Below are 144,179 nucleotides of genomic sequence, written 5' to 3' on the forward strand. Positions count from 1 at the left end.
CTGTAAATGTTAACCTGACACTTATTAATTCACTGAATCCTCACAACACCCTAATGAGCTAATTTAAAAAAAACCCCACATCTTATGATTCTTAGAATTTTGTTTCTAGGGTCAAATAGCGCAGAACCAGAAGTAGGAACCAGGCCTTCTTGGTGTTTAGAAGATTCATTCACCTTTTCATTCCAATGTAATATATACTCCTCATTCACTGAATAATGACTTCTTTCCTCGGACCAATACATTTCAGTGTCTAGGTTATCAGCTGGAAAGGATGGATGTTTGAGGTTACCTAGACTAATACTTATTTCTATAAGGTCTCTGGGAAATATCATCCAGTCTTTGCTCAGACTTAACCACTGGCAGACATCAACACAGCACAAGGTTGCCCTCAAGTTATAGACAGCAACTGAGAATTACATGAGGCAATCCAACTTTCACTCACAGATCCTAAGTTTGTATTCCCCAAACCAAAGTTGCAAACAGTTTTATCCTACACTCTAAGTTCAGTTTAAGCATCCAATTCTCTCAACATTTTTCTCCACATACTCTCATATTAATTTTCTGTGTATACCGGATGATCTGTCAAGAAATGGTTCAATAGTACAGTCAGTGGACACCTTTCCAGACTGAAAACAAAAAGAATTCGGCGAAGTGTTATTCCTCACCTCAGAGAAGGCAGTCTTTCCTACCAGCACAGCAGACTCATGGGTTCCAGGACTGGGTCTGGGTCCATCTTCTTCTTTTTCCTCTCTGCCTACTCACTAACACATTACCAAGTCCTTCAACACTGTACATAAGACAACCCTTTGTACTGCCATCTATGTAAGATACTAGGGAGAAGTGATAAAAATCAAAAATTTTATGGAGGTTCATTTGTTCTGATCACAGACAAAAGAGTGGGAAGAAAATGCCACTGTAAACTAATGTGCTGAGAAGGCTGTGATAGGGTTGAGTGAAGCTGAAATGCCTTGGGCAGTGGGTGCAACTACTGATGATGAGTCATTCAAACATAACCAACTTCTACCTACAGTGCTTTTTTATGTGAGCGTTAAAAGTTTTTTCCCTTCCACCCAGCAATAAACTCACATCAGATGAAATTCAATTACAAAAGGTAGGCTATGTTTATTCAGAGTCACAAGCAGCTGACTGACTCAGTGTGACTCAAGAAACCACCAAGAAACCATTTCTCCTCCATTCTTAGTCCTAGGGTTGAAAGTCAGACTAGCAGGAGTTCTGCTTGGGGTCCATTCACAGGTTTACAAGTTTCTCATTGAGGGCAATCTGTGACTGCGTGAGATTGGCCAGGTAGGTCACCATCAGCAAGTCCTAGAAGACAAAATAAATAATAAGCGAGCACCGTGGCTGGTCTTGGCCAGCTGTTTATCCTGGATAAAGGACAGCTGGGAGACTGAGCAGGAGTCAAACATGGAAGACAGGAAGGAAAGGCGTGGAGGCACTTTCCTTTCTCTACTGATACACTTATAGACTAGTAGTGCTTTAGGTAAGATTCATAAGTGGAGTACTGGGAGGGGAGTGTGTGTGGGGTCTGTGAACAAACTTGGGGAAAATAAGAAACTGCATTTTCATTATTTTTGAATTTTAGTATTTCTCTATATTGAACTTATATAACAAGTCACAGTAGTATCAGCAGTACCCAAAACAACGGAATCAAGAAGCGGAAGGATGAGATTCTCTGAACATGTGTACTACTTCCTTCCCTCCAACCTGGCCTGCAAGGTTGCCAAAGGTGAAGCCCTATCTCTTTTATTGTACTTGGGGCCACCACACCAACTCCTTTCACAGTTGTGTGTTCATGCTGAAACAGGAGGAGGCAGGCTCCCAGAGGCTCAGATAAGCACTTACATTGATGTTGCTGTTGAGCATGGTCTCGAAGTCGTCGGGAACTATTTTGGGTACTTGGTTAACCAGGCTCATCAAGAAGCGGCCCACAGTATTATCAGCTGACACCTTTCCAGACTGAGCATCAAAGTAAAGAAGAACAGTTACTTTTCACCACTGGGCACTATCATTTTATCAGCAGATCCCTCAGTGACCTCAGGGCGTAGATCTGTCCCCTCCTGTGTTGTTCCCTTTTCCCCTTCTTACCAGCACATCCTCTGCATACTGCAACACTGTGCTCAGGGCATCCTGGATGCGAGCAATGCCCCTCCCACTTGTTGCAAATCACTGGAGAGTCCGATCACTCGGTTGGGGCTGAAACAAGTCTTCATGATCAGGTCAACTGTGGAAGTGGGTTGGGTAGGGGTAGATAATAAGAGACAGAGGGAACTTAGTCATGCCATTAGGAAGGAGATGTTTCTAATCATCCTGATAACCCTCCCTGCACCCTCACCTGGACCCATTTGGCTCTGCAAATTCACTGTTCAGTCCTTACTGGCTTTTCTTCCTTTGGAGGGAGCTTAGCTCCTCTACCTAGTATGCTAATCACTGCTCTTGGTCTCATCTGAATGGTCAAGTGGTCTCTAGTTTATAATTTCCCAGCTCTTACGATTTCCCAAATTATTATTTAAATCCAAGCCATCACAAACCTTAAATCAATCTCTTTAAGCCAGATAAGGCCTCCATCATGGATAGGCAGCAATATCCCCTCGACTGAAAAAGCCTAATCTTTAAGGAGTAGACAGCAAGGTTACTCACCTCCAATGCGTTCAGTATCATAATATGCGTATTTCACTGTGAGAGGTGTGAACATCACTCCCATGGTCCGCCCAGGGACACCCATTAAAGTGCTAGGGAGGGAAGGGAAAAGGTAAACAGATGGTTTAGGAACTAGGATTTCCACGCCTAGCCTAGCCTGGGAAAAGCAGTTACAAGAGGAATACTGCTTCCAAGTTTCTGAGTTAAGAAGGCAGAGACCATTTGACTAGAGGTCTCAAAGAAACAAAACTCATCTCCCCACTTAGCTCATTCTACACACCAGAAGAATACAGCCTTTGGAACTAGCCTGTCCCTTTAGAGGATGACTTTATACACTGCAATGTCAATAAAGAAAGGATAGGACTCTTGATTTTCCTGTGGGGCCAGCTGCTTAGACACCCACCCCACTAGCAAACAGAGATGAGAGGTCTTTTCTGGGAGCCTTTCATCATCGGCACTGAAAAAACAAATAGACTCTGGCCCATCAGGACTAGGCTGGAATGCTACAATGTTACTAAAAGTGATGTCTTTACTATGTCAACTCCTACCTGTTCAATCAGATTTTGAGGAGCATGAATTATCTGGAAAAATGAAGAATTTAGGCTTTGACCAGAACTCAATGGTACATCAGTTGGTATGAGGGCTTGGTATCTACTATCTATGTCTTGCTGCCTAACAGTTGGCTGGCTACAGGAGTGCCAGAAGCTGCTAGGGCCTTTCCCAACACCCCCCATAAACTGGCATTTTCACTGCCTGCAAATTCAATGTGTAAACACCATAATGTTACTGTCATCAAAACTACACACAATCCTGGGTTAACAGATATGTTAAAAATAAGAACAGTCATCTTCTAATCTATAAATGCTAAGTTCTGGGAATGACTAAAGGGTAACTCAGAATAATGAACATGAATCACAAGAATACTATGTGAGGACTGCCTGTTCTAGAAGAGATGACATGAAACATGAAAACTTGCTCAAATACCTAAAGGGTTGCCACTTAAAACTGGTTAAGAGCAGTGGGCATCTGGAGTCCAACTAGGATCAGCAAATGGAAACTATGGGGACAGCTTTTGCTTCAGAATGAAGCCTTTCTAATTCCTTTCTAAAAGAAAGGAATGAGTTTGCTGAAGAAGTAGTGAGGTGCACAGTGAAGGAATTAAACCTGCCTGAGATGGGGGTGGGGTGTCATTTAGGAAGGCTGGATAGCCTTTTATTCCCAAGACTCTGTGGTCACCTGACATAGGCCTTGATGCTCATGCGACCATTCTGGAGACTTGTGTCCACGGTGAGGTGAATGGGATTAGGGGCTTCCCGGCTGTAGTACTCATGAATCAACACAGAGTGCTCTGTGATGTCATGACCTGTGGCATACCTAGAAAATGGATCATAGTTGTAGATTCATGTCTACATGTAACATCAATATCAAACACAATGGTGGGCTGGGTATCTCTAAGGTATTCAAAAACCCTATGGTAGTGGTACCTAATGGAACCAAGAAACGGCTTGCAAAATCAAAGTTGAAATTCAAAATAAATATTTTTGATCTCATAGGACCAGAATTGCTAGTGAAATACCCTTAATTCATAGGTTCTTCTTTTTTTTTGCTAATAGGGATAGAACCCAGGGGTGCTTAGCCACTAAGTCACACCTCCAGTGCTTTTTATTTTGAGACAGGGTCTTGCTAAGTTGCTTAGGGCCTCACTAAGTTGCTGAGGCTGGCCTTGAACTTGTGATCCTTTTGCCTCAGCCTCCTGAAACAATTCATAACTTCTTGAGATCAGACACTTTCAATACCCTTTGTCTCCAAAAAGGGGGAAGACAAACTCTAGTCTCATGGCAGAAGAGCCTGACAAACACTGAGAGACTTTCCTCCAGGCCTGCCCTTTCCCAACTTACCAGCCCAGGATGAGCTCATTTGGAGAGACTTTTTTGTGCAATTCATACATGTTCTTAGCAAATTCCATGTCAACAGCCACCTAGGAGGAAAGGCAGGAAAGGAAGCTAAGAAGCAAGAAGTTCATAGAAAAAACTGAAAAGGACAGACCTTATGCCCCGAAAGACATAAGAGGCTAAGGAAGTACAGACAATGGAATGAAGCTCTCTGGCTGTAGGATCTCTAGTTATGAGATAAACTGTGCGGGAGGGGCCTTGAGGGGAGCCTGACAAATGAACAGCTATACTGCAGAGGTGAGGTTCAAATTCCTACTCACTTCATCTTCTGATTCATTGTGTGGCACTGAAAAGCAATTGGTGACCTCCACTGAGTGCTTGTCAACAGTTCCTGTGAAAGAGAGAATTGTTCATGTGTTACTTAATTCTAGGGCTCCCAAAAGTCTCTGACTACTGTTGGGATGCTTTAGAAGATCCCTCAAAGCCAGTAAACAGCGATCCAACTCAATGGCTTCAAGTTCAGCATCAACAGAACCAGGATTCTCCAGAGAACTAAAACTAGAATGATCAACTCCTTCCTTTATCACCAAACAATTCTTCCTTCACAAGGTTTCCTTTTTTCTGTTACTATTATCAGCCCTTCGGAGACCTTCACTTTTTTAAAAAATATTTTTCAGTTGTTGATGGGCCTTTATTTTATTCATTAATTTATATGTGGTACTGAGAATTGAACCCAGTGCCTCACATATGCCAGGCAAGCACTCTACCACTGAACCACAACCCCAGCTCTACACCTTCACTCTTTGGCCTTCATTTTTCAGTCTCTAGACTCTTGCCCTACAATTTAATCTGCAGAGCTATCTGGAAGATTTTACTGTTAATATAGTAGCCTCATTTCACATTGTGAACACAATTTAACCCTATCGTCATGCGGAAACCCTCTACCTGTGAACCTTAAATATCAACGTCTTTACCACAAACTTTTGTTCTTCTAGTTGATATCATCACTCCCACTACATTAGTTCCTTGATCTCACTGAGCAACCAGACTTGATTACTTCATCTGAAAACTTTGTTTTTGCTGGGTGTGGTGGTGCATGTCTGGAATCCCAGGGACTTGGGAGGCTGAGGCAGGAGGATTCCAAGTTCAAGGCCAGCCTTAGCATCTAAATAGGCCCTAAGCAACTTAGTGAGACCCTGTCTCCAAAATAAAAATAATAAAAAATGCTGGGGATGTTGCTCAGTGGTAAAGCCCCTCTGGGTTCAACTTCTAGTACCAAATCAACAACAATAATGAACACTTTCTTTTCTTTGGGATATGACACGAATCTCTAGTTTTCTTCCTTTTCTTTCTAAATCTCTGTTGGCTCTTTCAGGGACTTCTCCAGTTTTAAAGGTTTGATCTTAGTTCTGCTATTTTTTACTCTATGCTTCTTTTCTAGGTCAGGCCTTGACCTAGAAATGTTTTTGTTAATGAAAGTTGAAATGCTTAACACCACGAGCACTGTACCATGATTCAGTTTGCAAAAGGATCTAAATGCTAATTTTAGCTGATCTGAGTAGGGTGTCGTTATAATAACTGGGGCACTTTGGGTAGAAAATTGTCTCTTAAACAGAGAAGCTCCAGTGAGTTTGGAAAATTTGACAAGTATTTGTCAAATGCTACATCAGTAATGTAAAAATCATTTGCTGCAGAAGTCTACAACGGTCAGTTACAGAACGTCTTCATGTTGTGAGTGGATTAGGATGGGGTGAGGGTGAGTATATGGGATGGAAGACTGATGCTAGTAACTTTGCTAGGAACCCTGAGGATGGGCAGAACTTTAACAAATGAGGGAGAGCAAGGGAGGCATGTGTGGCAAAGAATACAAAGGTTTGGTTTGAGAAAAGATAATGTTTAGGAGATAATGAATCAATTTAGGTTTCTATAAAGTGCTACACTGTCAAAAGATAGAGAATGTGCATGTGTACTAGGGGAAGCACAGACCTGATGTAGTAGGTGGCAATCTACAGCTAAAACTGATGTGTACCAGCATAGTTAGATGTTTTTAGTAATGATGCAGTTCTCACTAAAACTTTGTGGAAGCAACCACTGAAGGAACTAGACTTTAAGCAGTGTGCCTTAGGCACATGGCTAATATTTGGTGAAATTTATCTACATATTTTGTCCTCTTTGCAATATACCAACTGTCTTCTACAGTGTAAGGCCTATTACAAATTCAAGAATAAGCAAAAGAAATGCATGCAAGTGGAATAGACTTACAAAGGTGTTTCAAACCAGTCACTAAGATAAGAACAGAAATGAATTTGATGGGACTAGCAGCCTCTGGAGAAAGGCATTTATTATCAACAATCCCTCTTTAATGCTTTTCAGTTTTACAAACCACTTTAACAGAAAATATTTGTTTCCCAAATCTGTAACACAGGCAGGTGAGAGAGATTCTTCAATCTGAAGACTAAGCACAGATCTATAAACAGATAATAAATCCATGTTCAATTGTAAATTCACAAAAGGCACCAAATGAACAGTACTTAATTAGGAACTAGTATTAGAGGAGACCAAGGGACAGAGGATCAGGCTGGTTCAGGACAAGTAGAATATTACAAAATCTTAAGTTCCAGCCAAATCAGTTTACTTATAGAAAGGGATCTCTTTTCACAGTTGTCCCCACTCCTTAAAAAAACTCTGTGAACACCCGGAGAATAAAGACATTTAGTCAGTGGGTAAGGGGCGGGGATATGGTCTCTGGGCTCAAGGAATCAAGAGTACTTGACTTCCTACTGGACATTTTGAGTTCATTTTTGGCAGAATAAGGCTTATCATTCTTGACATAAAATGCTGCTGGAAATATTAAAAAATAAAACGGAAAGTTACTCGGCACACACTATTCAGTAAATAACAACTACTCCTCGTTATATTTTACGTCGCTTAAAGTACGTAATTCGGCAGGTGAGCGGAGAGTTCGAGTCCCCTGGGAAGACAAATCGTTGCCGGAAAGTGCAATAGAGAAATCGGCAAAAAGGGGGAAAAATAAAAGATCAATTTGGATGGGAGGAAGGACTCGAGGGATGAAACAGTTATCGAGAGATATGTGGAAGAAAACCGCGTCAATTTTCTGACCACTCACCCAGCAGGGTGCCGATAACACGCGCAGCGCCGTCGTTGCGTCGCTCGTAGCTGTCGACGATGGAGGCCAGAATGACCGGATGCAGCCTGACCACGCGGCCGCCGGGGAAGGGTCCTGGGAGAGCAGGACCCGGCAGCGAGGGCGCAGGGGTCTGTGCCGGGGCTTGCGCCGAGGCCGCGGTTTGGCCCGGAGCTGCGGGCGCAGCCGCGGCGTCTGTGGGTGAAGCCGGCGCCGCGGCCTGCGCTGTAGCCGCACCTGGCGCTGGAGCAGGCGTTGGCGCGGGAGCTGGGGCAGAGGCTGCGGCCGGGGCGACGGCCAGGGCAGGGGCTGGGGCCGGAGTGGCAGGAGGACTACTTGCCGGTACCGCCGGTGTAGCCATCTTGTTGAGAAAGAGAGAGCTTGGAGCAGAAGGGAGTGAGTTGATGAGTATTAGAAACTCCATAGGCTGAACATGTACCACGTGAGCTAGGTGTTGGTGTTCATTGGTTACCAATGACACTTCTCGAGGCGCGAAAATTTCCGGCTGTTTGTGACTTCTTCCGGAGTTTGTGCTTTTTGCTGTAGGTCCGGTGTATGCTCAGTGAAAGCCAAGTTAAATTGTTCCTAGTAAACTTGGGACCGAGCTAGGAAACAACTTAATTTGGTCTGCACAGCTGTCGCCAGGTGGAGCCAGAGAGCAGCTCAAAGGTCGCAATTCGTGTTTTAGAGTAAAAGGGACCAAAGTGTCTTTTATTTTTTTTTTTTTTGTGGCGCTGGAGATTGGAATCCAGGGCCTTGTGCATGCAAGGCAGGCACTCTACCAACTGAGCTATATCCTCAGGCCTCAAAGTGTCTTTTAAAAATCTTTATTGATTCTTTTTAGCTACGTATAACATTAGGATACATTTTGACCTAATCATAAAAGCATGGAATATAATTTGCTCTAATTCAGTTCCCAGCACTTCTCCTCTTCCCTCCTCCCTCCCCTGGGAAGATTTGCTCTCCTCCCTTTACTCTACTGATCTTTCTGCAATTTATTTATAGTTTTTTTAAAAATTAGTGTCTTGTGAATATACTTGATTTGGGATTCACTGTTGTATATTCGTGTATGTACATATGAAAGTTCAGTCAGATTCATTGCACTGTTCTTCCTATTTCCCTTCACTCCTTCCTCCCCCTTAATCCCCTCCATCTATTCTGCTGATCTTTCCTCTATATTTATGAAATTCACCCCATTCCCCTGCTTAGTTTGGATTAGCTTCCACATATCAGAGAAAATATTTGCCCTCTGAGTTTTTGGGACTGGCTTATTTCACTTAGTCTCCAGTTCTATCCATTTACTGGCAAGTGCCATAATTTCATTCTTATTTATAGCTAAGTAATACTTCACGGTGTATGCATACCACATTTTCTTTACCCATTCATCTGTTGATGGGAATCTATGTTGGTTCCATAGTTTGGCTATTGTGATTGTGCTGCTATAAACATCAATGTGACTGCATTGGGCTTCCCCACCTCAGCTGCTAGACAGGTTTCAGCAAAATCAAGAGGATACACAAAACACAAGGATGTGGCCCCTGCAGCACTACCTGATACCAGGTTCCCTACAAAGTAGTGCCCAGACTGGGTCCTCTTGTCCACACCACCCAGGAAGATCTGCTTGTATTTATCTCCAAAGGCAAACTTGAGAGCTGCGTGGCGAAGTATCTGATGACATTGGCCAGGTTATCACGCCAGAAGGACAGGACTCCCTGCTCCTTGGGGATACCAACCACGCAGTCTATAATGCCCTGTGTTGCTTGTCTGCCGTGATTCGCTTGCTGGCATGCTGTCCCTGCAGTAGCAGCTTGACCCGCTCGATGGGCCTACTGCAGTCTTGGAGATAGCCTCGGCCACTCCACCAGCCAGGAAGTCCTTGGTGAAGGACACAGTGGCATCTGTCATGTTGGAGGAGGAGGCGGGTGACTGGGGGACAGAACTGGGCTAGGAACTGGCTTTGACTCCTGGCTCTCCATTCCTAGTTTTTTGAGGAATCTCCATACTGCTTCCCAAAGTGGTTGAATTCACCAAAACAATGTATGAGTGCACCTTTTCCTCCACATACTCGCCAACATTTTTCGTTGTTTGTATCTTTGATAATTGCCCTTCTGATTGGAGATGTGAGATGGAATCTCAATGTAGGTTTTTTTTTTTTTTTTTTTTTTTTTTTTTTTTTTTTTTTTTTTGTGGTACTGGGGGATTGAACTCAGTGAACTCAGGGACACTCTACCACTGAGCTACATCCTCAGCTTTTTTCATCCTCGCTTTTTTTTTTTTTTTTTTTTTTTGTATTTTGAGACAGGGTCTCATGTAATTTTGATTTGCATTTCCCAATTGTTCAACATTTTTTCATATATTTGTTGACCATTTGTATTTCTTCTTTTGAGAAGTGTTTGTGTAGTTCTTTTACCCATTTCTTTTTTTATTTGTGTGTGGTGTGTATTTTTTTTTGAGTTTTTTGTATATTCTGGATATTCATGCCCTGAGGAGCAGGTGCCAAGGATCCTCTTCCATTCCGTAGGCTCTCTTCAGGCTCTTACTTGTTTCTTTTGCTGTGCAGGACCTTTTTAATTTGATGCCATCTCACTTCCTAATTTTTCATTTTATTTCTTGTGCTTTCGGAGTCTTGCTAAGGAAGTCATTTCCTGTGGTGACATGCTGGAGTGCCAAAAGGGCTTTGTTCTCGACAGTGTCGTGAGGTGTAAACAGGGTGGTTTAGTCAACAATTTGAGTGCTTAATATGTGCCAGACGCTCTTTAAGTTGCTTAGGATGCATCAGTGAACAAAACAGGCAAAAGTTTACATTCTAGTGGTAAGAAAAAACAATAGGTAAGTTATATATTATATTAAAAGGTGTTATCATATACAGTAGTTCCTAAGGTGTGTCATGAAGAGGGGACCATCAGCAGAGGGTAAGGGGAATCAGGAATTCTGAGGGGTCAGGGTAGGTTACAGTGAGAAAGTGAAACTGAGTGGAGACTTGAAGGTTCAAGTAGGTAGTCATCATTTGGGGCTCTTGGAGGGGAGAGTCCTTCAAATAGAGTGAACAGCTAGGCAGGAGCAGGTGCAGGCCTGGTGTGTTTGAGGAAGCTATTTTGTGTCTAGAGTGTTAAGAAGAAAGGAGAGGGTAACAGAGGAACCCCTCAGCAGGAGGTTGGGAGCAGATCATTAAGAACCTTCTGTGTTATAAGAATTAGCTTCTGTGATTACAGAAGCTGAGAAGTCCCAAGATCTGTAGTCAGCAAGAGGAGAGATTGAGGAGAGTTGGTGTCATTAGTTCCAGTCAGAAAGCCATTAGGTGTAAGGCCCAAGAAGAGCCAGTGTTTCAGTTTGAGTCAGAAAGCTAGTGAGGCAGGAGAGTCCCTCTTGTTTGCAGGAAAGTGGGCTTTTTGTTCTCTTCAGGCATTCACAGATTGGATGAGGTTCATCCACATTTGGAGAATCCCATGGCCTAGTTAAGTTGATACCTAATATTAACCATGGCATGTAGGTTTCTGGTTGTCCTGGGGAACGTGCCTGAACGTTTTTTGTGAAAAGATCAGGGTCACATCTGCTGGGGGTAGGGTTATATTAAAAGCAACCTACAGGACCCATCCCACCTCAATAACTGAAAGAGACAGGCATACACACCAGTTAGCTTCCCCCACACCCCTCTCTTTCTCTCTAACTTTGCCTGACTGGGTTCCTGTGTTTTGGTTCTCTGATTCTTTTTTTGGGAGGCGGGGCGGTGCTGGGGATTGAACCCAGGCCCTTGTGCATGCTAAGGCAAGATTCAACAGAATAATATCCCCAGCCCTTGATCTCTGATTCTTTTGTTTATACCCTTTCTCTTTTGGGACTCAGTTACTCTAGTTTCCAGGTTTACTTCCAGCCAGGTCAGAGTTAACAGAAAGGGAGAGCTTATTTCATCTCTTTCCTCCACCATCCAATTAAAATTCAGTTCTTATGCATCTCATTTCTACTTTTTAGGTGTGACTCAGAATCTCTGGTCCAGTGATCTCAAGACCTGGAGCCTTTGCAGTAAGTGGTCTCTCTGCTCTCTGTTCCCCTATCTATGTGACTATGTTTCATTCGTTATTTTCCATCTTGGTTAGTTGGTCTTGGTTCTTGGCTGTCGTGTTTTTCTTTCTTGTCTGAGCTTGGTTAAGGCTCTGGGAAAGACCAATTCCCATTCCTGCCCATTTTCCCAGATTCTGGGAGTACTTATGGAGAATGAGGGGCCTTAGAGGAGAAGGAAATGTACAGAACATTGGCAGTAGTCACCCTATGGTCTCTCCTCTCTTCAGCTACCTGGTGCCCTCTCACTCTTAGGTGATGGTCTTACTCTTACTTCGTGCAGAGTACAGAGTCCACCAGACATCTCTAGGTTCATCTTATGACCACAAGTCACACACCTGCCTTTCTCTGTCAAATAGCTTCTCTCCGTCTGTCAAATAGTTCCCTCTGCCTCACATCAAAGGCCAATCTTTTGCCTTTGCTTTGGATCCTATCCCAATCCCCACTCTCAATTTCCTCCTCTGGTTTGTCTTTCCTTTGCCTAAATTTTTTACCTGATCTCTCTATTGGATGCTTTTTGTCAACATGTGAAAATATTCCTCCCCTCTCCCATGTGAAAATAAGGCAGAGCTTTTCTCGACTCCACATTTCCAAAGTTACCTTCTGATTCCTTCTGTTACCAAGCTTCCTGAAGGATTTACCTATACAACTTAGCACCACTCTCCTTTCTTTGCTGAATTAATTTTATTTTATCAAAATAATGAATGTGGGGCTGGGGCTGTGGCTCAGTGGTAGAGTGCTTGCTTGGCATGTGTGAGGCACTGGGTTTGATTCTCAGCACCAAATATAAATAAATAAATAAAATAAAGATCCATTGACAACAAAAAATATAAAAAAAATAATGAATGCTTGTAGCTTACAAAGTGAACTCATGTCCCCAAAGAAATCTCATGTCCCCAAACAGTTGTCCCCCCTCCCAGTATCCTCATCCTTCTTCCCCTAGGCGACTACTTTAGATTTCTAACTACTTCTTCTAACATCTCTGCATTTCTAAGTGGTACGTGTGTACTGCTATCTTTTTGATCACAATTATAGGCATTACCTATTGACTTTTTATTCTAGTGCTTTCCACCACCATCCCTCCTCTCAATGTGGTTATGTATTTTTTGTTAGATCGGTATTCAGTGGTTATATTATTACTTCTATGCAAATGTTATTCACATGTGAGTGTTATAGTTTACTATTAAGTTTTCCTTTTTTTTTTTTTTTGGTTTCTCCTAAAATATTTCCTTATTTTTTTTCCTGTTTATCTAGTTTTCTGGGGACTAGCTGCTAGCTTTTCCTCCTCTTGCTAGTCCCTCTGTCGGCTCTTTCAGAAGGCCAGTAGCATCAGCTAACCTACTAATTCTTTGTTATTTTTGTTTTGGAGACATTCTTCCTGGAGAAACCCATTCTCTTTCTGCCAGGGCTGTTGAGGATTCTCAACTCTCTAGGCCAGCTGGCCTGCTGCCTGTTAGGAATTTGATTCCTGTTTTATGGGGCTCCCATCTTCTTCCTTCTTCATTCTGGTGAAGCAGATCATGCAGTAGTTTCAACAGCTTAAAGAAATGGTGCAATGGCTGAGGATGTGTTGGTGACAATGCTCCAATTCTTTTGTTCTCTGGTCAAACTGCCCTAGCCTGACTGGGGTCAAGTTGTAGAGAGGACTAAGTGTTTCAGGGAGGGTCATGGAGAATCTACTGGGTTTTCTTTCTCTTGGTTACAGAATTGTTCATTCATTCAGCTCCTCCCTTGTTTCTTGACTTTAGTATTGGGAGGAATGAGGTCAAGTTTCTCCCTGATGAGCAATTGCTCATGCCACTGACAGATCCAATGTGTGGGTGTTTCTGCCTCACACAGCCTTAGCAAGGTCCTTTGTCTCTTCTAGCTCCTTAGGTACTAGGCCTGTTAGGTATCAAAGGGTGGTCACACCTATCTTTTAAATATGAATACCACCAGTGGATTAGTAGGTTTTGACCAAGAAGACCCAGGCTTGGCCTTAGAGTTGTCTGACCAGAAAAAGGGGCTGTTCCATCTCTCCTCAGTACCTTGCTTGTTGGGCTCCTCCCCCAACTGAGTCATCCCTGTTTCACCTCTAGCTCCTCAAGTCTGGGTTGAGGTAAACAGCCGGGTCTGGAATTGTCTTGGCATGTTCCAGTGTTGCCTGCTCTTCTTTCCTGGATTTGCCAACATTAGAGCTTTGTAGAGGAATCCTGCGTCTACTCATGCAGTCTGAGGCTTTGTGGTAAGTTGTTTCTGCTTTCCCAGACTGGCCTGTGATGTGAAACCCAAGTCCCTTGTATCTTAACATGTTCCTAACATTTTCTGTCACCTATAGATAATGTATAGATAATGATATTTGAATCTCAGCAGCTGTCCCTGTTACCAGATACTCTTGTGAGCAATCTTGGCATCATACTGCTGAGGTATATTCCCCACTGGCCTTAGATAGCAGGTATAATTCTGGATTCTAAAAGCTTTCTGTTAATTGTTGCTTCCTCTTCTTCCAAAGACTTCCACCCTGCCGATATTTTAGTTCCATATTTTAAACATAACTAAAAATCCTGCTCTTCTGCTAATTTAGAATCTAAAGTGTTTCTAGTTTCTAGTAGTTTTTAGCCTAAATTCTGTTTTCTGGGTCTGTCTTCCATGTCTTTATCTTTTGAGTTCTGTCTGACTCCTTCTACTCTAGTCTTAGACCATAGAAATCCTGTCTCTTTGCTCAGTGGGAAAACTCTGAAAGATCATTTCTCTCTGACTTTCAAATTTCTTCTCTGGAATAATACCTAGGACAGTTTCTGTGTTGATCAAAAAGGATAATATATGTAAATCATTTGGCATAAATTAGGTATGCAAAAGTGCCCATTCCTCTTATTATTTAAAATTCTCCCCTCATGCTGTATAGGAATATCTCCAGTCTTTGGCCTTGTGAGGGTCTAAGTCCACAGGGCTGATGTGTGAGGGTTGGTGGAATGTCAAGTGGATACTTCCTACCTTCTTGCCATACCTCAACAGTCCCAGAAAATATGCACCAGTTCTGTAAACAATCACACAGTCAGGAACAGGTTGACTTTTGCAACTTAAAAAACTTAAAAATAATTTTTTCTTAACCCTTATGTTTAAGGAACCATACAAGATCTAAAAAAGAGCACACATGAGAGGGAGGGCTGAGAGAGAGGCAGAGGTGGTGACTGGGAGAAAGGAGGGGAGAGGAAGAGGGGCAGGGAGGAACATCTCCACACACTTGCCTTCTTGCCACACAATCACACATACTGTCTGACCCAGAGGCAGAGGGAAATGACTAGACAAATTCCCCTGCTGTCTCACTCACTTGCCTTTTTTTGAAAAATTGCCTGTATCCTGGTCTCTGCTGCACAGCTTGCCAAGCACTCAGGAAACCAGGTGGTGAGGGGCCTTCAGGTTGCTCCTCCCCAGTAGTGGACCTGTCCTCTCCATACCTACTCCAGCTCGCTGGTCTGAACTTGACTTTGAGTTCCCATCACCATGGCCTCAGCCCTGGCCCACAACCCTCGGGAGGCATTGCTCTGGGCCTTGAGTGACCTTGAGGAGGACAATTTCAAGATACTAAAGTTCACTTACGGGATGTGACCCCTGGCTGAGGGCCAGCCCCTCTTGGCCGAGGAGAGTTGGCGGGCCTGAGTCGGGTGGACCTGGCATCACGACTGATTTTAAAGTGTGGAGAACAGGAGGCTGTGAGAGTGGTGCTCAAGGGCTTGAAGGCCATGAACTTGTTGGAACTCGTGGACCAGCTCAGCCTCATTTGTCTGAATGGTGAGTGTGGTGGGGGAAAGGGTGGTCATGTGGTACCAGAACTGCCCCCCAGGATACTTCACAGACTCCCGTAGACTGTAATCTATGTCTCCTTTCACCCTGCTCTCTCCCTCTTCTGGAGTCCTCAGTGCTCCAGGGTCACAGGTAGTCTCCAGCTGAGGGTTCCCACAAATGCTGGGTGGAAATCCTGAGTGGAGATCAGGAGTTTATTTATAGAAAGATGATAGTGTTTTAGACCATAATACCCTACCTTCCACCTCCAGTTGTTGTGCCAGAAAGGGAAGGGAAATGAAGGAAGGAGCTTAGAGATGAGAGGCAGGGTTGGTGAAGGGATTTCTACTAATCAGAACAAATGGCTGTGGGGGGTAAGACCTGTCCCTAGCTGCTTCCCAGCAGATGGCTAGGCTGCTCCTCACAGAGGACAGTCTTCTGTGCCCCTATGTTCAAGGAGCTAGTGGACTGATGCAACCCTAGAGAGCGAGGTGGCATGCAGCCTAAATAGCAGCCTTTTCATGATTGTGGGGTGCCAGGGGGAGGGAAGGATCTGTTGGTGCCTGTGCTCTCTCCCATGGGCTACCTTTACTCCTGAGGACTCCTCTATTTTATAGAAATGGGAGGGTAGATGGACCCAAAGTCATGGCACCTGCTCAGAAACTGTTTTGCATTTAGCATCTGGTCCATCCTCCACTAAAAATAGGCTCCTGTTACTTCAACCATCTGCCAGTTTCCCTTCCCTTTCCTCTCTTTGTTCTCACCTCTTCCCAGGGAGACATTTACCATGAAAACTAAGACACACACACACACACACACACACACATACACATTGTCATACACAGGGACTTTTGGAGGTATGTTCTTGGTGATGCACACTGACATGACTTCCCTGCACAATACACAAGCTTCCATTGGCATATTCTCATGAACACATGTGGAGACAGGCATGCATTCAGACCCCACAAATGTCCACCCACAAAACACATCCTCACACACTCAGGCAGCTGTGCGCGCACACACACACACACACACACACACACATTCATATACATACATACACATACAGTAGTACATCCCCTGTAAAACCAGAACTAAAGTCTTCAGGGAGATATAAGGCAGGATAGAAGACAAGACTAAAGAGCAGAGCTAGAGCTTGAAGGGTCCATTTTCCCTTTATAGTTTTCATTTATTATCTGAAACTTCTTTGCCTGACTCAGATTACAGAGAAATATACCGAGAGCATGTGCGCTGCCTTGAAGAGAGGCGAGAAGGGGGAGTCAATGGCAGCTACAACCAACTGCTCCTGGTGGCCACACCCAGCTCAGGGGACCCAGGATTACCTCCTAGTCCAGACCTGGAGCAGGAGCTGGATTCTGTCATGGTGGAGGCTTTATTTGATCCAGGGGAAAAACCCAACCTAGCCCCATCCTTAGTGGTACTACAGGGGTCTACTGGTACTGGAAAGACAACTCTGGCAAGAAAAATGGTGTTGGACTGGGCCATTGGTACCCTGTACCCAGGCCGGTTTGATTATGTTTTTTATGTGAGCTGCAGAGAAGTGGTCCTGCTGAAGGGGTACAAACTGGAGCAGCTACTCTTCTGGTGTTGTGGGGATAATCAAGCCCCTGTCAGAGAGATTCTGAAACAGCCAGAGCGGCTCCTGTTCATCCTGGATGGCTTTGATGAGCTACAGAGGCCCTCTGAAGGACAGCTGGGGAAGAGGGCAGGGAGTTCCATGGAGAAAGTGCTGTGTCGTTTGATTAGGAGACAGTTGCTCCACACCTGCTCCCTTCTCATTACTACTCGGCCCCACGCTTTGCAGAGTCTGGAGCCCATGCTGGGTCAATGGCGCCATGTTCATGTTTTAGGTTTCTCTGAGGAGGAAAGGAAGCAGTATTTCAGCTTCTATTTTAAGGATAAAGAGCAAGCCAGAAATGCCTTTGAATTTGTACGTGAAAATGATGTTCTCTACACGGCATGTCAAGTTCCAGGCATTTGCTGGATGGTCTGCTCCTGGCTGAAAGGACAGATGGAAAGAGGTCAGGCAATCTCAGAGACACCCAGGAACAGCACTGACATTTTCACTGCCTATGTATCCACCTTCCTGCCCACTGATGACAGTGGGGACTGCTCTGAGCTTACCAGGCACAGGATCCTGAGGGGTCTGTGCTCCTTGGCTGCTGAGGGTATTGAGCACCAGAGGTTCCTATTTAAAGAGGATGAGCTCAGGAAGCACAATTTAGATGGTCCCAGACTTTCTGCTTTCCTGAGCAGCAGCGATTACCAAGAGGGACTTGACATCAAGAAGTACTACAGTTTCCGCCACATAAGTTTCCAGGAATTTTTTCATGGAATGTCCTACCTGATGAAGGAGGGCCAGAGTCAACTGGGGGAAGCGTCCTGCAGAGAAGTGAAAAGACTGGTGGAGGCAAAGGATCAGAAAAAGAATGAAGAGATAACCCTCTCTATGCAGTTTTTATTGGACATATTGAAAAAAGAGAGCTTCCTGAACTTGGAGCTCAAGTTCTACTTGGAAGTTGCTCCCTCGATAATGCAGGATCTGATGCATTTTAAAGAACAAATGGAATCTATAAAGCACAACAGGCCTTGGGAATTTGAATTCTCCCTGTATAATACTAAAATAAAGAATCTTTCAGAGGGTGTTCAGTTCAGTGACATCTCAGTCTCCCTGTCAGGTCAAATGAAAGGAAATTACTTCCGGGGAAGCTGTTTTCTGTCCAAACCAGATTGGAAAAAGGACAGAACAAGAAGCAAAAATGTAATCTTGTGAGTAAAGGCAGAGGGACAGAGGAACTAGACCAAGAAGTTAGGAGCAGCAGGATGGGAATCAGAAAAAAGGGGGCAATAGAGATGAAGGGCCCGAAGGATTGTGGGATGGAGAGACAGGAGGATGGGGAAGGACAGAGTAAAAAGGATGGAGAGATGAGAGATCAGACTAAGGGATACTAGAAGAATGAAGGACAGAAAAACAAATAGAGAATTAGATTGCTAAGGCTCAGAAGGCTTGGCATCACATCTGGGGAGAGGCCATGTAGACTGAGTTCTTAGGAACAATCACCTTTTACCATGAATAGATGCAGTTCAGCTAATTAGCACTCCTCCCTCAAGGGGCTGTTTTAGTAGCTCCTCTTACATGTTATGTCAATGATCAAGTCTTTGGTTCTGCCATTTGACTCTTTTAACATAAAATAAACTACTTAAAATAATATGTAAATTGTGTGCATTCTGTACGATATAGGTAAATATGAAGCATATCTGTGTCAACACTTTAAGGGAAATATACTGTGGCATAATGGGATGTCCCTCTGGCTCTGTATTTGTGGTCAGTTGCTGCTTAAATAAAAAGTAGTCTTCCATTCTTTCTGGAAACTTCGAGAATTTACACATGTTGAAGATGAGCCAAGGCTTGTCACAGACCTAAACTTTGATCTTAGAAGCTCTACTAGACTTAATTTATACGAATAACATGTTCACTGGTATCTGCAGCTATGCCATTGACTGACTTTTCTTTTGGAAAGATGAGTCCGTTCTAAGAATTGACTAATAATGTCTTTTATGATTTGGGAGTAAAAGGAGTAAAAGATTGTAGGTGGAGGTATGATCTGAACAATATGGAATTCCTCATAGTCATTTCATGGATGAGGAAACTGAGGTATAGTCAAGAGTCCTATTCATTTCTAGCATTTCTCAGAGAGATCTCTTTGTTCCCACACCTCAGCTAACAGTGCAGAGGTCTCAAAGTCTCTGTGCAGACACTGATCCTACCTGCATCCTAGTATTTGTTGCTTACTCCAATGTGGCCCTATGGTGAGTCTACAGATGCTCCTCTTTTTGCTTTTAGCACATTTTTTTTTTGCTGTCAGGGCTTCCCACAAGTTGATTCCACATGTGCGGACTCCAGCAATCTGTCAGACATACCCAGACATCTGAATCCAAGGGAACTCAGCCTTGAGTGGATGACCAGTTTGGTACCCAATGACATGAATCAGTACTAATTATTCTTTACACAGGAAATTTGGTAGCCTGACATTTAATAATTACATACATGACACATTGAATACATGAGTCATATGCATACACAGAATCTGTCTTACAAAATAGTGTTTGTGTGCATATGCTTCTTTAGAGAGGGTTTTGTTTTGGATTGTCAGAGCAGCAGGTCAGTACCCATTCACCTAGGCTGTGTTGCCTTCAAAATGACTCACGTGTTCTCAGAAGACCAACCCCTGAATGTCCCTGAATGTCTCGGAGAATTTGGGGATAATAAAACAGTGCCCAACTACATCCTGAACTTTTTTTTGAGCCAAAGAGGCCTTTTAAAGAAACATGAATCTAACATTCAATTGGGGATTAGACATGTTACAGTATTTCACTTTGGATTCACATTCTTTTCAAATTAGATTAAATAAAAATTAAATGACCCAAATACTTTTACTAAAATCAACAAAAAATTACCCATCTGATTTTGGGGTATGACTGGTTCCTTCTAATGATGTTATGAGGGGTTTCACTATTTTCCTCTGCTGTTGTTGCTTTTATAATTGCATTTAACCCTCATTTCAGACAGCCACTTTTATGCATCAGAGAAGACAGCATATGAGCTCAGCTTACACCATCCTTACAGTCAATAATCCCAAAGGCTCTAGTAGGGAAGTTAGGGGAGGATTCTGACCTGCCCCTGGGTATAAGCCAAGCCTCAAATACCATGGCCTGGAAGATAGACTTCCCTGACCAGCCAGGAATGGACCTCCTGGCTCAGGTCAATGATCATCTCCTCTGGATAAATGGCCACAGCCCCAGGACTGAATGAGAAAGGATGGCTCCTCAAAGAAAGGGCTTCTGAGCAGTCAAAATACGTGTCACAGATACAACTGTGGAATGGATTGGGATTACTGTTACCTGGGGTTGAGGCTGGGCAGAAGGGATAAGAAGGAGGGACAATGGATTCCTATGTGTAGGAGTCTAGAAAATGGGTCAAACTAGGCTACTGAGTGTGGTGGTTAGAAGGAGCAGTGATTCCAGGTGCGAAGAGGCTGGGCCCACCCATTCCTTGCTTAGCCTCCCTCTCAGCAGTGGGGAGAGAAAAGGCCATGATTAAAAGGAAGAAACTCTGTCCTAAGGGAACAACTGTGGGACTCCCTTATGGAAAAATGGGGTTCCAGAGTGGCATGTGGAAGAAGGTTTTCAAACGAAATATGATTAAAATTGAATTTCAGAGGAAGAGTTAATATATGTATATATATATATATATATATATTTTATAGGGACATACTTATAATAAAAATGATTTGTTTATCCAGATTTCAAAATTCAACTTTATTTCTATTTATTTATTTATTTAATTATTTTTTACAGATTGCATTTTGAAGTCAGCTTTATGTTGCTGTGAACAAAATACCTGTCAGGAACAATTTAGAGAAGGAAAAAATTATTTTGGCCTGTGGTTTCAGGGATTTGGTTTATGGTGAGCTGACTCCATCACTTTAGGCTCAGAGAGAGGCAGCACATCATGGGGGAAGTATGTGGCGGAGGGAAGTTGCTCAGGACCAGGACTTGTTGGCCAGAAGATAAACCCTTCCAGGGCATGTCCCCAGTGACCCACCTCATTCATCCATGTCCAACCTGCCTATAGTTACCACCCAGTGAGTCCATCTTAACTAGAATGAAATGATTAGGTCACAGCTCTTGTAATTTAATCATTTACCTCTGACTGTTCCTGCATTGACAAAGGAGCTTTGGGGGGGACACCTCATATCTAAACTACACATGGTTCTTATTGTCCCTGAAATCTTTTCCCTCTCTGTTCTCTAAAGAATATGGAAGACAACAACCCCCGGGGAAAAAGGGGCCAATAACCCCCACGGAGAAAGGAGGACAGTGGATACTGGGGGAAGAAGGCAAACAATGGGCTCTGGACCTCCACCATTTCCCAGCAATAATGGGCTCCAAACTCTCACAACTGCTCTCCCTGACTTGGGCTTTGAACTTGTACAACGGTTCCACCTGACTGACCACCTGATGCATGCTGCTATGATTTAAGTCTCACTTAAACCCTATAGAAATCAGACCCCTCTCGTAACCAGTTGCCATTTTCTCTCCTGAAAATGTGCCCTGCCAGTGCTTAATAAAGCTTAGTTGGTCCATTGGGGTCTGTCCCCATTTCGGTTATTTTTGCTTTCATTATGGTGCCGAAACCTGAGAATGGGAGTAAGGGATCTTCACCCCCGCTCTCTGTCCTAAAGAACTGCTTTCCTAACGGTCATGTTAAATGACTGATGAGACCTGGAAAGTGACCGTTGATTGTCCAGCACTCCTATGGCCAGCACTCCTATGGTTCTCTGAGGTCAGGGAAACCCCTAGTCATGGCTCCAGTGGCTACAACTGAATTCCCAGACTGACTGTCCCCACCTTCCCTCCTGCCTTATAGAAGGAAACCCTTCACATTCTCTGCAGTCCACTTTGACTAAAGGCAGCTGGTACTTGACCTGAAATCCACACCATCTTTGGGCTACATTTTTGCTGCCTTATTGCTGTGTAAACAGAGCAAAAATCTGTTTTGGGTCCTATGTTGGTGTTGGAGGCATATTTCTTCTAACCCTCTCCTCCAATTCCTCCCTGTACTTAGACCTCTTCCCTGCACTTGACCTCTGGATCAGAGACCACTTTTTGCCATTTTGTTCCTACATGTAACACTAGCCTTCTTATTCTTCAGAGAGGTAAGGTTTCTTCCTGTCTCTTACAGAAGTGCCCTGCCTGAGACCTCCACCTTTGGTTTATCCAGACCCCAGAGGTCTCCTCACAACAAAGATTGTAGCAGGGCACACTGTCTCATTCTCTGGTGGACCTGCTCCAGTGACAACAGATATCAAAAGATGCCTTGATCTCAACTGCCACCCTGGGCTCTCCAACCAGGGAGCCGCCATCCTGCAGGACTCCCCCTTAGGTTGCATGATAAATTATGTTAAGAACCTCCACTTCATTAAGCTTAGTACTCAGATCTGGCTGCAATATAAATTAGACAACCTAAGTCTATAGTCTGAATTTGGAATTCGGGAACTTCGACCCCAAAATTCTCCATGATTTAGACAATTTCCTCCGACACAATAGCAAATGGTCTGAGGATTCCTACCCCAATGCTTTCTCTTACCTTTGCTCAAAGTTCTCATTAAGCCAGCCCTGCTCTGCTCTACAATTAATTCTCACTGCCTCCCTGCTGCATAAGCCCCTTAGATCATGTCCTGACCCGCAGCCCTCTTCTCCATTTAAAGTCAAGAGGTGGGTTGGATTCCCCTTCACCCAGGTGTTGGGAATGTTGGTCCTGACTTGCTTTAGTTTCTTTTCTGTGGGAGAAATTTGGTGCATGGGACAGAGGAAGACTTGGGACAACTGAAGGCAACTGGCCAGGGCCACTCCCTGGTGCTGCATGAAGATCTCATGACCAGAGTCTGACCCTGACAGCCCTGAGGGATACCAAACATCAACCACTATCTGCCTCTCTTTCTGATTGCTTCTACCACAATTCTGTCCATACTGTCTACTTCTTAAGAGAGAGTCTCAAAATAGAGTTCCCCTAGCTTTAAAATTAGACTTTTCCTTATCTGGCAAGAAAAAGACCAGAAAATCTGTCTCTTTTAGAGTAATACTACCCCTCATCTGTCCTAGGTCAGGAATCTATTTTTCCAAGTGAAGATATCATCCAGAGCACTAACAGGCTTGTTTCCTACTTTAAATTAAGGTGAATATTAAATCATTGACCTGTGAGTATGAGGACCCACAAAGACAAAGGAAACATGTAAGAAATTTTAAGGGCACAACTAGCTGGCAAATGTCCTCTCTTAAATTAAAAGAATTAATCACAGTTGAGAATAATTTTCTGCATCTAAACCTCCTGGCCTGATTACCAGCTGGGAAACCAGTTTGAGACCAAAAGGATAAAAAGTGCCACTTTTAAATTCAAGTGGCTTATGGGTCACAAATGGCTGACTCTCTTAGCTCCTCTAGGCAATCTACCGTGCTCCTTTCTTAACAAGTTGCTCCCTAAATACTACAGCACAGGGAGAAAAGATGGAATGGTTTCATATATACAAGTGTTCTTTACTTGGAGAATCTTTATCTAAGGATTTCAGAGCTCTCTCATTCTTCCAATATCTGAACTGACACTAAAATGAGCCCAAGTGCACTCTGGTCTGATAAAGATGTTCTGCATGCTCCTTTAACTAGAATAATTACAGTTCACTTTACATCTAGCATTTCCAATTGTACAAGCTTCCGTATTTAAGTCATAATGTGAAGGTTCAATAAGGTCTATTTTAATTTCTAACAGTTTAAATCTAATAGAGGCTTTAATAAATATCTGTAGCATTTTCTTCTAACTGTGAAGATCAATCTACAAACAGCTACAAGATCTCTGTTTCCTGTTTTATCTATGTGTGTACACCTGTATGTTGTGTTGTGTCAACATCAATGGAATCAATCATAAATGTTTTTAGAGGAGACATCTGATTAATTTATAAAGTTAAAGTGCTAAAATCCATCAACATGAAAGATAAAACCCAGTATTCTTATTTAAGACTGGTGAAACTGGCTTGCTGGATATTTAAGACCAAAACTTGGAAATAAAACAGTCAAGAAAAAAAAAAAAAAAAAAAAAAAAAAAAAGCCAATATTTGACTCTTGCCCTCTGCGGTCAACCTGAACCCAGGGAACAATGGGACTTCTCTAAGGCTTTTTGACTCTGGGACACATGACCTCCTGATCAGGGAGATTAATGAGATCCCAGAGAAGGGAAAACCAACCAGTACACATGCTGCAAAGAGGAGGGTCATAGGAAACACTGACCCATCCTGGCAGATGACACTAAAGGAGCTAAGAGGTTGCTCACAAGTTCCCAAGAGTGGCCCCCTGAGGAAACTCAGCTGACTCTTAACAATATATAGGAACAAGGTCAATTTGACCAGCTTGGTCTTAAACAGCTAGCAAAAACAGTTGTAACCAAAGTACAGCAATACCTGGGCATTAAAAGAAAAGACAATAGTTCTTTTAATGGAACTTAAGACATACACCTGTTTCAGTCCAACAGCCCTGTTTGCCCCCCAAAATTCTGAGGCATTTTTTTTGTGAGGCTCATATTTATCCATGCTACATAAAACTGGACTGGTCTCTGTACCTTGGTCTTCCTTACTCCTCAAATTGACATTTTACCTAACAACCAAGTCCTACTCACTCCAACAACAGCACACACTGGACATAGAGAGCCCTTCAAATTATTCCCTTTACTATAAAAAAGTTATCAGAACAGGTTTATTGAAGACATCTAACAAGGTTTCCAACTCAGTATTGACTTTACAAAATCAATTGGGACTCCCTGGTATCTGCGTGTCCTGCAAAACTGGTCAGGGAAGAATGCTGTTTCTATGTAAACCAAATGGGAATGGTAAGAGACAAGGTTAAATGACTCCAGGACCACCTGAAACAGTAGAGATGAGAACTAGCTGATTCCTGATGGTCCTCAAGTAGCTCCTTTTGCAGTGATGGGCATCCCAGTTCCTATAACTATGGGTTAAGATATGCATGTGTTGACCATGAAAATACTTGTGTTTGGATTCTAGGTCATAATATCAAACCTTATCATGGATGACGGGAGAATGGGAAAAGTGAAATGGCTCCTACTGTATTCAATGGGAATCCCATCTCTGCAGACAAAAATGTCAATGCCTCGAACCTGGAAGGCACAACTCAAGCCCTGGGGGCAGGTCAAGAAAACAACTGTGGTGACTGAGGAGCAGTTGAGAAAAAATGGGTCAGCCCAGTAATCCTACTTCAGAGCTTATTCCTTTTCTTAATGCTTGTTTGGATGTGTTAAAATTACAATCTCAGGTCCTGGCCATGGCTAATGCAAAAACACCTAATTTTGATGATGAAGACGTTTGGCTGAAGGGATTTCTTCCCTTGATCCTTTTAAATACTTTTCTACACATGTAGCTGGGTTACTAGGTATAACTGTACTGTTAATTTTATTTCTTTTCTTGTTTTGCATAGTCTGTCAAGCAGAATGGTGATGATTAAAACATCAGGAGAATATGGTTCTAAAGTTAATTATGCTCACTATGATTTAAAGGACCTGAACTAGTGAGATCATGGAAAGTGCACCCTGAATCTGAGTGGGGCATAATGACCCTTCAATTAAGGAGAAAAATAAATCTCCAACTCTATTACCTGCTACATACTTAAGGTGTACTTCCTGGCATTTTAGAAGAACATATCCTGTTTCGCCACTAGGAAAAATGTTTTCCGAGCACTAGCACACTAGTTAATCTTCATCTTTTTCCTGATAACCTTCCTTCTCTGTATTCTTAATGTTATATAGAAACAACGTCTTATTAAGGTGACCTTTTTAGCTCAAACTTCCTCCCAGGATCACATCAAAGCCGTTCTACTGTGCTCACAATCTGTCTCCCTGAAACCACAAAAAGGGACTTCACCTATGATGACCTTGAGCCTCCTTCCAATTACACCCCTCCTCAGCCTAATTCCAGGATATCCATATTTTTTCCCTAGAACTCTGAAAGAGGGTGGTCCCCCCTATTTTGCCTCTTCTCAGCAGGAAGCAGCCAGACATGATATCGATACCCCTATTCATTAACCCTTTCGGAGTCTGGAATGAAGGATATGGAAAATAACAATCTCCAGGGAGAAAGGAGGAAAATGGGTCCTGGGGGCAGAAAGCAAACAACGAATTCTGGGCTTTCACCATTTCCCAGCAACAATGGGTTTTGAACTTGCACAAATGTTTCCTCTGACTGCCCAACTGATGCATTCTGCTATGATTCAGATCTCACTTAAACTCTATAAAAAATCAGACTCCTTTTGTAACCAGTTGCCATTTTTCTCTCCTGAAAATGTGCCCTTCCATAAAGCATAGTTGGTCTGTTGAGGTCTGTCACTGTTTCGTTATTTATGCTTTCATTTCCTACCTTGGAAATTTTAAAAGGGAAGTGGTTTTCTGTAGGCTTCCTGTAGCAGTCAGATTAAACATGTGAACACTTCTGAGTATCTTGCACACATGTAGTGGGGGGGTTGCCAGAAAAAGACAGAACTCAAGTTGGTAAACGTGGTAGTGTTGAGGTTGGGACTGGGCACCACACATGGCATAATTGCCCTCGTGGTCTAGTGAAGTCTGGGATGCAGTTGTTAAGAAGGGGGTGAGTGGTCAGGCAGTACATTAAGTCAGACATGTGCAAGGTAGCTTGACACTTACAAAGAAAATCCACTTGGCCAGTGCAGTTTTAGTATAAATTGTCCCAACATTTGCTTCTTTTTTATGTCTGTCTATATCACATCAGTATGTGAACAGATGTGAATAAAACTGGAATTAAGCTCATAAAGACACAAGGTATGGGACAAAAAACTGCCTATATATTTTCATCCTTCCAAGGCAGAAACAGGCTCTGCCATACCCAATCCTTCCCTTCCTAAATGCAGTATGGGGAGGACTTCTTTTTCTTTCTCATTATTTCAATCCAGAGGCCAAGATTTTTGTCTGAATCTCTAAAATGGTATTTGAATTGCTACTGTCTGTCATAAGGAGCTATTTTAGGGTAATTTTTGAATTTGAGAACATCATTTCTAGGAGTACTTCTGACTCTCTTTGCTCACGGCTTGGGCTATCCTCCACTCTCCTTGGAAGTGAACTTCTTACATATCTCTCTGTTAAAAGGAAATAGAACTCTGCCTTCATTGCTCACATTTCTTTTTCTTTTTTTTGGGGGGGGTGAAATTGTTTTCCATATTCAGAACTTCTTTTAAAATTTATTTTTATTGTAAACAAATGGGATACATGTTGTTTCTGTTTGTAAATGGAGTAAGGCATACCATTTGTGTAATCATACATTTACATAGGGTAATGGTGTTTGATTCATTCTGTTATTTTTTCCTTCCCCCCCACCCCTCCAACCCCTCTTTTCCCTCTATACAGTCTCTCCTTCCTCCATTCTTGCCCCCGTCTCTCCCCCCATTATGTGTCATCATCCGCTTACCAGTAAGATCATTCATCTTTGGTTTTTGAGATTGGCTTATCTCACTTAGCATGATATTCTCCAATTTCATCCATTTGCCTGCAAATGCCATAATTTTATTATTCATTATAGCTGAGTAATATTCCATTGTGTGTGTATATATATATATATATATATATATATATATATATATATATATATATATACACACACCACAGTTTCTTTATCCATTCATCAATTGAAGAGCATCTAGGTTGGTTCCACAATCTGGCTATTGTGAATTGAGCAGCTATGAACATTGATGTGGCTGTATCTCTGTAGTATGCTGATTTTAAGTCCTTTGGGTATAGGCCAAGGAGTGGGAGAGCTGGGTCAATGGTGGGTCCATTCCAAGTTTTCTAAGGCATCTCAACACTGCTTTCCAGAGTGGCTGCACTAATTTGCAGCCCCTCTAGCAATGTTTGAGTGTACCCTTTTCCCCACATCTTCTTCAACACCTATTGTTGCTTGTATTCTTGATAATCACCATTCTAATTGGGTGAGATGGAATCTTAGTGTAGTTTTGATTGCATTTCTCTTATTACTAAAGATGGTGAACATTTTTTCATATGTTTGTTGATTGCTTGTAGATCTTCTTCTGTTAAGTGTCTGTTCATTTCCTTAGCCCATTTGTTGATTGGGTTATTTGTATTCTTCCTGTACAGTTTTTTGAGTTTTTTATATATTCTGGAAATCAGTGCTCTATCTGAAGTATGTGTGGCAAATATTTTCTCCCACTCTGTAGGCTCTTTCTTCGCATTGCTGATAGTTTCCTTTGCTGAGAGAAAGCTACTTAGTTTGAATCTATCCCAGTTATTGATTCTTGCTTTTATTTCTTGTTCTATGGGAGTCCTGTTAAGGAAATCTGATCCTAGCCAACAAGTTGAAGATTTGGACCTACTTTTTCTTCTATAAGATGCAGGGTCTCTGGCTTGATTTCAAGGTCCTTGATCTATTGTGAGTTGATTTTTGTGTAGGGTGAGAGATAGGGGTTTAGTTTCGTTCTGTTGCACATGGATTTCCAGTTTTCTCAGCACCATTTGTTGAAGAGGGTATCTTTTCTCCATTGCATATTTTTGGCACCTTTGTTTAGTATGAGGAAAATTGTATTTATTTGGGTTTGTGTCCATGTCCTCTATTCTGTACCATTGATTTACCTGTCTATTTTGGTGCCAATACCATGCTGTTTTTGTTACTATTGCTTTGTAGTATAGTTGAAGTTCTGATATGCGATACCCCTGTTTCATTCTTCCTGCTAAGGATTGCTTTAGGTATTCTGGGTTTCTTATTCTTCCAAGATGAATTCATGAGTTGCTTGCTTTATTTCTGTAAGGTACATCATTGGAATTTTAATTGAAATTGCATTGAATCTGTATAGCACTTTTGGTAGTATGGCCATTTTGACAATATTAATTCTGCCTATCCAAGAACATGGGAGATCTTTCCATCTTCTAAGGTCTTCCTCAATTTCTTTCTTCAATGTTTTGTAGTTTTCATGTAGAGATCTTTACCTCTTGGGTTAGATTGATTCCCAAGAATTTTATTTTATTTTTTTTTTTGAGGCTATTGCAAATGGAGTTGTTTTCCTCATTTCCCTTTCAGCTGTTTCATCGCTTGTGTATAAAAATGCTTTAGATTTATGCATGTAGATTTTATGGCCTGCTATTTTGCTGAATTCATTGATGAGGTCCAGAAGGTTTCTGGAGGAGGTTTTTGGATCCTCTAAATATAGAATCATGTCATCTGCAAATAGTGACAGCTTAAGTTCCTCTTTTCCTATTCCTATCCCTTTAATTTCTTTAGTCTCTCTAATTGCTCCTGCTAGAGTTTCGAGGACAATGTTGAATAGAAGTGGTGAAAAGAGGACATCCCTGTCTTGTTCCCATTTTTAAAGGGAATGGTTTCAGTTTTTCTCCATTAAGAATGATGTTGGCCATGGGCTTAGCATAAATAGCCTTTACAATGTTCAGGTATGTTCCTACTATCCCTATTTTTTCTAGTGTTTTGAGCATGAAGGGGTGTTGTATTTTGTTGAATGCTTTTACTGCGTCAATTGAAATAACCATATGATTCTTATCCTTAAGTCTATTGACAGATTGATTACGTTTATTGATTTACGGATATTAAACCATCCTTGTATTCCAGGATGAACCCCACTTGATCGGTGTGCACAATTTTCTTAATATGTTTTGGATACAGTTTGCCAATATTTTGTTAAGGATCTTAGCATCTATATCATCAAGGATATGGTCTAAAATTTTCTTTCCTTGATGTGTCTTTGCCTGGTTGGGTATGAGGGTGATATTAGCTTCATAGAATGAGTTTGGTAGGGTACCTCCTTTCTATTCCTGGAATACTTTGAGAAGTATTGGAATGAGTTTTTCTTTGAAGATCTTGTAGAAATTGGCTGAGAATCTGTCTGGTCCGGGGATTTTCTTGGATGGTAGGTTTTTAATGGCTTCTTCTATTTCATTGCTTGATATTGACCTGTTTAAATTGTGTATGTCCTCCTGGTTCAGTTTGGGAGGAGCATATGTCTCTAGAATTTGTCAATGTCTTTGGTAGTTTCTATTTGTTGGAATACAGATTTTCAAAGTAGCTTCTCATTATGTTCTGTATCTCAGTGATGTCTGTCATGATATTTCCTTTATCATCCTGAATTTTAGTAATTTGAGTCTCTCTCTCCTTCTCTTGTTAGCATGGCTAAGGGTTTGTCTATTTTGTTTACTTCTCAAAGAACCAACTTTTTGTTTTGTCAATTTTTTGAATTGTTTCTTTTGTTTCAATTTCATTGATTTCAGCTCTGATTTTAATTATTTACTGTCTTCTACTACTTTTGCTATTATTCTGTTCTTCTTTTTCTAGGGCTTTGAGCTGTAATGTTAGGTCATTAGTTTTTGACTTTTCATTCTTTTCTGGAATGCATTCCATGCAATGAATTTTCCTCTTAGTACTGCTTTCATATGTCCCAGAGATTTTGATATGTTATATCGTCATTCTCATTGATCTCTAAGAATTATTTTTTATCTCCTCCCTGATGTTTTCTGTTATCCATATTTTATTCAATAGCATATTATTTAGTCTCCAGGTGGTTGGAGTAATTTCTGTTTTTTATTTTGTCATTGATTTCAACTATCAGTTCATTATGATCTGATAGAACACAAGGCAGTATCTCTCTTGTTTTGCATTTCCTAAGGGCTGCTTTGTGGCATAACATATGGTCTATTTTCAAGAAGGTTCCATGTGCTGCTGAGAAGAAAGTGAATCTGCTCGTTGATGGATGGAATATTCTATATATGTCTATTACGTCTAGGTTATTGATTGTGTCATTGAGTTCTATGGTTCTTTGGTTTGATTTTGTTTTTTGAAGATCTATCTAGTGGTGACAGCGGTGCGTTAAAGTCGCCCAGAAATATTGTGTTGTGGTCTATGTGATTCTTGAAATTGAGAAGGATTTGTTTGATGTACAGGGGTGCACCATTGTTTGGGGCATAAATATTTACTATCGTTATGTCTTCCTGATTTATGGTTCCTTTAAGCAGTATGAAATGTCCTTCTTTATCCCTTCTGACTAACTTTGGCTTGAAGTCCACTTTATCTGATATAAGGATGGAAACCCCCACTTTTTTACTGGGTCCATGTGCGTGGTAGGTTTTTTCCCCATCCTCTACCTTTAGTCTGTGGATGTCTTTTTCTATGAGATGAGTCTCTTGCAGGCAGCATATTGTTGGGTCTTTCTTTTTAATCTATTCTGCCAGTCTATGTCTTTTGATTGAGGAGTTTAGGCTATTAACGTTCAGAGTTATTATTGAGAAATGATTTGTATTCCCAGTCATTTGGCTTATTTTTGTTTTTTAAGTTGGCTTGGTTTCTCCTTTGAGTGGTTTTTCTCTAAGGTAGTTCCTCTCTTTGCTGACCTCCATTGTTGTTTTTCATTTCTTCCTCATGAAATATTTTGTTGAGAACATTCTGTAGCGCAGGCTTTCTATTTGTAAATTCTTTTAACTTTTGTTTATCATGGAAGGATTTTATTTCATCTTCAAATCTGAAGGTTAGTTTTGCTGGGTATAGGATTCTTGGTTGGCAACCATGTTCTTTCAGAGCTTGAAATATGTTGTTCCAAGCCCTTCTAGCTTTTAGAGTCTGGGTTGAGAAGTCGGCTGCTATTCGTATTGGTTTCCCCGTATATGTAATCTGATACTTTTCTCTCACAGCCTTCAAAATGCTATCTTTATTTTGAATGTTAGGCATTTTCATTATAATGTGCCTTGGTGTGGATCTGTTGTGATTTTGTGTATTTGGTGTTCTGTAGGCCTCTTGTGTTTGATTTTCCATTTCATTCTTCAGGTTTGGGAAATTTTCTGATATTGTTTCATTGAATAGGTTGTTCATTCCTTTGGTTTGTATCTCTGTGCCTTCTTCAATCCCAATAATTCTTAAATTTGGTCTTTTCATGATGTCTCATAGTTCTTGGATATTCTGTTCATGATTTCTTACCATCTTTTCTGTTTGGGTGACTTTATTTTCAAGGTTAAATATTTTGTCTTCATTGTCTGAGGTTCTGTCTTCCAAGTGGTGTAGTCTTTTGGTGATGCTTTCCATTGAGTTTTTTTATTTGGTTTATTGTTTCCTTCATTTCAAGGATTTCTGTTGGTTTTTTTTTTTTTTTTTTTTTTTTTTGAGGATCTGTATCTCTTTGTTGAAATAATCTTTTGCTTTCTGCAGTTGCTCTTTTAGCTGCTTGTTGATATTATCATTCATTGCCTGCATTTGCTCTCTTAACTCATTCTTTTCTTCATGAATCATCTTAATCATGTATAATCTGAAGTCCTTTTCTGACATTTCTTCTAACATACTGTCATTGGATTCTATTAATATAGAATCTAGATTTGTTTGGATCATTTTCTTCCCTTGTTTTTTCATGTTGTTCATGTATCTTCCCCTCTAGCAGTGCAGATCTGGGGTACTGCAGATTTCCCCCTACAGGCTTATAGTGGCCCTATAGGTTTCCTTTCTTTAAGGGGAGATCAATATTAGCAGTGACCAATTCAGACACTATGCAATCCTAGACCAAATAGCCCCTATGAGGACAATAACAAAATTGTCATAATAAACAGAATGAGTTCAAATATTGTATTCAGTATCACAAACAGATTTGCAATAAGGTCTGCAGTTTCAAATGGAGGACAAAGAAGATGCAGAGGGATGTAGGATGTAGCTGTTAATGGGATAAGAAAAGAATATACAGAAGTTCTAGATAATAGAAAGGGTGACAGTGTAATCAAAGGAAATTGGATGTAGCATCCAAAATGGGAGATAGAGACTCTGAGGGAACAGGTAAACAGAAGGAAAAGAGAGCCAAAAAAAGTAAGAAATAAAAAACTTTAAAAATTGTTCAATAAGGAGAAGAAAGAAAATCTACACTATAACAGTCATATAGTATTCAGACCTCCCACTCTTCAGTAGCCTGATGCATGAGAGGTAGCTGACAATGAGCTTCAAGTCTCCAGCAGGCATCTCATGATGGGATTTGCCCCACCTAATGATCAGAGCTATGGCTTCCAGGATTATCCAAGATGGCCGCTCTGGCTTTCAAATGTGTTGGCAAATGGGGAGCTGCAGCTCAGGGTGTGGACGTGGTCAGCTGAGGTCCTGGAGGCGGGATGCGGTTGGTCAGGCAGGGGTCCTGGAGGTTGGGTGTGTTTGGTGTGGTTGTGGGATCCTGGAGGTCGAGTGCAATCAGTAGGTCTGGGATCCCGGTGATAGGGCGCAGTCAGTCGGTCTGGGGGTCCTGGTGGCAGGGAGCAGTCTGTGTGAGGGCCCCGGAGGCAGGGAGTGATTGGATGGGCTGAGGGATCCTGGAGACGGGGCTCAGTTAGTCTGGCCAGGTGTCCTACGGGGCCTGGCTGTTGTCTCAAAATGGCGCCAGCCATGTGTAACCAAACCTGCAGGTATTGTGGCAGAGAACTTCCAGGCAACAGCAGGCAGCTGGCGATCTGCGGTCAGTCTGCTGGCAGCTGTCAGACGATCAGATCAGGAGGTAAATCTCTGGTGGTGGGTGATGGGTAGGTGAAAGGCAGGCAATGGACAGGCAAGAAGCAGGCAAATGGCAGATGATAGGCACCTGACAGTGAGCAATCTGCACTCAGAAAAGGTGTTGATATGCTCCAGAACTTTTTAATATCTGGATAAACCAAGATTTGAATGTAAAGTGCCCCAAAGAGCAAACACTGTCTCTCCCTCCCCTGCCAGTGCCTCCGAGCCTGCTCATATTTCTTATGCAAACACAGCAGAAGGTCTAGGGGAAACTGTGTTCCTCTTTATATATAAAAGGTGGCTCAGGATTTTGGAAGATAAGATACTATAATCTTGATGATTCCCTCCTTCTGGAAATTCTTCCTGTGATTACTGGCACATTCTTTTCTTCTAGTCTCCTTCTAGGTTACTGATTACACCTCCTGAGGTTTCTAAGGTTTATGTGTTAGTATTACTGCAGTTCTGCTTTTGATCTTCGTATGGTACATCCTAACTTTAGGAGATGGTCCCTGTTGCTAGTGATAGTTCTAACCTATGTGCAACAACTCCTCAAATTTGGAGCTAAAATTTCTCTTTTGAGTTCTATATCCATGCTATTTGCCCATTCTTTATGGGGAAGCCTAATATTCAACATTTGAATAAGCTAGAAACCAAGCCAGAGGGGTAGGAGGAGTTAAAAAAAGTCATTTTAATCTTTCTCTCATTGTTATTCTCTTCAAAAGACTTTATGATGAAAAATGATTTCTATCCTGTATTTTTTCTTGCTTATTTCAGAGATGGCATCTGAAAACATTCCCAGGAATTGTTTTTTACCTAAAGTTGTAGGGATATAGATAAGTAAGGAAGAAAGGGACCATGCAAGTTGAATCCACCATAATGTATGTAGAACCTTGAGAAGTCCTGGCATAAAGAAATGTTCAATAAAGCTTTATTGAATATGTAAATGTCCAGGAACCACTTTGTTCTCAATCTTCATTGAAGTGAGGGGTCAATGTGATTATTGAAAGGGCAAAGAATGAATATACCTGGTTCTAAGTACTGAATATATACCTTTGTGAAGTTACTTATTTTTTAATTCTAAAAAATTTATAACATGAAAATAGTAGCATTCATAATTTAGGGAGATTTTAAGGCTTAGAACCATTCCTCTTTTGCTACCCACTACTAAAGTAGCAGAAACAATGATAATTATAAAATATAATACATTTTAATGCCTTTTATTGTGTGCCAGGCTTTGTGTTAGCATTTATATCGTGCTCCCTTTGAAAGACTTACATACATGTTCTGTTATGTCTGGGTTTTCTTTCCCTGAATATTCAGCTTGATATGCATTGCCAATAATGTTTCCATGATATTTTAAATGTCTTTCTTTTTAAATGTACATTTATGTATTTGCCTGTGTTGGGCACACCTAGAACTAGAATTTCTAGGTAACATACTATGTGTATCTCCAACTTTGGGAGAAAGTGATGAATAATATTTCAAATTGATTGCATAAATATACTTTTTTAAAGCAGTATTTAGGAGTTTCCAATATTTCAAATCCTTGTCAACACTTTGTATTTTCAATAATTTTTCCACTTTTACTCTTCTGGTCTATGTGTAGTGGTATCTATTGTGGGTTGTTGTTTTTTACTTTTTCTTTTTTTTTTTTGAACAGAATCTTGCTGTGTTGTCCAGGCTGGTCTCAAACTCCTGGGCTTACGTGACCCTCTTTCCTCATGGGTAGCTGAAACTACAGGCACATACCAGTGTACTCAGCATTCTACTTGTGATGTTACTTTGCATTTTTCATGAGTGATGATGTTGAATGTCTGTGCATATCTTTATTGATCATTTATATAGCATTTATTATGAATTGACTATTCATTTTTTTATTCATTAAAAATGTTTACAGTATACTCTTGGACATACATGAAAAAATCCTCAATGGAATATTGAGCAAATGGAGTCTAGCAATGTATACAATGAAGTGTACATCAAACAGGATTATTCTAGGTATATAAGACTGGCTCATTATTTAGAAATCAATTAATAAAATCCATAACATAAACAGAAAGAAGAAATTGTGATCATGGGAAAATCATGACAAAATCCTATATTTACTCATGATAAAATTCTCATAATATTAGGAAATAGAGGGAAATTTCCTTAGTTTGATGAAGAAAATCCACAAAATCCCTATAGCAAAAGGCATACTTAATTGTGAGAAACTAGTTCCCATATAAGATCAGGAACAAGGCAAGAGTATTTACTCTAACAATCCTATTTAACATTGTGTTGGACATCTTAACCATCAATAAGACAAGAAAAAGGAATAAAAAGCATATCAATTGGGAGGGAATAAAAATAAACTATCCTTTTTAAAGATAACATGATTGTCTAGAAAATCCCAAAGAATTGATTTCAAAATTTCTAAAAAAATAAGTGAGTAAAGCAAGGTTTACAGGATACAAGTTTACAAGCAAAACTCTATATCTTTCCTATATATCAGAAATGAGCAATTTGAATTTGAAATTAAAAGCACAACATTCATCTCAACACCCAAAGTAAAATGGGTGTAAATCTAATGAATTACATATAAGGTCTCTATGAGGAAATCTACAAAATTCCAGTAAAAAATTTAAAAAGATTATCGGTTTTCCCCAACATGAATTATAGATGGCTAAAATCTATGAGACTGACAATACCACATTCTATGAGAATGTGGATGAATGGGAAGTCTAATTAATTTCTGGTGGGAAGGTAAAATAGTGCAGCCACTTCGGAGACAGTTGGCTGTTTCTTATAAAGCTAAACATAGTCTTACCATATATGGGATATGGCAACGTGCTTCTAAATATTTACACAAATGAGTTGGAAACTTATGTTCATATAAAAATTGCATACAAATATTTCTAGCAGTTTTATTAATAACTGGAAGCAACCAAAATACCCTTTAATAGGTGAACGAATAGACACAATGTGGTATATTGGGGCAATGGGATATTATTCAGTGAGTAAAAGAATTGAGCTATTTAGGTGTAAAAAGACACAGAGGGGCCTTAAGTGCAATTATTAAGTGAAGAAGTCATTCTGAAAGCCCATACATGGTATAGTTCCAAATATATGACATGAAAAAGGTAAAACTCAGGAGATAGTAAAAACATCAGCGGTTGCCAGAGATTCTCAGGGAGTGGGCAAGGATGACTCAGTGGCAACACAGGCACTTTGAGAATAGTGAAACTGTTCTCTATGATACTATAATGATGGGCACATCACATTACACATTTGTCAGAACCCACAGAACTGTACGGTAAAGTGTGAATCCTAATGTAAAGTAAGGACTTTAGTTAATAATAGTGTATCAATATTGGTTCATCAATCTTAAATAGATGTGCCATACTAATGCAAAATACTAGTGTCAAGGGAAACCCTGCAGAAGTGGTGATAATGGAGAAGGCATATGCAAACTTTTCGCACATTCTTTTTAAAAATATAGCTTTACTGAGGTACAGCTGGTACACAATATACTGTACATGTACACATGGATGCAATTTGGTGAATTTGGACATATACACGTGTGTGAAGCCATCACCAAAACCAGGTAATAGATGTATGCATTAGCACCAAAAATTTCCTTTGGTACCTTTTTTTTCCTTTTCTCTTTTGAGATGGAGCTTACCTTCCATCTCATCCACGGCCCAGCTGTGCTGGGGAAGTGGAATAGGCTCCTGAGAGAAGAGTGTAGGTCTGCCTTGAATGCTGTACTCTTTTCTATTGATCTAATTATATATTCTTTAGGAAAATACTTATTTTTATTTTTAAGAATCCTCCATACTGTTTCCCATATAACCGTAATAACTTATACCCCACCCACCAATGTACAAGGGTTTCCTTTTCTCTACATCCTCACCAATACTTGGCATGCTGCCTTCTCAATAGCAGCCATCCTAATTGGTGTGAGGTGATAGTTCATGGAGGTTTTGATTCACTCTGGTCCGATGATTAGTGATCAACACTTTTTTTTTTATATATCTGTTAACCACTGTGTCTTCTTTGGGAAAGTGTCTTCTTAGTTCTTTGGTCATTTAAAAATCAAATTATTTGTTTTTTGCTATTGGAGTATGTGAGTCCCTTGTATATTTTTGATGTTAATCCCTTTCAAATATATGGTTTGCAAATATTTTCTCCTAATCCATAAGCTGCCTTTTCATTTCGCTGGTTGTTTCATTTCATTGCAGTTGTAAATGCTTTTCAGTTTGACTGTAATCCCACTTGTCACTTTCTAAACTTACGTTGCCTAAGCTTTGGGTGCCATATAAAATCATTGCAAATATTAATGTCAAGGAGATTTTCTCATTTTATTCTAAGAGCTTTATGTTTTCAGATTTTTACATTCAAGTCTATGTCCATTTTAATTGACTTTTGTGTATGACATAAGTTAGGGGTCCCATTTCATACTTTTGTACAGATGTCCGTTTTTTTCTGTCACCTTTTATTGAAGAGACCATCTTCCCTAATGTTTATTCTTGGTGCTCTTGATTACTGCTTTTGAAATCCAACTAGAATTAGATCATTTAAGTCTTCATGACAGAGAAACTTATTTCATATAATACTGGAGAGGAAGGTACCGAAACAGTTCTAAATTGCACATTCTAGTCTATTTTGGTAATTCCTTCTTTATCCTCTCTCTTACTCTTCACCTTATCTACTGATGCTCTCTGGCCATTTAAATGCCCCCTCAGTTTCCTAAGGCAAAACTTTAGCTTATAAATTTAGCATCCCCTCTTCTCCCCAATTCTTGGTGCTTGACATGGGTGTCATTTTGAACATCTACCAGACTGTAGGAAAATCATGGGAGATTTATCTCTAGGCCACTCTGATATTGCATGAGAAATTTTCTGTATCCACTTGTGTCATGATCATTATGGAACAATACTTTCTTCTGAACAAGTTAGAATTTCTTCTTCATTTCTTCAGTAATTTTTAAAGTGCATTATAATTATACATAATAGTGGGGTTCATTATTACCTATTTGTACATGCACAGGATATTACAATATAACTTGCTCAATATCATTCCCCAGTGTTTCTCCTTTCCTTTCCCCTGGTCCCTTTCCTGTAATCTACTGGTGTCCCTTCTATTTATTTATTTCATGAGATCTCCACCACCCACCTTTGTTTTCCTTTCTTTAGTTTCCACATATGAGAGAAATATACACCCTTTGACTTTCTGAGTTTGGCTTATTTTGCTTAACGTAATGCTCTTCAATTTGCATCCATTTCCTGAAAATTACATAATTTTTATTCTTATTTATGACAATAAAACTCTACATTTTCTTTATCCATTCATCCACTGGTGGATACTTAGGTCTGGTTCCATAGTTTGGCTATTGTGAATTGTGCCATAAACCTGGTATCCTCCTTTTTTTTTTTTATCATTGGCAGAAATGCACCTTTTCCCCAATGCATTGCTGCTCATCCTGCTGCCTGCTGATGGGACTTACTCCTGTTGATTTCCTTCTTTGTTTATAAAAAAGATTCATAAGAAAGATGATAATTTTCTGTACGCTACACTTCCTATTGCCCACTTCGAGGGTCCCAGTGGAATTTCTTACTATGAAAGAAGGAGACTGGAACATCTCTATATTGCTCATAGAATCCCTTCTACAGTCAGACTTTCAGCTTGTTTGATGAAGGTAAACTCAAAAAAGACTTCTTCATTAGTGAAGTGTGCAATTATTTACCCCTTGACTTTGTTTAAGATGCTTTCCCATCATGCCTGAACTTAGGAACCAGCTCCAAAGGTGTGCAGAGCCTTTGAAATGACTTGTTTGCAGACTTCTCTGTCCCTGTTTCTAGTTATTCTTCACCTTCTCTTTTGGCAACATTTGAAATCCTCTCTTATTCACCTACCACATTCGTATATTCAATGTACAATTCATATTCTGCAATATTTATTGTTTTACTGTTATCTATTTGTCCTATTTCTACTTCTGTTACCAGTGTTAAGTGCAGGAGTACCCAGGGTCCAGGTTTTTGTGGTCCTGAACAAAAGAAATGAGTGAGACTCAAGAGGTTGGCAGAACAGAGTAAGCAGAGCTGTGGAGTAGCTCAAAGCCCTGCCTACACAGTGGAGCTCATTCTTCATTGAGCTGTGCTAGATCTCTTTTAGTTGGAACTGGGACTGAGTGGCACTTTGGTTGACAGCTGAATTTGATAGAATTTCTTTTCTACTGACCTTGGATAAATTTCCTTTTTCCCTGGAAAATGCACAGATGGGGGTCAAACAGAATGCTAAATGATACGTTAACTAGCAACAAGTTAACTTTAGGTCAGCCTCTCAGGCTAGGCCCAAGTTGGGGGGGGGTCTTTGCCTTTAGGGGCTTGAATTCCCCATGTGGCCTTCTAACTTTCTCCCTTTAACTGCAAGATGACTCAGTTTTCCTCACAGGAAAAATATCAGGGCAGTGCGGTCGGTGGGATTGAGGGGCTCTAGGTGGAGCTGAGAGGCCTAAGGGGTGTTCTTTTTCTGTGCCTTCCAGGCCCTATTTCCTACCTAACATTTCTGATCAGTCTGTCTTGCATAAACTATTAATGCAAATTTATTGGTCCTCAACTTTCATCTTACCTTCCTGCTTTCATATAATAATTTAAAGTATACAATGCACTTTTTCTCATTTGCATAGAACATTAATGTGTTGAGTCACTATTTTTCATTGACCTCCTTCCTCTATGAACAGTACTTTCATTTCTCTCAGAAATTTTTTTTATTAAACATTTTCAGCTATGCATAGTTGAAACAGATGCCATACTCAGTTGTGGGGTAGAAGCTATGAAAATTACGTATTAGGCAGTATGTCCTATCCCATTCAAAGTCACAGTATCTGGTTCATGTGTGGGCATATAATCCCAACATAGTGAAGAAGAGGAGTTCTTTGATTAGTTTTTGTAAATGAAAACCCTTTTTCCTCAGGATGAATAGTATATTTTCCACTGGAAATGGTTAGAGAGGATGTATCCATAAGTTTTATTGACAGCCTTGTTGTCACTAGGAGAAATCTTGGGAAAGAAACCCACTCTAGAAAAGCAAAGATCAGAAATGGAGAAAAGGAACTCAGGTCCTGGCCACATTACCTGTGCTTTGGATAAAGCCAAACCTGGAGGCTCATTTATACCTACACTTTGCTGATATTGAGTCAATGGTCTCATTGATTGTTTGAGTTGGTTTAGACTGAACCCTGAGTCCCCTGATTATTATACAGGACTATGAGGTTAATAATATTATCTTTATTTTACCAAAAAATTACAGAGAAGTTATATGACTTGCTCACAAGTCATACAGCTAGCCCTGATTGTTTTAACTTCAAGTTAAAAAGCTCCACCTATAAAAATTATCTGAAAGGCCTTGCCAATTTTGGTGTTCCATACATATTCCTACCAGAAATCATAAAAAATTTTGATGATGACACCTGGGCTTTTCACTGATTTTATTTTCTTAATGAGGGAGGTCATGATGGAATTGAGTCTCTTGTGTGAAGACATATTTATTATTCCCTATAGAAACCATGAGGAGTGGTGTTCCATGTTTGTGCAGCCAAGCAAGCTTCCTTATCTGCATAGAGGAAAGTCTGTGAAAATAAAGTATAAAGTTCTCCAGGGAAAGTTTTCCCCAGGGCATACAACTCCGTGCTGTGTAATGTTATAACATCAAAGCAACAAATCACTGAGTTGCATTTATGGTAGTGTTTCTAAACTAAAGAGGTGAAACATTTGATTAACTGAGATGAAATCAGGAAAAATCAATAGGTAAGGAAGGAAGATTCTTCTTGTTTATCTGTTAGTGAATTTAACATTTATAGGTCCTCCTACTGATACTTATCAAGTAATAACTCAGTATTCAGGTAAGAAAGTCCATTGCTCTACCTTTCATATTTACATAAAAGTTTGAATAATAATTAGAGCTGTAGAATTGGTTGCTTGCACAAACCATCAACTCATAGTGGAATATGACTGAGGGGCAGGAGGACGATGGTAAGATTCAAGGAAAATCATGTAGAAAGAAAAAACCTAGATGAAGGAGTTATTTGCCCAAGGTTATAAAGAAAGTTGATTCTAGAGCCAGTAGCACAGGTCATTGAATTAACCAAATTAGCATTTCCTTCATGGTAAAGGAAAAAGATGGAGAATTCAGGTTCATTTTTAAAAAAATCCCATATGAAGGCATTAATTTAGATTTGTTCCATAAATTTACTTTATCAGCTGCCTAAAGTTGCTGTATTATAGTAGGATGCTCTAAATTTTATTTTCAAACTTATTTACTTTTATACCTATGAAACTGAATGTACCATTTTGTCTGTTAGAAATCAGACTTAGGGCTGGGGAGATAGCTCAGTTGGTAGAGTGCTTGTCTTGCAAGCACAAGGCCCTGGGTTTGATCCCCAGCACCGAAAAAAAAAAAAAAAAAAAAAAAAAAAAAAAAAAAAAGAAATCAGACCTAAAGTTTATTTTTTCCTGAAGAGTCCATTTTACTTATTTTAAGGAAATTATTTGATATCCCAAGTATATTATTACTGTTAATACAGGTATTTGGTTTTAATTTATCAATAAATCAATAAATCAATCTGCCTTTTACTCTGTTAATGTCCTAATGATCTACACTTAAGACATTTCATATCTTCAGCTGATTGTGTCCCTCTGTTGGCTTCTTTATTTCCCACACTGTATTTCTTCAGGTTTTCAAAGCCTCACAAAAAGGTCAGAAGTCCTTCATTCTAGTATGAAGTTATCATCAAATACCTTCTACTTAAGAGGCCAGGCTTCCTCCCTATATCTCTCTCCTCCACCTAATGGCTTTTCTGTTATGGTTTGGACTTAGAATGTCTCCTCAAAAGCTCGCATGTTGAAAGCATGGTCCCTAAAGCAGCAAGGTTCAGAGGCGTTTAGACAATGATTGAATCATGGGGCTCTGACCTTATCAGTAGATTAGTCCGTTTGTTGGATTAATCCTTGGATAGCTCAATGGACCAGTGGAGGTGAGACCTCATTAAAGGAAGTAGGTCTCTGTGGGGTGTGCCCTGGAAAGGTTTATCTTCTTCTCAGCCCTTCTCTCTCTCTGTGCTTCCTGGCTGCCATGAGCTGAGCTGCTTTTCTCTATCATACCCTTCCGTGATGTTTCTGCCTTAGAGGTGGCAAACTATGGACTGAATGCTCTGAAACTGTGAGCCAAGATAAATCTTTCCTCCTCTAAGTTGTTCTTGTCAATTATTTTGGTCACAGTGATGGAAAGCTAACATACCTTCTATCCATGGCAACCTGTGATGATGATTATTTGCATTTGTATTCCATTCAGAATTAATCTTTCCTTCATTTAAATTTCTAAACCAGTCAAATACTTATCTTAGAACCAGAAAGACTGTTGAGGGTTATTTGACTATTTCTAGTTAGGCAGATGGGGAACCTGACCACAGGAAGAGAGAGAGACTCATCTTGGAGGTCATGGCAGAAACAGGACTGGCTCTCAACTCAGTGGTATTTCCAACTCCACAAGAGCCTGCAAGCATCTACAGAAACTGAAATTAAATGTAAGCTCTTTCTGTTCTTTGAGTTCCTTCAGATATTATGTTCCTCAAGGCTAGAGTGTGGGTTTTCCTAATTTTAATATTTATTTCTCCATCCATTCAATAAATACTGGTTTAGCATCTATTATACCATCTACTACCTGTTCCAGGCATTGTAAATGTAGCAAGGAGTACACCAAAGTTCTTGTCCTCATGGAGCTTACATTCTAGAAGGGGGATTTAGATACAACAAATAAATATGTTTTATTGCAGTTGTTGGTGAGTGTTATGGTGAAAAATTAAACAGGGAGATGGGAGTTAGGAGCCTCTATTGTATGGCCCTAGTTTACAGCAAGTGTACAGAGATCCCCTGTGGTAGCTGCTAAATCAGAGTTCACTGAGTAGGTAATGATTTAATGAGCTTCCTAATGTAGGGGAGAGGGGAAGGAAGAGAGAGAGAGAAGGAAAGAGAGGGATTAAATCACATGATCAGAAGGATTCTAACTGTATTTTCTATAGCTCTAAAAGCCACCTTATGACACAGCGCTGGGCCATGAGAACAGACCTCACTGAGGCAAATTTCAATATTGGAAGCCAAGTCCAGACTGACTAAATCAATATCCTTAAAGCCATTTTACTTATGTCCATCTAAGAAAAATGAATCTGCAATTCAATCCCTTTTGAACATTTCTATATTTTTCTATAAAGTATATTTTTATTTTTTATGTTTAATAAAGTCATAAAAATGCATTTTGAACTTTGGTATTTATAATAAATACTGACCAAAAAGTGTTCAAATTTGAATTATCATTAATTTTATTTTTTTCTGCATTTATTGATATTTGTCTTATCTGAAATTCTATTTTAAAATGCACATATAATGATAAAATTAAAAAGAACACAGATGCATACATTAGTGTAATGGACAATGGATTCTAAATAACAAAACATTCGTCCATGCTTTAAGAATAGATTTAATTTTTTGCTACATAGCAAAAAAGTTGCCAGAGAATACCTGATATTATTGTTTTAAATAAGATTTCTAATCTTCACTTCTTATTTTGAAGATTCTCTGTTTCAAGTTGTTGACCATTCTTCAAAACTGCCAACCTGATGTTCTCTCAAAATGTGTGTCATTATATCTTCTGATACAAAGAAGAGGCTTGACCTTTCAACAATTGGACTGTGATCTCAATTTTCATTTACTATGTCTACAAAAACAATATAGGGATCCAGTACTACAATGAGAAGACAAAATCAAAGCTCTGTGATTGAATTCATCCTCTTGGGCTTCTCTAACTTCCCTGAACTCCAAGAGCAGATCTTTGGGGTTTTCTTGGTTATTTATCTGGTGACCCTGATGGGAAATGCCCTCATCATAGCCGCCATTTTGCTGGACCAGACCCTCCACTTCCCCATGTACCTGTTCCTGCAGAACTTATCTGTGGTGGAAGTGAGCTTCAGTGCAACCATCATGCCTGAAATGCTGGTGGTCCTGACCACTGAGAGAACTACAATTTCTTTTGTGGGCTGTTTTGCACAGATGTATTTCATTCTTCTTTTTGGTGGAACTGAATGTTTTCTCCTAGGGGCAATGGCTTATGACCGATTTGCTGCCATCTGCCATCCTCTGACCTACCCCATGATTATGAGCAAAAGTGTGTTTGTGAAATTAGTAGTGTTCTCATGGGTGTCAGGGATCATGGTGGCTACCGTGCAGACCACATGGGTATTTAGTTTTCCGTTTTGTGGCCCCAATGAAGTTAATCATATATCTTGTGAAACCCCAGCAGTGCTGGAACTTGTATGTGCAGACACTTTCTTGTTTGAAATCTATGCTTTCACAGGCACCATTTTGATTGTTTTGGTTCCTTTCTTGTTGATACTCTTGTCATACCTTCGAATCCTCTTTGCCATCCTGAAGATGCCATCAACAACTGGGAGGCAAAAGGCCTTTTCCACCTGTGCCTCTCATGTCACATCAGTCACCCTCTTCTATGGCACAGCCAGTCTGACTTACTTACAGCCCAAATCCAGCTACTCACCAGCAACCAAGAAACTGATGTCATTGGCTTACACGTTGCTCACACCCCTGCTGAATCCACTTATCTACAGCCTGCGGAACAATGAGATGAAAAGGGCTTTGGTGAAATTATGGCAGAGAACAGTGGTTTTATACACAGTGTGACTTATTGAGAAACCATGTGATATTTTCTCCTTCCCCAAAAGAACTCTATTTGAATTTAATAAATTATGATAACAGAATTTATTTCCTGGTACTAGTGTTTACTTTGTTGAGTTCCTGGAGTTTGGAAATATATCAGGAGATTGTTCTCTCTTAATGCTGCAGTGTTGTCATTTGTTTTTAAGAGATACTGAAGTTTCCACAGCACATGGTACAAGCATCAAGTCATGCATTTCCCTATTATGGGCATCCAAGTAATTACCAGGGTATTGTTATTAAGATGATGCTTCAATAAATATCTAGTTAAATAGGTTCCTATGTATTGTTGCTTTTATTTCTGTGTGATGGAGTCCTTAAAGAGGGAATGATGGAATGAATAGTTTAGTGCTTATATATTTTAATAGCTGTTGTTTTAGGATTACAAGGAAATGTAATAGGTTACTTTTCAAAATTCACTTGAGGGCCTATTGAGCCACACTGACAGAGCTTCAAGAGACCAACATGGTGATGTGATTTTTATTTCTGGAGTAAAAATTAGTTCTAGAAAAGACTAAAAATACGTTTATTTTTGGAGGCTCAAATAGGATTTCTCTTTTTTATTTTAAACAAATATTTGTGCAATGTTGTTGATCAGAGAATTACATGGGAAGTTTCTTGAGTTCTTACCTGCCAGTGTTGGTATCATTTTCACTTACATACTACTGTTTTAGAGACTTTCTTTGTATTACCATTTCAATTGCCCTCAGACATTTTGTTTATAACCAAAAAATAATTATTTTTGTGGTTTATTGTGGGAAACAAATGTAATTAATTAATTGTAGCCCTGTGTCACATCACTAACTGTGTGGCATATAGATGCATTTCACAGATTACAAAATTTGGAACATTTCATGCTTGCTTTCTATTTCAGTGTTGCTCTTAGAGAATAATGAGGGACCTGTTTATCAACTTTGTATCAAATCAGCATTATTGCCCTAATTTCTTCTCTGGGGATGGCAATAAAGGAGTAAAACACAATTCTTTTTCAAGCTGTCACTCATTTGTGGGAAAAATCATCCTCTATTTACAAGTATTTCTGCCAAAAATTAAAAGTGGGGGTATAATATGAACTGGATTTTCACTAAAAGCAATTTCATCAGAAAATTGAAACCAGTTTGAGTAATATTTGAATGTTGTATATTCTTTTCATCAGAGCATTCAATAAGCATTCTTATCACATTCTATTTTTGGATTCTGGTGTCCTAAAATTTCTTCATTGCTCTTACAGACATAAATGAAATAAGTCCATTAAGGAAATAAAAAAAATTGTTTGAAAGCTAAAATCCAAGAAAAATGTACAACTTAAAATACACATCTTGGGATGGGGTGTTGCTCAATGGTAGAGCATTTGCCTGGCATGTGAGGTCCTGAGGTTGATCACTAGCATTGCAGAAAAAAAAAATACAAATCTTTATTATAATTTTTATTTTTTAAAATTTATTTATCATAATTTGATTCAGTTAGAAGTGGATTAATGTGAATGTCCCTGGGGAAATAGTCTTGACCCCTGAGGAATTCCAGGTTTATTGGAAGGTCACTCAACTTTGGATCACTGAATTCAAAACTTTCATATTTCTCTGTTCTTAGTAAGAAATGGAATTGGAATTGGCACCAATACACATAATGACAATCGAAACCTACTAAAACTCCATTTGGTAATAACTTTGACAATAAACAGTCCCAAAAGACCTAGTTTATCCTTCTCCAAATTTGAGTAATTCTGGCACCACTCGCTTTAATCTGATGCTTGTTAGTAGGATCCATTTTCTTAAAAAAAAAAAAACAAAACAATTTACAGGTTTTAAATCTAATACCAAGATTTCTAAACACAATCAGTGCAGACAAGAAAAAAGTGAACTTTTAAAATGTAAACTACAGAACACTAAAGAAAGAAATTGAAGAAAACCTTAGAAGTTGGAAAGATCTCCCATATTCTTGGATAGACAGAATTAATATTGTCAAAATGGCCATTCTACCAAAGGCACTATATAGAGTCAATGCAATTCCAATTAAAATCCCGATGACATTCCTCATAGAAATTGAGAAAGCAATCATGAACTTCATCTGAAAGAATAAGAGACCTTGAATAGCCAAAACAATCCTGAGCACAAAACTGAACTCAAAATGGATCAAGGACTTAGGAATTAGACCAGAGACCCTGCACCTAATAAAAGACAAGATAGGCCCGAATCTTCATCATGTTGGCTTAGGATCAGACTTCCTTAACAAGACTCCCAAAGCACAAGAAATCAAAGCAAGAATCAATAAATGGGATGGATTCAAACGAAAAAGCTTTTTCTCGGCAAAGGATACAATCTATAATGTGAAAAGAGAGCCTACAGAGTGGGAGAAAATCTTTGCCACATGCCCTTCAGATAGAGCACTTATATCCAAAATTTATAAAGAACTTACAAAACTTTACACCAAAAATACAAAGAATCCAATCAATAAATGGGCCAAGGAACTGGACAAACACTTTACAGAAGAAGATATACAGGTGATTAATAAATATATGAAAAAGTGTTCAACATCTCTAGTAATTAGAGAAATGCAAATTAAAACAACTCTAAGATTTCATCTCACTCTAATTAGAATGGCTATTATCAAGAAAGCAGACAATAATAGATGTTGGCATGGATGTGGGGGAAAAGGCACACTCATACATTGTTGGTAGAGTTGCAAATTGGTGCAGTCACTCTGGAAAGCAGTGTGGAGAATCCTCAGAAAACTTGGAATGGACCCACCTTTTGACCCAGTTATGCCACTCCTTGGTTTATACCCAAAGGACTTAAAATTAGCATACTTCAGTAACGCAGCCACATCAATGTTTATAGCAGCGCAATACACAATAGCTAGATTGTGGAACCAACCTAGATGCTCTTCAACAGATGAATGGATAAAGAAACTGTGGTATATATACACAATGGAATATTATTCAGTCATAAAGAAGAATAAAATTATGGCATTTGCAGATAAATGGATGGAAGAGGAGAATATCATGCTAAGTGAAATAAGTCAATCCCAAAAAACCAAAGGCCGAATGTTTTCCCTGATAAGTTGGTGATGGGGGTGGGGGGTGAGAAAAGAATGGAAGAACTTTAGGTCATTTAGAGGGAAATGAGAGGGGGGTTTATTAAAAATCGAATGAGACAGACATTATTACCCTATGTATATGTATGGTTACACGAATGATATGAATCTACATCATGTACAACCATAGAAACAAAATGATGTATCCCATTTGTGTACAATGAATCAAATGCAGTCTGTAAAAATTAAAAAAAAAATTTAAAAATCTAAATCAATAATGATTCTTTGTTTAAATATCTCAATGGGTGTCTACTGTCCACTCACATATTCACTTATCTTTTCGGATGAAAAAGTCAGCTTTCAGTTTGAGTCCATCTTGATCTGACCTGGAGCTGTCAGGTCATGCCTTTCTCTCCATCTGATGTGTTTCTCACTACACTTTTCAGGTAGAAAATTCTTGCTGTTTCTTTCGATCTCCTTTAAATATCATCAGCTGAGTGGATTGCCTCTCAACTTCCCAAGTTACGTTTTCTCTGAACACCTGGCTCTTCCTTCACAGCCCTTTATCTTAACATAATTGCATGTAACCAAATGGATTTGTACTGGCTGCTGGGATAATGAGCAGAGGTGTTTGCCGTGTGATGGAAGGCAAGGAGAGTGAAGGCAGCCTTAGCTTAGCTGGACAAGTTGTGGGAGTAGATCCTGGAATAAGGATTCATGGAACAAAATCTGATATTTAAAAAAATACTTCATCCTGATTCCAGGCCATTTTCCTTACATCTAGAGTTTTACCTGTCTCCATCCTTCCTTAACAGTGGGAAACAGAAAACAGCAGAAGAAGGAAACAGCACATGAGCTTTTGTTGTTGTTGTTGTTTGCTTTGTTTTTTTTTTTTTTTTTTTTTGCAAATACTTAATTTTTCTATGCTTCCTATATATTATTCAAAAGATTTAGTTTATATGGGCCTGTATAATCATATCCAAATGAACTCTATTGTCATGTATAACATGTATATATAATGTCATGTCATGTATAAAAAGAACCAACAAAAACCAGTCACATAACTTTTGATGTGGGACTTTGTAGAAGAGGGTCCTTGCATCCCTCTGCCAGTCTCAGAGTTAGTCATGAGCTGCCCCTGAGATTCTAAGCTCATGACCCCTCTGTATCTCAGAGACTGAGAGAAGCTCCTGTTGAACCTTCCCCATGGTGGATTTTGCAGCAGTTTGAAACATAAACCTTGAGCTTGATGTTGAAAATTGCTTTACTATTCTTTGTGATTCTCCATTTATAGCTGCCCGAGTAATATCAAGTACATGCTGTAGATCAAACCTCTCTCCCACCCTTGTAGGACACTTAGTATCTTAAGATTTCTTCCTGCATTTTAATATGTGATTAATGTAAAGTTGAAATGCTTCTCTTGTTAAGAAGCCACTGAAGTCACTGAGGACAGTGACCAAATGAATCTGTCCTCCAACGTGACCCCATATTTTCTTCAGTGAATAAGAAGAGGGCAAAATGAGACAAGGTGTTAGCTTCAAGTCTTGCATCCTTGGAGCAGGGTCTTAGATGGGCACAAGTTAATTAAAGAGAACTGGTAGCAGAGCAGTCCTCAGGAGGAAGCTAACTGGTAGCAGAACATGGCTCAGGAGGAAGCTCTTCCAGGGCTTCACAGCTGAGGGCAAGTGGGTGGCAGGGTTTGTTTCCTCAGATGCTTTTGCATCTATGCCCAAGTTACACAGAATTTACCTGTGTTGATTCAGCCCTCAGAGGACATGGAAGTCTCCATAAAGAGGTTTGACTAGTCAGAAAAATACAGGGTATCTCTTGGAACATTGATGTAGCCAGGTAAAGGGGATGTTCCATTTCTTGTGACATCCAATATGATGTGTTTATCATGAAGTTTACATTTCTCAGAGTTAGGAGCAAGTCTGAGATCTTAGAGACTCTCTGATGTTTGGTCCTCCTGTAATATGCTCACCAAGTAATTTTTCCGAACTTCTGAAAGTCCTCTAGTCCTGGGCAGAACTTGGACTCCTGAGGTAGCCCAGTGCGCCTTTCCAGGATGGAGGGGCAGCTTATGAGTTCTCTTATAATTGGAAGGTGGGCTGTTGCTTGTAGTTCCTAGGTGATCCCTGAGCTTACAGTCAGTCCCGCATGTGAGTTCAGGAGAGAAGTAACTTTTGTGTAAGAAACTTTATATTCTCTTTCTTTCTTTCTTGATTTGTTCCAGCTTTCACATCTTAATAGCTTTTGTTAGTGATACAATTGTACATGTCAATCTGGGGTTGAATGATGGTTTGGGACTTTTTTTGCATTTTTATGGTTAGTTGTGTTTAGTGACAACTGCATATCACTTTTCAAAGCTGATGCTATAGGGTTAAGTTCGGGGGAGAATTGCATTACTCCATAAGTGGCTAATTGGAAAAATGGGAATCATGTGTTTTTCAGCACTTTATTTCTTGGCAGCAGTTTATTGTGATCACAGCTGTGAAGGAAAAGAAAACATTGAATCACTCGAGACTATAACAATTGTGTCAAGTGGGGAAAATAGGGTGAATTCTGGTTAAGTTTCAATAATTCTTCAGTTAATCAATATTGAATGTTCAGTATTCAGATTATCATGACTACTTTAAACATAATTTGGATGTTCTTTCTGATATGTGGATGCTAACACACAATATGAGACCTGAAGGGAAGAATAGAAGTTTGTTGGATTAGACAAAGGGGAATGAAGGGAAGGGAGGGAAATGGGATTAGGAAAGATAGTAGAATGAATCAGACATAACTTTCCTATGTTCAAATATGAGGACATGACTAGTGAAACTCCACATCATGTACAATCACAAGAATGGGATGCTAATTAGGATATGTTACACTCCATGCATGTATAATATGTTAAAATACACTCTACTGTCATATATATCTAAAAAAACAAATAAAAAATCCAAGTACACATAAAAAACATAATTTGAATAAAATTGATAGTGTGATATTACTTCTGATTAGGTATACATGTTCTGCCATATTTAGGGATGTCTGAATATTTTTGTCTATGATTTGGGGATAGGCCATTCATGGTTCTACTCATAAAATGTATGTACTGTTCTTTGGGTTTATGATGGTTAACCTAGATCAAATTTATTTTTTGTGGGGTCTTTATTACATTACAAAGTTGGTATAAACATTTGAATAGTTCACCGATATTGTATGAATTCATCTAGGATTGATTAAATTTGTATTTAAGTAATTACAATGTGAAATGAGATCACATTAATTCTAGCATGGTTAAGTGTATGGCTGTATTCCTACACTGCCTGTTCACTGGCTTGTGATGTGTTTCTGAGGAGATAGTAAGTAGAAGGGGTCTTAGTAAATGATGACCATATAGTTTGGGCCAAGGGATAACTTTCTTCTCTGCTGCTATGGCAACTTTGTTCATATGGGCATTATGCCAGCACTGGAGTAGCTATTAGCCTGGTTAAAATCAATAACTGAGTCTCTAACTACTTTTTGAATGTTAATGTGGGATGCTAAGACCTTCACACTAAATATCCACTCAGTATGTCTTCAATCCTAGACCTTGTGGCTGAAAATTTCCTGTCTTTTCTTTCAGGATCAAGTCAATAAACTCTCCTTTATCTTGTGCCATATACCAACTCCTCATCCTACACCCTCATATGCTGTTCCATGAGTTTTCCCTTGTCCTTATTGGAACAGGCTGACTAGATCATGAAGGTCTTCAGTGGTGCAGGGCCTTTTTTCTTTAGTTCACCTCAGTGTGTCCCTAACTGTGCTATGCTGTGATATACCCCTTTTTATAGACCTGGCACAAAGGAGAAATGGTGAAGGCAGTATTCTTCCACTTCCCTCCAAACCTGATGGGACACGTATGCTATTTTCTTCCTGCTCTTAATTGCAAAAGGTTGATCACTTTTGCAGTGTAGAATGTTCAGTGATGTTTTAGCAAACCAAATCCAACCAGCATTTCCAAATCATGGATCAGGTCTTAGACTTTCCCAACTTTGGCTCCAACCTTGATTAATCAGTCATTTTTCTCTGAAGTTAGACACTGACTAGAGAACTTTGCAATTGATATCAGGTCTCCTTCACTGCTCTAGCCACTTTACACTGAGCCCAGAGTCCCTGATTCTCATGTGTACCCTGTAGATTAATAACAATGCTATTCTTTTATGCAGAAAGTAATAGTAGCAAAGAAGTTCAGTGATGTGCTCCAAGTCATTCAGATAGTCCAGTTCTTTTGACTCCAAGTCAAGAAGCTCTGTGCATGAAATCAACAGTAATGACACTCTTTCTCAAAAATGTCAGTGACTCTGTATTTATTCTGGAAAGTATGCAAGTTCAGGGTTCAGGGACATCCAGACTTAAATGTCAGAGGCTTCAATCCTGTTGCCTTAATTTAATTCCCACCTATTGCCCAAACTGTGCATTCTGTCCAGTTAATCTTTCACTTGCTGCCTGCCTTTGCTCACACCTCACCTGACTCCTCCCTTCTTTCCCTGTTTATAGCATTCATTCACCCTCTGATTTCACAAAACTCCTACTGGGAGATGTCATGTTCAGTTGACTCCCATGTGTACGAGGCCTTCAATCCCTGTGGACATATGGAAGACTGGCATTCTGCACGTGTTGAGTTTTCTTCCCTGAGGGACCAGTTTCAAGTCTCTGTAGCTATCATACAAAATATGAGAAGGTCTGTGGGAAACAGTCCAAGTTATATTTCAAGGGATTCTCTGGGGCACGTGATTCTATGTCATAGGAGGTTAAAAATCAGAACACTGAATCACTGAGTTGCATTTATGAATAGGTGTCTTGATTAGTGATGAGAGCGCTGATAAAGTAGGATGCAAATGACAGAGTCAGGGTCAATAGGTGAGACAGTGCAGTTTCTGTGTGTCTGTTAGTGTTTTTTTCATTGGGAGTGCTCAGGGAGGGCTGGTGATGCTGCTGAAGGCATGCCTCAGTGCTCAGGGATCAGAAGGCACAGCTGAAATATTTGAGTCAGAAGACTTTTTGGTTTGATGCTTATCAGTTTCTTTTTTGTTTTCTGAGAAAACTGCAGACCATAACTACAGACATAAGGACTTCACATGCACTAATCGTGAAATCCTAGAAGCTTGCAACGGAACTTGGTCAATAAGTGCCACACTAACTATATACAACTGGCAGGCTGAAACCTAAGAAAAGAAGCACCTGCTTGAGTACTACTTGTTACTCTTTTAAGGTATAGAGAAAAGAAGGAGTATTCATGATCAATTTTTCTATACCACCACTCATAGTTTTCTTGTTATTGTTGCTTTTGGTGTTCTTAAATTTTTAAACATTTTTTTTTTGTTTTAATCTGAACATGTTAATTATATATACTTATGATATGGTGTGACATTTCAAGACATATATACAGGTATGCAATGATCAGATCAGAGTAAGTGGCACTTCCATCACTTAAAACACCTATTAGAAAAAAACCAAACAAAAGAAAACAAAATAAAAATCCAATACTGCTAGGTATTTTGAGTTGTGCAATTAATTGCTGTCAACCATAGTTATCTTACTTTGTTAATAAAGATAACTTTATTCCATTATGTGCTTTTAATCAGGTCTACATAAGTTTCCTAAGTTTTTATAAAAGTCCAGATTATATAAATTTCAAAACCTGCCCATTTTCTAATATTTGGTATTGAATACTGTTGTACATTTTTTTTTTGCTGTTAAAAATTAATCTTGAATATTTGGTACTGCAGAGCGTAATTTACTAACTTTAGGAGAGTTTTTCATATCAAAAATATGTAAATAATTTGATCTGAACACATGACTATGGTCCAACTCAGAATAAAGTGATTTACCCTCTGCTGTTGCTAATGTCCTACAGATCTGCACTGAGGAGATCATCTGCCTTCAGCTGGCTGGGATTCTCTGTCCTGCTGGTTTCCTCAGCTTCCTGCTGAATTTCCTCTGGTTTGCAGAACATCACAGAAGAAACATTGGGCTCTCATCTAGTCCTATTGTCATGAAAGACTTCCGACTTGAGCAGGTGTGTCCTGCCTTGTGCCTTCCTCCTCCCACCTACTGGCCCTCCCACCCATGGCATTCCATGATTGTGGCTATCATCTCCATCTCCCGGTCCACATCTAATCTTTCCCTCATTTAAATGTTCTGAAGCACTTCTTATTACTTGCCAGTTGTTTCCCAATTGTGTTGTGTACTGGCTTTACTTTTCTTTTAGACACTGTGTTCTTTAAAGATAGAGTCAAATTTTCCTAATATACTCTATTTATTTGTATAAATAAAAAAAAATAAAAACATACTGTTTTTCCCCAGTACTGGAAATTAAACCCAGGGATGCTTTACCACTGAGCTAAGTACCCAGCCCTTTTTGTTAAAAATTTTTAAAATAATTTTTTAGAGTTGTATATAGACACAATGCCTTTACTTTATTTATCTTTAATGTGGTGCTGAGGATCAAACCCAGTGCCTAAAATGTGCTAGGCAAGCACTGTACCACTGAGCTACAAGTCCAGTCCCTGTTGTTTTGTTGGAAAAGGGTCTTGTTAAGTTGCTGAGGCTGGCCTCCAACTTGTGATCTTCCAGTCTTAGCCTCTCAAGTCACTGGGAGTACAGGCATAAGCCACCTTCTCTGGCAAAAACTTGCTGTTTTAACATCCATTACAAGCCAGTGATTGTTGTAATATTGTGTAGTTAGTCAACAAAGAAACAAATAAAATCTTCCCTACACCCAGGGATTATGGTGTGGTTAAATTTTTACCCAGACATATATAATGTCAGTTGGTAACAATGGAACATAGTAAGGTATAAGAGGTTGATATAGAGTCTTGGGGTTCAAAGGGGTATATTTTGTAACTTATTGCTGAGGTTCACAGTTATTTTAGGTAGTAGGCTTAGGTGTCTGTTGGGTGCTTGACTCTATTGTGTTATTGACTATATAGTTTAGAAAAAGGTAGATAGATGATCAATCATATCTTATTGAATAATTAGTGATTTCATGAACTTCTCGATGAGGAGACTTGGGAGAAGGAAAGGAGAGAGAAGTGGGGAGAGAGTGGAAATTTTGAAACTATAGTTCCAGAATGACCAAAAAGTGGGACTGTCCTTAAATCATCATGGTTGGAAGGAAGGGCCTTGGAGCTCTGACCCCCAAAATTTCACATGCACAGTAATCTCAGTAGAATTGACCAGAAATCAAAAGAAACCAATGATCTTGAAGCCAATTCACATACTCTAGAGGTGTCACTGGAGGTGGATACATCTAAAATACACTCCCTCTAATGTTGTCACATTTTAATGTCACATATGACTCTATTCATTTTGAATATAGTGAATATTTAAGTAAATTTACATAAAATTCACTGTTACCAATTGTTAGGTTATTATCAAAATTTTGGGTTTAGCTTTTTCTATCAGTCTATTTTTGTGTGGCTTTATATTTTATATTTATGTAAAACTGAGTAGAATAGTTTGATACCTGTAGCAAAGTTATAGAATTGAAACCAGTGTTATAAAATATTTGTATTTACTTTAAAGCTATATTTATTCATAAACTACATAGTAGTAGGATAGCATTTTGATTTCTAAACCATAATTCTTCACTTTTCCTTATATATTTGAAAGATTCACTGATCCTGCTAATCCTAGTATTTTGCCATTCTCCAAATGTTCCAACCTAAGTTTCTGTGAAGATGGGTTCCTCCTTTCATCCTCTGCCAGAACGTCTGTCCTGACTGCAGGCAGCTACTCTCAGCTTTTGGGCTGTGACTTTATTCTTCGATTATGTCTGCAGAAACAATATACGGCTCCAGTACTACAATGAGAAGACAGAATCAAAGCTCTGTGATTGAATTCATCCTCTTGGGCTTCTCTAACTTCCCTGAACTCCAAGAGCAGATCTTTGGGGTTTTCTTGGTTATTTATCTCGTGACCCTGATGGGAAATGCCCTCATCATAGCCGCCATCTTATTGGACCAGACCCTCCACTTCCCCATGTACCTGTTCCTGCAGAACTTATCTGTGGTGGAAGTGGGCTTCAGTGCAGCCATCATGCCTGAAATGCTGGTGGTCCTGACCACTGAGAGAACTACAATTTCTTTTGTGGGCTGTTTTGCACAGATGTATTTCATTCTTCTTTTTGGTGGAACTGAATGTTTTCTCCTAGGGGCAATGGCTTATGACCGATTTGCTGCCATCTGCCATCCTCTGACCTACCCCATGATTATGAGCAAAAGTGTGTTTGTGAAATTAGTAATGTTCTCATGGGTGTCAGGGATCATGGTGGCTACTGTGCAGACCACATGGGTATTTAGTTTTCCGTTTTGCGGCCCCAATGAAGTTAATCATCTCTTCTGTGAGACTCCCCCAGTGCTGGAACTTGTATGTGCAGACACTTTCTTGTTTGAAATCTATGCTTTCACAGGCACCATTTTGATTGTTTTGGTTCCTTTCTTGTTGATACTCTTGTCATACCTTCGAATCCTCTTTGCCATCCTGAAGATGCCATCAACAACTGGGAGGCAAAAGGCCTTTTCCACCTGTGCCTCTCATGTCACATCAGTCACCCTCTTCTATGGCACAGCCAGTCTGACTTACTTACAGCCCAAATCCAGCTACTCACCAGCAACCAAGAAACTGATGTCATTGGCTTACACGTTGCTCACACCCCTGCTGAATCCACTTATCTACAGCCTGCGGAACAATGAGATGAAAAGGACTTTGGTGAAATTATGGCGGAGAGCAGTGGTTCTACACAGTCTGATTTGTTGAGAATCTGTGTGATATTAATTCGACACCCAGTTGAACTGTATTTGAACTAATAAATAGTGAAAAGGCATTATATTTCTTGGTTTGAGTTTGTTTGTTTAGTTCCCCAAATTTGAAAATATATGAGGAGATCCTCTCTTTTAATACTGTACTATTATCAATTTTAAAGTTTCTATAACATGATAAAACAATCTAGTCATCAATTTTGCAATTAGGGACATCCATGTCATTACTAGACTATCATTATTAAGATGAAGCTTCAATAATTATCCTATTATATGTTATATATTGATGCTTTTATTTTTGTGTGATAGATTCCTTAAAGTAGACTGAGAAGATGAATAGTTTTCGTATATATGCATATATGTATATATGTATGCACATGTGTGTATGGAGAGTGAGAGAGAGAGAGAGAGAGAGAGAGAGAGAGAGAGAGAGAGAGAGGGGGGGGGGGAGAGAGAGAGAGAGAGAGAGAGGGAGAGCTGGAGATCCAATCTAAGGCTTTGCATATGGTAAGCATGCACTCAATCACTGTGCTATATCTCCCACCCTTGTTTATATAATTTAACTGCTTTCACAGAATTACTTTTATAATGCTTGTAACTAGTTTAGGTGGCCTTAAGATTCACAGAGAATCATTAATTGCTATAGGCAGAAGAGACCTACAAATATAGTGATGTGGTTTTTAATTCAGGAGTGAAAATCTGTTCCATGAATGTGAAAAAAAAAAAAGAATTTATTTTGTAAAGGTCCAAAATAGATCTACTTCATGGAGTTACATATGTTATAAGCCCAAGCTGAATTTCTCCTGGTGCTTTTCAAGTATTTATGCAGAGGGGGTTGCCAGAGAACTACATGGGAAGTTTCCTGAACTCTCACTTGGCAGTAATAAATATTGTTTTCACTTTTAGGTGCTATTTAAGAGAATTTTGTTGCATTTGCATTTGTGGCCAAAATACCCACCAACATTATATTTAAAAAGATAAATTGGTCCTTTTTTTTGTTATTTACTATTGAAACTAATGGAATTCACTAATTATTCTTTTCTATATGGTCCTTGAATCACCTCCAGTCCTTGGACCCTCTTTACTGCATGCATCCCCTAATCACTTTGAATACTCTGTGCTGTTGGCATCTCTAGGAAGTTGACTCTGAGATGCAGTGAGGAGTGCAAACACCTGGGAAAGAAAAGGAGTGACAGGATTGGCAGCAGGAGCCCTCCTACTTCCCACAGCCCTCCTTTTTACCCAATAGGGAGCTCTGAAGTATCCATTAGGGAAATCCCACATGGGTCAGAAGTGCTAGATCCTTGCCCAGTCACTGACTGGAGACTCTTCAAGAAGAAAATGTCCTTGACTCAAAAGCTGAGGTTGACCTGGAAGGTGATGATAGCAGTTAGCTAACCATATGCTTGGTAACTGTGCAAACCTTTTCTTACAGAGGAATAGAAGCAGTATGTCTCCAGCCCTGCCACAATGGTACTAAAAAATTTAGTGTTTGGATGCCTCAAATTGGGAAGAGAGATTTTGCATTTGAAATTACATACCAAGGCTTTCCCAGTTGTAAATAAGTGCCACTTAATAGTGATTTGTTTGCAACTATAGTGGTTATAAGTAAAACGATTATACTAAAATTATAAACAAGTTGGTATCATTTATGTGGGTAATAGTAGAGAGTTTCTATGAATTAGAAATTAGTAGGTATACCTTATTCATTGTTTATAATTAAAAATGCATAAAATATCACAGCAGTATTACTTAATGGGAGTGCTAGAAACAAGCATCAAGAATAAAATAATGGAGGTTCAAATAATGTTTATCCCATGTATATGTTTGTCAAATTACATATACTCTGTAAACATTAACTTCTTTATGCATAGGATAAGGGTGATAATTATGATGGCAAAGATGATGGTGATCACAATACTATTTCTTCTATTTAAAGATACAGTAAGGATAAGCCATGATAGAATCAGTGAACTGGTGTTGTGGCACATGCTTGTAGTCCAGCTATGTAAGAAGCTGAGGAAGGTTTGCATGAGTTCAGGTGTTTGGTACCAGCTTTCACAAAATAGTGACTGTTTAAAAAATAAAAATAAAAAACCAGAAGAAAAAACCATATTTGTTGTTATAATAGTCAACATAATAAACATCTGTCACAGATTTTAGCTTTTTAGTATAGACACTGTTTGGAAGAGTCTCATTTTTATGTATAATTTCATCCTTGCAAAAATGTTGTAAGATAGAGTCTATGCAACTCTCCATTCCTCAGATCAATACTTTAAGTATGTTTTGCTATTTTAGGGACATCAGTTATGTATGTACTGGACCGTTTTGTTAGCTTCCCAATCTCTAGTTTTCACTCCAATGATTTTAGCTTATATTCGATCTCATTTTATTTTGTTCAAAATTCTTTTCTCTCTTCAGTACTGTCTTTCTTCAGCGTCTACTGTCTTTACCAATACTGTTAGGGTCCCATTTCGACTAATCCCCGGAGAGTCAAAGTGAACACACGGTAATGCAAATCACACAACAAGGTTTTATTAAAGCAAGCTCCAGCCTGGACCGCAGCCAGCCCCTCAGACCCATACAATGGCTGGGGGGAGGGAGCGGCCCCGAGTGGCGAGAAAGAGCTCTATTTAAGAGCTTTTTCCAGCATACATACACAAAGACCTGTACATTATTGGTTAAAATTCACACAGCTAAATACTTGTCCTCTTTTGGTTTGGTCCCTCCACTTTATTTGAATCTTATTGGGTCCCGCGAAAACTGAACGGTCCTGGAGGGAGCAGGGAGGAGGGAAGGAGTGAATTATGAGGGAGAGGGGTCAGGGCTAGGTTCCCCTGAACTTGATAGATGGGGTCTCCGGACAGCTGCACATTCCTCAGGTAAATATCTCTGAACAGCCTTGATAAGCCCGGGGCCCAGCGCATCCCATTTGACCCTTTATTGGCCCCGCTGTGGCTCCTGGCATCCTCGTGCTTGCACGCCCTTTTCCTGGGGGTCCGGTTCACAAAACGGCTTGTTTATACAAGAGGGCTGCACGGATGGCACCCCGTTCTCAACAATACCTTTGTTATCAACATAGTATTTGAGATTTTAAAATCTATCACATTCTTTGAATCTGCCCATTAAAGTGTTACCAGTTTCTATTGTTTTGCTGCATCCTTCCTGAGCATGCATAGTTTTTGTTTTGCGATTTCCTTTCATAGGGACGGTTACTTTATAAGTTATAAATATCTTTAGACACGTTTTTGGTGATAATTTACATCTGTTCCATGTTGTGTTAGTCAATGTCCTTTCTGTGTTTGCTTTTCTTGACTCTTCCCTCCTTTCCCTTTTCAGTTTCTGTGTATTACTGTGATGTGGGGCCTTTTAATCATCTCCCATGTTTGATAAGGGTGTGTTCTTTCTTGACCAAGTTATCTTTAAGGTGTTGGTTAGAGAAGGGGACAGGCTGTGTTTCAAGGCAGTGTGAATTACCTATGAAGAACACAAACATTCTTTACAAACTTGGAGTTCCATCTTGAGCCAGACTTCATGAATTCTGATCTGCTTTTTAATTAGATCCCCAGGTGACTTTAAAGTTTGAGAAGCTTTGCTGTACAATGTAGTGTCAATCTTCATACTAACTATGAGTTATTTTTTCCCTCCACTGATCCCCTGCCATCAGATGACTGGAACTCATACATATCATATTGCCTTACTGACAGATGGCTTCCTGAAACCATGGTAAGACTATGTTATCCATGCTTCCCTGCTTCTCTTTTGTATTAAATCAGGTCTGGGGAAGCTTTTACTACCAAACTTCTCAAGCAGTTCTCATTGCTCCAAACAAGAGATTATGGGCACTGCAATGATTCCCACGTTTTAGTGTACAACAGAATGTAGAAGCAGAAAAAAATGTGCCATCACACTTATAGGGTTCCGTCTGGGTCTGAACATTAGATTGAAGGAAATAGATAACAGGGAGCCCTCACAAAGCAAAGAAGAACCAGAGAAGCACAGCTGATGAGCTACATACTGAATTGGGCAATCATGCTAACTTTTGAGGAAGCAGTTACACTATTCTTTTTTCTTTGAAGTTTTATTGCAGGGAATTCTGTATGGCTTACAATATGAGTTGTTTTAACAAATAATGCTATGGAATTCTCTTGGGTCGACTTCTCGTTATTAAGGGTAAGGATGCTGCTTGTCCACATTGGAATTTCATCTGCTTTTCAGAATCAGCATGAAGTTCAGTGTGATCTGCACTGGCTGTTTTTAAAGTGCCTTTAATTTAAATACTCAACATCAGAATAGTATATTTTAACCCCTTTGAGAATCACCTAGACTAATATTAAAACAGAAGAGGGTCGGGCCCCACAAAATGTTTTTTGCAGTAGATCTGTGGTGGTATCTGGTCCTATGCATCTGCAACAAGTTCTGATGCTGCCAACCCAGGGTCCACACTTCAGAACCACAGCTCTGGAAGAGGAGGCTGAACTGCCCATGTAGGATCCCATTTGAATCACATGCATCTTATTTTATCTCAGTGTATCCGAGAGTTCCTCTCTCATATTGTAATTTAGGTTAAGATATCTCCTATTTTTAAAAATGTGACAGAGTCAAATGCCTCGTTGTTGTTTGGGGTAATTTTCTGGAGGACAGTGGCCTCCAGAAAACTTAACTTGCCATTTAAAAACCCAAATTTTGCTCTCCTGAGGCTGGCTCTTTCCACAGGGTGATCCAAGATGGCGGACTAGAGGGTGACTGCATCTCCTGTCACTCCAGAACCCAGGATTCAAGAAGGGGAGGCATTGAGAGACTCAGACTAAAATAGAGCCATGGGGTGAGTCTCCCCCACGGGATGAAGCTCGGCCTGGGTGGCAGGCCTGGATAGGGGCGGCTTATCAGAGCAGGGCAGGGCAGCTAGAGTTTTCCCCAGGTAGCCCTGCTCACTCCGGCGGTGGGCTCCCCCCACATGGCCAGCATCTTGGAGCAGGCCTCCCAGTGAGAGCCTTTCTGCACAGAACCAGCTCTGGGTCCCAGAGCCAGCGGTGAGCTCCGGCCCGCAGGCAGCTTCAGGGACCAGGACAGGATTTCCCAAGCAGCCCTGCTCCCTCCAGTGGCAGGCTCCTTTTACGGCCAGCTTCTCAGAGCAGACTGCCCAGTGAGAACCTTTCCGCACAGAGCCAGCTCCAAGCCCTGGAACCAGTAGCGGGCTAGGGACAGCTTTCTTCAGAAGCACTGCATTATCAAGTTACTCCAAGACTTCAGGCTACTGAAGGCTGCGAGGTGATATACTGGAAATCTACAGGGACACTATAAGCCAATAGAGAAAATCTGCAATATCACAGAGTCCCACTGACATCTGACCAATATGAGAAAACAAGGGAAGAAAATGTCCCAAACAAACCTAGGTACTTTATCAAAAAAACCCAATGACAGCTAGAAGAAATGTCAGAAAGGGAGTTCAGAATGTACATAATTAAAACAATCAGGGAAGCAAACCAGGAGATGAAAGAGCAAATGCAGGCATTGAAGGAGGAGATGAAAGAGCACATGCAGGCATTAAATGATCGCACTAATCAACAGTTAAAAGAGCAAATACGGGAAGCAAGAGATCATTTCAATAAAGAGTTAGAGATACTGAAAAAAAAAAACCCAGAAATCCTTGAAATGAAGGAAACAATAAACCAAGTTAAAAACTCCATAGAAAGCAAAACCAATAGGATAGAACAGCTGGAAGACAGAACCTCAGACATTGAAGACAAAATCTTGAAAATAAAGTTGGAAGATTCAAGATGGTGGACTAGAGGGTGGCTGCATTTCATGTTGCTCCAGGACTCAGGACTCAAGAAGAGGAGATATAGAGAGACTTGGGACCAACTCAAAGCAGCCGGGTGAGTCTCTCCCATTGGGGAGGCGTCCCGGATGGGGCAGTAGTCCCCGAACACAGGGAACTTTGTGAAGTAGATTTGCCCAACGAAGACACCCCTCCCCCCACTGGAGCAGTGAACGCGGACAACTGGGAGCATCGGAGAGGAGGCTGCTCAGCACAGCGCTGGGACTCGGAGCAACCCACCCGGGCTCTGGGAGGCTGCCCAAAGGAGGGGGTGCGCGGTGAGATGTTTGGACTGAAAGCGACCATCCCTGAACACAGGGGGCTGCCCAGAGGAGAAGGAGAAGCACGGGCTCGGCATGTCTCTTGGACATGGAGCAGCTGCACCAGGGCTCCGGGTGGCTATCCGGAGGAGCAGCATGGTAAGTGGTTTGGACTTAGAGCAACCACTCCTGAACACAGGGGGATTGCCTGGAGGAGGAGGAGGAGCGCGGTGGGGTGCTTGGGCTCGAGTGACTGCACCAGGACTACCGGTGGCAGTCGGGATGAGGAGATGCACAGTGAGTTCCTGGGACTCGTGACGAATGCATCAGATCTCTGGGTGACTGCCTGGAGGAGAAGGAGGTGCGCGGTGGGTCACTTGGACTTAGAGTGACCACACAGAACACCAGGCAGCTGCCGGAGGAAGAGGCATGTGGAGGGTCACTGGGACTAGGAGCGACTGTAAGGGGCTCCAGGTGGCTACTCAGAGGAGGGGAGCATAGCCAGGCGATTAGGTGCAGAGCAGGGTCCCAGGACCTAGGCGGCTTCTTGGCGGAAGAGCCGCACAGACAAACTGAGGGGCAGAGTGAAGGCTCCAGGACTGCAGGCAGCTTCTCTGAGGAGAGGCAGCCTAAGGAGATTCATCTGCGAAGGGCGAGGCTTCCAGGCCCAGGAGGTAGGTCCGGGTCCCTGGGAACATTGCAGAAGAAGGCTGCCGAGCCCAGGCGGTAGTTGTGAATTGAACGGAACCTCTAGGAGGGGAACGGACCAGCAAGAACTCCCCACCGGGTGAGTCCTCCCTGCCGGGTGAGGTTCTCCCACATGGACTGTAAAACCAGAGACACAGGCCCAAACTGGCCTTGCATCAGCCCACATCCTACTTCCCCTTTGGATGACCATTCGTCAGCAAGTGAAGGTACCTCTGCCCACTAGCAGGGAATATACCCCACCGGAAGGCCACCACCCCTAGAGAGGCAGCTTCTTTTTGGAGCACCGCATTATCAACTTCCTCCAAGACTTCAGGCTACTGAAGGCTAAGAGGGGATATACTAGAAATCTTCAGGGACATTATAAGTCAGTAGAGGAAATCTGCAATATCTCAGCGGTCCACTGATACCTGAACAATATGAGAAAACAAGGAAAGAAAATGCTGCAAACAAATCTAGATGTTACATCAATAAAACCCAACGACAGCATGGCAGAAGAAATGAGAGAAAGGGAGTTCAGAATGTACATAATTAAAATGATCAGGGAAGCAAATGAGGAGATGCAAGAGCAAATGCAGGCACTGAATGATCGCACCAATCGACAGTTAAAAGAGCAAATACAGGAAGCAAAAGATCATTTCAATAAAGAGTTAGAGATATTGAAAAAAAAACCAAACAGAAATCCTTGAAATGAAGGAAACAATAAACCAAATTAAGAACTCCATAGAAAGCATATCCAATAGGATACAACACCTGGAAGACAGAACCTCAGATATTGAAGACAAAATATTTAACCTTGAAAACAAAGTGGACCAAACAGAGAAGATGGTAAGAAATCATGAACAGAATCTCCAAGAACTATGGGATATCATGAAAAGGCCAAATTTAAGAATTATTGGGATTGAGGAAGGCTTAGAGAAACAAACCAAAGGAATGAACAATCTATTCAATGAAATACTATCAGAAAATTTCCCAAATCTGAAGAATGAAATGGAAGATCAAGTACAAGAGGCTTATAGGACTCCAAATATACGAAATTACAACAGACCCACACCAAGGCACATTATAATGAAAATACCTAACAAACAAAATAAAGACAGAATTTTAAAGGCCTCGAGAGAAAAGAATCAAATTACATTCAGGGGGAAACCAATACGGATATCAGCAGATTTTTCAATCCAGACCCTAAAAGCTAGAAGGGCCTGGAACAACATTTTTCAAGCCCTGAAAGAAAATGGATGCCAACCAAGAATCTTATACCCAGCAAAACTTACCTTCAAATTTGATGATGAAATAAAATCCTTCCATGATAAACAAAAGCTAAAAGAATTTACAAAAAGAAAGCCAGCATTACAGAACATTCTCAGCAAAATATTCCATGAGGAAGAGATGAAAAATGAAGAAACAAATCAGCAATGGGAAGGACTATCCTAAAGGAATTGTCAAATAAAGGAAGAACCAAGTCGTGTCAAAATAAAAAAATAAATAAATAAAATGAGCCAAATGACCGGAAAACAAATCATATCACAATAAACCCTGAATGTTCATGGCCTGAACTCATCAATCAAAAGACATGGACTGGCAGATTGGATCAAAAAGAAAGATCCAACAATATGTTGCCTGCTAGAGACTCACCTCATAGAAAGAGATACCCATAGACTAAAGGTGAAAGGATGGGGAAAAACATACCATGCACATGGACTCAGCAAAAAAGCTGGAGTATCCATCCTCATTTCCGATAATGTGGACTTCAAGCCAAAGTTAGTCAGAAGGGACAAAGAAGGACATTACATATTGCTTAAGGGAACCATAAATCAGCAAGACATAACAATCATAAATATCTATGCCCCAAACAATGGCTCATCCATGTATGTCAAACAAATCCTTCTCAATTTCAGAAACCAAATAGACCATAACACAATAATACTAGGTGAGTTTAACACACCTCTCTCACCACTGGACAGATCTTCCAAACAAAAATTGAACAAAGAAACCATAGAACTCAATAACACAATCAATAATTTAGACTTAATGGACATTTATAGAATATACCATCCAACCAAGAACAAATACACTTTCTTCTCAGCAGCACAAGGAGCCTTCTCTAAAATAGACCATATATTATGCCACAAAGGTAATGTAAGCAAATACAAGAAGATAGAGACACTACCTTGTATTCTATCAGATCATAATGGATTGAAATTAGAAATAAATGAAAGGGTAAAAAACAGAAACTACTCCAACACCTGGAGATTAAACAATATGCTATTATATGATGAATGGATAACACAAGATATTAGGAAGGAAATTAAAAAATTCTTAGAGGTAAATGAGAACAAAGAAACATCATATCAAAATCTTTGGGACACTATGAAAGCAGTACTTAGAGAAAAATTTATTTCATGGAGCGCATTCAATAAAAGAAGTAAAAATGAACAAATAAACGACCTAACACTACAGCTCAAAGCCCTAGAAAAAGAAGAACAGACCAACACCCAAAGTAGTAGAAGACAGGAAATAGTTAAACTCAGAGCTGAAATCAACAAAATTGAAACAAAAGAAACGATACAAAAAATTGACAAAATAAATAGTTGGTTCTTTGAAAAAATAAACAAAATCGATAAACCCTTAGCCACTCTAACAAAGAGAAGATTAGAGAAAACTCAAATCACTAAAATTCGGAATGAAGAAGGAAATATCACAGCAGACACGGTTGAAATACAAAACATAATTAGAAGCTATTTTGAAAATCTATATTCCAACAAAATAGAAAATTTCGAAGACATCAACAGGTTTCTAGAGACATATGAATTGCCTAAACTGAACGAGGAGGACATACACAATTTAAATAAACCAATTTCAAGTACTGAAATAGAAGAAGTCATCAAAAGCCTACCAACAAAGAAAAGTCCGGGACCAGATGGGTTCTCAGCCGAGTTCTACAAAACCTTTAAAGAAGAGCTCATTCCAATACTTCTCAAAGTATTCCATAAAATAGAAGAGGAGGGAACCCTCCCAAACTCATTCTATGAAGCCAATATTACCCTGATACCCAAACCAGACAGTGACACACTGAGGAAAGAAAATTTCAGACCAATATCATTAATGAACATTGACGCAAAAATTCTCAACAAAATTTTAGCAAATAACATACAAAAATATATTAAAAAGATAGTGCACCACGATCGAGTGGGTTTCATCCCAGGGATGCAAGATTGGTTCAACATCCGAAATCAATAAATGTAATTCACCATATCAATAGACTTAAAGTCAAGAATCACATGATTATTTCAATAGATGCAGAAAAAGCATTTAATAAAATACAGCATCCCTTCATGCTCAAAACACTAGAAAAAATAGGGATAGTGGGAACATTCCTTAACATTGTAAAGGCCATTTATGCTAAGCCCATGGCTAATATCATTCTAAATGGTGAAAAACTGAAAGCATTCCCCCTAAAAACTGGAACAAGGCAGGGATGCCCTCTTTCACCACTTCTATTCAACATTGAACTTGAAACGCTAGCCAGAGCAATTAGACAGACCAAAGAAATTAAAGGGATACAAATAGGAAAAGGATACAAATAGGAAACTATCCCTATTTGCTGATGATATGATTATATACTTAGAGGAACCAGGAAATTCCACCAGAAAATTGTTAGAACTCATAAGTGAATTCAGTAAAGTGGCAGGTTACAAGATCAATGCTCATAAATCCAATGCATTTTTATACATAAGTGATGAATCCTCAGAAAGAGAAATTAGGAAAACTACCCCATTCACCATAGCATCGAAAAAAATAAAATACTTGGGAATCAATCTCACAAAAGAGGTGAAAGACCTCTACAATGAGAACTACAGAACACTAAAGAAAGATATTAAAGAAAACCTTAGAAGATGGAAAGATCTACCATGTTCTTGGATAGGCAGAATTAATATTGTCAAAATGGCCATACTACCAAAAGTGCTATACAGATTCAATGCAATTCCAATTAAAATCCCAATGATGTACCTTACAGAAATAGAGCAAGCAATCATGAAGTTCATCTGGAAGAATAAGAAACCCAGAATAGCTAAAGCAATCCTTCACAGGAAAAATGAAGCAGGGGTATCGCAATACCCGAACTTCAACTTTATTACAAAGCAATAGTAACAAAGATGGCATGGTATTTGTACCAAAATAGACAGGTAGATCAATGGTACAGAATAGAGGACACGGACACAAACCCAAACAAATACAACTTTCTAATACTAGACAAATGTACCAAAAATATGCAATGGAGAAAAGATCGCCTCTTCAACAAATGGTGCTGGGAGAATTGGAAATCCATATGCAACAGAATGAAACTAAACTCATATCTCTCACCCTGCACAAAAATCAACTCAAAATGGATTAAGGATCTTGGAATCACACCAGAGACCGTGCAGATTATAGAAGAAAAAGTAGGTCCAGATCTTCAACATGTTGGCCTAGGACCAGACTTCCTCAACAGGACTCCCATAGCACAAGAAATAAAAGCAAGAATCAATAACTGGGATAGATTCAAACTAAAAAACTTTCTCTCAGCAAAGGAAACTATCAGCAATGTGAAGAAAGAACCTACAGAGTGGGAGAATATCTTTGCCGATCATACTTCTGATAGAGCACTAATCTCCAGAATCTATAAAGAACTCAAAAAACTCTAAACCAAGAATACAAATAATCCAATCAACAAATGGCCTAAGGAAATGAACAGACACTTCACAGAAGAAGATGTACAAGCAATCAATAGACATATGAAAAAATGTTCAACATCTCTAGTAATAAGAGAAATGCAAATCAAAACTACCCTAAGATTCCATCTCACCCCAATTAAATGGTGATTATCAAGAACACAAGCAACAATAGGTGTTGGAGAGGATGTGGGGAAAAAGGTACACTCATACGTTGCTGGTGGGGTTGCAAATTAGTGCAGCCAGTCTGGAAAGCAGTATAGAGATTCCTCAGAAAGCTTGGAATAGAATCACCATTTGACCCAGCTATCCCACTCCTTGGCCTATACCCAAAGGACTTAAAATCAGCATACTACAGAGATACAGCCACATCAATGCTCGTAGCTGCTCAAGTCACCATAGCCAGATTGTGGGACCATCCTAGATGTCCTTCAATTGATGAATGGATAAAGAAACTGTGGCATATATATACAATAGAATATTACTGTGCCATGAAGAATGATAAAATTATGGCATTTGCAGGCAAATGGATGAAATTGGAGGATATCATGCTAAGTGAGATAAGCCAATCTCAAAAAACTAAATGACGAATGATCTCGCTGATAAGCGGATGACTACATATAATGGGGGGTGGGAGGGGTTTGCGTTAGGGTTAGGGTTAGGTTTAGGATTAGGGTTAAGGAGGGTGGTAGGAATGCAGGAAGGAAGGACTGTATAGAGGGAAAAGAGGGGTGGAGGGGTGGGGGGGAAGGGAAAAAATAACAGAATGAAGCAAACAACATTACCCCATGTAAATTTATGATTACACAAATGGTATGCCTTGATTTCATGTACACATAGAGAAACAACATGTATCCCATTTGTTTACAATTAAAAAAAAAAAACTAAAAAAAAAAAAACCAGAAAAGAACATTACAAAAAAAAAAAAAAAACAAAAACCCGAATTTCACTTCCAATAAAAAACTTGCTTGTATTTATCACAGAAGTATTAAATCCAAGCACTAGATGTATAAAATAAAACCATTTTCTCCAAAACTCTCAAACACTCTTCTCCCCAAATTCTCTCAAAAGTCACTCTCATGCTCAGTTCCTTTCCAAGGAATAATCATTCTAATTTGGTGATATTCATTCTTTCTGATATTTCTGACGGATGTAAAAACACTGATGTGTGTACATGTGTGTTGTTAAAATTAGGATATCTGTTAATACCCTATTTCAAGCTTATTTTCTCTGCTTGTAAGACTTTAGTTTCTCTTTTTATTTTAAATAAGCAAACAGAAGTATTATTTACAGTAGAAATCAAGAAAGTTTTTTATGGAGGTTGAAAAAGAAAATAGGGAAAGCATGAGACAGGAGCTACCCCTTAAAAATAATGTTAACAATTCAAAATCTTATACAGAATCTCATTAAAAAGAAGGCAATAATAGTTTAATAGTTGATGAAAATGAAAATAGTTATCAATAAGAATCTGGCCTAATAATTAGAACTTGGATTGATATACTTTCTAGTTATAGATCTAAATCTTCCAAGTATATATAATAAATGCAAGTCAACCAAATACAAAATAGTGCTAGATCAACCTTTACTCCATATTCTTAAAAATGAAGAGACTAATGTACTTACAAACCTTCACTAAAACTGCCCCTTAAGCTCCGACAACTTCAAAGGTCTGGGGCTTACATCAGAGAACACCACTTTTCCAATTCTTATCCATCTACTTAAATTCATCATGCATATGAAACCATGACAACAAATTGTAATTCTGTTTAAAAGGATTATACTCTACCCAACTTTTACTTTAAGTCAAATCCCTGTTATTAGTAATATATAAACTTTCCGTTTTGAAGTAAAAGTCATTAAATTAGTATTTATGTGGGCATGGTGGCACATACCTGTAATCCCAGTGGCCTGAGACACTGAGAGGGGAGGATTGCAAATTAGAGGCCAGCCTCAGCAATTTAGTGAGGCCCTCAGCAACTGAGTGAGACCCTGTCTCAAAACTGAAAAAAAAAAAAAAAGGCTGGGGATGTAGCGCAGTGGAAAACTGCCCTGCCCTCCCCTCCCTTGGGTTAAATCCCCAGTACCTTGGATAAATGTCCAGATGATGAGCATTATCTTCTCCTTAAAGACAAGTTTGTAAACAAACAGTAAAAGTGCAAAAAGTTAAAAAACAAAATAAAATAAAACCTTGGTTCAGTACAGCTAAAGCTTATATAGACAGCAGATGTAAAAACTTGTTCATCAGAACATCAAATAATGACAAAGAACATTGTGAACTGAAGAAAGCAGCAGAAAAACCTCATAGCCAGGTTGTGTTCTCGTGACTTTTTAAATTTCATTGTTGCCACGTTCTATGAGCCCTATCCTAAATAAAATTTATGAATATAAAGTAACACCAAGAAATTATGAATTAATGGTTAGTAAAATGAAATCTGCCTTACTGCTAAAGGTTCTAAGAAAAGGAAGAGCAGCACACATACCACAGACCTTCAGCACTGAAAAATTAAAAAAAAAATTTGCCATGGCTATAGGAAATTCATGGTAAATAAAGATTTATCATTTAATATGAAAACTTTCTTATACATTGTAAGGGTATACTGAAAAGTCTGGTAATGAAAAACAGTGATAACTGTGAAATATCATACTTGGTATGAAATAAGAACTTATAGATTGACGGAAAAATATTCAAATGTCAAATGTCAACTGCATTATACCCTACTTACCGCTAACAATTCCATCGAAATAGCTAGGCTTTTAAATCTGAGACTGGAAACAATATTTCCAGAATTCAACCAAATAAACCTAGCAAAATGGAAAAATCAGATAATATTTAAAGTAATAGCCTCAACACATGTGCAATTTATTTCTCTTTTTGTTTATATTTTAGTGTTCTTTTTCAGACACCATAAACACTAACTGGAATTTCTAAAGTATTTTTCTTATTCTTTCTCCCTTAATAAATGCTAAATCACCACAAAATACACTAACAGCATCACTCGACACACTGTTATGACATACTTGGGACCTGCTTTTTGTCTCTTCAAACTGGTGGTGCTATTTAACTGATCCAAAAAACCCCCTTGTGTTTGCTCATGATACAACTGATTTGGTCTGCACTCAAACTAGTCACAAGGAAGTAGACTGTAATTCTAATGCCCACCACCTTTGTCAGAATCATTAATACTACTTTATCCAAATGTACAAAAACACAAAAGAGGAGTTTCTACATTGAACTTTCTAATGTTCATGGTGTGAGAGGGTTTGGAATGGCTAATCGAATTTTTAAGGCCTAACAGTGCACTGGCACAGAAGTGCTAAGTACTTCAGGTGAAATTGTAAGGATTGCCCCAGTACAAGCTTCTCTCAATCTGCTCATCAAATCTAAATCAATTCCATCCATGAAAACAAATTTCAGGATGTTTCATACAAAGTGTGACTCTCATAAATCAGGTATGACTCACCATATATGTTCTGAAGCAAATAGAAAACAAAGTCAAATAAGAAGTAAGCTCATGATTCAAAACTTGTAAGAGAAGAAAATAACATAAAATGTGAACTATATGGTGAACATCTTGGGTCCAACATGCAATGACACTATCACTATTGTTTTATCAACATCATAACTGAATCAATTTCTATATTGAGAAAATAAACATGTATTTCTGAATTTGTTTTGTTTGTTTGTTTGTTATTTCCACAATCTAACAGTGCTGGTGATTCGAACCTGGGTCTCGAGCTTGCGCGGCACGCACTCTACGTGATGGGCTATATGGCCAGCACTAAACATGTATTTCTAATAAATCCATATGCATTTCATATAAATTCGCACTCATAGTAAACACTGGTTTTACATTAAATTGTGATGTAAATTTTTGACAATAATTTTGCATTGAATAACAGTAAATTAACTCACTGTTATGTACTTTGCTGAAAAAAGTTTTGCAGATGTTCACATAGTGAATTATAGTAATATACAAAAACATCAATAAAAATTGGATGAATGATGTTTAAAGTAAAAATGTTTTATAACCAAGCAGTGCAGACAGTGGGGGTAGGGGCTAAATCATAGCAACAGGCCATTGGATGTGTCAAAAACTAATTGCTCAGTCTAACAACTGAGACTACTGGAAGCACTGGCATCCTGGAAGCTCCTCTTAATGGGCTGCAGATTGGCCAAGTGCATATCCTTACTCCTCTGGAGGGTAGTGCTGGGTTGAGATGACCTATATTAGATGATAGTCCATTAGCTGTTCTGAGTGTTTCATATCCATTCCCAGCTTCACAGTTCAAGTCTTCTCAATAAAGCCACATTTTCTTTTAAACCTTTGTTTTTCCTTCTGGCTACTGAGAGTACTATAACATAACTTGAGGGATGGCCAATGAATCTTCTGGGAATTGTACTTTTGCTTCCTGGTTTTTCAGCCTGCCCTTGACAGTTCTTTCAAAAGCCTCCAATTTCCCTGATTAATCTGTCTCACCTCTTCTCTTGTGAAAGAGTAGTTTTTCCTAGGTACCACTGAGGGTTGATAAAAGCAATGTTTTTGTGGTCCCTTTTTATTTAATTGCAGAAAAGCTTTCAAAAGATGATTCAGTTCCATTGTATCCTGTAGGACTTTTTGTTTATAACTGTGATCTAAAGCATAATCAAACCCTGGTGACTTTGGGGCAAAATTAGGTCCATGTTTTTCTTTCCCTTTCTTGGCTGTTTTCAAATGTCTTGACTCATTTTTTAAAACATCAACATCTTGGTCTGCTCACATTTTGACTGCCTTTGAACTTTGGCTTTTTGGTCATTTGATGTGTCCAATTCAAAACATTGAACAGGGCTGATATGTGGAGTTGATAAAGGAGTTACATCTGTCACAGTATCATCAGATTCCCTCATATAGTCACAAATTTTTGGTTTAGTGCTTGAAGGTTATGTTCTTATTGATTTTATTTCTGACTTACATTTTTGTTTTGGTGATAAAAGGTTATGCCAGATATATATTTCTTTGGTGAAGAACGTGAAAGAGATTTATAGATATCAGAGACGTCACCTGAATGGTCTGTGCCTGAATTGGAAGATGAGGAAGACAAAGATGAAGAGGAAGAGGAGCGAACTTTGGAATGCTTTTGACTCATGCTTTTATTTGGAGTTATTAGATAGTTTAGCTGGCTTGGAACCCACGTGATTTTTTTTTTAACATCATCACTGTTTTCCTGTCTGTCTGTATAGTAATTATCCTCACCTTCTTTTACATTATTTTGAATTCTATTTGGAATGGGTAAGTGTGTTTTAGTTCCTGTTGCAGCATCACACAAGGTTTTCTTGGATCCTAAAGAAGTGGTTTGCATAATATGATTCTCTACAAGGTGTTCATTTGGAGGAACTTTTGCTCTCTTTTTCATTTTCATTCTCAGTAAGATAATATTCTTTTATCTTTTTTCCAAATTTCAAGTTTCATTTTCTGTATCCTTATTTATTCTCTCTCTGGAGTTATCCTTTTACTTGTCAAAAAATAACTTACTTTCACATTTCTTTACTTCTTCAAAGTCACTGTCAAGGCAGGAATGGTCTATGTCACCTTCTGATGTATCTCCAAACCAATCCATCATGGTAAAAACATCTCCCAAGGGCTTATGGCTACCTGGCTCTTGGAAGGGGAAACTGAGCCCCAGTGGCAAGGAAGGTGGCAGGCATACTGTGAGGAGGAAAGACTAGTTTGTATTTTTTTTCTTATTTACTCTTTGCAGTTTTATTTCAAGGAATGCTGTTTCTATAGCTAAGATTTTGGAATTTATTGAGATTTTCTTTCTGAAAAAAAAAAAGTCAGATTTTATAAAGTTTCCATAGATAATTAGGGATGAAAGTATACTGTGAAGGATGTAAAATGTGTTCTTTTTATCCCATGTTTAGTCTCGTTATCTATTAAATAAAAATAATACTAGTTTTCTTCCCTTATAAACTTCTTTGCTGCGTATTTGCTCTTTTACAGTTTGAGGACGCTGGGGTACAGTCTCCACATTTGTACTACTTATGTATCAATGGCATAATGACTTTGAATTAGAGATCAATATGAATATTAGGACCTTTTTGACATCTCAACATGTGTCTGAAATGTTTTTTACACACTTTTCAAAGAAATGTGAAATATAGGCAAATATGTGGTGATCATTTGTCCGCATGACTATGATTTCTCACGAAGTGTATATCACCTGCAATACAGTCAATAGCATCTGAACATACAAAATGCTGGTCCAACAGAGGCCCCTGTAGGATTGTATGGTGCAAGAATAAGGAAAACACACTTTAGGCAGCAGGTCCTACCCCTGGAGAATGTCATCCCACTATAGTGAATGACTTAGGAGGTGGGGTTCTTGGATTGGATTCTGTGACTGAAAACTTCTTCTCTCTGGTTAATGGTGTATTTCCTTCTAGACACAGATTAAAGAGAATGTATCTGTAAGTGTTGGCATCTTTATTGCTTCTAGGAGTGAGAGGGATTCTCCTCCTAGAAATCAGAGATGAGAGGTAGAAAAGGAGAACATTGGTCCAGGCGCATGCCTACAGCTTCATACTCTTACTCTCCTGAAATAGAGTTCATGGTCTCCTTCACTGCTCTAGCAACTTTACTCTGAGCCCAGAGTCCCTGAATCTCATGTATATACTGTGAGAATAATAACAATGTTTTCCTTTTATAGGGAACGTAGTAGAAACAGAGAAGTTCAGAGATGTGCTCCAATTCATACAAGCCAGTTCAGCTCTTTTGACCGCAAGTCAAGAAGCTCTATGTATGAAATCAACTGTAATAAAACCTTTTGTCAAAAATGTCAGTGACTTTGTATTTATTTATGGAAGGTATGCAAGTTTAGGGCTCAGGGGCATCCAGACTTAAATGTCAGAGGCTTCGATCCTGTTGCCTTAATTTAATTCCCACCTATTGCCCAAACTGTGCATTCTGTCCAGTTAATCTTTCACTTGCTGCCTGCCTTTGCTCACACCACACCTGAATCCTCCTTTCTTTCCCTGTTTACAGCATTCATTCACCCTCTGATTTCACAAAACTCCTACTGGGAGATGTCATGTTCAGTTGACTCCCATGTGTATAAGGCTTTCAATTCCCCTGGACATAGGGGTAGTGGTGCTCCACATGAGTTCTCTTGAGCTTTCTTCTGAGGGACCAGATTCGAGTCTCTGTAGCTATCATAGAAAATATGCGGAGGTCTGTGGGAAGCATTCCAAGTTGTCCCCTGAGGGGTTCTCTGGTGCTCATGATTTTATGTTATAGGAGGTTAAAAATCAGTGCACTGATTCACTGAATTGCATTTATGAACAGGTGTCGTGCATGCAAATGACAGAGTCAGTGTCAATAGGTAAGACAGTGCGGCTTCTGCTTGTGTACCTGTTAGTGTTTTGTTTTGTTTTTTCATTGGGAGTTCTCAGGGGTGAGGCCATTGAAGACATGCCTCAGTGCTCAGGGATCAGTAGGCACAACTGAAATCAGTTTGAATCAGACTTCTTGGTTTGATATTTATTTCAAAGAAAAGTGCACTCATAATTAAAATCATGAAGACTTTGCATATAGTAAAGAGCAAATGAAGAGTATTTGTGGTCAATTGTGACCACATCATGATTTTGTTGTTGTTGTTGTTTATTTAAGTATGTTTTGTTTGTAATTGACACATAGTAGTTGCACATATTCATAGTATACATTATATCATCAATACATGCACACAATCTTTAATGATCAGGTAAATGTAATTGACATTTCTGTAACCTCAGATATCTTTCATTTCTTTGTGTGGGAACATTTAAAATCCTCTCTACTTAGTATTTTGAATTGTGCAATTAATTAGCTGTTGTCAACCCTATTATTTTGCTGTGTTTTTAAATTAATTTTCTTCAAAACATGCTTTTAATGAGTCTTATAAATATTTCCCAAATTAAAAATAACATTCTAAGTTTTATAAAATTTAAACCTATTCACTTCTAACATTTGGAACTAAGTACACATTTTGCTTATTATTATTATTGCTATTAGATATGAGTTTTGATTATTTGGCCCTGCAAAGTATATTTTACTATTTTAAGTGAGTTTTTGTTATTGAAAAAAACATAGTTTTCAGAGATTGTACAGGCATTTGATTTGAATACAAGACTATGGTCCAACTCAGCAGTAAAGTGATTTTCCTTCTACTATTGCTTATGTCCTACAGATCTGCACTGAGGAGATCATCTACCTTCAGCTGGCTGGGATTCTCTGTCCTGCTGGCTTTCTCTGCTTCCTGCTGAATTTCCTCTGGTTTGCAGAACATCACAGAAGAAGCAGTGGATTCCATTCTAGTCCTATTATTATGAAGTGATTCTGACTTGAGCAAGTGTGTCCTGCCCTGTGCCTTCTGATTCCCACCTACTGTCCCTTCCACTCATGGCATGCTGTTACTGTGACTGTCACCTCCATCTCCCCGTCCACATCTAATCTTTCCCTCATTTAAATTGTCTGTTATTACTTGCCAGTTGTTTCCCAATCCTGCTGTGTACTGGCTTCAATTTTCTTTTAGACACTAGTGTTTAGAGTCTAATTTTCTTAATATGTTCCACTTATTTGTTTAAAATTATTGTTGTAACGTGTGTAATTTTCTGGGGATTGCTGTGGGTATTGTGTAGATACCAAAATGCAAAAAAACCTTTTCCCCAGGGATTGTACTGTGGTGGGAATGATATTTTTATAAATGTGTATATAATATCAGTGGGTAAGAATGAAAAAATGCAGATGAAGGTGTAAGGGGTAGGGTTAGAGAGTTTTGGGGGCATAATGGAGTACTATTTTATGTAGCTTACTGGTGGGGGTCACAGTTATTTTTGGTAGTGTGTTTAGGTTTCTGCTTAGCTCTGTTGTCTATCATATTCCTTATGATACAGAGTCTAGAATATGGTAGGTCCATCAGAGCTTGTTGAATAGTTAATGAGTCCATGACCCACTTGATGAGGAGACTGGGGAGAGGGAAGAGAGAGACAGAGTGGGAGAGAGTGGAAACTTTGAAATTACAGCTCCAGAATGAGCAAATCATCATGATCACAGGACGACTCTTGGATCTGTGGCTCTAAATATTTCATAGTCCAGTAAATCTCAATAGAATTGGCCAGAAATCAATAAGAAATTAATAGACCTGAAGCCAATTCACATAGTCTAGAGATGTTATCCGAGACAGGTACATCTAAAATACAACCCTGTTCAAATGTTGTCACTTTCAAATGTCACCCAAAGTTCTATTCATCTTGAATCTAATGAATATTTAAGTAAACTTACATAAAATTCACTCTAACTGAATTATCATCAAAAATTGGGATTAACTTTTTCCATTTATCTACTTTATCACACTTTATTTTCTGTAGCCTTCATTTTTGTATTTACAAATGTGGATGAAATTGAAAGATACCTGTGGTAATGTGGGATTAGAACCAGTGTTACAAAATGTCTTTATATACAATAAAGGTGTGTTGACTTTAAAACTACTTTGTGTTCAAGTTGTAATAGAAACTTTATAACATTTTGCACTTTTAAGACCAAATTTCTACATAAGAATTCTTCACTTTTATTTTTATATTTGAAAGATTCATTAATCCTAGTATTTTGCCATTATCCAAATGTTGCAACCTAAGCTTTTGTGAAGATGGTTTCCTCCTTTCATCCTCTGCCAGAACACTGGTGCTGAATGTAGGCTGCTACTCTCAGCTGCTGGACTGTGACTTTATTCTTTGATTATGTCTGCAGAAACAATATACGGCTCCACTTCTGAAATGAGAAGACAGAATCAAAGCTCTGTGGTTGAATTCATCCTCTTGGGCTTCTCTAACTTCCCTGAACTCCAAGAGCAGATCTTTGGGGTTTTCTTGGTTATTTATCTGGTGACCCTGATGGGAAATGCCCTCATCATAGCCGCCATCTTGCTGGACCAGACCCTCCACTTCCCCATGTACCTGTTCCTGCAGAACTTATCTGTGGTGGAAGTGAGCTTCAGTGCAGCCATCATGCCTGAAATGCTGGTGGTCCTGACCACTGAGAGAACTACAATTTCTTTTGTGGGCTGTTTTGCACAGATGTATTTCATTCTTCTTTTTGGTGTGACTGAATGTTTTCTTCTGGGTGCAATGGCTTATGACCGATTTGCTGCCATCTGCCATCCTCTGACCTACCCCATGATGATGAACAAAAGTGTGTTTGTGAAATTAGTAATGTTCTCATGGGTGTCAGGGATCATGGTGGCGACTGTGCAGACCACATGGGTATTTAGTTTTCCCTTTTGTGGCCCCAATGAAGTTAATCATATATCTTGTGAAACCCCAGCAGTGCTGGAACTGGTATGTGCAGACACTTTCTTGTTTGAAATCTATGCTTTCACAGGCACCATATTGATTATATTGCTTCCTTTCTTGTTGATACTCTTGTCATACCTTCGAATTCTCTTTGCCATCCTGAAGATGCCATCAACAACCGGGAGGCAAAAGGCCTTTTCCACCTGTGCCTCTCATGTCACATCAGTCATCCTCTTCTATGGCACAGCCAGTATGACTTACTTACAACCCAAATCCAGCTACTCACCAGCAACCAAGAAACTGATGTCATTGGCTTACACGTTGCTCACACCCCTGCTGAATCCACTTATCTACAGCCTGCGGAACAATGAGATGAAAAGGGCTTTGGTGAAATTATGGCACAGAGCAGTGGTTTTACACACCGTCTGATTTGTTGAGAAGCCATATGATATTTGCTCAGTACTCAACAGAAGTATATTTGAATATAATTGATAGTAACAGATTATATTTCTTGGTATTGGTGTGTTTACATTGAGTTTGCATATGTAGCACGAGTTGCTTCTCTTTTAATACTATGATTTGTTTAAAAAAATTTTTTGCAGTTGTAGATGAACAGCTTGCCTTTATTTTATTTCTTTATTTTTATGTGGTCTAAGGACCAAACCCAGTGTCTCACACATGCTAGGCAAGTGCTTTGCCACTGAGCTATACCCCCAGCCCTGTCATTGTTTTTAAAGAGATACTGAAGTTTCCATAGTACATGATGCAACAGTGTGATCATGCATTTAGCTATTATGTGCATCCAGGTTATTATCAGAGAATTGTGATTAAGATGATACTTCAATAAGTATCTAGTTTAATAGATTCCTATGTATTGATTTTTCTAGTTTGATGTGATCAATTCCTCAATGTCATTCTGATAGGATGAATGATATTTACACATACACATGTATATATGAGTGTGGATGTGTGTTGGTTGAGATCCAAGGTCTTGCATATGCTAAGCAAGTGCTCAATCACTCTTTCCTGTTCATATATTTTAATTGCTATTGTAAAGTTTCTTCCTCGAATGCTTTTAACTACTTCCAACTGACCTGAAGGCTCACTGATTCATTAAGAGCCATAGCCTCAAGAGACCAACAAATAGTGTGTGTCTGTGATTTTTTTTATTTCTGGGGAAAAAAATCTTTTCAAAGAGTCAGTAAGAAAATGAATTATTGCATTCAGGCTCAAACGAGTTCAACTGAACTATTCCTATCACACAGGGATAATCCCAAACTAGATTTCTCTTGGTACTTTTTACATATATTTTTTACATATATTTATGCAATGATGCATCCAATTTCTGAATTCTCATGTGGCAAGATTACATATTGTTTTCACTTTGACCAATATTTTAGAGACTTTCTTTGAATTTTCATTTGTAAGTCAAAATGCACTCATATTCTTTATAAACAATGAATGATAATTTATTGTTTATTGTGGGAAGATAATATGGTTAATGAATTATTCCTATTTTCTATGATCCTTACATCACAGGACTTATGGTGTGAAATTTTCAGAGGGTATAATTTCACAGGTGCAAAATCTGGAACATTTCATCCTATTTCCTATTTCATTTTACCCTTATAGAATAGTAAGATACCTATTTATTCTCTAAGAGTAACTCTGAAATAGTGTTACTTAATTCCTTCTCTAGGAATGGCAATAAAGTGATAAAACACTATTCTCATTTGAAGTTGTCATTGGGTTGTGGGAAAATCCATTTTTAAGTTATCAGTACTTCTGCCAAAAGTGAAAAATGGAGGTTTAAAATGAATTGGATTTTCACTAAAAGAAATTTCATCTGAAGATTAAAGCCAGTTTGAATCATATTTGAATGTTATCTAATACCCTTTTCATTAACGCATTTGATCAGTAATTTTTGTGTAAGAAACTTAGTATTCTCTCTCTTGATTTGTTGTTTCAACTTTTATATCTTAATATCTTTTGTTGGAGACACAATGAACATCTGAATATGGATTCAATGATAGTTTGGAGCTTGTTGCCATTTAAATTTTTGGTGGTATTCCTGTGTTACTTTCCAAAGGCAGATGGTATGGGGTTAATTTTCGGGGAGAATTGCATTGCTGTGTAGGTTGCTTATTGATAAAATAAGAAACATGTTTTTCAGTACTTTATTTATTTATGTATTGGTACTGGACATTGAATCCAAGGACGCTTAATCACTAAGCCACAGCTCCGTCCTTTTTACATATTATATTTAGAGACAACTCATGAGTTGCTCAGCAGCTTGCTAAGTTGCTGGGGATGACTTTGAATTTCCGATCCTTCTGCTTCAGGCTCCCAAGTCACCGGGAAGGTGTTTGTCATTGTGCCCTGCTAGTACTTTTAATTTTGGCTGCAGCTTATTGTGCAGCATAGCTGTGAAGGAAAAGAAAGTATCACTTGATTATTCAAGACTGTAACAATGATATCAAATGGGGAAAGTAGTGAGGATATATTCCAATTAAGTTTCAACATTTTGAGGGAGTTGTTAATGAATATTCAATACTATTTAAATTATCACGGGGGAAGCCCTGAAGAGACACTGTGGGGGAGGGGGCCAGAAACCGAACCATTTATGCTAATCAGTGAGCTCATCCTTTATGGAGATTGGCCAGGTTTTTATTCTAGAAGCCAATCACTGCCGGGGTCCAGTCCTAGCAGCAGTCCATGGGTTCCACACTGGTAAACGGGGCGCGGGGAGACAGCGTAGGGGATGGATGGAGAATGAAAGACACAGACTCTAGTTCTGGTGCAATTAATCCCACTTTATTCTGGGGAAGGTTGGGTTTATATACACTTTTCTTCAGGCTATGATGACAGGCTTATGATTAATAAAATCAAAGAAGTTTCCAAAGCATAGGCAGAAATTATTTTTACCGAAATCAGTAACCGTACAGATTACAAATATTTAATTAAGTCAATGAGCTAATACAATGTTTATTTCCTTAATATCTAAACGCTATGTGACCTAAGACTATTATTATTCTCGAGGTTAAAGCGATAGACAAATAATCTCACATGACCATTTCTACTAGGTCCATCTGATTAATATCTAAATTGCTGAGTTAAGGGTTACAGGAGGGCAGCAGTCCCAATGGTTATTATGTACCAACATTTATTATAGGGGTGACATATTCTTTGTAGGAAGGGAGGAATGTTGTGAAACCTTATTTTTTGACCTTACCACCACACATAAACAAAACCATCATCTGGATTAAACCACCCTGTAAGAGACAGGGGGAGATCTATATCTACCTTCTCTAAGGGCTTGCCTTTAGGGGGGTACCAGGGCTTGCCATTGATAAAATAAGCTAGTCCATATCTAGTAGCTACGGTGGGAGGTGCTTTGTGCTTAGAACTTGGGGAAACATTGTTATATATAAATTTCTGTGCCCCAACAGGTTCTGGCCATGCCAGTAAATGCAGTGCTTGATTTTTAACATAATAAAAACATTCTCCTGTAGTGAGGTTAACATCACAGGGTTTCAACATGTGTTTTGTCTCCGTGATGTTTTTCTGGAAATTTGTAGAATTATTCCCATCACCTCTAGCAAGATCCTCAGACTGAAGTGAGTAATATATTATTAGGAAAACTCTACAGAATAACATCCAAGCTAGGGAGGCATACATCTGGCTACAATCCTTTTAGGATGAGTCTCTGTAATCATCCTTGAGTGGAACTCTGTCAAGCACTGCAAGGAGAGCCAGTGCCCCCGCAAATCACTTCACAATACGGTGGGCCAGTGGAGACCTCTCACACTCATTGGGTGAGAGCTCGGGGTGGATGGGAAGAGTTTAAACTGGGAGCATCCGGGACCCCGCCCTGCGGTGCTTATCCTGGAAGTGACACGTGGCCGCCCTGACCCTGCTTCCTTTCACGCTGTCGCTGGCTGTCGCTGCTGGTAGGTGGTAGTGGCCACTGTGCCCTGAGGAAGCTGGCGGCGGCCAGTCACGCCTGGGAAACTCCTCTGGGAGGACATTGTGGAGCTGGAAGAACCCTTGGAAGAGTCTGAGAGCCAGAGGAAGGATAGGCAAAAGAGCTTTATGGATATCGGAATTTCAGATAAGGGATTATGGACCTGTACTTCACTCATAGGGTTATTATGAAAATTTAAACAAACCGAAAACACATTACACAATGCTGGAGTGATAGGACGAAGTCCAGGCACCACCATGACTCGGATGAGAAAACAGAAACCAAAGAAAATGGTGTTACAGATGACCTGGATGATGCTCCCAAGCCCCCCCAAAAAAGCTAAAAATGAAATAGAAAAAAAAAAAAAAAAAAAGAAATAAAAAAAAAGCTAAAATGAAATAGACCTAAATGGAGACACTGAAGAAGGATTTAACAGACTTTCAGATGAATTTTCTGCATCTCATAAGTCAAGAAGAAAAGATCTTCCAAACAGAGATATTGATGAATATGAAAAAAAATCAAAATGAGTATTATCCTTAGAAAGTTTTACTCATAAATCAAGTGATAATAAATTAGAGGAGACCCTAACACGTGAACAGAAAGAAGGAGCCTTTTCTAATTTCTCTATTTCTGAAGAAACTATAAAGCTTCTAAAAGGTTGAGGGGTAACATATCTCTTTCCTATTCAAGTTAAAACCTTTGGTTCTGTATATGAAGGAAAAGATTTAATTGCACAAGCCCAGAAAGGAACAGGAAAGACATTCACTTTTGCCATACCCTTGATTGAAAGACTCCAAAGAAATCAAGAAACAATTTTAAAAAGCTGCTCGCCAAATGTACTTGTTTTGGCTCCAACAAGGGAACCGGCAAATCAAGTAGCCAAAGACTTTAAAGATATAACTAGGAAACTCCAGTGTGGCATGTTTTTATGTTGGAACCATCATATCAAAGTCAAATTAATCATATTTGAAATGGTTTTGGCATCTTGGTTGAGACTCCTGGTCGTATCAAAGACCATTTGCAGAGGGGCTTTTTGGATCTTTCTAAAATGCGCCATGTTGTGCTTGATGAAGTGGATCAAATGTTAGATTTAGGTTTTGCTGAACAAGTTGAAGATATTATCCACGAATCCTACAAAATTGATTCTGAAGACAATCCTCAGACTTTACTTTTTCTGCAGCTTGCCCACAGTGGCTATACAAAGTTGCAAAAAAATACATGAAATCCAGATATGAACAGGTTGACCTTGTTGGAAAAATGACTCGAAAGGCTGCAACTACTGTGGAACATTTGGCTATCCAGTGTCACTGGTCTCAGAGACCAGCAGTTATTGGAGATGTCCTTCAAGTCTGTAGTGGGTCTGAGGGGAGGGCTATTATCTTCTGTGAGACTAAGAAGAATGTAACTGAAATGGCAGTGAATTCACACATAAAACAGAATGCCCAGTGTTTGCATGGGGACATTCCACAGTCCCAAAGAGAAATTACACTAAAAAGCTTCAGAGAAAGTAGTTTTAAAGTTTTGGTGGCAACCAATGTGGCTGCCTGTGGTTTGGACATTCCTGAGCTTGACCTGGTGATTCAAAGTTCTCCTCCACAGGATGTTGAGTCCTATATCCATCATTCTGGATGCACAGGTTGAGCTGGCTGGACAGGAATTTGCATATGTTTTTATCAATCAAGAGAAAGGTCAGCTAAGATATGTGGAACAAAAAGTGGGAATTACTTTTTAATGTGTAGGTGTTCCTTCTACAATGGATTTAGTTAAATCTAAAAGCATGGATGCCATCAGGTCTCTGACTTCCGTTTCTTTTGCTAATGTTGATTTTTTTCTGACCATCAGCTCAGAGACTGATAGAAGAGAAAGGGGCAGTGGATGCATTGGCTGCAGCTTTAGCACATATTTCTGGTGCATCAAGCTTCGAACCAAGGTCTTTGATCACCTCTGATAAGGGATTTGTGACTATGACTCTGGAAAGCCCAGAAGAAATACAGGATGTCAGCTGTGTGTGGAAAGAACTTAACAGAAAGCTGAGTAGTAATGCTGTGTCCCAAATTACAAGAATGTGCCTCCTAAAAGGAAATATGGATGTTTGCTTTGATGTTCCTACAACGGAGTCAGGTTACAGGCACAGTGGCATGATTCAGATTGGATACTCTCAGTGCTGGCCAAATTACCTAAAATTGAAGAATATTATGATGGAAATACATCTTCTAATTCCAGACAAAGGAGTGGCTGGCCAAGTGGCAGGTCTGGCCAGTCAGGCCCAATCAGGTGGTCTCTCTGGTGGCTGGTCAGGTAGACAAAGTCAACAGGGGAGTCGATCAGGAAGTCAAAAAGATGGTAGAAGATAAAGTGGGAACAGAAATCGATCAAGAAGCAGGGTCCATAAATGGAGTTTTGACTGAGCATTTGATAGTTAATCTACCAGTGTGAGTTTACCTATTTCTGCCTAATTGTACATTATCAACCAAAAATTAGGTCATCGTAGTTGAGGTATGTGTCTTCTATTTGCAAAGAAGTTGGTCATATTTTTTTAAAAAGTATTTTACAAAAATGGTTGTAAACAAATTTATTTATCCAGTTTTACCTTTGAATTTAAAAAAACACCTCCTTTAAAAAAATTATCACAACTACTTCAAGTATACTTTTAATAAAATTGATAGCATGACATTAATTAAGATTAGGTATACAGATTCTGCTACATGTAGGGTGTCTTATAATTTGCATTTGTTATTTGGGGATAGACCATTCATGCTTTTACTAATGAAATATGTACATTGGTCTTTTGGTTCATGATGGTTAACCTAGATAAAATTATTTTTATAGGGTTTTTATTGCATACTGAAATTAGTATAAACATTTGGATTGTTCACTTGTATGAATTCATTTAAAATTGATTAAATTTCTATTTAAGTAATTACAATGTGGAATGAGATCACATTATTTGTATCATAGTTAAGTATATGACTGTATTCCTACATCACTTATTCACTGGCTCTTGATGTGCGTCTGAGGCGATAGTAAATTAAAGGGGTCTTGGTAAATGGATGACCATGTAGTCTGGGTCAAGGGCTAGCCTTCCTCTCTGCTGCTGTGGTCACTTTTTTCTTATGGACATCTTGTCAACACTGGGATAGCTGCTGAGAGAGACAACTGAGTCTATTGCCACTTGACTGTTAATGTGGAAATGAAGACCTTCACCTTCTTGTCCACTTTGTATGTCCAGAACATGCTTCAACCCTGAACCTTATGCTGCCCAACTTTCTATTTTTTTTTTCAGGACCAAGCCAATAAACTCTTGTTTTAACTCTTGTTTCAGGAGCCTTACCGTTCTTTCCAATTCATTCCTTGCCAAACTTATATGAGATCAATCTCATTAGTATCCTCATTCCTTGAACTAATTTTTTAAACAAATTTTGATTTTGTAGGGGCATCGATTATGCATGTACTTGGTCTTTTCTGTTAGTTCCTCAAGTCTATAGTTTTCACTATAATTATTTGACTTTTATTCATTTTCATTTTACTTTGACGATTCTCTTTTCTCTATAACATTATCTCTCTGCAGTGTCTATTCTTTTAATAAATATTTTCAATTTGGGCATTGTATTTGTAATTTAAAAAAAATTTGTACTTCCCTTGAGCTCTGCCAGTTAATATTTCATCAGTTTTTATTTTTTGCCACGTGTCCCCTGAAAAAGCATACTTTTTGTTTTGTGCTTTCCTTTCATGAAAATAGTTACTTCAAACTGGTTCCTTAAAACACGTGTATTGTTACCTTAGGGGTAATGGTTTCATTGTCTCCATTCAGCAAAGAACTGAAGTACAGGACACAGAATTAGCAGATGAACTGAGATTTATTGCAAGTGATAGCAATGGACTTCTCCAAAGAGAAGGGGGTCTGGAGCCAGGAGTTCATTAGAGAAGTTTTAAATTGCATGTTTGTTTGTTTACTTATTTATTTATTGTTACTGGAGATTAAACCCAGGGGTGCTTTACCACTGAGCCACATCCCTAGCCCTTTAAAAAAAATTTATTTTGAGACAGGGTCTCACTAAGTTGCTTAGGACCTTGTTAAATTGCTGAGGCTGGTCTTGAACTTGCAATCCTCCTGTCTCAGCCTTCTGAGTCGCTGGATTTATAGGCATGTGCCACCACACTCAGCTGAATTGTTCTTTAAATGGTCTCTGAAATTCCTCCTGGAACCCTGTGGCTGTCTTAAACCTTGTTCAGTCTTTTTGTAACCTATATAATGTATCATTGTGTAAAGTGGGATGTGTATTGAATATTAAAGATATTAGTAATTAAGATTGGAATGGAATCAAATAACTTGTGACTGCTTCGGTCATGACACTAAATGAACCATGAGTACTTTCAGTGAATAAAAGCCATGCAAGTGATACAACTTGTAAAAAATTGTTATTCAATAATTACTGACATTGAGGAAAGACACAGATGTGTCCCATCTATGTTAATGGCATAGGTTGCTCAAGGCGCATTCCCAATCCCTGCCCTAAAAATAATCACTTTAAATTAGTTGTTGTGTATTTTTTCTGATATTTCTGATGAATGTAAAAACACTGATGTGTTTGTCTGTATATATAACATTTTTATAAAATAGAATAAGTTCATACCCTATTTTAAAACTTATCTTTCTTTGATTTATTTCCCTTTTTAAATTTTTGGAGTTTAATAAGGAATCATGTTTGCATGACTGATATGATTTTGAATTTATTAATATTTTCTTTCTGACAAAAATCTTCAAAATCACCACTGACTAAATAAAAACTTTATTATTTCAACATTCCCATATGTTTTTCTTTGCTGTCCATTTGCTCTCTTAAACTTTGAGAATGGTGGGATATGATCTCCATATGTGGACTATTTCTATGTCATTGATATATTGGCTTAGAATACAGATTAATATTAATTCTATTTCTTTTTATCATCTTAATGTATCCTAAAAAGTTTTTCACACTCTTTTCATTGAAATGTAATATACATGTGACAGTATAGGATCACTAATTTACATCATGGTGTTTTCTCACAAATCATCTATCACCTACAATGCTGGCAGTGACATCCAGATATAGCACACATCGGAACAACAGAAGCCCCTGTGGAATTTTATTGAGTGGGAGCAAGGAAAGCGCATGTTAAGCAGCACTTCCTATTTCTGGGGCATGAGACTGGATCATACCTGGACTTGTAAACCCACTATAGAGAGTGATTTAGGAGGGGTCCTTGAATTAGATTCTGTAAGTGAAAATCCCCTACCCTCAGGTTAGTGGTACATGTCCTACTGGATACAGATTGGAGAGAATGTAGTGGACCTAATACCTCCTTGGGGAAGAGACTAGGCTACAGTGCTCACTGCTCCAGAAATATGGAGTTAAATTTGTAGGAAAATAGTTCGGTGTAGGCAGTTGGAGCCCTTCAGCTTCCTTTTACAGCAGACAAAATTTGTTCCCAATTCAAAGGTGGAGGGGTTCCCAAAATTCAGTCTTGCGGGAAGCCATCCCATGACTAGCAAACAAAATCAGGCTTGGTTGACCATCAGACATGGAAACCTGGCTTTCAGGACCTGGCAGTCATGAGAGATTGTTTCAGATGGCCTTAAGTATGTGGTTTCCACATGGAGTGGCTCACTGCAGGAATTTTTGTGTCCTAGATGCACTACATGACTCGCTAAATGACTTCCTTAACTCCATCCCATCCTGTTTCTCATGGAGGAAGCTCCTATTTGTCCTCCTTTGATCTGTACTGCTATAAATAAGCCAAGTGTGGGCTTCAGTCTTTGTTAGAGCCAGTCCCTTACGGACAGCTCAATTGATCATGCCCCTGATTTAAAAGAGATAATTGTCTTCTATGGTTTTTTCTATTAAATAAGTTTCTTCGTAATTAACTTATAGCCAGCCCGTGTCTCCAACAGGAAGCCTTTTCCTCTCCCACAAGGGATGTATGGGGAGGCAGTCTGTTTCAGTATTGTTAAATATTGTTGGGAGCTTTAATGTTGCCAGGAGGAGAGAGCTTTCTTGAGAGGGAGACTTCTCCTAGGAACCAGAGATGAGAAGTAGAAAAGTAGAGTCTCAGTCCAGGCACATCACTTGAATGCTGGACAAAGTCAAACCTGCAGTTTCATTCAACTCTGCACTCAATTGAGACAGAGCCCATGGTTCCCTTTACTGCTTGAACCTCTTTACACTGAGCTCAGAGTCCCTGATTCTCATGTACACTCTGTGAGATTAATATCAGCATTTTCTTTTACAAAAGTAATAGAAGCAGAGAAGTCCAGTGATGTGCTCCAAGTCATCCTAGCCAATACAGATCTTTTGACTCCAAGACAAGAAGCTCTGGGCATGAAATCAACTGTAATAACTTTTCTCAAAAATTTCAGTGACTCTATATTTCTTCTGCAAAAATAAAAGTTCAGGGGGCAGGGGGATTATGGTTGGGATCTGGGATCTGGAATGTCCCATAAAGGGTCATGTATTTAAGGTTTGGTTTCCAACACAACAATGTTCAGAGATGGAGCTTTTGGGAAAGAGATTAGGTCACAAAGACTCTGATTCATCAGTGGATTAATAATTTGATGACATTGTGGGAAGGTGGTGAAAACCATAGGAGGTGGGACCTAGTAAAAGGACATAGTAAAGGGAGTCACCTTGGGGACTATGTTTTATCTCTGACCCCTTCATCTCTCTCCCTCTGCATCCTGGCCTCCATGAAGTCAACAATTTTGTTCCACAATGCCCTTCTACCATGATGTTCTGCCTCACCCCAGGCCCAAAGCCATGGAGCTAGCTGACCTTAGACTGCAACTTCTGTAACTGTGAGCCAAAATAAATCTTTCATCCTCTAAGTTGATTTTATCAGGTACTTTGTCACAGTTATGAAAACCAACTATGCAAGGGGAATCTAAACTTTCTACACAGATGCTTCACTCTTGCCTTATTTCCCACCATTGTCAAAACTGTGCTTTCTGTCCAGTCGAATCCTTGCCTCTGTCACCTGCCTTTGCTCACACCTTACCCCACCTCTCCTTTATTTTCCTTTTGAAAGATTCTTTCAGCCTCTGCAATCACCTCTAATTGGGAGATATCAGGTTGGAGTTGAGTCTCACGTGTACAGGCCTTCACTCCCTGTAGACATATGAAGAAGTGGTGTTCCACATGCATTCTCTTGAGCTTTCTCACTAGAGGGGCCAAGTTTAAGTCTCTAGCTATCATACAAAATACGACAAGGTCTATGGGAAGCATTCCAAGTTCTCTCCTGAAGGACTCACCAGGGCACATGATTTTATGTCATAGGAGGTTAAGAACCAGTGCACTGAATCACTTAATTGCATTTATGAACAGTTGTCTTTTGGTCAGTGGTGAACTGCTGGTAAAGTAGCATGCAAGTGACAGAGTCAGAGTCAATAGGTAAGACAGAACAGCTTCTGCTTCTGTGCCTGTTAGTGGATTTTTTCTTGAGAGTTCTCAGGGAGGGCTGGTGATGGGGTTGAAGACATACCTTTGTGCTCAGGGATTAGTTTCTTTCTTTCTTTCTTTCTTTCTTTCTTTCTTTCTTTCTTTCTTTCTTTCTTTCTTTCTTTCTTTCTTTCTTTCTTTCTCTCTCTCTCTCTCTCTCTCTCTCTCTCTCTCTCTCTCTCTCTCTCTCTCTCTCTTTTCTTTTTCTGAGAAAAGTACAGGTCACAAGTACAGACATAAGAACTTCACATGCACTAATTGTGAAATCCTAGAAGTTTGAAACTAGGGAACTTGATCAATAAGGCCCACGCTAACCATATATAATCAGCAGGCTGAAACCTAAGGAAATGAGCAACCTGCTTAAGTACCACTTGTCATAGTTACCTAAGACAACATCATGGTCTTTTAAGGTATAGAGAAAAGAGGGAACATAGCCAATTGTTCTTTACCACTCATGGTCTTTTTGTTGTTTTTCTTTATTTTTTAAGTGTGTTTTTTAAAAATTGATACATAGTAATTGTACATATTCATGATGTGCATACAGTGTGTCATTTAAATACATTTACACAATCTGTAATGATCAGGTCAGGGTAATTGGCATTTCTATCACCTCAGATGTTTATCATTTCTTTGTATTGAAAACATTCAAAATCCTCTCCACTAGCTATTTTGAAATGTAGCCATTAGTTGATGTCAACCATGGTTATCTTACTGTGCTATCAAAGATATGTTTATCCCATATATATTTTTAATCAATCTTATAAAATTTCTATTTTTTAAATGATACTCTAAATTCAAAACCTATTCACTTTAAGCATTTGGAAGTAAATACACATTGTTTGTTTTTTTTTTTAAACCATTGGAAATGAGTTTAAATATTTGATCCTGCATAGTACAGTTTAGCAATTTTAGGAGAGATTTGACATCCAAAATACATATAATTGTCATGGTTTGTACAAGCATTTGATTTGAATATATTAATATGGTCCAACTCAGGAATAAAGTGATTTGCCTTTTACTGTTGCTAATGTCCTACAGATCTGCACTGAGGAGATCATCTACCTTCAGCTGGCTGGGATTCTCTGTCCTGCTGGTTTCCTCAGCTCCCTGCTGAATTTCCTTTGGTTTTCAGAACATCAAAGAAGAAGTAGTGGGCTCCATTCTGGTCCAATTGTCATGTGCCTCTGACTTGAGCTAGTATGTCCTGCCCTGTGCCTTCCTCCTCCCACCTACTGGCCCTCCCACCGATGGCATCCTGTGATTGTGGCTGTCATCTCCATCTCCCTGTTCACATCTAATCTTTCCCTCATTTAAATGTTCTGAAGCACTTGTTATTACTTGCCAGTGGTTTCCCGGTTGTGTCATGTTCTGACTCACTTCTTTTGCAGTCCAATTTTTCTAATGTATTTTATTCATTTATTCTAGAAATACTGTCTTAACATCTGCTACAACCAGGGGATTCTTGTAGGCATTGTGTAGGCAACAGAGAAGCAAGTAAAATCTTTGCCTTCCAGGAGTTATGCTCTATTGGTTGGTTAGATTTTTATACATGTATATGTGATGTCAGTTGGTGACAATGAAAAGACAGCATGAGGTATAAAATGTAGACTTAGTGAGTCCTGGGGTGTAACAGTGTATATTTTATGTATCTCACTGTTGAGGTTCACAGCTATTTTGGGTAGTATGTGTAGGTCTCTTTTGAGCTCTGGACTCTACTGTGTTCTTGACTATACAGAGTCTAGAACATGGTAGGTGGTCAATCAGAGCTTGTTGAATAATTAGTAATTTCATGAGCCTTTAGATGATGAGAAGACTGGGGAGAGCAAAGAGAGAGACAAGAGGAGAGAGAGTGGAAATATTGAAACTATAGTTCCAGAATGACCAAAGACCTGGGCTTGTTCTTAAGTCATCTTGGTCAGAAGGATGGGTCTGGGAAATCTGGCCCTGAAAATTTCACATGCAGGTAATTGAATTGGCCATAAATCAATAAGCTTGAAGTCAATTCACACAGTGTAGTGGTGTTTCCTAAGACAGGTGCATCTGAAATATAACCCCCTTGAGTGTTCCCACAGAATGTTGTCACCATTAAGTATCACATTAACTCTATTTGAATGCAACTCATTTTGAATCCAAGGAATATTTTAAATCCATTTGTATGAAAATTACTATAAATGAACTATTAGATTATTATCAAAATTTGGGGGTTAACTTCTTCTACCTATCTTACATTTTATATTGTGGCTTAAATTATCCATATTCATATATGCATATAAAATTGAAAGAAATAAATGATGTTTGTAACAATGTTATTCAGTTGGAACTGGCATTACAAAATATGTATATTTACTTTAAGGATATATTTATTTTAAAAAAATATATGTACAAGTTGTAATAGAAATTTAATCTTATTTTGTATTTTTCAGACCTGCTTTCTAAACACAACCTTTTTACTTCTTTAATTTTGGATACATTCATTAATTCCACTATTTCATCCTCTGCCAGAATGTCTGTGCTGAATTCAGGCTGCTACTTACAACTGGACTGTGACTTTATTCTTTGTATACTATGTCTGTGAGAATAATACAGGGCTCCACTCCTGAAATGAGAAGACAGAATCAAAGCTCTGTGGTTGAATTCATCCTCTTGGGCTTCTCTAACTTCCCTGAACTCCAAGAGCAGATCTTTGGGGTTTTCTTGGTTATTTATCTGGTGACCCTGATGGGAAATGCCCTCATCATAGCCGCCATCTTGCTGGACCAGACCCTCCACTTCCCCATGTACCTGTTCCTGCAGAACTTATCTGTGGTGGAAGTGAGCTTCAGTGCAGCCATCATGCCTGAAATGCTGGTGGTCCTGACCACCAAGAGAACTACAATTTCTTTTGTGGGCTGTTTTACACAGACATATTTCATCATTCTTTTAGGGGGGACTGAATGTTTTCTCCTAGGGGCAATGGCTTATGACCGATTTGCTGCCATCTGCCATCCTCTGACCTACCCCATGATTATGAGCAAAAGTGTGTTTGTGAAATTAGTAATGTTCTCATGGGTGTCAGGGATCATGGTGGCGACTGTGACAACCACATGGGTATTTAGTTTTCCCTTTTGTGGCCCCAATGAAATTAATCATATATCTTGTGAAACCCCAGCAGTGCTGGAACTGGTATGTGCAGACACTTTCTTGTTTGAAATCTATGCTTTCACGGGCACCATATTGTTTATACTGCTTCCTTTCTTGTTGATACTCTTGTCATACCTTCGAATTCTCTTTGCCATCCTGAAGATGCCATCAACAACTGGGAGGCAAAAGGCCTTTTCCACCTGTGCTTCTCATGTCACATCAGTCACTCTTTTCTATGGCACAGCCAGTATGACTTACTTACTGCCCAAATCCAGCTACTCACCAGCAACCAAGAAACTTATATCATTGACTTACACGTTGCTCACGCCCCTGCTGAATCCACTTATCTACAGCCTGCGGAATGATGAGATGAAAAGGGCTTTGGTGAAATTATGGCAGAAAAAAGTGGCTTTCCAGATAGTCTGATTTAGTTAGGTGCCATGGAGTATTTGGTTTCTGCCTGAATGATCTCTATTTAAATTTAATATGTGGTACAAATGTTTTGCATTTCTTCATCTGAGTATGACTGTTTTGTTGAGTTTTCCGTATTTGGCCATATATCATGGCCATCTTTATGTGTTAACATTTCCTCATACTGGAAATAACTGCTTCATCAACAATTTGTTTAGATATGGCACTAATGGTGCCTGTTTTTTTTGTCATAGTAGACACTATTAAAATAAAGAAACTATATATATTTATAAATTTTGGGATTTTGAATTCTATTTTCTTTTGGAAATTGGGTTTGATGGGTCAGGGTCAAAGCATTAGTTTGTGACTTTTCATAGATGTTATTGTACTACTTTTGTAAATATTTTTAACTAGGTCCAATCAAACAAATATCCACTCTGTCCCACTATCTTTGGTCAAGCTCCTAAAGTCTACAAATAAAAATAAAAAATAGTGAATGAATAGAATATATTTATTAATGAATAGAAAAGAGCAACTATTTATTCAGAGAATCACAATTGCTCTTATTCAGTTATTTGGAGCTATTATAATTTGGGTATTAAAATTGCCAGAACATGCAGTTTTTTGATAACATCATGTGATTATTTCTGAAGGTCATTTATCATATGGCCTACTTTTCCACTTATAAACTATTTTTTTCTGAAACCAAGTTTAATTTCTTTAACAGGGGACATATGTCCCTAATCTGGCTAAGTAATATATGATTTTTTTTTTCCTGATGGTACACAGATATCATCTAACTGTGCCAATTTTTTGTTGTTCTTGAGTCGTACCTATATCTGTCTGTATCTTTTCCAGCATGGGCATTTTTGCAACATTGAAATGTAACAGTTCATTCTTGCTTCATATTTTAATATTACTACAAGAAATTGAAAGGTTTCCACTCACTGAATCGATATTAAAAGAATTAACACCACCCTTTATTTTTGTTCCGGAGGAGAAAATAGAATTGGTCATTTGTTTCTATGAAGCAATCTTTCAGTTGATGGAAAAACCCTTTTAGTTTCATATCTACCCCTTCCAAAAAATGAAGGTGGAGGTGCACATCTGACTAGTTTCAAAAAACCTTAAAGAGATCTCATCAGCAAAAGTCTGAAATCTTGTGGATAATATCTGATCATTGTGCAATATTATTTTCAGTTGGGCATCAAATAAGCATCCACATAAGGCTTTAATCGGATTCCATATCTTGATGTCCTGAAATCGTCTTCTCACAACTTTTAAAAAGAACCAGTTACGTAAGACTTATCAAGGCAAACTCTACCAATGAGCCATATCTCTGCTGTAAGACTTATCTAAAACAAAAAAAAAAAACAAGCCAAGAAAGTTAGACATTATTTTTTCTGTACAAACCATTTTTTCTGAAGAATACTTCTTTAAAAAAAATTTCTTAAGAAGTCCAAATATCAATGATATAGCCCCTGCTCTTGAAGGATTTGAATTCTATTAAATGGTCACTAGATATTGGAAGATTACTAAAGTAATATTGTTTTCAATTTCTTTGTTCTTTATGATAAATAAAAGCCTGCATCAGCAAGATGTTTATTGAATTACGCGCCGATAGGAAGTTAGGTTCCATGAATTCTAAATGTGTATGTGTATGCACACACATGTATCCAAGTATATGCCAGGATTTCATGCATTTGTGATGTTATTTGAGGAGACAGAAATGATCACTGGTAAATTTTGGCATAATTTTAGAATTTCATGTGATGAATGAAAATTGCTTCTACATTCCATCCATTATAGCTTAATCGTGCCACTTCCTTGTACTCCTCTCTGTGGTAGTTCTTAGTTTCAGTGCTGAGGCAGCCACTCAGTTGCCTACTGTATGTTCATTCTCTCTTTTCATTAATAACAAAGCCCCCTTTTCTAAGTAGTGTATCCAATTAAGTAGCCCATTTTCTATTTTCCCTTATAGATAAGGGTGCCTCTGATGTAGTTCTTATATGTAGGTGGACCTCCTTGGGTGGGGTCTTTATGAAACTCTTGTCAATTCAAGCATTGGAACAAAGAGGTCTCTGACATAAGGGTTTATTGAGCTGTTACAAAAGCTAGCCAAAGGTGAAAAGGACTGTTCCTGGGATAAATTCCAGAAGCTACCAGCAGCACAGCAAGAGAGTAGGTAGAAAAATGACTCCAGGATGTTTTATATGATATTTTGGGGAGAAGAAACATTAATCGTCTACAGTGAACCTAGAAGAAGTGGGAAGAATCCTGGAAGAGGAGGTTAATCCACAATCAGAAGCTTTTGCTATTTCTGGCTAGGTTGGTTCTAACGGCAGAATGTGGCATGGCCTTGATGGCTCATCTTCAGAAAGGAATGGGGAGTGGGGATTTTTTTTTCTCTCCTTTTTCTTTATCCTCGTTGATTTGGCTTGAAGCTGTGAGTTCAAATGACATTGTTTTATCTTTTTTCTTCTTCCATTCTCTGACCTGTAACTTCATTGGGACTTCTTGGATTCTCTTATCACTCTTTAAAAAGGAGAGTAACTTATTAAGGAGGACTTTCTGCTTTTTGTTCTGTCCCTTTTGTCTACCTGAAAGTAGCCAGGATGATAGAGGTGGAGCAGGTAGCTTGCTGCAAAAGTCACAAGAAAGATAGGGAAGGCCAGGCTTTAAAGAGGCTGAGTGGAAAACTTGAGGATCTTGGTTCTGTGATGGCATTGTGCCATGTCCCTCAAAATCCTGTTTTTTTTTTTTTTTTTTTACTGATTTTTACTTGAGAAATATACACCCTGCCTTTGTCTAGTCCACTCTTCACTAGGTTTTCTGTTATAGCAAAACCCAATCGAGACTGATATTGTTACCAAAGAATGTAAATTTGTAAAAATTTACATGGAGTGGATTATTTGGTGTTTTTATTCAAATGTACTTAAGCTTAAAGTTAGAAAAATGTAAAGTATGTTTTTCTGCTTAAATCTGAAAGACAAATATGGAACTGCAATTTGACAAGAAAAAAAAATGTCCTGGAAATTAAATAAAGTTATGGTTTTCTTCCAGAAAATCTAGGCAAATAGCAACCAGTACTTTAGACACATTTAAAGATATTGTAATCTTCCCACACTAAAGATAACTTAGAATAGATGTGATTAATAAAAGCAAGCCTGAAATGGAAAGCAAATTGCATACACAGCTTCATTTCAAATATAAAAGTTTATGCTTTTTTAAAAAAATATCCGAAAGTAATATATGCTGCTTAGAGAAAATATGCATGAGAAAAAAATGTCATTTAAAATTTCACCATGAAAAACTGCAATCATCGACATTTTGTTGAGTTCCTTTATGAGCATTTTTTCCATGTCAACATTCTTTATTGTTTTTTATATAACTTGAGTCACATTATTTCAGAACTGGGGCCTTCTGAGAAATTGACTCACTGTGAAGACCCCCTCTTCAAAACCCAATTCTTGTGATCAAGTTAGAAAGATTTCAGACATGTTGCTCAGAGTGACAGGAATGAGTTTATTGAGAGATAGGGAAAAGGGAAAGGGGGCTTTCTCAAGGGAGAGAGTGGGTCCTCTCAGAGAGAAGAGGGACAATGTGTGTCTCCTGTACCCCAATTTTAGTGGGAATCCCAGAGAAGTTTCCAGGGAGTCAGGCCCAGGTTCACCTCTTTACTTTTGACTGACAGCAGAGAGACATCAGACTTTCAAATCCCCTCTGTCATGGCAACTCTAGGTCTCCTTGACCCATGCTAACCAGTTCTAATTGGATTCGTAACCATACATTCTGGTCACAAAAGTCTCCTCCTTCAGGGTAACTTATTTCTTATTTTCTCAGGCCTGAATTTCTCCTGCAGATGACAGGCAGTTTGCTGAGAATTGACATATTCTGTCCACTGAGGAGGGGCAGGGCTGCAGGTAAATTGCTTCTTGGAAAAGAAAGCATGAAAGTACATGAAGGAGAATACAAAAAAGAAAAAGAAAATGGAGGCAGACCATGCAGAAATAGACCAGCGATGTATCATTCAGCACTTAAGGGGCACATCTTTTGGGGGAAAATGGCAGTGAGCCACCACCAGGGTCTGGGTTTTATAGAGCCTTAGCAGAGCCAGGTCATGGGAGGAGTTTTGGTGACGGGCTCATTTAGAGCGGCAGGGTAGGTAGGGGAACTGTAAGGAAGTCCCCCCCTGGGGCCTATTGTCCATATCCTTCAGTCAGCACAGTGACCCATTTTATAGAATCAGTCTTTTATCCTCATGTTTGCACCATTCACATCTGTCTGTTACCTAACAACATGACCATTCAAGTGTGTATTTTATTTGTTTCATTTATGTGAATAATTTACATATTGTATATATTGCCACAAAAATTTTACAAACATACATTTTCATTGCAACACTAGAAATAGTTTACTTACCTATTTCTTATTTTTAGATGTTTAAGATGCTTTGAGTAGGGCCTACTGGGAGGTGTTTGGGTTAAGGAGGGCATGCCCTCAAAGAGTAGCAGGTCCCTGTCCCTTTCTCTTTTTCTCTTTTATCACATTCAACCATGAAGTGATCCATCCTCCTCTGCCACAGGCTCCCACTATGCTGTGTTGCTTCACCACAGAATCAAAAACAAGGCCAATCTTGAAATGTAATCTACAAAACAGTGAGTCAAAATAAACTTCCTCTTTATAAAAAATGTGTAAAAATTTTCCAATAAATATATGGCTGCAATCACATGTGTGGAATTTTTCCTCCAGTATTTAGAATTATTTCCTTTAGGCTAGGTTTCAGAAAAGGAGTTTTTGGGTCCAAGATTTTACATGCTGTTTAAGTTCACATGCTGATACATGTGGTTAAATTGCCAATAAGGAAAGTTGTACTGGTTGACTTCTTCCATGTCAGTGTTCTAGAGTGTCTGCTTTGCTGGGTGGGACCCAGTATTATTTGCTTTTATTTATTTATTTATCTTCATACTGGGGATAGAAACTGGAATGGGGGCGTTTTACCAGTGAGCTACATCTCCAATTTTTTTTTTTTAATTTATTTTGAGACAGGGTCTTGCTAAGGCTCTAAATTGCTGAGGCTGGTCTTGAATGTGTGATCCTCCTGCCTCAGCTTCCAGAGTGGCTGAGATTACAGGCATATGCCACCACATCTGACTATATTATTTGCTTTTAAAGAAAATATTGCTCATTGTGTACATTTTTAAATTTCATTTGTTCTAATTATTTGTAGAATGCATTTATACATCTTGATAGATGGTACATAAATGAGTGTAAATCTCTCTTTTTTTATTATACATACTTCAGGATCATATTGGTCATGCAGTCATACATGTACACGAGGTAATAATGTCTGTTTCACCCTACTATCATTCCTTCCTGTATACCCTTTCCCCTTCCTCCCCTCCCCTCTACCAAATGTATAGTTACTCTGTTCTTGCCTATCCTCCACCTATTGTGAGTTAGCTTCTGCATATCAGAGAAAACATTTGGTCTTTGGATTTTTGGGTTTGGCTTATTTCACTTAGCATGATATTCTCTAACTCCGTCCATTTACCAGCAAATACCAGAATTTCTTTCTTCTTTAAAGCTGAGTACTATTTCATTGTGTATATGTATGATTGAATACATATATATGTGTGTGTGTGTGTGTGTGTGTGTGTGTATCACATTTCTTTATCCATTCATCTGTTGAAGGTTGGTTCCATAGTTTAGCTATTGTGAATTGAGCTGTGAATAAACATTGATATGGCTGTGTTATTATAGTGTGTTGATTTTAAGTCTTTTGGGTATAAACTGAGGAGTAGATAACTGGGTCAAATGGTGGTTCCATTTCAAGTTTTCTGAGGAATCTCTGTACTGTTTTCCATAATGATTGCACCAATTTGCATTCCCACCAGCAATGTATGAGTGTACCTTTTTCCCACATCCTTGCCAACATTTATTGTTGCTTGTAGTCTTGATAATTGCTATTCTGATTGGAGTGAGATGCAATCTCAGAGTAGTTTTGGTTTTTATTTCTCTAATTGCTAGAGATATTGAACATTTTTTCATATATTTGTTGATTGATTGTATATCTTCTTCTGTGTTATGTCTGTTCAGTTCCTTAGCCCATTTATTGATTGGGTTATTTATTTTTTTGGTGTTAAGTTTTTGAGTTCTTTATATATCCTAGAGATTAATACTTTAGCTGAGGTGCATGTGGTAAAGATTTTCTCCCAATCTGTGGGCTCTCTCTTCACACTATTGGTTGTTTCTCTTGCTAAGAAGAAGCATGTTAGTTCGAGTCCATCACATTTATTGATTCTTGATTTAACTTCTTGCGCTTTAGGGGTCTTGTTAAGGAAGTCATGTCCTAAGCTGACATGGTGAAGATTTGGGCCTGCTTTTTCTTCTAGAAGTCACAGGGTCACTGTTCTAGTGCCTAAGTCTTTGATCCACAGTGAGTTGAGTTTCATGTAGAGTGAGAGATAGAGTTGTAATTTTATTTTGTTACATGTGGCTTTCCATTTTTCCCAGCACCATTTGTTGTATAGGATATCTTTTCTCCAAAGTATGATTTTGGTGCCTTTGTATAATAGGAGATAACTGTATTTATGTGGATTTGTCTTTGTGTCTTCTATTCTGTACCATTGGTCTACATGTCTGTTTTGGTGCCAGTACCATGCTGTTTTTATTACTATAGCTCTGTAGTATGTTTGAGGCCTGGCATTGTGATGCCTCCTGCTTCACTTTTCTTGCCAAGGATTACTTTGGCTATTCTGGGTCTATTTTTTTCTAAATAAATTCTAATAAATTTCTAGTTTTATGAAAAATGTCATTGAAATTTTAATTGGAATTGTACTAAATTTGTATAACGTTTTTGGTAGTATGACCATTTTGACAATATTAATTCTGCCTATCCAGGGGTATGGGAAGTCTTTCCATCTACTAGTGTCTTCTCCAATTTCTTTTTTTAGTGTTCAGTAGTTTTCATTGTAGAGATGTTTCACCTCTTTTGTTAGACTGATTCCCAAGTTTTTTTTTTTTTTTTTTTTGAGGTGATCGTGAATGGGGTAGTGTTCTTTATTTCTCTTTCAGTGGATTCATTACTGATGTATAGGAATGTGTTTGATTTATGGGCATTGATTTTATATCCTGCTACTTTGCTGAATTCACTTATTAGTTCTACAAGTTTTTTGGTGGAATTTTTTGAGCTTCCAAATGTGGAATCATATCATTGGCAAATAGTGATAGTGTGAGTTCTTCTATACCTATTCATATGCCTTTAATGTCTTTTTTCTAATTGCTCTGGCTAGAGTTTCAAGGACAAAGTTGAATAAAAGTGGTGAAAGAGGGCATCCTTTTCTTGTCCCAATTTTTAGAGGGAATGCTTTCAATTTTTCTCCATTTAGGATGATGTTGGCCTTGGGTTTAGCATATATGGCTTTTATGATGTTGAGGTATGTTTCTACTATCTCTAGTTTTTCTAGTGTTTTAAACATGAAGGGGTGCTGCATTTTGTCAAATGCTTTTTCTGCATCTATTGAGATGATCATATAATTATTGTTTTAAGTCTATTGATATGATGAATTACATTTATTGATTTCTGTATGTTGAACCAATCCTGCATCCCTGGGATGAACCCCACTTGATCATGGTGCACTATCTTTTTCATATGTTTTTATATGCAAGTTGCCAGAATTTTATTGAGAATTTTTGTGTCTATGTTCATGAGGGATATTGGTCTGAAGTTTTCTTTCCTTGATATGTATCTGTCTGGTTTTAGTATCAAGGTGATATTAGCCTCATAGAATGAGTGTGAAAGGGTTCCCTCCTTTTTTTTTTCACTTTTTTTAAAGTTGTAAACAAATGGGATACATGTTGTTTCTCTGTACATGGAGTAAAGGTGTACCATTTGTGTAATCATAAATTTACATAGGGTAATGTTGTTTGATTCATTCTGTTATTTTTCCCTTCCCCCCACCCTCACACCCCTCTTTTTCCTCTATGCAGTCCTTCCTTCCTCCATTCCCCCCCTTTTTTTTAATGAAATAATTTGAGGAGTTTTGGTGTTAATTCTTCTTTGAAGGTCTTATAGAACTTGGCTGAGAATCTGTCTGGTCCTGGGCTTTTCTTAATTGGTAGGCTTTCAATGGCATTTTCTATTTCACTACTTGAAATTGTTCTGTTTAAATCATGTGACCTCCTGATTCAGTTTAGGTAAGTCATATGTCTCTAGGAATTTGTTAGTCTTCAATACTTTTTATTTTATTAGAGTATACATTTTCATAATAGTTTCTAATTATCTTCTGTATTTCAGTTGTGCTGTTGTGATGTTTCCTTTTTCATCACATATTTTAGTAATTTGGGTTTTCTCTTTTTTTCTCTTTTTTAGTGTGGCTATCAATTTTATTGATTTTTTTCAATGAACCAACTTTTTGTCAATTTTTTAAAATTGTTTCTTTTGTTTCAATTTTGTTGATTTCAGCTCTGATTTTAATTATTTCCTGTCTTCTGTTTTTGGTGTTGATTTGTTCTTCTTTTTCTAGGGTTTTGAGACGTAATGTTAGGTCATTTATTTGTTGACTTTTTATTGTTTTAATAAATGAGTTCAATGCAATGTACTTTCCTCTTAATATTGTCTTCATAGTGTCCCAGAGATTTTGGTATGTTGTATCAATAATCTCATTTACCTCCACGTATTTTTTCATTTCATCCTTGATTTCTTCTACTATCCATTTATCATTCAATAGTGTATTATTTAGTCTTCATGTGTTAGAGTAAATTCCGTTTTTTATTTTATCATTGATTTCTAATTTCAGTTTATTATGATCTGATATAATGCAGGGTATTATCTTTATTTTTTTTTTGTATTTACTAAGAGTTGCTTTGTGGTGTAAGATATGGTCCATTTTAGAGAAGAATCCATGTATTGCTGAGAAAAAAGTATATTCACTCACTGATGGATGAAATATTCTATATGTGTATTTAAGTCTAAATTATTGATTATATGATTTAGTTCTATAGTTTCTTTATTTAGTTTTTATTTAGAAGATGTGTCCAGTAGTGAGAGAGGTGTGTTAAAGTCACCCAGTATTATCATGAGGTGGTCTATTTGATTCTTGAAATTGAGAAAGTTTTGTTTAACGTACATAGATACTTCATTGTTTGGAGTATAAATATTTACAATCATTATGTATTGCTGCTGTATAATTCCCTTTAGTAGAATGAAATGACATTCTTTGTCCCTTATGATTAACTTTGACTTGAAGTCCACTTTATCTGATATAAGGATGGAAAACCCTGCTTGTTTATGCAATCCATATGTATGATATTTTTTCCCATCCTTTTACCTTCAGTCTGTGGATGTCTTTGCCTGTGGGGTGAGTCACTTGGAGACAGCATATTGTTGGATCTTGTTTTTTAATCCAGTCTGCAAGTTTATGTCTTCTGATTGATGAGTTTAGGCCATTAATATTTAAGATTATTACTGAAATATGACTTGTATTCCTGGTCATTTTGGTTTATTTATGACTTTTAATTTGATTTAGTTTCTCTTTTGACTATTCCTTTAGTGTAGTTCCTCCCTCTGCTGTTTTCACTTTTTTTTTTTTTTTCACTTTCTCCTCATGGAACATATTTCTGAGAATGTTCTGTCATGTGGACTTTCTAATTGTGAGTTCTTTTAACTTTTGTTTATCATGGAAGGTTTTTTTAATTTATTTCATCTTCAAATCTGAAACTTAATTTTGCTGGATATAAAATTCTTGGTTGGCTTTTGTTTTCTTTCAGAGCTTGAAATATGTTGTTCCATGACCTCCTAGATTTGAAGGTCTGGGTTGAGAAATCAGTGGAGATTCGAATTGGTTTTCCCCTGTATGTAATTTGCTTTTTTTCCCTCTCATGGCCTTTAAGATTTTATCCTTATTCCATATTTCAGTCATTTTCATTATAATGTAACTTGGTGTGGGTCTGCTGTATTTTTGTACATTTGGGGTCCTATAAACCTCCTGTATTTGATTTTCCATTTCATTCTTTAGGTTTGGAAAATTTTCTGATATTACATCATTGAAAAGGTTGTGCATTCCTTTGGTTTGTGTCTCTAATCCTTCTTCTATCCTGATAACTCTTAAATTTGTTCTTTTCATGTTATCCCATAATTCTTGGAAGTTCTGTTCATGGATTCTTACCATCTTCTCTGCATGGTCAACTTTATTTTTAATATTAAATATCTTGTCTTTATTGTCTGAGGTTCTATCTTCCAAATGGTCTAGTCTGTTAGTGATGCTTCCACTTTTTGTAATTTGGTTTATTGATTCCTTTATTTTGAGGATTTCTGCTTATTTTTTCACAATTCCTAACTCTTTATTGAAGTGATCCTTTACTTCCTGTATTTTCTCTTTGATTTCACTCTTTATACCTTCCTTTTCTTTGCAGTTCAGATGAACTATGTACATTCTAAATTCCTTCTTGGACATTTCTTCTATTGTGTTGTTGGTGGCTTCACCTACTGGGGCATCTTTGTTTGTGGTATTTTGTTCTCTTATTTTTTCATGTTGCCTGTGTTTTTTTCCCATCTAGTTGTATGAATCTGAGGCAATACAGATTCTACCCTGTAGACTTATATTGTCACTGAAGATTTCTAGTATCCCATCTTTATGAGGGAGACCAATATCAACAGCACCCAGGGCAAACAATATACAGCTTCAAATATTATAGCTCCCAGTAAGGTGTCCACTGCCCTCTCACTATAAACAGCAATGATGATTTCAACCGCTGTTCATAAAAACAGAAAATTTGCCAAATGGATTTATAATCTCAAATAATGGACAAAGAAACAACAGAAACAGTGCAGAACATGGTGTTCATGAGGGAGAAAGAGAGAAGCCGGAAGCAAAAACCCACGGGAAGAGTGAAAGAGGAACCAACAGAGATTGGCTGTTAGGTGGAGAAAAGGTAGAAAGGGAATCTGGGAAGACAGACAAGCAAGAGGAAGAATATATATAAAGAGAAAAAAATATGAGAATATACAACAGAATTGCAAATATATGTCACTGTCTTCAACAAACTAATGCACAGAAAACAACCTGCTCCAAATTTGGTGGAGAGAGATGCTAGAGAAGAAAAAAATAAAAAATAAAATAAATCTTGGAGGAAAATTGAACAACCATTTCTACCAGTGTCCAAAAGCTTCTCAGCCCTGTCTCTGACTTTCCACAAGGCTGCCTGACCCAGATAGGTCCTGGCAGACCCAGTCAATATCTCACCAATCTGGGCCTCATATGTCCTGGGTTCCACCATGTTGCAATCCCAAGATCTCAAGGCCACTGGAATTTGGAAAGAGACCACCAGAGATGAGTAGACCCTAGAGGCAGTAACTAGATGGTGGCAACCCAGCTCCTAGGAGGAAGACCCTATTTGCAGCCAAATTCGTAGGTATCCTGACACTGAACTTCCAGGTCCTGGCTGGTGTACCAGTAGGGGTGGCTGTGCCCCAAGTTGGCAGTGGCAGCAAAGCCACTGGCACCCCAAATCAATCCCAGGCTCAGACCTGTGTCTCAAATCGGATGTGCTGCATGCAACCAAACCTGGCGTCTCCCTGGCAGTGGAACTCTGGGCAGTGGTGGGAGCGGTAGTAGCAGGAGGCAGGGAGTCAGCAGCAGCTTCAGTCATTGGTGGCCTTGGCAGCAGGTGGGGAGACTGCAGCAGCAGTGGAGCAGCTGTGGCTGTGGCTGCAGCTGCAGCAGCACCCAGAGAGAAGACCTCCAGGTGACCTCCAGGGACAGCAGTGACTTTGGTGGCAGTGGTGTCGGCAGTACCAGCAGCAGCGGTAGCAGTGTAGATGGCAGCCGGGCATTGGAGGCAGCTTTTAGGGCAGCAGCTCTCCGGGCGACAGTGACTGCAACATCATCAACAGCAGCAGCAGCGCCCAGAGAAAAGACCTGCAGGCACCTATGGTAGTGGTGTCAGGGGCAGCTGTGCCCCAAGAGAAAACCTCCAGGTAATGCAGCGCCCCGGAAAAAGATCTCTGTGAGCAGCGGCGGCGCCTGGAAAATACACCTCCAGGCTCTGCAGCAGGGGCCTCAGGGGCAGCTATGTCCCATCCTCCAGAGAAGACCTCCGGGTGACAGTAGTAGTCTGCTCATTGTATGTTTAAGAAATGCTATTATACTATATCACCTTGCTATTTATTTAATTTAAAATCTTTATTGATAGTTTTTTTTAAATCACAAAAGTAAACATCCTTATCACAAAACTTGAATGAATATAGGAGTGAAAGAGCGATTTCTGTCAACATCATCCTCCAATGCAATCAACCGCACAAGGCAACGCCTCCTTAAAGCCTTCAGAGTTTGTCTCTTATCCCTTCTGCTCCTCTCAATCACAGTCATCTCCAAGATCACATATAAAAATGTGAGGGTAAGGGCAGGCCTGTGGCTTGTTAATAGGGAACAAATTGAGGGGCTTCAGAAACCCAACAATTTCCTTGCACGAAGAAACTGGATGCAGCATTTGACTGAGGTTTCACATGTCTGTCTGTATTAGTGTGCTAAGATTTTCATTGCATAATACCACAGACTGGGCAGCTTAAACAACAGAAATATTTCTCACAGTTCTGGAAGATGGAAGTCCAGTATCAAGGTGTCTATAGGTTTGATTTCTCCTGAGGGCTTTCTTGTTGTTTTGCAAATGCCAATTCCTCAGTCTATGTGTGTCTGTGTTTTTAACATCCTCTTCCTTTAAGAACATCACTTTTTAAATTAAGATCCCTACCTTTCATATCTATGAAGGTAGAAATGCAGAATCTCTACTTTCACATACTCTTAGGTTCATTTGCATCTTAACCACGTGCAAGGCTTATTTTAGAAGCCTTCTGAGATAAAGCTGATCCTTCACTTGGTCTTCAGGTTGGGCTGTGTCAAGTTTACTGATTTTTCAAGAGCTCTGCTACAGAAATTCCAGCACTGAATTATAAAGTTTGCCACACCTTTTCCTTAGTTACCTGTTTTATCAGTGTATGAGATGTTGAGATAATCTGGAACTGTTTCATAAAGTAGCACAAGGCTCCACCCAAATCCTTATTTTACAATTATGTGTCTAATCTTAGAGGAAGGAAACAACCACCCCCAAGATACCATTTGGAAGATCATAGCCAACAAAAGAGAGCACGTTCTACAAGGTTCATCTTCTTAGGGTCATCAGAGGGACTCCATAGGCAAATGGGAATTCAGAGAAATGCCCTACGGCTGTGGCCACAGTCAATGAATGATGTTCTGGCAAATGTTCAGTATTTTTGCTGAGAAAATAAATGGAAACTCCTAGAGGAACCAATGGAGATCTTGAGACAGGCATAATTATATGTCCAATTAACAAATGTCAGTTTCCTTTCAGCAGTGGCTCAGAGCAGCTATGAGATACCAGAGATGGCAAGAGCCCAGTTCCTCTCAGTCCCAGATGAGCTACAATGCCAGAGGTAGTCTTGTGGTGCCCAAATCCTGAGGGAATAGCAAGATTAGTTTTTCTTAATTCCATGTCATTAATTAGGGCCGCTTAATTTTTTAGCAGAGTCTGAAGTACATCAATATCTTGTGTACTTCTACAGTTACTATTAAATGGCGTTATTATGAGTTGAATTGTGTCTCCCTCAAATTCCTGTGTTGAGTCCTAATCCCCAATACCTCATGATGTGACCTTATTTGGAGATAGGATCTTCACAGAGGCAATCAATTTAAACTAAGATCATTAGGGTGGGCCCTCATCCAACATACTGGTGTCCTTATAAAAAGGGGAAATTTGGACGCAGAGACAGTCTTCGAGGGAAGATGACATGAACAGACTAGGAAGAAGCTATCCATCAACAGGACAAGGAGGGAGGTCTTGAACAGATTTTTCCTCCACAGTCCTCAGAAGGAACCAACCTTGACCGTACCTTTATATTGGACTTTCAGCCTCCAGAATGGTGAGTCAAAATTGTTCTGTTGTTTGAGCCACTCAGTCTGTGGGACTTTGCTACAACAGCACTAGGAAATCAACACGTGGGTAATTTTCAGAGATAGTTAAGTCTATGTCTCATTGATATGTAATATTCATTAAAGAAAATTGGTGTATACCTCACGATTCAAAGCCAATCAGTGTAGATATGATTAGTGCAGCTATAGATGACATAATTTTGTTTGTTGTGAGTTTAAAATAATGTGCACGCACAATTGTTATGATTCACTTTTTTTCTCCTGAGGCTATGTGTAGGCTTTGATCTCTCCTCCCTGATTTTGCTTGAAAAGAGAGCTGTTTCAATGGGGAAATTCAGATCTTCTATTGTGTGAAAAGTTTCTTCAAATATGTCTGCTATTATTATTTCTATCTGATTATTCTGTTTTGATGGAATACCTATAGTTCTGGAAATGTAGCCTCACTGTTGCTCTAGAATGATGACATAGCTCCCTGTTTTGCCAATATTCTTCTTTGTGAGGAGCCCCAACACAGACATAAGTGGGTTTTGGTACTGTTCTACTCTTTATGTCAGCTTCTCTGCCCTTACAGCTGATTAATCCAGAAGTAGTGGCAATATGTTTTTTGGTAGTATCCTAGAAATAAAATCCACAAACTCTACCACTAAAGATCTGCCACTAGGTATTTCTTCTTTCTATTCACTCTTAACTCATTGGGCTTAACAGATTAAAGCAGGTGCATTTGTCCTTATGAAGGAAGATATTAAATGACTTCTATGTGCCAGGTACTATGCCTGGTGCTGGGAACACAAAGATAAGCAAGATAGTCTAATGAGAGAAACAAATATTAAGCAATAATAATAATGTGATAAAACATATTTGCGATTGTGATAACTGTCATAAAAGAAAAGGAGAGGAAAACTTGGGGTTATAAGAGGAAGACCATATCTACGATGGAGGACATGGAAGAAACAGAAAAAACACCAGAAAGGACTCCCTGAGAAAGCAACATTTAAACTGAGTCTTAAAGGCTGGTAGAAATCAGTCAGGCCCAACTGTGCAGGCTAGAGCAGTCCAGGTGGAAGGAATAAAGTGTTAGAAGTGTTTGAAGGCCTGAATGGGAAGGAGATTGACATCATTCCAGGAAAGGGAGATCTGCAGAGAGAGAGAGAGAGACAGAGAGAGAGAGAGAGAGAGAGAGAGAGAGAGAGAGAGAGAGAGAGAGAGAGAAAGAGAGAGAGAGAGAGAGAAAGTGAAGCAGTAAGCAGAAGTACATGGCCATGTTTGTATTTTTAAAATATCATTCTGGCTGCTGAGTAGATAATTGATGGGAAGGAAGTGAGATCAGAAATAGGGAAGGAAGAGGTAATGGCTTTGGGCCCACCAACCAGTGGGCTAGGTTGGTGGCAGAGGAAATGGAGCAACATGAATGTTTCCACCCTTATTTAAGAAATCAATAGTAGAATGAATCAGACATTATTATCCTGTGTACATGTATAACTATATGACTGGTGGGATTCTACATCATGTACAACCGAAGAATAAGAAATTATATTCCATCTATGTATGGTGTATCAAAGTGCATTCTACTCTCATATATAACTAATTAGAAGAAATAAAAAAATAAATAGAATAATAAAATAAAAAAAGAAATCAAATGGATAGGACCTTCTTATGGATAGTATTTGTGGAGGGGTGGGTAAGAGGTAGTTGTCAGGGATGAGCCCAATTTCTGGTTGGAGCAAAGGTAGAGGCTCCATTTGTTGAGCTATAGAGCCCTGAAAAGGAGGACTTTGCAGGGGATATGCTGAAATTGAGTTTTGAGTGAATAAGGTTTAAGATGCTTGTGTGAAATTAAAGTCAGTAGGATAGCTACTGTAAGGCAGGCTTAGAATGGAGGTCTGAATTGGGGGAACAGAATCACAAAGCATAAGCTAGAGAGAGATGCATGCTTCATGAAGGTCTTTATAAGCTGGAGAGACTGAAGTGTGTTTGAGGTCCAAGGAAAAATCCAGTAGAGGAGAAAGATTGAATCAATGCGGCCCAGGATTTGAGCTGATGTGGTGTCATACATCATGAACTGGCATGAGTTCTCACTGTCATCTGGTGGTCAGGGGAGTAATTAATATGCTTTATGCTAAAAGTCCAGGGTGCTAAACTTTTCATGGTTGGCAAATTCAGTGGCAAACTTAATGCCCTTAGTAGGTGTAGGTGTGTCTTACATTAGGCTTAACAGTGGTCCGAGGTGGCTCCTTGGTCCTTCCCCCTTTTCCTATCTCCTTTTCAGAATCACTCATTTTGCACTACCACTACCACGGCCACTATCACCACCGTCACTACCACCACCACCAGCACTGCCACCATCACCACCAGCATCACCGTCACCTTCACAACCAGCAACATCAGTACCTTCATCACCATCGCCACTACCACTTTCACCATTGCCACCACTTTTACCTCCACTACCTCTGCTTTCACCATTACAACCATCACCTTCATCACCACCACACTTTCCTCACCACCACCACCGGCACCTTCATCGTCATCATCACCCGCCACCACCACGTCACTAATACCACCACCACCACGGCACCTTCACAACCAGCACATCAGTACTTTCACCCCCACTATCACCACCACTTTCAAAACCACCACCACATTCACCACCAAAACCACCTTTACCACACCATCATTACCTTCACACCATCATCACCCACCACCACGTTCACTCCCATCGCCTTAACCACCTCCACCACCATCCCCTTCACCACCACAACCATCACTGTTTTCACCACCATTACAACCACCTTCACAAACCGCATCAACACCTTCATTGCCACCACCTTCACCACCACCATGACCTTCACCACCACCATGACCTTCACCACCACCATGACCTTCACCACCACCATGACCTTCACTTTCACTATCACCTTCACCACCACCATGATCTCCATCAATTGTCCTCATCATCATAGTCGGTATTTCCCACACATTATACATTCAAAATAATGGATTAAATCTGTTACCTCATTTGAGTATGTGTTCCTAAGTTCAAAATCACTTATTGAACACCTACCTTGCGCCCATTGGTGTGCTGTGAAAAATAAAGTCCAGACATAGCCACTCATTTCTAGGAGTAGTTATTTTTTTAAATTTATTTTTATTGTAAACAAATGGGATACATGTTGTTTCTGTTTGTACATGGAGTAACAGCATACCATATGCATTTTCATACATTTACATAGAGTAATGATGTTTGATTGATTCATTCCATTCTTTTTTTCCTTCCCTCACCCCTCCCACCTCTCTTTTCCCTCTACACAGTCCCTCCTTCCTCCATTCTTGCCCCCCTCCCACTCCCCATTATGTGTCATCATCCACTTATCAGTGAGATCATTTGCCTTTTGGATTTTTTAGATTGGCTTATCTCACTTAGCATGATATTCTCCAATTTCATCCATTTGCCTGCAAATGCCATAATTTTATTATTCTTTATAGCTGAGTAATATTCCATTGTATATATATACCACAGTTTCTTTATCCATTCATCAGTTGAAGGGCATCTAGGTTGGTTCCACAGTCTGGCTATTGTGAATTGAGCAGCTATGAACATTGATGTGGCTGTATCTCTGTAGTATGCTGATTTTAAGTCCTTTGGGTATAGGCCGAGGAGTGGGAGAGCTGGGTCAAATGGTGGTTCCATTCCAAGATTTCTAAGGAATCTCCACACTGCTTTCCAGACTGGCTGCACTAATTTGCAGCCCATCCAGCAATGTATGAGTGTACCATTTTCCCCACATCCTCTCCAACACATATTGTTGCTTGTATTCTTGATAATCACCATTCTAATTGGGGTGAGATGGAATCTTAGGGTAGTTTTAATTTGCATTTCTCTTATTACTAAAGATGGTGAATATGTTTTCATATGTTTGTTGATTGCTTGTAGATCTTCTTCTGTGAAGCATCTGTCCATATCCTTAGCCCATGTGTTGATTGGATTATTTGTATTCTTGGTGTAGAGTTTTTTGAGTTCTTTATATATTCTGGAAATTAGTGCTTTATCTGAAGTATAAGTGGCAAAGATATTCTCCCACTCTGTAGGATCTCTCTTCGCATTGCTGATAGTTTCCTTTTCTGAGAGAAAGCTATTTAGTTTGAATCTATCCCAGTTATTGATTCTTGCTTTTATTTCTTGTGCTATGGGAGTCCTGTTAAGGAAGTCTGATCCTAAGCCAACAAGTTGAAGATTTGGACCTACTTTTTCTTCTATAAGATGCAGGGTCTCTGGTCTGATTTCAAGGTCCTTGATCCATTGTGAGTTGATTGTTGTGCAGGGTGAAAGATAGGGGTTTAGTTTCATTCTGTTGCATATGGATTTCCAGTTTTCCCAGCACCATTTGTTGAAGAGGCTATGTTTTCTCCATTGCATATTTTTGGCACCTTTGTCTAGTATGAGGAAATTGTATTTATTTGGGTTTGTGGCCGTGTCCTTTATGTACCATTGATCTACCTGTCTATTTTTGTGCCAATACCATGCTGTTTTTGTTACTATTGCTTTGTAGTATAGTTGAAGTTCTGGTATTGCGATACCCCATTTCATTCTTCCTGCTAAGGATTGCTTTAGCTATTCTGGGTTTCTTATTCTTCCAGATGAATTTGATGATTGCTTGCTCTATTTCTGTAAGGTACATCATTGGAATTTTAATTGGAATTGCATTGAATCTGTATAGCACTTTTGGTAGTATGGCCATTTTGACAATATTAATTCTGCCTATCCAAGAACATGGGTGATCTTTCCATCTTCTAAGTTCTTCCTTAATTTCTTTCTTCAATGTTTTGTAGTTTTAATTGTAGAGATCTTTTATCTCTTTGGTTAGATTGATTCCCAAGTATTTTATTTTTTTTGAGGCTATTGCAAATGGAGTTGTTTCCTCATTTCCCATTCAGCTGTTTTGTCCTTTGCGTATAAAAATGCTTTAGATTTATGCATGTTGATTTTAGAGCCTGCTATTTTGTTGAATTCAATGATGAGTTCTAGAAGTTTTCTGGAGGAGGTTTTTGGATCCTCTAAATATAGAATCATGTCATCTGCAAATAGTGCCAGCTTAAGTTCCTCTTTTCCTATTCCTATCCCTTTAATTTCCTTAGTCTGCCTAATTGCTCTGGCTAGAGTTTCGAGGATAATGTTGAATAGAAGTGGTGAAAGAGGACATCCCTGTCTTTTTCCTGTTTCTAAAGGGAATGGTTTCAGTTTTTCTCCATTAAGAATGATGTTGGCCATGGGCTTAGCATAAATAACCTTTACAATGTTCAGGTATGTTCCTACTATCCCTATTTTTTCTAGTGTTTTGAGCATGAAAGGGTGTTGTATTTTGTTGAACGCTTTTTCTGCGTCAATTGAAATAACCATATGATTCTTATCCTTAAGTCTAATGACATGATGGATTACGTTTATTGATTTACAAATGTTGAACCATCCTTGCATTCCAGGGATGAACCCCACTTGATTGTGGTGCACAATTTTCTTAATATGTTTTTGGATATGGTTTGCCAATATTTTGTTAAGGATCTTTGGATCTACATTCATCAAGGATATTGGTCTAAAATGATTCTTTCCTTGATGTGTCTTTTCCTGGTTTGGGTATGAGGGTGATATTACCTTCATAAAATGAGTTTGGTAGGGTCCCTTCCTTTTCTATTTCCTGGAATACTTTGAGAATATTGGAATGAGTTCTTCTTTGAAGGTCTTGTAGAACTCAGCTGAGAATTCATCTGGTCCTGGGCTTTTCTTGTATGGTAGATTTTTAATGGCTTCTTCTATTTCATTGCTTGATATTGATCTGTTTAAATTGTATATGTCCTCCTGGTTCAGTTTGGGAGGAGCATATGTCTCTAGAAATTTGTCAATGTCTTCAGTACTTTCTATTTTGTTGGAATACAGATTTTCGAAGTAGCTTCTCATTATGTTCTGTATGTCAGTGGTGTCTGTCGTGATATTTCCTTTTTCATCATGAATTTTAGTAATTTGAGTCTTCTCTCGCCTTCTCTTTGTTAGTGTGGCTAAGGGTTTGTCTATTTTGTTTACTTTCTCAAAGAACCAACTTTTTGTTTTGTCAATTTTTTGAATTGTTTCTTTTGTTTCAGTTTCATTGATTTCAGCTCTGATTTTAATTATTTCCTGTCTTCTACTACTTTTGTTATTCTGTTCTTCTTTTTCTAGGCCTTTGAGCTGTAATGTTAGGTCATTTAGTTGTTGACTTTTCATTCTTTTCTGGAATGTGCTCCATGCAATGAATTTTCCTCTTAGTACCGCTTTCATAGTGTCCCAGAGATTTTGATATGTTGTATCGTCATTCTTGATCTCGAAGAATTTTTTAATCTCCTCCCTGATGTTTTTTGTTATCCATGTTTCATTCAATAGCATATTATTTAGTCTCCAGGTGTTGGAGTAATTTCTGTTTTTTATTTTGTCATTGATTTCTACTCTCAGTCCATTATGATCTGATAGAACACAAGGCAGTATCTATTTTTTTTGCATTTCCTAAGGCCTGCTTTGTGACATAACATATGGTCTATTTTTGAGAAGGTTTCATGTGCTGCTGAGAAGAAAGTGAATCCACTCATTGATGGATGGAATATTCTATATATGTCTATTAAGTCTAGGTTATTGATTGTGTTATTGAATTCTATGGTTTCTTTGTTTGGTTTTTGTTTGGAAGATTCATCTAGTGGTGACAGTGGTGCATTGAAGCCACCCAGAATTATTGTGTTGTGGTCTATGTGATTCCTGAAATTGAGAAGGATTTGTTTGATGTACAGGGATGCACCATTGTTTGGGGAATAAATATTTACTATCGTTATATCTTCCTGATTTATGGTTCCCTTAAGCAGTATGAAATGTCCTTCTTTTTCCCTTCTGACTAACTTTGGCTTGAAGTCCACTTTATCTGATATAAGGATGGAAACCCCCGCTTTTTTACTGAGTCCATGTGCGTAGTAGGTTTTTTCCCATCCTTTCACCTTTAGTGTGTGGATGTCTTTTTCTATGAGATGAGTCTCTTGCAGGCAGCATATTGTTGGGTCTTTCTTTTTAATCTATTCTGCCAGTCTATGTCTTTTGATGGATGAGTTTAGGCCATTAACGTTCAAGGTTATTATTGAGATATGATTTGTATTCCCAGTCATTTGGCTTATTTTTGGTTTTTAGTTGGCTTGGTTTCTCCTTTGAGTGGTTTTTCTCTAAGGTAGTTCCTGTCTTTGCTGACCTCCATTGTTGTTTTTCATTTCTTCCTCATGGAATATTTTGTTGATAACATTCTGTAGTGCAGCCTTTCTATTTATAAATTCTTTTAACTTTTGTTTATCATGGAAGGATTTTATTTCATCTTCAAATATGAAGGTTAGTTTTGCTGGGTATAGGATTCTTGGTTGGCAACCACGTTCTTTCAGAGCTTGAAATATGTTGGTCCAGGCCCTTCTAGCTTTTAGAGTCTGGGTTGAGAAGTCGGCTGCTATCCGTATTGGTCTCCCCCTATATGTAATCTGATACTTCTCTCTCGCGGCCTTCAAAATGCTATCTTTATTTTGAATGTTAGGCATTTTCATTATAATGTGCCTTGGTGTGGGTCTGTTGTGATTCTGTGCATTTGGTGTTCTGTATGCCTCTTGTATTTGATTTTCCATTTCATTCTTCAGGTTTGGGAAATTTTCTGATATTATTTCATTGAATAGGTTGTTCATTCCTTTGGTTTGTATCTCTGTGCCTTCCTCAATCCCAATAATTCTGAAATTTGGTCTTTTCATGATGTCCCATAGTTCTTGGAGATTCTCTTCATGATTTCTTACCATCTTCTCTGTTTGGCAACTTTATTTTCAAGATTAAATATTTTGTCTTCATTGTCTGAGGTTCTGTCTTCCAAGTGGTGTAGTCTTTTGGTGATGCTTTCCATTGAGTTTGTTATTTGGTTTATTGTCTCCTTCATTTCAAGGATTTCTGTTTGGTTTTTTTTTTTTTTTTTTTTGAGAATCTCTATCTCTTTGTTGAAATGATCTTTTGCTTCCTGCAGGTGTTCTTTCAGCTTATTGATATTATCATTCATTGCCTGCATTTGCTCTCTTATCTCATCCTTTGCTTCACGAATCATCTTAATCATGTATAATCTGAAATCCTTTTCTGACATTTCTTCTAACATACTGTCATTGGATTCTATTAATATAGAATCTAGATTTGTTTGGATCATTTTCTTCCCTTGTTTTTTTATGTTGTTCATGTATCTTCCCCTCTAGCAATGCAGATCTGGGGTATTGCAGATTTCTCCCTATAGGCTTATAGTGGCCCTATAGGTTTCCAAAACCCTTTCTTTAAGGGGAGATCAATATTAGCAGTGCCCAATTCAGACACTATGCAATCCTAGACCAAATAGCCCCTCACAATGAGCTTCAAGCCTCGAGTAGTCATCGCAGGATGGGATTTGTCCCACCCGAAGTTCGGACCTACGGCTTATTATCCAAGATGGCCACTCTGGCTTCGAAATGTGTTGGCAAATGGGGAGCTGCAGCTCAGGGGTGGACATGGTCGGCTGGAGGTCTTGGAGACGGGATACGGTTGGTCCAGCAGGGTTCCTGGAGGTCCGGTGTGTTTGGTGTGGTTGTGGGATCCTGGAGGCTGGGTGCAATCAGTCAGTCTGGGGTACCAGTGATAGGGCACAGTCAGTTGGTCTGGGGGTCCTGGGGGCAGGGAGCAGTCAGTCGATGTGAGGGCCCCAGAGGCAGGGAGTGATTGGTTTGGCTGAGGTATCCTGGAGACAGGGCTCAGTCAGTCTGGCCAGGGGTCCTACAGGGCCTGGCTATTGTCTCAAAATGTCGGCAGCCATGTGTAATCAAACCTGCAGGTACTGTAACACTGAAGTTCCAGGCAACAGCAGGCAGCTGGTGCTCCACTGGTGGTCCGCGATCAGTTTGCTGACTGTTGTCAGATGATCGGGAGGTGGACCTCGTGCCTTGGGTAATGGATAAGTGTAAAGCAGGCAATGGACAGGTGAGAGGCAGGCAAATGGTGGATGATAGATGCCTGACAGTGAGCAATCTGCACTCAAAAAAGGCGTGGATATGCTGGCAGACTGCAGGTCATCACAGCAGACAAATGGGGTAAACACCAGGGGATCGATAAGCAGCAAAAACTGCCTCACCAAGAAACAGATATCTTCTGTTTGAAACCGGAGTTATGGAGCGACAAGGAATGCAGCCTCCCTCTAGTCCGCCATCTTGGATCAGCCTAAACCAGTCTTTTTTAATATTTGTTGAGTCAATTTATCATAATTTACAAAACATCATACTTTACATTCACTTTCCTCTGATTTTCCTAATAAAAATGAGCTCCAGTGAATATAAAAATGTCTTTCTCATTCCCTCCAGGAGTTTAAATTGAATGAAGTGAGAAATGAAGTGTACTATGCAATGTACTGAGTGTTATAAGTGTCATTAATACCTGTGGAACTTTATAAATAGGCCACTTAAGACTAAGAGTCCCAGAAGGTACTCTGTATACTGGATTCAACTGTAAGACTAGTAAGAGTTAGTTATGGGAAAATAAAAAAGAGGCTTTTACATCAAGGATAAAGTGAGTGTTTGAAAATTATGAGACATTTTAAATTTTTTGAGTAGAATTGTGTGGCAGCTGAATACAATACTTGAAGGGTGGAAGGAAATAAGGCTAGACCATGAACAATTTTATGACCTAAGCAAAGGAGCATAAACTTTTATTATATTATTGTTGTTGTTATTATTATTATTATTATTTGTAGTACTGGGGATTGAACCCAGGGCCTCACACATGCTAGGCAAGCCCTCTACCAGTGAGCTACATCTACACCCCTAAACTCACCTTTTACAGGTATTGGGAGTCCTTGAAAGATACTGCACAGGGAAGAATCTACATATAATTTGCATTTTAATAATAGCTAATACATATTGGATACTACTTGCCCTGCTAAGCACCTTACGTGGACAAACTCATTTTAATCTTCACAATGACGCCATCTCACAGAGGCGTGACACACCACCAGATCTCCTATGTCCTCCTGCAACTCTTCTGGCTTCAAGAGCATCCCAGTGATGTGCACAATTTTGGCACAAGACACAATTGCTTTTGGGAAGCAAATAAGGGCAATTCTTTCCAGAATGTTCATGACTTCCCCGGCTTTGATTTCTCAACCAGGCCTTTGGGAAGGGAAATCTACACATTTAATCGCCAATGAAAATTCATTCAATTTCCATTATTACTGTTGTCAAATATGACTTGATTTTTCTAACACAGAAGCCTTTCCTGATAAATTCTGTGAATTTCTTAATATTTGCCAATTTACTGAATTTCAACTCATTGTTTCAAAATAAAATTAGAGCAAAACTGTTTTTGGTGTTAGGTGTTTAGAGGAGTTATTTATGTCTTTCTGATTATCAGCAAGAAGAGGGAAGACCATTCTTGATGTTGTTTTAAAGCCATTCCAATAGGAGACTGGAATTCTGGTAGGTCAGGATGGTCTGAAGCAGTGGACATTTGAAGAGCCGAGCAGAGACATTCACATCTTAATAACTGCAATCTTGTCCTGGGTCTATTGTTTTGCTCCATAATTTATTCTGATAAAGCTTTGAATGACTGTCTTTTATTGAATTTTTGCTTTAGTGTTTCTCAAAGTTGGTTTGAGGACCCATTGGAGATCCTGAAACTCTTTGGGGTTTCATAAGGTCAAAATTATTTTCATAATAATATTAAAATATTATTTGCCTTATTCCTCTCATTCACTCAGGAATGTAGCATTTTCTAGAAGGTACATAATGCATATATCACGAGAGATTCTCACATTTTCTTTTTCTCTCATTGGTGATGGGGAGGCAACCTAGGGCCTTCTGAAGGTTACAAGTGTTTTACTACTGAGCCATATCCTCAGTCCCATCACAAGAGACTGAATACAAATGCAAACATGAGAATTCAGCTCTGTTCTGAAGCAGATATTAAAGAGATTCACCAAAAATGTAAAACAATGACACTCTTTTAATATTTTTTGAAAATATAATTATTTTCCACCAAAATTTTTATTTCTAGTAACATGTAATGGGATTAATATTATTTTTAAAGGAGTTAGATGAATATTTTAAAATAGATTAGTCTTAATTTCTAACAGTAAATATCAATTGCTAAATCTGTACTTAAAGAGTTCCTTGGGATTCTCTAAATTTTAAGAGTGTAAAGGGGCCCGGAGACTGAAAAGTCTGAGAATGCTAGTTTGGAGAATTCACTGTAGGAAATTTCTCAAGGACCTTAGGAGGAAGGATGCTCATCTTGGTTTGCTTGTGCCCCTTCTCCTGCCCTGAAAGAAAACAGAGGCAGCAAAAATGCATATGTTTACAGGTCCCTGGTCTCCTGGTGTCAAACATTCCTCTCTGTACAGTTGGTCTGTTTCCTTGGTAACTAAACTGTAGCTGCCACCTGTGGCCTATTAGCAACCTCCCTTGGCTGGTGGGATTCCACAGGGCAATGACCTTCTGGAAATAATTAGGGAACTTGGTAAGGAAGTTTCCTGAAGCAGGAAATTGGTTCCTTTGGAACTTGTTAAACATTAACTCCACAGCCAAGATCATGAAAACATTTACTGAAATTAGTAATAGTGTTCAGGTCTTCTGGGATCACTTACCAAGGGTAAATAGTGTCAGAAATCAAGGACTCCATATTTATTCTTAAAGGTTTAGGCAACAGCTTTTAGCTACGATGAGGGAGTAATTATGTTAAAATGACTCCTGGGTTTCTAAGGAAGCCACACTTTAAAGTCTCTCCCTGGGACTGACATTGGTTTTCAGTAGGGGTGTGAGATGTAATTGAAGTTTACTTTAAATCCAGATGTTCCCTTTCGCCAAGTCTCTTTTGCCATGGCAGACTTCAGTAATAGTCACAAAGGTTTGCTGAGCCTGGAGAAGTTGGCCAGACTGTAGATAATCGCAGCCAATTGGGAACTTCCGACAACTTGATTAGTCTCAACTCAGTTAAAAGCAATAGAATTTTCCCTGGATAACACTTTGAGGCTTTAAGATTTGTCCAACACAAGCACATGAATCTAAACACAACAAATCTATAAGCAAAACACAGTATGTTTTCCCTGAAAACAAAGATGGAGAGGATTTCATAGAGTGAAAGAACAAGAGGCAGAGTCCAGATGTCCCCTCCTTGTGACACATTCTGCAGCTGACAGGTGGACTCCTCACTCAGGGCTGCAGCCTGTGGACCCCAGTTCTGCATCAGGCTATGCCCAGGCCCTCACAGAGTAGCTTGTCTGAAAGAATGGTGGTGTCCTTTCTTCTTCCTTCTGAATGTTATTCAATTGCTAATAGATGGCCTGAAATGCAAAAGTTTTAGTTCCACTTGAAATATCAACAAACTGCGTTCAGAAGCATAAGCAGATGGTGGAAACATTTCAGTGTGAAAATTTTGTAAGAAAAGAAGAAAAATACAGAAACATGAAAATACAGTGAATAGTTGCTATGCACTGGGTACTTTGCTGAGCACTTTGTACTCTCATTTAGTGCTTGTTCCAATCTGGTAGCCTGGCCACTACAACCACCTTGGTTTTACTCATGAGGAAGTCTAGCTGTGGTGAACTTAAATACATTGCCCAAGGCCAAGTGGATAAATGGAAATTAACTCCAAGTTCCAGGTTTTTGACTATCACCTATGCTTATCATATCCCATTTACTTCTTCATTCAACCGTTTACTGGAGTGTCACTCATGCTAGATCAGAAAATAAGAAGCCATAAAAGATATTGTTTGTATCCACATGGGCTTATGGTACAGAGTGGTAAACATAAATAAAATATGTATGTATGTATGTATGTATCTATCCCTAGCTATCTATCATCTATCTATCTATCCCTATCTATCATCTATCTATCTATCTTGGCTTAGTCTTGAAAGGTCAAGAAAGACATCTCTAGGAAAGAAATATTTACATTGAAATCTGAAGTTTGAGTAGGTGTTAACCAAGGAATTTGTGGAGAGTAAGTGGAAGAGAAAGTCCTAGGTAGCATACAAAAGACTGTGGCAAAAAGAAAGAAGTCCTAGGCAAAGAAGATAAAGCTCAGTGTATGGTACGTGACCTGAAAGGTATTAGGAGTGATACATCCTATCTTGGTACTTTAATAAAGAAGTTATGGGAAAGGCTGCATTGCTATATTTTGATCTTTTGTTTGTCTGAATTTTTGGACCTGTTATTCTTGGCTGAAAAATATCTCAAGTATAGAGGATAAAGAATAATGTAATGAATATTCATGCAACCTGTACCAAATTAAAGGAAGCACTTTATAAGTAGACAATGCTTTTAAATAATGTGGCTTCAGTTATATTTGAAGTCCTTTGTATGACACTGAAAAGTTTTAAACCAGGAAACATGTGAACAGATTTTCATTTTGAAAAGATTGTAGAGAAGTTGCAGGGTAGACAATGAACAGAAGGAAAATTGCGTGGATGTGGTGTCCAATTGGCTAACTTCTGGGGCTGTCCAGGTGGGCAGTGTGATGGGCTGTGTTTGAGAGTTGAGAGAAGAGATGGGCAGAAGAGACAGATAGGGACGTATGAGGATGAACTGGGATGACTGTTAATGATAGGTTGATTAAGGGGAGTAAAAGGGTGGAATGGGGTAATGATATCTCCTGAAATAATCTATCATGAAATGAAGCAGTATGTCTAGAAGGGAAATTATCCTTAAAGATTAAAAAAAAATGAGAAAAAAAAAACCCACATTAAAATTGCTCCCACATTGTTGGGAGCAATACAGTTAGAGTATGTATATTTTCAGATTTCCTTGGTAACGCTATCATGTATTCCAAAATGGTTGTGGCACTTCACAGTTCAGTGTAAACTGACAAGTTAAATTTCAAATGAGTTAGTTATTAAAACTTAAACTTATATTTTAGGTTGATGTATATAATTATCTACCCACCATATCCTTTTCCTCAAAAAAGATTAAAACTGTGGTATACACTTACTTGCTTCTCTCCAAATCCACTCTGTCCCTCTGTATTATTTCTATCATATTTTTTTTTTTTTTCCGGAGTATATACTGAAGTAGTTCTTTCAGAGAAACTCTAAGAACAGTAAGCTTTTTGACAACTTGAATGTTTGAAAATGCATTGTTTTGTACCTCCAGGTAACACTAGTTTACATTCAAATTCAACTTTCTTTAGAACTTTGAGCATACTTTCTTATAACATATTAATTTTTTTTGTTTTTGGTGGTAGTACTGGGGATTGAATCATTGAATCCAGGGGCATGCTACCGCTGAACTACAACCCAAGTCCTTTTTTTTTTTTTTTTTTTTTTCCATTGAGAACGGGTCTCATTAAGTTTCCCAGGCTGGTTTTGAATTTGTAATCCTGCTACCTCAGCCACACTCCTCCCACTACCCTCTTCTTCTTAACAAATGTTGTGGGATTATCTTTTTTCTTCCTAGAGTCAAATTGCATTTTCTCTCAAGAAACATTTTTTTTTTGTTCTTGGTGCTCTAAAATTTAGCCTGGGATCTTGATTTGGACCTCTATTACATTCACCATGCTTATTACTTACTGAGACTTTTAAATTTGAAAATTTTGTGTTTTTTCAATTGTGTGAAATTTTCTTTTTATTTCTTTAATTGAGACATAATATTTGTTCATCTTTATGGGGTACAGTAAGATAATTTGACACCTTTATGCAATATCTAGCAATCAAATAGGGTAAGATGTACTTCTATCTCCTCAAACATTGATAATTTCAAAAGTGTTGGAAACTTTACTTCTAGTTATTTTGCTATGTCTCATAGGTTGTTGTAAACATTTACCCTCCTGAATTAATTCCTCCTGTGTTTTGATGCCCTTTGTTTACCTTCTTTCTGGCCCTCACACTCCCAGTCTCTAGTGACCACTATTGTACTCCATTCTTCTGCAAGACCAACTTGTTAGTTTGCACAAATGAGCAAGAACATGTGGTGTTTGTCTTCCTGTGTGTAGCTTTTTTCACTTCACATAATGACCCACAGTTATGTAAAAATTTCTTCATGTTATCTTTGACTATTTCTTCTCCTGCACTCTTGTTCCTTTTGAAATTCCTTTTTAGTAGGTGTTGACTTTCTGTATCTATCTTTCATGCACCAGTTTTTTTCTTATGTTTTCCAAATCTTTTCTCTCTGTGCTATTTTAAGGGGCATAACTCAGTTTAGTCTCCTAGTTTATCAATCCCTTTTTCAATTATTTTCAATCCCTTTCTCTTATTCAGTCCATTCTCTTATCTAGTAATTTTTCAATATTTTTTCTATCACCAGGACTTAAAAGTATTTTTCACTTAATGGAAACCTCATCTCAATAATGTGTGATTGTATGAACTTAAGTAATTTAAGATCTTTTGTGTGGTGATGTGTTTCACTAAGTACTGTCTCTTCTGCTTATAAAATCAGGCTTCTCTCTCTCAAGGCACAGGTTTCCTTCAAATGCTTCATGGTTTGTGATTGTCATCCTACTTTCTGATTGAGAATCCCATTTAATTATCTATGGATATAGTTTCTGATGAGCTTCCCTTCATTGTTTGGAGAAGCAGAGCAAGCCACGTGGAGCGTGTCAATAGTTTTTCCTTTTTTTTTTTTTTTTTTGGTTATGCAATACACCCATCTTGGTTTTTCCAAACCAACCTGGGAGACTATTCTGAGTCTCCGTTCCTAGTATCCACACTCACTGTTTTAGTCTCAGAGGAAATGAGATTGAGTCCTGATTAGCAGGAGCAGAAGAAAGAAATTGGCCAACCATGGGTAATTCCCATTTGACCATTTGGATAATTATCTCTACCTCTTGCCCCTTTGCTGCTTGTATTCCTGATTCTGAACTTAGAGTTCCCTTCTGCCACTCTTAGCACATCTGCTTACGGTTTTATGTGGGAGGTTCCCCATTTCTTCTTCATCAGCTTAATTTGATCATATCGGCAAAAGTGTTCTGTTTTTCATTTTAGCATTTTCATTCTCTTCCTCTGCCCTCAACTCCTGCCATGTTAGCGCAATGCATTACACTGACTGGGTTGTCTAGGACACAACTTCCAACTAGCCTGCCATCTATGGGTTACGGACGTGCTGAGATGGCTAGAATTTTCAGGTCTGTTCCCTCCAGGTGCAAGTAACAATTTTCTTTTATATCACTATACTGTGCATACGTTATTATTTTCCAAGTATTCCATGATGTGTAAAAGACTGGGAAGTGCTGCTCTAGAACAGTGTAGAAAATAATCCCCTTCATTAAGATCTTTCAGATTGTTACAAAACCATCAGAGCATCGTATTGAACATAGCAATTATTTTTTATCTATAGTTATGTATCTTTTTAATCATTCTAATTTTGTTCTTTCCTCTCTCTTCTACATGTTTACATGTTTTCTTTTCCTTTTTAAAAAATTCTTTTCTTCTGGAAAATCTTGTCCAGGATATGCCAATTATTGATCACTTCAAAGAGATTTTTTTCCTTTAAAATCAAGTGCATTTATTTTCTGTAATTCACTTAATTCATGACATTCTTTTTCTTTTTTAAATCTTTAGTTGCAGATGAATCTTATTATTTACTTATTCCTATGTGGTGCTGAGAATTGAACACAGTGCCTCACATATGCCAGGCAAGTGCTTTACCACTGAACTACAGCCCCAGCCCCCGTGATGTTCTTTTTATTAATTTATTTCTACCCCTTTATACTTCATCATTAGCAATAATTTTATACCTCTTTGATTAAATGTTTCATTTTATAAATCATTCTAACTTAAGAATAATGTTTGCTTGCCAAGCTTGGTTTGATCCCCAGCACTGAAAACAAAACAAAACAAAATGAAACAAAAAACCAAAGAACAACCAAACAAACAATAACAAAAAAAGTTGGACCTGCAAATTTTCTTTAGTTTACTCCACTGGACAAATAGTGACATACAACACCTTCGTTTGATGATAGTGACTCATTTCTAATCATGCCATGAAAGGGAAGGTATGTTAAAAAACTCAAAACATTGATAAGGTAAGTATTTATTTCTAATATATTTCCAAGTGCTTAGAACATTTTTTTCTATTTTTTATTACCAATTTTAGTTTTAATTTATCTTAGTAAAAAAACTGTCTCTGTATGACTTCTACTTCTTTTGTTGTCATGTTGAGTTATTTCTTTTAGATCAAGTAACTTCTTTCATTTGCAAGTGTGAACAGTGAGGTGGGAACTTTTCCTCTCTTTGCCTGGGCTTCTCCCAGGGTCTGTTCTCAATATGCACCACAGTGGGGGCAAATCACCTTCTTTTTGGGATTTAGTTTGAGGATCACCCGGTGGGTGTTCTACCTGCAGCTGACTAATCTCTCCCCAAAACAAGGAACACTTTCCGGGTTATCATGTCATCCTTCTGCAAGGGCCATGTTAGTCTCAACATCCTTCCAATTTTAGTATATGTGCCCCTGAAGCAGCATGGATTCCTATCATTTGAAATTTACTGAGATCTTCTTGGGAGTCAAATATATAATAGATTTATGTGTGTCATAAGCATTGGGAAAGTATGTACTCCCCCAGAAATCCAAAGTTAAGCACATGCCCATACACATGCATTCACACAGTTATCCAAGTTTCTGTTTCATCAAAAAGTCCATGGATCTTAGGGTGCTTTTAATTTGCATTTCTCTAATTACTAGAGATGATGAGCACTTTTTCATATATTTGCTGATCACCTGAATATCTTCTTCTGTGAAGTGTCTGTCCAGTTCCTTAGCCCATTTATTGATTGGGTTCTTTGTAATTTTGGTGTAAAGTTTTTTAAGTTCTTTATAAATTATTTAATTTAACTCCATTTAGAATGGCTCTTATCAAGAACACAAGCAATAATAAGCAGTTGGTGTAGATGTGGGGAAAAAGGCACACTCATACATTGCTGGTGGAGTTGCAAATTGGTGCAGCCACTCTGGAAAGTTGTATGGAGATTCCTCAGAAAGCTTAGAATGGACCCGCCATTTGACCCAGCTATCCCACTCCTCAGTTCATACCCAAAGGACAAAATCAGCATACTACAGTGATGCAGCCACATCGATATTCATAGCTGCTCAATTCACAATAGCTAGATTGTGAAACCAACATAGATGCCCTTCAATTAAACGGATGAAGAAACTGGTACATATATACACAATGGAATATTACTCAGCCATAAAGAAGAATAAAATTATGGCATTTGTTGATAAATGGATGGAGTTGGAGAATAGGATGCTCAGAGAAATAAACCAAGCCCAAAAAACCAAAAGTAGACTGTTTTCTCTCATAAGAGGATGATGATACATAACAAGGGGGGAGTGGTGGTGGTCAAGAGAAGAATGGAGGAACTTTGGATTGTGTAGAGGGAAAGGGGGCTGGAGGGGTGGAAGAAGGATAGATAGTGGACTGAGACAGACATTATTACCCTACGTATATATATGGTTACAAGAAGGGTGTGAATCTACATTGTGTACAACCATAGAAATGCAAAGTTGTACCCCATTTGTGTACAATGAATCAAAATACAGTCTGTAAAAATAATAATAATTAAAAAAAAGTCCATGGATCAATTTCTTAAGATCACCTGCCTGCTGCCACCTGCTGGCTGCTAGCCTAATGTACCTCAGAGGCCTCCATCCCACGGTTGACCTCCAGCTGCTCCCCTGGGCCTCATCTCAGGTTGTTGCTATTGTGGAGTGGCCTGGCTGTTGCTGGATCCTGGAGCATTTAGGCAGTTCAAAACAGAAATGTGGGCACGTGGAGAGATTCGAGAATTGTTAGAAGAATTGCTAAAAAAACATTTGACAGGCCATGAGACTTCAGGTGGGAGAGTCAAGAATAAAACATGATTTATGACTATAATATGGAAACAGTCAGCTTATGGAAAAGCTATTCCCAATAGTTTTTTTTTTTAACTGTTGGTTTTTCTTGGGCTTCACAAGAATCATCAGTAAATAAAGATGATTTTGTTTCTTTTCAATATTGTAGTCTCTTATGTCTGATGGCAAAAACTTCATACTTTTCTACTTCAGAAGAGCCCAGCTGAGATCTGGGTGATAACACCAAGCCTCCTCTGACTCCCAGCGCTGTCAGTGTGTTGGGACTAGGGAGACGTACTAGGATAGTTCACTGTCATCCGGAGATAATGGGGACTCAGAGACTCACTTTCGCTAAAAAAGATATAAATGAGGAGATACGTTACCTCTGACAAGGGACATTCTGCCCAGGCATATTTCCTCACCACGTCAACTCAGAGGCTGCAGTCCCTGTACCTTGTCAATTTTTGATAGTCTTTTGTTCCTCCACTCTTAGTCAGGGACTGCGGGAATAGAAAGTATGCTTATGGAATTTTGGAAAGAATTTAATGAAGAGGCTATTTACCAAGACATGGGCAGGGTTGAAGGAACCCACAAGAGAGGCTGAGACACTCTGAAACTAGAAACAACATTAACTAAAAATATAACCCTAGCACTCCTGGGTCTGAAATGGTAAAAAGAAATGAGTAGGACCATGACCACCGGGCTGTGAGAACTCTCTCTATATTAATGGCAATTCCTGTTTATTTTTCAAAACTTTCATTTTATTTTTGATTTGACTAATTTTTAGCATGTAGAACATTTTAAAAGCTTTTTAAAAAAATCTGAATTACTTGACTTTTATTATTTTGTCTTCGATAATGTAAGATAACCTTTTCTTACCTGTAAAGATTTAAAAATTTTGTCAGTAATCTGATGCCTTGTGGCTTTCCTAATAAAACATTTATTGTACTATTCATTGAAATATCTATATATTTATATAGTTGTGTGCACACTGGCTTTTATATATATATGTATATATATACATACTTATGTGCTTATACACATCTAATTTAAAATGTACATATAGTGTACTTATATATTTATGTTCTATGTAAGCTATAGATGCATATATTAAATTGGATGTTTATTATTAATTATTTTTTGGTTTGTGAGCACTTCTATACAGTATGAATATTAAATTGAATTGTAAAGATGTTTTTGTCAACTTTATTGCTATTGTGACCAAAAAGACCAGACAAGAACAATTAGTAGAGGAAAAGTTTATTTTGGGACTCACGATTTCAGAAGTCTCAGTTCATAGATGGCTGGCTCCATTCCTCCAGGCCTAAGATGAGTCAGAACATCATGGCGGAAATGTGTGGTGGAGGAGAGCAGCTGGGAACATGGTGCCAGGAAGCCGAGAGAGACTAAGCTCAGCTTACAAAATATATAACTCAAGGACTCACCTCCTCCAGCCACACCTACCTGCATAGTCACCACTCAGTTAATGCCTGTCAGGGGATTGATTCACTGATTAGGTTAAAATTCTCTTAACTCAATCTTTTCACCTCTAAACTTTCTTGCATTTTTTGGCACATGGGCTTTTGGGGGACACATAATATCTAAACTATGACACTAGATTTCAAATATTTTCCACAATTTGTTGTTTGATAGTTTCTTTCTAAAAGCTCCTGTGAGTATTTCAAAATGTGTGGTCAAAAATGTTATCACTTTCCTTTAGAAATCTTAGTCTTGGCATTGTCTTAAGAAAAATCTTTCCAACATAAAATTTATCAAACAATAGATTTTAATTTTTTCCACAGACACATTTACATTTATTTAGCCATGTTGTAAGCTAGAGAAAAATTTTCCCCAAATACATAGTCTGCTGCTTCTTTTGGATAACATCTTTTAATCTGCAATGACTTGAAATATTTTCTTCATCTTACATTAAATTCCTGACTATAGATCATTTGTTGGTGGGTCTGTTCTATTTCATTGATCTATTTTCTATATCAAGGATATTACTACCTAATTAGATAATGTAGGTTAATTGCATATTTTGTTGTAAAGCATATACAACATTATTATTCAAAATTAAATCTCCAGTCTTCTACATCTCTTCTGGTAAATTTCAAAAGACCAAAGACTATGTCATGGGTATTTTGCTTAATTGAGATATAATTTACATACCACAAAATCTTCCGGTTTAAAGCTACAATTCAGTGACTTTTAGTATATTCATGAAGTTGTTAACCATCATCCTTATTAAATTCCAGAATGTTTTCATCACCATAAAACAAACCCATACCCATTATCAGTCACTCCTCAACATCCCATTTCCTCAGTTACAGAAAATTAATCTACTTTGCTTCTATGGATTTGTTTATTTTGGACCTCTCATATAAATAGAATCATACAAAATATTGCTTCTTTTTACACTAATGTTTTCAAGGTTCATTCACGTTGGGGCATGATAAATCATGCCACTTTATGCCTTAATAATAGTCCACTGTAGGACATACTAAATTTGGTTTATACATTAATCAGTTGATGAGCATTTGAATTCTTTTCATTTTATAGTTTTGGCTCTTTTATTTAGGTCTTGGATCCATATTGAATTAATGTTTGTATGTGGTTCAAAGTAGAGAGGTCCATGATCATTCTTGTGCATATAGCTATCCAGTTATCTTGATATTATTTATTGAAATGTCATTAGAATTTTAATGAAAAAATATTTTCATGTCTAAGAAAAATAGGTGAGAGTTATATTTGTAATACTGAGCTTTCTCATTATAGTACATGGTATGTATGTCTTTTCCATTTATTCAAATCCTTATGTTTCTCTGTAAAGTTGTATGGTTTCTTTGCTTGCGTGTTTTCACATACATTTTGCATATTTTTTGTGATAATGTATTTGTTATTGTGAGTGGAATCATTATGAATCTCATTGTATTAAAAATTCATGTTTTTAATCAAAGTTAAAACTGTACTTCTAAAAGAATAATTTATTTTAAAAGTTAAAAAAAATCAACGAACTTAGTCTCCTTTCTCCTAAATTTTCTCCTTCCTCTGCCGGGACCTATTTTTTTTTTTTTTTTTTTTTTTTATTTGGTGGTGCTTGGGATTAAATCATGGCCTTGTGCATGCTAGGCAAGAGCTTGATCACTCACCAAACTATAATCCAAACCTCCAACTAACCATTTTTAATTATTTTAGTTGGAAAGTTTGGTAATTATCATCATACCTTTAAAAATTGAACTTCCATTCATATTTATTGATTTTTCTATTTTAAGTACTGTCCGTTCACTTCCTATTAGGAAATGAGTATTTACCTGTCTTCCCTGTGTCTCTATCATTTTCTGTTACTTCAGACTCCTAATATTGCTGCTTTTAATATAGATTAGATCAACATTTAGTCCTTAACTATTAATTAACTGCTTATATAATGCAGAACTGAAAGGTATGGTGAAATATGATTATTTTCTCACTTGAGTCAAGTTAACGGAAGAGCTTTCTCTTTTTTCTATAGTTAACTGTAGAAAACTAAACTTCTTTTCAGTCTCCAAATTCTTCTCTGGCTGTCTAAAAATTCTCAGAAGACTTTATCTCACATCAGGTATTCTATGGATTTTATTATTTTGGAGCGGCCCCTTGGGGGGGGGGTTTCAGATGCGCTCCCATGCTTGTTTGTTGGTGCCTTTTCTTGGGAATGTCTCTCCTTTATATTAGATTTCAGGTTTCTTGTATCTTATATCTTTATTGCTTTACTCCTTCATTTTGATGAAAGGCATTTTTCAAGTGGCTTCCTGAGAAAGAATATATAGAAGGTAAAAATTTCCAGGTATTGGCTGTTTAAATCTTTGCACTCTATCTTGGCCCTTAGCTAGTTACGAAATTTTAAATTGGAAATCTTAAACTTAAAAATGTTTTTTGTGATAATTGGGGTGAAACCCAGGGCTGCTGTACCACTGAGCTCCCCCAGCCCTTTGTACTTTTTATTTTGAGACAGGGTCTCACTGAATTTCCCAGGCTGGTCTTGAGCTTGTGATTCTCCTGTATCAGTCTCCTTAGTTGCTGGGAGTATAGGCATGTGCCACCACAACTGACTGGAAATTATTATTATTATTATTATTATTTATCTTTCATTTGTTCTAATTAGTTGAGCATGATAGATCATATATAAATGGAGTGTAATCTCACATTTTTCTGATTGTACATATTGTAGGATCACTTCCGTCATGTAGTCATATATGTACATGAGGTAATAATGTCTGTTTCACTCTGTTATCCTTCCTACCTCATACCTCTTCCTTTCCCTTCACTCCCCTCTACCTAATATAAAGTAACTCTATTCCTCCCTAGTGCTGCCCCCTTATTGTGACTTAGCATCTGCATATCAGAAAACATTTGGCTTTTGGGTTTTTGGGTTTGGTTTATTTTGCTTAGCATGATATTCTCCACCTCTATCCATTTACCAGCAGATGCCATAATTTCATTCTTCTTTAGAGTTGAGTAATATTCCATCATATATTTATATATATATAATATATATACAAATATATGTATACCACAAATTAATTATTTTTAAGAAGAATTTTGAATTACTCATTTACTATTTTCTAGCTTCCATATTGCTATGTATAGATTTAATTCCATTCTGATTGCTAATCAAGCCTGTTCTTTACTTTCCTGTCTGTGGAATATAGCAAAATCCATTTTCTGCCCCTTTTGTCTGAAGTTAGTTATAAAATGCTAAGCCTTGATATGCATCTATTTTTATATGGTTGACTGAGCATTTATATAACCTTTCACTATAATATCATATCCTTTATATTATTCAGAGAGTTCTTAAGAATAAACTCTGACTTTGATGTGGGAGAAGAAGGATCATATATAAATGCCCTGACTTTTTATTTTTCATAGCTGGGAGACAACAGCTAGGGTAAATCAAGAAAATCGTAAATGTCAGAGTTTTTGTGTTGGCTGATAGAAAGATGAGAATAATATTATTGCTTTTCTATTTTCTACTCTCTGTTGTACTTTTAGAAGTTTTTAAAGCATGTGCATATTTTATTTTTAGAATTAGAATATGAAACTATATAAAAACAAAATTGCATATGCTTTATGACCAATCAATTCTACTTTTTAGGAGTCTTTTCCCAGCAGCATTCTCTTTACAGCTGTGTCCTGCAGCAATATTTGTGAAGAAAAAATTGTCTGTCAATACACAAATGAAGCCAGGTATGGTGGTGCACGCCTATCATCCCGGTTACTAGGAAGACTGAGGCAGGAGGATCACAAATTTGAGGCCAACCTGGACAACTTAGCAAGATGCATCTCAAAATAAAGCAAAATGAAATATAACAGGCAAATGATGAACTAAATTATGGTACTTCATGCTATATGGTATGGCTTGTGTAATTGGAATTACCTTAGTCTTTCTTTCCACCTTCTTGCCTTGGCCTAAGAAACAATACTATTTATCTTTTAAGAAATATGGTAAAAATGACTTTCATACTTCTTTTTATACCCCAGTGACATGTGAAGAAGATATGAGAGGACTGTGACTTAACTGATTGTTGAGAGGATAAAAGTCTGGACTAGTCTTTTTTTTTGTTCCCTCTTAGAACCAAAGGATGTGTTCTGTGGTCTCTACAGGAAGGCCTTTAAGGGAAGCTCTTCCACTGTGGGGAGACTTGCAGGGGCTAGCTGTCTGGGTACATTCAGCTGGCCTTCTCTAATCCAGGATTAAAAATGGTTCTGATTGAAGTTTAAGTGAAAAAAAAAAAAAAACAAGTCAGACAAATGTATTTCTAAAATGCATGTGCATGTATTCGCGTGTGTTTGTATATATAGCATGTACATATGCATATATACATATTTATAGATCATATTAGATTGAATACAATTAGGAAATAGTGTGTTTGCATATTATGTATAAGATGCAGAAGAGTTTTGGAAGTATGCACATAAAATAGTGAATGCATATATAGGGTAAGTAATGGTAGGTAGGAGTAAGAAGGATTTTTATTTTTTTCCCTGTGTATTGTTAGAATCTATAGTCTTACAATGTACATATTAGTGTAATTCAGAAAAATTTAAAAATGAGGAAAATACATGGAAGCTTCAATACTTGTTATCTCTGGGAAGTAAGATTTTGGAAGTCTATTATTTATCTTTTAAATTTAGTAATTTTAAAGTAATAATCTTGAATTATTCGTTATACTTCATAATAGATAATGAAGAAAGTTGCTATTTGTTTCTCATCTTTGGTGATAGCCTCCCCTGAACTGTATTGGTTGATGGCTGTGATCATGGTAATATCCTTTCTTGTTTCTTACATTTTGAGAATGAATTTTTGTGCTTAAATTTTAAGATTAACATATTTCCTATTTGGTTTTCCCCTTCTTTAATATGATCACCTTAGTAGGGGGTAAGAGGAGGTGTAAGTTTCAGATACAATTTGTTGGATTTTTATGTTTATTGCAGAAATATTTTAAGTATTGTCTTTGTTTTCTTTTTTCCTTATTGGAATTCTGTGTGAAAATTTTGTTGTAAAAATAGAGTTTTCCTGCTCAAAAAGGTTTAATACTGTTGACCTATTTATATCAGCTCTATTTAAGCTTAACTATTTTTTTTTTTTATACTCCACTGACAGATCTCTGAGAAGATGAGGTACATAAAGTTCTATATTTCCCACTGGTTTCTAATAGTGCACTTCAAATGTATGTGGTTGCCTCTATTTTTTAAATTCTTTTTTTATGGTAACAATGTTTTAAAAATTTAAAAATTTATTTATTAGCTGCCACTATTATTATTGCAAACTTACTTAACCTCATTTCTTGCTCAGTTGTGTTTAGGGGTTTTCAAAGGAAGTATGGCTCACAGGTAGATGGGCACAGTCAAAGTTTTGGTTGGTACAGGTACCTGGTAATACTAATTATTGAAGATAAAGTAACTTAAATACTAATTTTTTTGACAAGAAAATAACATCTGGGTAACAACATGCTTTTCTCCATAAAACAGTCAAACATATGCTAAGCAAAATAATACATATAAGACAAAAAGAAAAAAAATCTTAGTGAAGAGATGATAGCTGAGATGAAATGACTGTAAGCAAGAAAGAATAAAAGTGATCTAAAAATTCATAATATGGCTGGGCAGGTGGCATATTCCTGTAATTCTAGTGACTTGGGATGCTGAGATAAGAGGAGGGCAACTTTAAAGCCAGTCTCAACAATTTAGCAAGACCCTAAGCAACTTAGTGAGACACTGTCTCAAAATAAAAAGGGCTGGGGATGTGACTCTGTGGTTAAGTAACCCTGGGTTCAAGCCCTGTTACCAAGAAAAAAAAAAAAAAGTAAGAAAGGGGAGACTGGGGATGCGGCTCAGAGGTAGAGCACTTGACTAACTTGTCTAGTGCCTAGTGTGCGTGAACACTGCTAAACAAAAAAGAACAATAAAAAAACACAAACAAAACAAAATTGGAGAATAGCAGTTCACTCTTTTATTTTATATTTTTGGTTCTGGGGATTGAATCCAGGGGCATTAAACCACTGAGACACATCCCCAGTCCGTTTTATTTTTATTTTGAGACAGGGTCTTGCTAAATTGCTTAAGGTCTCCTCAAACTGCTGAGGCTGGCCTAGAACGTTTGATTCTCTCGCCTCAGCTTCCTGAGTCATTGGGATCACAGGCCTGCACCACCATGCCTGACTGCATGAACTCTTGGAAGTTAACAGAGAAAAGAAGAAAAACTAATAAACAAATTATACAGGAAAATCCCTGATGATAAGAAAGGATTTTCAGATTGAAATGGCTCCTTATTCATTTATTTATTTAGACAGGGTCTGTTTATGTTTCCCTGCCAGTTTTTGAACTAGTAATCCTCCTGTTTTGGCCTTCCCAGGGCACCAGCATGCCTGGCTGAAATGCTTTTTAGATTAAAAACAGACTTTTGCAACAACATTGTAATATTCAGCACACAAAGGATAAAAAAAGCAATCCTGAGATTTTATAGAAAGGTTGAAAAAAATCCCCAAACATATCTCTTAAGAAAAACAAGGATCAAAATGGAACACTGGTTGCTGGAAATTCATAGACTACTGTTTTGACATTTCTGAGGATAAAACGATTTTCAACCTAAAATTTTATTTCACCTCAAACTATCAATCTAGAGTGAAGTTAGAATAAAGTTATTTTAAGACATCCAGGAACCCGGAACACTTATTTCTCATTACATTCAAGGGAGTTGTTTGAGGAAATGCTTCAGCAAAATGATGGATAATATGAAGAAAAAGAGGAAATTGGATTCATAAGAGAATAAAATAATATTGTATCATGGCACACAGGATATATTCCCTCCTTTTTGGCTTGATAGATTGTGAGAATCTTGTAGTCAGATCAAGTTTAACTGAGCTGTATCTATTTGTCATCCAACCCTGAGCTGAGGGAAGTGTGAGAGAGAATGCTTTTGGGATAGGCGGATCATCCAAAGGGGGCTAGCGTGTGAATGTGCTACCATCTAAGACCTGGTCCTCCATCCTCCACACATAGAGGCTCTCAGTTTGACCCCAGAAGTGATCTGATTCAGGCATTCTGAGTTGTCCTGGCAAAGCTTACAGGAGATTAATGGATATGACCAGATGCCGATGCCAGATTAGCCAATTACAATAAGAAAAATTAGAAATCTAAGTTCAAGTGACCTGGACACCCCTCCCCACTGTAGCTACTGAGCCTGGAATCAGGGTGGGTGAGTTTTGCTATGATGTGATGTTAAGTGCTAACTGGTGGGGGGATTTTGATGTGTCCATTCCTCAAATCAGGAGGGACGGATATTGGGTTTGGACCCATGGGCCCCTCTCCCGTGGATAATTTCTGTGGCACTGCTACCTGTGGCCTCTTCTCTCCTTCCGGCTTCCTTTGCTGACTCATTCTCCTTCTAAACAAGCTTAGTTTCTGGAGCACCAAGCTGCCTGCATACTGTTCTATATGGACCAAGACTGCACTGTGTGAATGGAGGACCAATTGAAGGCCAGCAAAAGAGAGGTGGGTCATCCAGAGATGATGAGGGCACATCTCCTGTCCTCAAGGAACTTTCATTCCAGTGGGTATGACAGATGAACAAGCATCCCTCTCCAAAAAGGCAGTGGCTGTAGTGAAGAAGGCCTGTAAGGCAGGGAGAGGGAACTTTCCTTTATGCCTGGCCTCATTTTCTCTTTTGTGTTATTTCTGCAGGATTTGTCCCTTCAGGCTGACACCGTTTTTATGACTAAGAAAGATACACAAATAAAACTATTTACGGAGAGCAGATATTTAGGCAGAGTTTAAAAAGGCTGGAAGACTGCACTTCATGTGGCTGCAAGTGCTCGTGTTTTTCAAGGGGCACAAGTGCTATAACTTTCCTAATAATATCCTCATAATTTTCTCAATAACAGGATTAGTATTAAATCCCAGGGGAAAGTTGCAAGAACCCATTTTCTCAAGTTATTTAAAACTCAGAATCAACAAACTCCCCCCATTTATGCCATAGTGTGAACCTGGTAACGACATTCGAGATGACAAGTAAGTGGATTCTAGCTCTAGTGCCTCAGGTATTTTTTTAAAGGTTATTTGAAAATTATAACTCACAGATATTAAATTTAACTTAAGGAAGTTAAAAAAAAACAAGACTCATTCATCAGAAATATGTAGCATATCTGACTGTTTAGATTAACTTGAGCCTTAAATCAATATTTTTATTATAATACACTTGACTTCTGCAAAGTTTGTTCAGGTATTATAACTTGGAGCATTTTTTTTTAAAGAAAATGCTTTCAAGGGTCTTAAATTTTTTCTTCCTAGTCATGATGTATATCATAGGGGCCTGTGAATTATTTGTTGCTCCTTTGCTAACCAACCAAATATTTGCAAGGTTTTAGATTTAGAGGCTGCTCCTTTCTTTTCTTTTATTCATATATCAGAATTTTCGTAATTATTAGGTCCTCGTGTATCACACCTCAAAAATTGGTTTTCACTACAAATTGAAAAGTTCAAATGGGATTTAAGCTGTCAAAAAAATTGGGTTCACTCTAGGTGCTTTTTGAATCATGACAGCAATTTGATCCTGTAGCTTAAGAATATAGAGAATATAGAAATAAAAGGAAATGCAAGGCTCCAGACATCTACTTTGATGCAAATTATTCACCAGTTTCCACTTGTCCTATTGAACCTCAGTGTGTGTTCTTTGGAGAGAATATATAAAGGCTGCAGGAAGTTATCAGAGATGCTTTATTCAATTCCATATTGTATTTATGTACTTGAGAACACTCTGGACAAAAGCAAGCTAGGCTTCTGGTGCAGATGGCAGACTAAGTGTGACAAGCTCTGCTGTGCTGTGATAACCACTGAGAATAGGCTGACACCAGGCCAGCTCTGTTGACAGGGCCCCTAGTCAGCCTAGCTCTGGGCTTTCTCATGGTAAGAACAGCTGGGAGGCAGTTCAGTCCCTGTGGGCATAAGTACAATAGGCTGCAGTCCACTATACTGCTCCAGAGAAGCGGGTTGACAGCCACACCAGCCCCATCATTTAGATGTTCAGCAAGAACCATGGGGATTTTGTGCTAGATTCAGCCCCCACTCACCCAGTGATGCCACCCAGGTCACTGTATTTCTCATTCCTTCTTTTCTTAAGAAAATTTAAATGACAAAGTATATATTCAAGTGTGTGATGTGATGACTTGAAATCCATAGTCTGTATATGAAAGAAAGTGAAAAGTTTGAGTGAATAAAGTTGCAAAACCACTCAGGCTGACCTTAGGTTTTGGAGCAGTGTCTGCAGCTCAGTAGATAAAAGCAATTGAGCAATCCCCTGCCAATTTTTCCCAAGTTTGAATCTGGCCTCCACCATTTGCACACTATGTCATTCAGGATATATCACTTAATTCTCTATAAGTGTCACTTTGTTTATCTGTGTTATGAGTAATCAAAATGACATCTGATCTCGTGATGATGACATGAGATAGAACCAAGTATACCAAGTGCTTAGCACAGTGCCTGAAGAGTGGGAAGGCACCGTGCACAGTAAGTGCAGGGCTGAAGACCCCAGCTCTTTTGCAGTTTTCTTGGGATATTCCAAGCAGATTCCTTTATGGATTCCTTATGTCAGCTAAGTTAAAATCATGATAAAGGAATTAAATGTCAGTGGCAAGCCCAGACAGGAAAGTCAGAGATCTGTGATTTCCTAGGCACCAACTGGATTCTGACAATCAGAGAAATAAAAACAGGAGGACATAGTTTCTTTTTCTTGAAGTTTTAAAGTCAGGGAAGCCCTCTCTGAAAAAATGGCATTCAAGTCCCTGTGCAGAACAAGAGGACTTTCAGGCAGAGGAAAAGGTGAAGTGACTTGCCCAGAAACTTAGCTACTTAGTGGGTAAAAGAGGTCACTTGATCCTCTTTTTGATGTTTCCTTTATTGCACAAACTGCTCTCTTATCTGGAATCTCCAGAAAATATTTAAAAAAAAAATTTTTTTTAGATGTAGATGGACACAATGCCTTTATTTTATTTATTTTTATGTGGTGCTGAGGATCGAACCAGTGCCTCACATGTGCTAGGCAGACACATTACCACTGAGCTACAACCCCAGCCCACAAGAAATACTTTTGGTGGAGCATGGATACAACTGATCATGATAAGGATCATATGGAAGTACAATCTCCATTAAAAAAATAGAACAACTGTTGTGTTAAAAACTCTGTATTGGGTGTGTAAAGACCCAGAATCTTTCTGATAAACCTTTTTTCTTTTTATGGCTTCCCATTCAGACAGATCTGAAACTCCAGCATCTTCACTGACTCCTCTAAGGTCTCTTTCTCTCCCTCTTTCCACTATCATTACCCACTCTCTGTACACCCAGGTCGTGGTTGCATCTTTTTAACTTGGGTCCTGGCTCTAGGCTTGGTACTGGGATTGGGAAGGAAATTTAAAGTTAATAAATTAGGGTAGACTCTTGCCTGAGGATTTAAGACTCTTTCTTCAATGGAATTGGTCTCTTAGTTTTTGTTTGTTTATTTCTAAATAAAGGTATCAGTTAAAAGCACCTGAGATCTTATCATCTAGAAATAACCAATATGAACCACTATCAGCAATCTGTGTATCTAATAATATTTCACATATGTATTAAAAAATAAAATATCATATGTATAATTTGAAACATACAAATATGAACATTTTTATGAAAATAAAATGTCTAAATTATCATTTTGACTGGTGCATTATATATGATGATCATAAATGAATAAATTTCTTAATTAATTTAACTAATCCTTCATTGGTATGTTTATGTTGCTACTGATTTTTTAATGTTATAAAATTATTACAATAAATTAATAAATACATAAACATTTGTGAATTTATTGTGGTAATTTCATCAAATAATTTCTTTTGAAGGAAATCACTGAATCAAAACATGTTTAATTTTAAAACTTTTGGTGACTACTGTTAAATTACCCTCTGGAAAATTTTATACTAATTTACAGTCCCCAAAGCAATCGATAAGTGTGCTTCTTCTTTCCCTATGCTGTCATGCTGGTTATTAATATTTACATTTTTTTTACCAGTCTGAAAAATGAAAAGTGATTGCACTATTGCATAATTTGTACTTCCTTGATTACTAATGAGATTCAACATCTTTTTGCACATTTTAGGTAATTTATATTTCTTGTTGTGCATTGTCTATTCATATGTTTTACTTCTCCTTTCATTGCTTTATCTTCTTTTTTGTCTATTTCTGTCATAAACATCGTGGGTATTTTTTCATTTGATATTTGTGTTTACTGAATATTGTAATAGAAACTTGAAGTTATTAAAAACTTGAAGAATTAAATCTGTCATTTTTTATTTGCAGTTTCTGGCCTTGATTATTTCTGGAGAGGTTTTTCTTATTCCAAGGTTAGTGAATATTCACCTATATTGTCTTCAAGTACTTTTAAGATTTCACTTATTACATTAAGATTGAATCAGTCTTGAATTTGATTTGATAAAAAGTATAAGATATAGAATTGTGTTTATGCTTGAATTTACTGCTCTAATTTATTGATAAATCCATTTCTCTCCCCCACTGGTGCAAAATGCTAATATTATCATATACTCTATCATGTATATATGTGTCGACTAAGGATCTTTGACATGGGGAGATTAGAAGCAGACACTGCGGGGGGAGGTCCAGGTGCAAAGTAATAAGGGTGGTAAAAGTAATGGAAAGGAAGGGGATTAATGCAAGTAGATCCCCCCACATTAATGCACAGATGAATAGTGGATAAATCTTGTCTTCTCTCTGAAATATGAAAGTCATAAGGAGAGGTCAAGGTGACTATGCTTGTTTTTTGAACCAGGTGACTGGTAGAAAGTGCCATGTACAAAAATGGGGAAGCAGAAGTGGACTGTGAAATAGAAGATGATGACCATTTTGGTTATTAAAAATTTGGGTTTGTGGTCCCAATAGAGTATCTTTGTGGTAATATCTATGGAGGTGGGAGGGGGAGAGAGAGAGAGAGAGAGAGAGAGAGAGAGAGAGAGAGAGAGAGAGAGAGAGAGAGAGAGAGAGAGAGAGAACCAGGAAGCAGGAGAGTGCAGGCAGAGCAAGATTTGGTTAACTTTTTGTTAGGCATCTCCTCATTTAAAAGGCAGCACTGCATTTTTCTGCATGATTTATCAACATATAAAGGATTTTATTCTCTTCTTGGAGCAGTAAAACGGCAACCCTCCAGGTAGGGTCAGCCTGGTGCATCAGTGTCTTCCTGTTCCTCTCATACCTTTTTTTCTCTACTCCTGATGAGTTTTGGGTTCCTACATCTCAGGCTCCTGATCACCCTCCTCCTAGATTAGAGAGGACAAGGAATTTCCATTCTAGCATACCTGCTGGAGGGAGGTAGAGAACACTAGAGGGAAAAGGCAAGGAGGAAGAGGCATTTGTGGAACTCAACTTCCTTTCTCAGCTTAGTGCTAGTCCAAGCAGAGGCCATGAAGAGGAGCAAGAGGAAGTGCCCTCCAACACTGCCCCACAAAACACCCTGGCCTCCATCCCAGGGCTCACTTTGAATTGCTCTTTCAAAGGCTCAGGAGAGATCAGCAGACGCTCGGAGCAGTCACAAACCTGGGAAGTAGAATGCTGCCCTTCACAGCTGCAGAAGTCACTGGCGGAGGAATTCCTCACAGCCAATTCAGCACATGCGCTGGGTGGTTCAGGGTCAGAGAAAGGTCAGTAAAGGTTTATTATGGATTTATTATGAGCTCAGAAGACAGCTTTGTTTCCAAGAGACACTGTCCATGTTCCAAGTCCCTGACTCTGGGGTTGGTGCCTCTGTAAGTTGGAAATGGCTGTACTAAGGTTTTCCAGACTTGCAGATGAGATGAAGGAATTCTGTTATTGGAGACGTGCAACTTTCACATTTTATCATAAAAATAGATGTAAAAACATTTTTCAGGCAAGGTTTTCCAATTAGTAGCTTTGAATCAAAGATTCTAAAAGTTGAACAGTAGTTAGAAGTGACAGAGTTTGGTTATTAAAAGTGAAAGCTTTGTATAATGTCTGCATTATAGTTTAGCATCCTCTATACTATTTTGTCCTTATGCTAACTGTGAGATATTATTTTTCTCACTTTCCATATGAAGAAGGTAAGTCTCAGATGGGACAAGTCACGTAACTGATGGCCTTGAATTTCCCTGTCCAATCCCCTCTCTCCCACATTACTGTTCTTCCAGTGGCCTTCTTTACCAAAGGTACTTGTTTTTTGTTGTTGTTGTTGTTTGTTTGTTTTTGGTAAGAAAAATATCCACTTCCTAGACCATTCACATTTGCAGGCCCAGCACGAATTACTTTGCTTGCTTGGCCTGCAAGTATCTACTAATGTACTCTTATACTTCCTAAATGTAGATTTATAGGCATTGTCGAGTCAGTTATAGGTTTGATCACATGGGCATAGCCTTTTTTGATAGATTTAATTTTATATACAGGAAAGTATAAGTAGGCTAGGGGATAAAAGCTTACCATGTAGTGTTTTGACAATTAATTAAAGCAAAGAAGAGAACAGTAATCCTAAACTAGAACTGATAGAATTGCTATTTTGTACCTGTGGCCACTTCTGGGCCCATTTGTGACTTGTGGTAAATCTAAGGGGGAAAGATAATCCAGAAATTTTAAAAGATATACTTTCTACTCCTCCATACAAATAACACTAATTAGCTTTCTTTAGATTTATTGCTTTACTATTATTGATTAATTTAAACTTGACATCTAAAAGATTTCTAAAGAAAGCTAGTTGCTAGTTTCACTAAGGCAAATGGTGAAAGAAGTAAAAAACAATTTATGATAGGAGGTTTCAGATGAAATAGGATGAGAGGGATAAAGAAAGGTAAAAGTTATTTCTAAGAGAAAAGAACACAAAATGGGATAAAAAATTTCTTTGGAAAACCCAGAGATGGAACCAGGAGCTCTCCCTACTCCTGCCCAGGTCTGGGAGACCTGTAGTCAGGTAGCAGCCCTAGTTGAGGTGAGCCACAGGAGGGCTGGAGAGCTCTTGAGCCTGCTGGGTTCATGTCCATCCCTTCTCCTCACACCACGTCTAATGAAGTCAGGAAACAGTTATCACTGTAGCAAGGAACAAGCTGCTGGTTGTTAGGTGTCCGGGTGCCAGAGTGGTCAACACCTCCACACAAGAAAAGTAGCTTGTGGGGATAACACATTTATTTTTCGGACCATAGAATAAAACTTTCTGGAAACTGTTAGGATAGTCAAACTGCTTCAAAGGCCAAAGAGATCCTTATTTGTCTCTTTAAAAATAATGATCTCAATCTTCCCTATCTTGTCAGAGGTGGAAATTCTAGTTAGGTATAAAATGTTTATATTTTCACAGCAACCTGGTTGGAAGAGTAGGCTACACCTGTCACTTTCCCAGGAGCTTAAACTTCCTAAGTTCTGACATCAGAGGCTTCTTATCTCTGGTGGATGGACCACTTAATTGCAGGCAGAGCCACTCTTTAGAATGGGATTAACACTTTCTTTTTCTACCTTCTCATCAAACAATGCCAGAACTATTCATTCAGGGCAGAGTTGAAAATGTAGGGCTTACATCTGAGATTTTAAAATGTTTAAGTGTCTCTAATTCTTCTGCATCAAATAATGTGAAGGAAAATGGAAAAGTTGTTGGTTCTTTCATGTTTCCTTTTTATGATCAATGTAATAATGAAATGTTTTTGGCTTGTTTTCCAGTCCCGACAGAATACTAATTGAGGAGAAATAAGAAATTTAAATCTACACTGATTGAAAAATTCAGCATTTTGTGGACAAATCAGTGTATACATATGCATATATCACGTATTTCATTTACATATTAGATTTCTTAGTGAAAAGTACCTACATGGTGAAAACTGGTAAATAAAATTAATGTTTAGGATCACTATGAGGAACGTGAATTTGCATTTTACTTATATATGATCGAAGATTTATTTTCACTTTCAGTGAAATATTGCATTCTTAAAATTTAGTAAATCTTCCATTATTTTGGTAGCATTTATATATATTCAGAAAATATTTAGGGTTTAGGAATTAGTTTAATTGTTATGTGTATTAAGTCAAAGAGCCTCACATTATAAGCAGATAAAGGTGCATAATCATGTTTTCTTTTATGGCATAAATATTGTCATTTTAATATTATGTATGTATGTAATGCTTTACATACTTTGAAAAAATGTAGATTATTAGTTGGAGAATTCTTGACCTAAGAACTTTCTTTATAAGGCTAGAGTCAGGGAGATAAATATCTAAGACTAAGGAGTCTCAATGAGAAGGGAAAAGAGAAGCTCAAAAGTTAACTGATTCATATCTTTCCCCACACTTTATTCTTCGCTTTTAAGGTCTTTGGGAAATTCAGGAAAATATGGATTTATACACTTTACAATCTATAAATACAATATTCTTAACTTTATGTTTTGTTTTCCAGGAGAATCAGGGAAGTATGTTAAGTAAAGTACACAAATTCAACAGCTGGAAAACCTCATGGAGAGGCTTCAGGACTTATCTTCTTCAGTTTTCTCTGAAAAAAAAAGAAAACTAAAGAATTGAAAACTTTATTCCAAATATTCCTTTGAAATCATGAATATAATTAATTTGTGGAGAGGCATGTATTAAAATATGATATGTAGTAGGGTCTTTTTTCTCTCTTTAAATAGTTTGAATTTCTCAAACTCAGAAATAGTTTAAGAATTGAGAAATAAATGTGGCTTTTGATTAAAATCACAGTTTTCCATCCAAGTGTTGGTACCTGCTCATCTTCTTTATCTCCATTAGTCACCTTTTTCTATGGCAAAGGTCCTTTGCCTGTTGCGGTCCATTAACACATCCAGCTCCCACCATCTTCCTAATTATCAGCTTCCCAAATGCATC

General features: G+C 38.4%; 6 protein-coding genes and 2 pseudogenes across 12 annotated transcripts; 6 read left to right on the forward strand and 2 right to left on the reverse strand.

Moving 5' to 3' along the window:
- Positions 1 to 1,097: 1,097 nt before the first annotated feature.
- On the reverse strand, positions 1,098 to 8,083 carry EIF3F (eukaryotic translation initiation factor 3 subunit F). Its single transcript, XM_079105692.1, is given in 9 exon segments — positions 1,098 to 1,326; positions 1,864 to 1,977; positions 2,107 to 2,162; positions 2,165 to 2,242; positions 2,659 to 2,750; positions 3,895 to 4,032; positions 4,557 to 4,636; positions 4,871 to 4,941; positions 7,678 to 8,083. Coding segments are annotated over 9 exon segments (1,086 nt in total). The 5' UTR covers positions 8,057 to 8,083; the 3' UTR covers positions 1,098 to 1,248.
- A 2,490-nt stretch (positions 8,084 to 10,573) lies between these two features.
- Positions 10,574 to 75,625, forward strand: LOC306640976 (olfactory receptor 10A3). Of its 5 annotated transcripts, none has more exons than XM_079105746.1 (4): positions 10,574 to 10,607; positions 11,665 to 11,715; positions 54,312 to 54,473; positions 56,238 to 57,228. In XM_079105746.1, exon 4 carries the CDS (start codon positions 56,264 to 56,266, stop codon positions 57,212 to 57,214), a length of 951 nt encoding a protein of 316 aa, XP_078961872.1. In that variant the 5' UTR covers positions 10,574 to 10,607; positions 11,665 to 11,715; positions 54,312 to 54,473; positions 56,238 to 56,263; the 3' UTR covers positions 57,215 to 57,228. The 5 variants fall into 5 exon arrangements, 4 of the variants coding, with proteins under 4 accessions (XP_078961872.1, XP_078961871.1, XP_078961874.1 ...); XM_079105748.1 differs by lacking the exons at positions 10,574 to 10,607; positions 11,665 to 11,715; positions 56,238 to 57,228 and adding exons at positions 52,671 to 52,773; positions 60,884 to 60,942; positions 75,399 to 75,625; XM_079105745.1 differs by lacking the exons at positions 10,574 to 10,607; positions 11,665 to 11,715 and adding an exon at positions 23,275 to 23,329.
- Positions 13,796 to 18,759, forward strand: NLRP10 (NLR family pyrin domain containing 10). The gene is given in 6 exon segments (XM_079105730.1): positions 13,796 to 13,975; positions 15,109 to 15,319; positions 15,322 to 15,341; positions 15,343 to 15,357; positions 15,360 to 15,522; positions 16,734 to 18,759. Coding segments are annotated over 5 exon segments (1,857 nt in total). The 5' UTR covers positions 13,796 to 13,975; positions 15,109 to 15,234; the 3' UTR covers positions 18,308 to 18,759.
- Positions 44,388 to 45,599, forward strand: LOC306639377 (olfactory receptor 10A3-like). Its single transcript, XM_079102861.1, has one exon. The coding sequence runs from the start codon at positions 44,411 to 44,413 to the stop codon at positions 45,353 to 45,355; it is 945 nt and encodes a 314-aa protein (XP_078958987.1). The 5' UTR covers positions 44,388 to 44,410; the 3' UTR covers positions 45,356 to 45,599.
- Positions 72,810 to 74,309, reverse strand: LOC306638523 (cilia- and flagella-associated protein 97-like; annotated as a pseudogene). Its single transcript has 2 exons — positions 74,225 to 74,309; positions 72,810 to 73,706 (listed from the first exon to the last, which is right to left on the reverse strand). The product of its transcript is annotated as a cilia- and flagella-associated protein 97-like (transcript).
- Positions 75,626 to 78,498: 2,873 nt separating the features above from the next.
- LOC306640086 (olfactory receptor 10A3-like) lies at positions 78,499 to 79,443 on the forward strand (the record flags this gene model as incomplete). Its single annotated transcript, XM_079103975.1, has 1 exon — positions 78,499 to 79,443. The coding sequence occupies one exon, from the start codon at positions 78,499 to 78,501 to the stop codon at positions 79,441 to 79,443; it is 945 nt and encodes a 314-aa protein (XP_078960101.1).
- A 2,219-nt stretch (positions 79,444 to 81,662) lies between these two features.
- Positions 81,663 to 84,660, forward strand: LOC306639847 (ATP-dependent RNA helicase DDX50-like; annotated as a pseudogene). Its single transcript has 2 exons — positions 81,663 to 81,744; positions 83,507 to 84,660. The product of its transcript is annotated as an ATP-dependent RNA helicase DDX50-like (transcript).
- Positions 84,661 to 93,015: 8,355 nt separating this feature from the next.
- Positions 93,016 to 94,109, forward strand: LOC306640085 (olfactory receptor 10A3-like; the record flags this gene model as incomplete). Its single annotated transcript, XM_079103974.1, has 1 exon — positions 93,016 to 94,109. The coding sequence occupies one exon, from the start codon at positions 93,016 to 93,018 to the stop codon at positions 93,994 to 93,996; it is 981 nt and encodes a 326-aa protein (XP_078960100.1). The 3' UTR covers positions 93,997 to 94,109.
- Positions 94,110 to 144,179: the final 50,070 nt, after the last annotated feature.

This window comes from Sciurus vulgaris (genome assembly GCF_902686455.1).
Source record: "Sciurus vulgaris genome assembly, chromosome: 11".
NCBI lineage: Eukaryota > Metazoa > Chordata > Mammalia > Rodentia > Sciuridae > Sciurus > Sciurus vulgaris.

Bases quoted from the DNA above. Each gene is read 5' to 3' on its own strand.
- LOC306640976 (XM_079105746.1), top strand. From the start codon at position 56,264: ATGAGAAGACAGAATCAAAGCTCTGTGATTGAATTCATCCTCTTGGGC.
- LOC306639377 (XM_079102861.1), top strand. From the start codon at position 44,411: ATGAGAAGACAAAATCAAAGCTCTGTGATTGAATTCATCCTCTTGGGC.